Source organism: Nuphar pumila, chromosome 4 (assembly GCF_984573655.1).
Source record: "Nuphar pumila chromosome 4, dmNupPumi1.hap1.1, whole genome shotgun sequence".
Lineage (NCBI taxonomy): Eukaryota > Viridiplantae > Streptophyta > Magnoliopsida > Nymphaeales > Nymphaeaceae > Nuphar > Nuphar pumila.
The window spans coordinates 554,230-698,408 of NC_143252.1; the positions used below are offsets into that span (position 1 = coordinate 554,230).

General features: G+C 37.5%; 4 protein-coding genes across 4 annotated transcripts in view; 1 reads left to right on the forward strand and 3 right to left on the reverse strand.

Annotated features, from left to right (window-relative positions):
* Positions 1-12,935: 12,935 nt before the first annotated feature.
* LOC149838999 (cysteine synthase-like) lies at positions 12,936-64,524 on the reverse strand. The gene is made up of 10 exons (XM_090002196.1): positions 64,014-64,524; positions 63,200-63,309; positions 63,034-63,091; positions 62,066-62,329; positions 61,796-61,933; positions 16,390-16,441; positions 16,203-16,282; positions 14,618-14,677; positions 13,940-14,020; positions 12,936-13,221 (listed from the first exon to the last, which is right to left on the reverse strand). The coding sequence occupies exons 1-10, from the start codon at positions 64,230-64,232 to the stop codon at positions 13,129-13,131; spliced, it is 1,155 nt and encodes a 384-aa protein (XP_089858322.1). The 5' UTR covers positions 64,233-64,524; the 3' UTR covers positions 12,936-13,128.
* A 17,248-nt stretch (positions 64,525-81,772) lies between these two features.
* On the reverse strand, positions 81,773-82,348 carry LOC149839000 (uncharacterized). The gene has a single exon (XM_090003913.1). The coding sequence runs from the start codon at positions 82,346-82,348 to the stop codon at positions 81,773-81,775; it is 576 nt and encodes a 191-aa protein (XP_089860039.1).
* Positions 82,349-103,962: 21,614 nt separating this feature from the next.
* LOC149839001 (polygalacturonase-like) lies at positions 103,963-106,795 on the forward strand. The gene is made up of 4 exons (XM_090003914.1): positions 103,963-104,406; positions 104,630-104,919; positions 106,162-106,390; positions 106,577-106,795. Exons 1-4 carry the CDS (start codon positions 103,963-103,965, stop codon positions 106,793-106,795), a joined length of 1,182 nt encoding a protein of 393 aa, XP_089860040.1.
* Positions 106,796-130,501: 23,706 nt separating this feature from the next.
* LOC149839002 (endoglucanase 12-like) overlaps positions 130,502-144,179 on the reverse strand; it is a 23,321-nt gene continuing 9,643 nt past the window's right edge. Inside the window, exon 5 of the mRNA XM_090002197.1 lies at positions 130,502-131,053. Coding sequence (XP_089858323.1) covers positions 130,652-131,053 — 402 coding nt within the window. The 3' untranslated portion in view covers positions 130,502-130,651. The remainder of the gene's footprint in view (positions 131,054-144,179) is intronic.

A 144,179-nucleotide genomic window follows, 5' to 3' on the forward strand; every position in this document is an offset into this window, starting at 1 on the left:
CTTACAAGAATTTAATTTTGTTTTGAAACATAAAGCTAAAAAAGATAATGTTGTAGCTAATGCTTTAAGTAGGAAAAGTTCTTTACTTTTTACAATGAAAATGCTTGTTTGGGGATTTAAAAAGTTTGCATCTTTGTATATTAGTGATAGTTATTTTTTTTTTAAATGTTAGTGAAACAATTGAAGGAAAGCATGATGATTTTTCATTGGTAGATGAATTTTTGTTTAAGAAAAAATTATTTTGCATACCTGATTGTTCCCTTAGATATATGTTCATTTCATATTTGCATAATGAAGGTCATTTTGGTAGAGATAGAACTATGAAACTTGTATCTTAAATATATTTTTGGGTACACATGAGAAAAGATGTGACTAGATTTGTGAAAAAATGTCATAGCTAAGGTTAGTGTCACAAATGAATGATTATATTTACCCTTACTCATACCAGAAAAATCATGACAACATATAACTATGGATTTTGTTATAGGTCTACCCAAAACGTCACATGGGTTAGATCTTAATTTTGTTGTGGTTGATAGATAAAAAAAATGACTAGATTTATACCATGTAGGAAAATTGTAGATGTTTTACGTATAGTAGATTTATTTTTTAAAGAAGTCTATAAATTGCATAGTATTCCTAAAATCATAACATCATATAAGGATGTTAAATTTGTGGGTTATTTTTAGAAGCAATTGTGCAAGAAATTAGCTTCATCATTAGATTTTAGTAATGTTCATCATCCTTAAACTAAAGTTGTGAATAGGTCCTTAAGCAACCTATTAAGAGCTTTAGTAGGGGATGAACCTAAATCATGGCTACGTATACTTGTTCAGGTCGAATTTGCTTTTAATAAGTTTGTTAATAGATCCACTATTTGCTATCTTGTATGGATTTAATATGTATTCACCAGTGGATTTGGATCAAATTCCTGTTGTTGGTCCTATTTTGAATAATGTCTAGGATTGTGTTTCTATACTGCATGACATTCATGAACAAGTACATTATAAGTTGCAATAAAGCATAAGTACTAGACTAGTTATGATAAAAAGCGCCAAAATACAATCTTTAAACCTGGTGATCTTGTTTAGTTTACTTTGACTAAAGAAAGAATGCATAGTGATATGCGTAGTAAATTAGCAAATAGGCGTATTGGTCCTTGTGAAATTACTAATAACATCAATGGTAATGCTTACATGATAAAATTGCCAGATCATTTCAAAACTTCTCATGTCTTCAATGTCAAATTGTAAAACATGTAAATTTTTAAGAGAAAATAAATAAAGGAATTGCCTTATTTCGTGTTAAAAATGCATTTTTATCTTTATTGTAAATTTTATGTGTTTTATATGCCTAATTTTATCTTTCTAACAAAGAAGGGTAAAATGGTCATTTCAATCATTGCTGTAAATAAAATATTATTGAAATATTCAATTTAATTATTTTAATGAGTCATAAACCCATTTAGGCATTTTTTATGTGTTTCAAACTTAACGGGACATTTTAATGGTTCTTAGAATATTTTCGTAAAAAGGATATTTTATTCATAAAATTTGTTTCAGAAATATTGTAATTTAATAGAATATTAACCTTAAAATCAAAATTTTGTCTAAAATAGGATTATTAACCTTCAATTAAATTAAATCTATTATTGTCGTAATTAAACATGACCCATTTCATCATGAAAAGTCCTAGTTAAAATTTTTAATGGTTTTGTTTTTGCGTTTTCTATTTTTTTTTTTTTTGCCTTTTTCTCTCGTTCCTTGGGTTGGGCTCGAACCGGGTCTGAACTGGACCCGAACCGGGTTCGAACCAGACCCGATGACACCCCTGATAAAGCCCTAACGCAAAATCCCCTTTCCTGTTTCTGTTCACCATCTCCCTCTCATGCAACCCGATTTTCCCCTTCCCCATTCACAGACCCGTCGAAGCAGCGCTGTCGCCGACCCTCGCTGACTGACGCCCTCCTTCCTCCCTTCTTTCCCTTTCTCCCTTCCCTTCTCTTTTTCTCCTTCCCTCGTTCGGGTGCCGACCGGGAACACCACCATGTTTCATTACCATCGTCGGGACTCACTTCGTTTCCCAGTTCGGGCACTGACCGGAGGGCAGCCATTCCCTCCTCAGCCATTGTTGGAGATCTAGAGAAGTCGTCTTCTCCTGTTCGTCGGAGGTCAGACGCTGCTGCGATACCATCGGGAGCCCCAACCACCATCGACCATCCGCTTCTTCGCCACCCTCTGCACGATCCATCGACTCCAAAAAGGGTATTTCCTTTGTCCCCCTTTTCTTTCTCTCAGTTTGGTATGGTTTTCTTTCTCTTTTTCGTTTTCTTTTTCTTTTTTCCTGTCTGCATTTTTCATATGTGTATCAGTTGTTTGATGCACATACTTGGTTATTCATGTAATGCACATACTTAATTCCATGACATGCTTTCATTTATTGTGCATAAGTATGTTAATTGCAAGTTTTCATCGTATGCTTCCATTTGATTCACATTCATGTCAATTATATGACTTCATTCACTGCATTGATTCATGTCATTTACATACTTACATTGTCGATACATATTCATATCAACGCAAAATTTTCTTAAGTGAGCATACACTTGTGAATGAACTATTTCCTTTTTGAAATAAACATACACACCACAAGGCACATTGTTATAAAGTGATAAAAATTTATAACACATACACAGCATGTGATAAAAAGTTTGTAAAACAAGGATCCAACACCCAGGCATATATACACATTTGTTTTTGTTTTTGTTTTTTTTGAGGGTTACACCCAGCCGACCAAGCCAACTGGGGTTCCAACATGCCCAGCCTACCCTGGTCGGCTGGGTTTGTCTGGACTGAACCCACCCAAACAGGTTGAACTACTGTTGGTTGGGCCGGACAGCACATGCATAGGCCCAGTCAGGGCCTGTGTGTGTTGTCAGGGCTGAACATGCGCAACAAAGCTTATGACAAAAAAAAACTTTTTTTTTATTAAGGATGTGACCCAGTCGGCTGGGTCTGGCATACCACCAAACCCACCCAGCGGACCTAGTCGGCTGGGTCAGTCATGTTGTCCAACATGACTTAGCCGACCCTAGGTCGGCTGGGTCAGTCATGTTGTCCAACATGACTTAGCCGACCCTAGGTCGGCTGGAGCCCAACAACACTAAGCAGTTTTTTTTTGTTACCATGGCCTAGCCGACCCAGTCGGCTGGGTCTGGCCTGCAGCTAAACCACCCATCCAACCCAATCGGCTGGGTCTACCACTCAGCCCAACCGACCCAGTCAGCTGGGCTAACTGCTCCAGAGGCTCAGCCGACTACAGGTCGGCTGTCCCAGCAGTAACCCAAAACAACAACAACAACAACAACAACAACTACGCCTTCATCCCAAAACAATTGGGGTCAGCGATATGAACCAAAAAAGAAATTCACAAAAATACATTGTTTTTTTAAACTATATTAAGCATACCCATATGAATCAGAAATACTTACCAAGATTTTATTACATCTTCTCAAGCATGAAATCACAGATTTATACACAGTTATGCATGCTTACACCATGGATTTCACATGCTTTTTCATGCATTGAATGTATTAACATGTAAACACAAAAAACAACAATTCCTACCATGAAATAAATTCTGATTTAGTTCTAAAAATGACTATGCACATAAATACAGTTTCAAAAAGGTTTAAAGAATCAAAACGCATCCATGGAAGAGAGATATATGGATCCTCTTCTATGTATTTTTGAGGGATCACATGGACCTACGTTTTTACCATAGTTTTAGACCGTGGTTAGGCATGAGAATCGAATCGGTATTCAATTTCTCATTTAAATCACAAGAAGAAACCCGTACCTTTGATAGGAATAAAAAAATAGAGAAAAATCAATGGTGGAAAAGGTGGCTGGACCGTTGAAAAAGAAAGTAATCCCTTCTTCTTCTTCTTCTCCTTCCCTTTCTCTTTCTCTCTTTCTCCTTCTTTCTTCTCTCTCTCTCTCTCTAAATAAAGAGTGGGAGAGGGGGGTGATGCCCCCCCTTTTTCTCCAGCTCTTTCTCTAAGAGAGAGTTCCCAAAAAGTGAAACTCTCCCTCTCTTAGTTTCCTAAATTTTCAAAATACTACTAAATGTTGACTTTTCCATATTTCGTAGTTTTTGTAACTTTTTAAAGCTTTTAAAACTCTATTTAAGTAAGTATGAGGGCTCTCTCTTAAGGAGTCCCACTCATCCCTAAACCAAATTTCGGAATTAATATTAATTAATTAAAAATATCTAACAACTTTCAAAAATAACCAAATTAACCCTAAAGGCTTCTTAACTATATTAAACCCCAAATTAAGGCTTTAAATTGAATTTAAAGCTAGAAAAATGTTGGACTTGAATTTGGATCTGAATCTAGATCCAAGATCCAAACCCACACCCAAAACAAAAATTGGAGCAAGACCTGGATCAAATCCAAATTTTAAGCAGGACCAAAATAGAATCCAAACCCATAAAAATTTGGATCCTAAGCCTTGGATCTAATCTGATCCAACTCTGGATCCATTTCGATAAATTGCTAAATTTTCAAAAACACGCGATTTTTGGGCCAACTGTGACTCGAATTTAGGAAAGTAAAATATCATCGCGCTCAGAATTTTGAGACGCATCCAACAATATATTACACGAGTATCAAATTTTAAATTTTGCCTAAAAATAACCTAAATTTTGCTTGAATTTAAAGGTCGAAATTAAAACTCTTTCTCACGCTTCGTTTGGCTTGTCTTGACCTTGTCGATGAGATCTGGGTCAAGCCCAGACTCAAAGACTTTAGTCTAAAAATTGAGCCTCAAACGATTTTTCTTTCAGACTTAACCAAATTTTTGTCAAGATTATAAAATGACCAAGTACTAAAATACAAGATATTACAAAATCGATTCTTTGAGTATTGAGCTTCTGAAAACCCTTCAGAATAAATTAATCATAACTTTTAGCAGACAATGCCAAAATTTACAAATCTTAATTCATTGGAAAGACAATAGAATTTTGTTGAATTTGTTTGTTCTGAGCTTTTCCAAACTCAGTCGTCAAAGGGATCAAAAATCCTCTCGAAACAGTCAGACTAGTCACCTATCTGTACCGGGTGTCTTGTCCATCCATCCCATAGAACCTATCATAACTTTGCCTACACAGATCCAAATTCAGAGCTTTCAGATCTATTGGAAAGGTGTGCGCATTGCGCAACTTTCTTGTGTTGGCCTCCTCTCTCATAATAGAGTACTCAGGCTTCGAATCACATATTGTTTGAGTCCTATTTGGTCTCACCTGCTTAACTTAGCTTTCACACATGGAGATCCAATTGGATCTCTGATTGTGGATTGGCTCGTGTGCCGAGTCCGCCATCACATACTATGGCAGCCTGCTGGGGTTGACCCATACAACCCTATTGCACCTTAGCCTTCTTCACAGGCGGTGCCCTGCTCGTCTCGACTGCGGGTCTAGGGGCTTTGTTCATGTTGACCTTCGACCTGTCGAATCGCTTGGGTTGAGTCTTCCTAGAAGACTCTCAGTCGTCCTGTGACAAAAAAATCATTGTTACTATCTACTTGGGATTGTCTTTAGAAAATAAAAGAGTCAAGTTTTAATTTTTTTCACCTGAAGTACGGTAGCCATCTCGATGACCTGGTTGAGATTTTGAGGGTGACTGATAAGCACACAGGTCCTCAGTCTGTCTCGCAGCCTGTGAATATATTTCTTCGTCCGTGCCTCGTCAGTACTGTAGGTATGCAGGCAATACTTCTCCAGGTGCTGGAATCATGTGGTGTATTCTGCCACCTTCATGGAGCCTTGCTGGAGATCTAAGAACTCTTGCATCTTGCGATCTCGAGCGAATTGTGCGAAATAGGTATCCAAGAACACCTTTGAGAACTCCTCCCAAGGCAGTGCACGTCGCTCATTCGGTGTGTAGTGCACCTCCCGTGTAGTCTCCCACTAACTCTTGGCGTCACCTTGGTGACGGTAGGTGCCGAAAAAGACCCGCCTCTTAGCAAAAATTTGAGGATCTCAAAGATCTCACCAATAGCGCGGACCCACTCCTTTGTCGCATTTGGGTCCTCCTTCCCAGTGAAGGTTGGGGGCTCAGTTCCATGAAGCGTTTGTAGGACACTCCATGGGTCGTAGCAGCAAGCAATGCTACATTGCCATTCACCTTGTTATTAGCAAGGTTCTGGCAGGTGGTGTGATCGTTGTAAAAAAAAATCATTTTTCTTTTTGGAAAGAAAGAGAAAAACTCTCGCAAGGTCCACTTGACCTTTTGAAAAGGATTTTGAAAATTTACTTTTAAAAAAATGCAGGAAAATGGGGGAGACGGGGGTTCGCTTGTCAGTACGAGGGGTAATTGAACCAATGATCGAATTTATGCCTTTGCTTTCCCTAAATTTGCCTAAGAAATTATTCTAAGTCCTAAATGCACATTGAATCAGCCCTGTGCTATGAATTTGAACTTGAAAATATGTATGCTTTTGGAAATACTTCAGAAATTTGGATTTTCTAAGTGATTTTGAAATGGATTTGAAAATATCCTTTAAGAAATGACTTTGAAGTTTAGAAATCGATTTTGCATTGAGAAATTAGAATTTGAAATCAATTGGAATTGAAAACTTTGAGATTGAATTCAAAGTTGAGTTTTAAAATTAGAAATCTAAATTGATTTAAAATAGAAAATCGAAATTGGAGTTTGATTTCTAAACTGAGAATTGAATTCAGAAATCAAACTTGGAATTTTTGAAATTATATTTGGAATTTTAGGATTTTGAAGTTGAAAATCAGAATTGGGTTTGAAATTAAAATTGGACTTTGATTTGAAATTGAAGAATTTGAAATATGAATAAATGTAATTGAATTATAATTTAAACTAAAGAAATTGAAATTGAATTTGAATTTGAATTTGAATTTGAAATTGAAATTGAAATTTTGGAAATAAAATTAGAATTTAGAATTGGAAATTCAAAATTTGATTGGGAATTAAAATTGAGGATTGAAATGAAATTTGAAATTAAGAATTGCAATTTTGGAATGAAAATTTTGAAATTGAATTTGAAATTTGAAATTGAGAATGGATATTTGAAATAGGTTTTGACATTGGTATACCAATAACACTTAATAGTTAAAGCCCAACCACACCATTCTTGGGTCTCAATGGTAGAAAAGGTCCTCTACTACCATGACTGAGGACACGAGCTCTAATATTGTGATCTTAGGGAAAACCATACCACGTTGTCTCCCACGACAGCCATCCAAGGAGCAAAAATTAACACACTATTTGAGTATCTTTTATATTTTTAACTTTTATGCGTTTTCACATAAAATGGTTTTGGATCCACAAAATCCATATCTTGCATTCATGCCACATGAGCTCCATATCTAACTCAAACATATATATCATCTAATGCATCATCTGATTGGGCTCTCTTTTCTCAGACACAACAACATACCCATCATGTGCCAATATGTGCAAATATGTGTTATTCATCATATGCATCATGACAAAATTTAAACTTCGCATTAAATTTTTTTTTATAAAAGATTGCATAACCACCATGCTTCAATAGGCCCACATATTGTACATCAGTATGTCACAATTTCATTTGGTCCACCTCTTGAACCATCACATGTATTAAAACCAAAAACACTTCACTCACAAGACTGTTTAATGCAGAAGTTTACCTAACATTAGAAAATATGTCATGAATCATGCATAACGAATTAGTATTAGGATTTTAAATGAAGGCACTTACATATGTTAAACACATACCCTAAAAAACATAGACCTTAACTTATTACAGAACATTAAATAAAAATTTTGTAACACAAATTGTTTTCTGATCATAGAACAATCTTGTCCCATTCTGTCTCTCCAATTAAAAATCAATTATAAATCATCTAGGAAGAATTAGATGTTGGAGTTTTTACTGTGCGTGACTTGATATGTCAGATTCAATCCCACAAAAATTCAGAATTTAATTTTATTCTAACATAGAGCTAAAAATCCTAAAATACATATTGTTTCTGTTATTTCATAGAACGTGTCAGAAAAATATAGATTATAGACTGACTTTCATGAATTTTCTTTTTTAAACCGTGAGGAATTGACTTCTAAGATTTTAATCGTGTGTTCTTCTATATCTAGACTAACACACCTTAAATCTCAACCATAGATCCTGAATCGGAGATATGATTTTTTACAAAATATCCTGTTTCTACAAACTCACTGCCAGTATAGAATTTTTTGTGCCAACGTATAGAGGGCATATCTCCCAATCCACAACTTATTAAAGTCTGAGATTTAATCTAGGATTACTTTCATATGTATGTAATATCTTCACAAATTTTTAGGATTTACGAGTATATGGTTTGGGAAAACCAAATTATTTTTCTGACTACTAGGATCAAAATACACATAACAAAATATAACTTTTCAAGAATCAATCAAGAAAATTCAAGATTTCAAAAAGAACTTCAAGAAAACCATCCATCAAAAATACATCAGATCCATTTATACACATATTTAACATATTGTATAAGAAAAGTCTAATACATAATATGAATATAACACCCAAAATCAACCTTTTTCGAAAGAAAAACACATTTGCTTTATAATATGAATCAAAATTAACTTTCGTAAAAAGAATCTTGTCTTAAAAATTAATCTAACCTAGATTCTCTGTACACAATCCATAAAAACAAGGTTTAATGGTTGATTGGCCTATGTTAAACCCCATACATGCTGAAAAATATAAAAAACTTGTACCTTGATGCAGTTTTGTTCATAGGAAATTGTTTCTTAATGCAACGATGGTCGATCCTCCTTTTCTCTCTCTCTCCCCCCCCCCCTCGCTACAAAGATCAACCCCTCTTAAATAGATGAGGTTGGGGTTTTCTCTTCCTATTCCACCCCTAGGTGATGCCCTAGCTCCCCCCCCCCCCCCCCCTCTTAGAGTTTCCCAACAAATAAACTTCTTAAAAATTAAATCTCTAGTGTTTTTTTAGAAGTTCTAAGTAAAACAAACTCCTAATCTAGTTTTAACTTTTCACTAATTTTTTTTTTATAATTTGGACTCCTCAAGTGGTCTCATGCATGGATTATGGAACCTCTCCATTAGGTTCATGATCCAACCTAGGATTTAACGTATAATACTATTTTTTTTATTAAATGAATGATAATTAATTATAATGAGCCTACACCTACAAATTTTTTGAAATAAAAGCATTCACATAAAAATCTTATTGATTTTAGAAAAAATTCTCATTAATTAAAAATTTTGGGTTTTACAGAAAGAGAGAGAGAGGTCTTCCAGCAGAAAAATCAGTGGTGGCAGAGGCAGCAGGAAACTGTTCGGCGAGGCAATGGGGTGGCAGAGAGGCAGTGGTGGAGGTAGAGGAAGGAGCGGTGGAGGAATGGTGGGAGGGGAAAGAGGAAAGAAGGGAAAATCGGGTTTACACAGGAATTGTCTTCCTGATCTCCATATCATACAGTTCCTGTTGGTTCAAAATGGTTTACATATTTTAGTTTCTTAATATATATATATATATATATATATATGGGAATGAAAACCTTCCCAATGAATTTTTTTTGGTATTTTTTTTTCAAAATTCTTACCAGTCAGCATGATTGATTTAGTATAAATCAACACTTGGATCATGAATTTTGGATAGAAAAAATAGTATTTGGAGCCTCAAAAATTTATGAAAATTGTATGACGTTGATTTTAAAACTTATAAAAACTTATCTATGCATCGGAATCAAATGCTCCGAGAGCTGATTCATATAAAAATAAACATATAGATCACATCTGTACAGTCAGAATTTTGAAAAAAAATGCCAAAAATCCAATAAAATGTCCATTGGAGAGGTTTTCATTTCCACACACACATATATATATATATATATATAGAGAGAGAGAGAGAGAGAGAGATTGGTTCCTTCTACCATTCATAAAGTGTTGACAGTGCTGATATTCAATTTTTCATGTCACGTTTTGTAAATCTGACCCTACAGATGTGTGCAACACGATTGATTTGCTAGAAATCAGCTGTTCGATCGTGTGTTTTTGATGAAAAAATGTGATTTTAAGAACCATAAAGTTTATAAAAATTATGGGCCATTGGTTTTTTACGTCTTACATAAACCTACTTAACCAAAAATAATAATAATAATAATAATAATAATAATAATTTAAGATTGTCCATACCGTCTTACCCGGGTATGAAGAACCAATCGATCATTATATATATATATATATATATATATATATATATATATATATATATATATAGAGAGAGAGAGAGAGAGAGAGAGTAGGGTGATTTTCAGACATTTGTGCACCTGTTGATTGCGAGCGATCAGCGGTGCAAAAAAATTTGCACACAACACAGTTTTTAGCGCCATTCAAAACGGCCGCTAAAACAGTTTTTTCGAAAAAAATAGGACGTGTGAAGCACGTCTGCCTTTCATCTGACAAAAGGGGGTCTGATGATACGTCTAACATTGAATGAACAAAGTGTTTGACGTTATGTCAGAGTGTGCGCTGCTGATCGCACACTCAGTGGTGCGTGCTAGTCTTGAGTAAAATGGCCTTTAGCAGAGGTCAAAGGCTGTTTCTGCCCAAGGAATTAGCGGCGGAGAAGCACCGCCTCTAATTTTTTTTTCAACACATTGACGAACGAGCATCATTCGACCTTGTGGGTTTTCCTATATATATATATATATATATATATATATATATAGCTTGTGCTTTTTTTAAGAGAATCTCACCTTGCAAATATGATTTACATGGTCTATTAGATGAGAATTGACTTTTGAATCCCCAGAATCTAGTGTGCGTATAGTTTTTTTAGTGATTCAAAAATTAACGGCAAAAAATGCACCAAATATTCATGACTTAAAAAAGGGTACTTTCTTTGTTGAAACACGCGATCCAAGGTCAATCTCTAACAAACTGACTGCTAAACAAATCTGCAGGGTCATATTTATCCAAATTGACACTTTTCTGAAAGAACCTAAATAGTTTAGTGTTGAATTCATATTTATCTAATTTCATCTTATGGGGTCCAAACTATATTTTTTTCTAAACTTTACGTTCACATCTCAATCAAAACTAATGGGTTTTAAAGCTTTCTACATGTAAAACCTAGTTGATACTTGGAGTTTATTTGGATCCACAATTTCAAAACTTAAAAATCTAAATGTGGTGCAACAATCAGGATGTCTGTCTGTTTTTATCCATGGTTACAGAGAGAGAGAGAGAGAGAGAGAGACTATTTATTAGAAAGACTCTCTTCCATGAACAAAGGCCTTAACCGATAAAACCTGTTCCTCCTATTAAAATAATGAGAAATGCTATACAGACCGCTAAGGCCTCTGTATACCACTGACCATAGATCTCATCGCTCCATTTGGACGTCATATATTGGTGGAGCCTATTCCACCGGTGAACCAGTTTCTACTTCAAGAGGGAGAGGCGTGGGCCTGTTCTATCTCATTCAAGCCTTCCTTTTTACTTTAGGAAGGAAAATGAACCACAACTTACCCAAAATCTCTCTCTCTCTCTCCCTCTCGATGGTAAGTCATGAACGACTAGTTTTTGTTCATAAACTATTCTTTAGCAGACTCACCAGTCATGAAATAATTCAGAATCGTGGGCATGTAATGGCACTGGTAAATGGTGCCTTTTTGCTTTCTATTGGAACTACACTGAAAAAAAAAAGGTTGTAGCATGGGGACAAGGAGTTTTGGTTTTGGACTTCAGCGGATGAGCTGAAACCAATCAACATTCAGTAGAGATAGAGAGATACGTTAAAAATGCAAAAAGAAGAAGAAAAGGGAATGCTCTTAGTTTGAGAATGGAAAAAGAGTAATCTTTGGAGTTTTTTTTTTGAAAGGCAAGTTGGGGTTAAGGCAGACCCCCATCAGTTATTACTCAACGTACCACTGGGGTTTGAACCTGCAACGTCCCACCACAAGGAGACGTGCACTGACAGCTCCTACCAACCGTTGGTGTAATCTTTGGAGTTGGCATGCAGCGATTGGTTTTAGCAGAAACTGCAAGTCAGTGACCCTGTTTTCTGCAGGATTTTATGAATTAAAAAGGCTCCTGAACTAACAATCATCGTCTACCTCCACATACAAAGCTAAACAAATGAAAATCAGTGAACCTTATGTTGTGTGCTGTCAAGGTTTCTCAGTGTGCTGATTGTTCAAAGCTCTAGAGAGAGAGAGAGATTTTGGGTAAGTTGTTAAACAACTATCCATCTTCGTACTAAAGTTAAAAAGGAAGGCTTGAATGAGATAAAACAGGGGCCCACGCCTTTTCCTCTCGAAGTAGAAACTGGCTCACCAGTGGAATAGATTTGTGGAATATGGTCAGCGTTATACAGAACCCCCGGGGGTCTATAGCATTTCTCTAAAATAATCCACGGCACATGAGATTGTTGGTCAGCAAAAGGGAGACCCCCTTAGGCAGCAGGCGTACATTACTCTTGCCTCAAATGTCCATAGAGATAGTGGTGATAATTAATTAATTAATGCACGATGAAACCACCATACCATCTTAGATTCCGTTAGGCATAGTGACCTTGTTAATGTCTATGAGATCGTTGGAAGCTAAACAACTACGATGTATGTACATGAAAAATTGTCATGTACTCTAATAATGTTTCATCACTGCAGGCAGGACCTTTTTAACACTTTTGAGATCGAATCAATCATCCAACATAATGATTAAATTATTTTGAAGGCAAATACATATGGCACTAAAAGCTACATAAGTTTCACCGTTGAAAGTCACAGACCACAACCAGATACGCACTCACTAGTAATTATAATAATATCTTTTTTTTCATCGTGAACAAAAAAGACGTCTGTTGCCATAGGGTCATATGATCAGTCGTATAAGATGTAGTACAACGAAGAATACTTCACTTTATTTAAGCACATAAATAACACATTATTGTTCATAATAAAACCTGATCTATGAGAGAAAATGGCACTTAAAGTACTCAAGAACCCTACTGGTGTTTATTAAGAGACTTTATGAATCACAACTTTACCAAGAAAAAGAAAACAAAAAGAGCTTTCTTAGCCCTTTCCTATCAGAGCTGAGGTTGCATTTTCTCACATTCTTCTCTTATTGATTGGAAGAGGATGGAAGAAAGATATCTTTCACCGAAGCTTGGGAAGACAACCTGCAATGTTCCAAATCTAGATAAGTACAGGGGCTAGATTGGTTATGCTCTCTGAATAACATGATGAAGGAAGCGTAATCTTCAAATGACCTCTATACCTTTAATCATAAATAATAAATTAACGGAACTTTCCTTGCATTTAAAGCACCCCAAAAGTTTTATGTTGAAAAGCAAATAATTCATATGGTAACTAACATTAATTTTGTATCTCAAAACAACCAATTTAGCTTAACAATTATTAAAGCTGATTTTAGCTCAAACCTTTTAACTTATTCATATACTGATGACTTCATCACACACATCGAAACCCATCAACAAAATAAAAACCATGGCTTGCATTAACCTTTATAAAACTTGACAATAATGAAAGTTTGGAATGTCTGAAGGGTAGAAAATAACTATATTTGAACATCAAAAAAATTTGTATATGTCACGGGGATAGCATAGTAATTTCAAGTCCATACTCAACATTAACCCAAAATTGATCCAAGGTGGTAGGGAAAATGGGGGTATTTTCTTAAAGATGGCAAGGGTTTGGGGTCACTTGAAAAGTATGAAAATTATGGTAGTCATATTAATTTGGACAAAATTTTGGTGGGCCTGCATTTGAAAATTAGCCTAAAGGAAATAAAAGAACAATGGTAAGTCATCCAACAAGATGTACATTTTAGAAAAGGGGAAAGAACAGAAAGAGAACAATGCAATACATAAAGCATACCGCGATAAGCTTCCCAGCATTTTCCTGTCTTTTGGCTACCTTCATGGCAGCTGCAGCTGCTGCTCCAGAAGAAATCCCAACCTGGATTTTAAGTACTTGAATGTAAGTATGCCACTGTTTATCAAGTGCATAGCTCAACTGTGTATCCATAGTAATATATCAAGAAGAAAAAAGCAACTCAACATGCATAGATAGGTGCAGTACTATGCAAACTAGGGGCACTCATCAATAAAGACACATAACTTTATACATGTAGAAGTTTATATGCTTGTATATACATGTAGAAGTTTATATGCTTGTATATACATGTCTACATAAATTGTGATAGACAGACTGAGTTGAAGAACACATAGGGCACGTCTGCTTGGCCCTTTTCAAATTTTCCCATGAGAATCATTCCAACTCATGACTCCTCCAACTCCCACAATATGTGAGAGAATGAATCGTATTAATCCATTGTCTTACAGCCCCGCTTTCTCACAATTTTTTTTACATGAGAAAATGGGGTGTGTGAGAATCCTTTTTCTCACAAATGTGCGAGAATGATTCTCATAAGGGGCCAACCAAATATAACCATAATCATCATCATATATTTTCCCATCTACATTGGTTTAGGTGCACACACATGCAATAAAGATTTCTAAGCAAGCTTGAAATTTTTTAGAATTTTAGGTTTACCAACAAGCCTTCTTGAAGAGCCAGTTGCTTTGCAGTTTCAACAGCTTCATCACTAGAGATCTGCATGATAAATCATCATCAAGAGATAAATGAGAAAAAAGCAAATATGACAAAAAATAAGACCACTGAAATAAAAGTAGAACTTTCCTTGTGCATGTGCAGAAATAATTTACTGATGGTGGATGGCTCTTCCAGCATGCAATTATTATGAAAACACATGAAGTTCAACATTTAATAGCTAACTACTAGTAAAAAAACCCAGGTTTGGTATAAAACGCTAGCAACACAAAGTAACCTAACCATGGAAATGAACATGAAGTATTGCCAGATGAACTAAACAAGTGAACTTGCTTAGTGACGTACTAAGGATATTGAGAACATAGCCCATTTTGGCCCAAGCAACCACAAAGAATCAGCCTTAATACCAACTGCCAAAAACAGTGAGGTATGAAAAATATGAACTTAAAATTAAAAGAAAGTAATAGGTTCAATAATGCCAGTCGGACCTCAAGTTTGAATTGATTGGTGTTGACTGAGTGATTATAATAATCACTTTGTCGCAGGAGATTAAAACTATATATGCATATTCATAATTAAGATTGCATACTTATAGTAACAGTGCGATCTGGGTAGTGTTTTAAAAATCAAAGGCAAATGCTAAGGCAGATTCCAAATATATTCCTTGAGGTAGCACAGATGCAGAAGCCATGGAGAACAAAATAAAGGTTTACAGAATATACAAAATAAGGAGAATATTGTCCAAGGTATAAATTAACTTGCATAAAAGAAAAAGAGCACTAATCATTGGAAAGTGTTTAAGGTGTGTCCTGATCAGGTTTCACTCCCAAGATACTTACTGATTAACTTTTATCTTAAAATAAGGAAGACTGAATATCATTTACTAAAACCAGTAAATTGAGTTAAAATACTAATAGATTAAAACAAGGTTAAAAATCAAACTTATTAGAGCTTAAAAGAATTTGTAATAACAATATTGTCATGCACTACATAAAAAACAAATCATAGCAAAAGGCAACAGAGTGAATTATTAGGGTGGGAGTTATGTCCTTAATGTAAGCCTAATGTGGCACAAAAATCAATACAAGCACCAACTTTTAAATGGAAATAAAAAGACGAACTAGGAATTACAATGCTAAAAAATGATTCAAACACATAAAACCCAACAAAAAGAAGAAACTTTCTGAGAAAATTATTAGATAAATAAAGCAGCCAATGAACTAAGATACTTCAGAGTGACGCAAGGTTTATTTAGCAGAGGAAGTCATTAAGTGCAGAAACTGTTAGTAGCCTCCTAGCCCACTACTATGACTAGCAAGTTAGTTAATAAGGGGTGAGAAAAGCTTGAAATACACATCCTTCTTATGAATGATGTAGATCTTAAGCATAAATCTAAGAGCCATAAACCTGTTTTCATTATTCATATCTTCTTTTGATAGGCTCAGGATAGAGCTTCTTATCATGCAAACATGCACTATGACTCTTCCTTGCCAAGATGCTTTTATTAGAACCATGCATGGTTGCATCATGGTAAAAAACAGATTATTACAAAGATTCAGACTTGTACCTCTAAGACTTCATCAAGTATATCCAGGTCCAAGTTTTTAGGCACAAAACCTGCTCCTATGCCTTGAATCTTGTGTGGTCCTGCATGATAGAGAGAAAATCTTTTAAAGAAGCACTCTGCAGGGTAGCCTAATATATAAAAAGAAGCGTATGCAAATCAAGGTATGACCATGAAAGAATATTTTTACCTGGCTTTCCTCCTGACAGTATGTTGCTTTCCAAAGGCTCCACACCAATAACCTTACAAAAAAAGAAAGGAAAAGATGCTAGCCCACAAAGTAACAACGAACATAAACCAGCATAAAATGATGGATAAACATTCAAAGAGAGCAAAAGATCAAGATTGTGTCTTTTAACACTAACCATCGAAAAAAGAACAAAGATAACTAAGATTTTATATATGGCACAAAAATCATTTTGTCACACTAACCACCTGAAATACAGACAGTTGATTGAGGTTTCTTAACCACCATAAACAGCTTCTTTAATTACTTCCTATGATAAAAATTATTCTTCATTAGAATGTAAAAATTGAACCTTTTGCCCTCGCTACACAAAATAACAATATTGCCCAACACTTTTTTGCTTTTCCATCAATCCTCCATTAAAATATAACTTCCTCTTTATTGTCAAGAGGGGAGGAGTGCAAGAGGGGAGTGCTTAGTAAACTGAAGATAGAGAAGAAAAGGGAATATGATTCATGTTGTGGCTGAAGTGTCACTAATCTAATTGTTTAAATCAACTTTAGCAACATAGAATCAATTCAAGCAACCATGGAACAATCCCAAGGTACTGTTCGAATGACACCCAAAACCAGGTTGGGGGGCTGTTCTCCAACCCCTTCCTCCTCTTTTCTCTTAACGCACCCCCCACCCTTATTTGTCTGGCCATTTCCGGCCGGCCACTGGACAGAAACTGGTCAGAAACCAGATTTTTTTTTGAATTTTTTGCACTTTCATGGTTGGCCAAGCCATTTTCTGGGTGGCTGCACCAGCTGGAAAAATACCAAAAAAATCATATTTGTGAGCATTTTTTAAGTGGCTGGCCTGCTGACACCAACCGGGCCATTTCCTGGCCGGAAAATGGCCGACCAACTTTTTTTTTTCGGGATATGGCAGGCCATTTTCCGACAGGTGGCTGCCAGGAAAATGGCCGACCTTTTTTTTATTTAATTTTTCTTTTTTTTTTTAAGACCAAGTCATCCAAACACATGGTAACTCAAGTTTTTGGCAAACCAAGTTTCTCATAAACCTGGTTTTGCGCTATGTCATCCAAAGCAAGGCCCTAGTATATGCATACAAGTAGCATTAAGAAAATAGAGAAACATTATAACAAACCACAACATAAGGATTTTACATGGCTTACCCACAAAGGAGTTATGTAACAAACAGCCAGTAAGCAATAACTCATTTATCAATAAGACAACGAGTTTGTAGGATTAAGGAAGGATAAACAGCCTTACCTTTTCAATCCGATGAAAACACCAACTTTCACAACCAAGACCCCAACAATAAAAAAAGGCCACGGTCTACTTTCACCTCTTTATGTACCTCTCTCTAATGTTGATAAGGACATAATAAACCAAATACCCTTCATCATTAAGAAAAAAGAGCCATTAACCTCAAGGGACAAAAGATGGGTGATTTAATATAACCTAACCCAACAATCTCAACTTTGACAGAAAATCAACTACTTGTCATTATCAAACCATCAATTTTATCTTGCCTCGATACATGAAACCAAGCTCCACTCTAGCTTCCTCACCTCAACTACCGTGGTTAATACATCCGCTAAATTCTCTTTGATCTCAATCTTTAGTGTCTTCGCTTTGTTTCATCCACTATTTCACTATTGTTGTGAATCTCGTGATAGTGAACAGTGATATATTTTGTCTTCTTATGGTAAATAGGACTTTTAGCCAGACATATTGTACTCAGATTATCACAAAATAAACCCATGTTTTTAAAAAGTAAACTAATTTTACCCATTAAACCTTTAAGCTCAACCACTTCCTTGCTAGCTTCAATCAATGTCATGTACTCAACCTTCATAGTGGATAACACTACCGCCCTTTGAAGCTTCAATATTCAATGTATTTACATTCACATAACCATGCATTAAATTAAAACCTTTACTGTATGGGAGGGCACAATTAGTCATTCTTTGTAAATATCAAAGTACCCATTGGACCTCTAGTGACTTTTTCTAGGATTTGCTAATACAATAACAACAACATAGGCCAATCAAACTAGTTACTAAACTAGCACTTGAAACTTCATCCATTTCCCACGCTTTTTGTTCCAGTTCAAGACAATCCTTAAGAAACAAATTAAAGTGTCGATAGTGGTGTCTTAACCGTTTTTTCTTTGCTCATATGAGTCATATCGTACAATACACCCTCGATGAAAAATAAAGACTCTGAAACTCTTTTTTTTATTTTGAGTTTTAAAGATCCCTAAAGACATTTCCCTCACTTCTTTAGAAGCCATTAAAGAGGAACTCAGGCACCCTAGAAGGCTTGAAGGCGTTTTGGAGGTCGATTCTTTAAGGAAGAGAGGGTTTTTGCATTCTTCCCTAGTAAGAGCATTTTTCTACCCACAACTTCAACATTTTCTTGCTTGGCGTCTTCTCAATTGGACGTCCAGTTTGGAGCTGTTGTTGTTACCAACCTTGGTTGCTGAGTTGAGGTCCTCTTTGGCATGGTAATGAACTATCGTGGAGCTCAACTTGGTGGTGGAATCCGTCCCCATAGCCGGTGTGCTTGGTCGGTCATCAAGTGGATGTTTGGTGGCTTAGTTCTTTCGGTTTAAGCCATTTAACTTGTGTTTGTTTGTGAAACTTGTAATTGTGATTGTAATTGACGTGAAGTCTATCCTCACACCATGTATATAGTCCCGGACTGAGCCTAACCACTGGTCCTATGTGTTTTCCATTTTATTGCTTGAATTTTGCTTAAATTTTGTGCTTTATAGTCGGTTTTCCCCAAAATCCGACACAATTTTTTTTCGTGTCTTGCTCATTCGTAACTGAACCAAGCTCGGTCCTAGGCGTGTTCGGACTGGCATCACAACCCTATTGAAGTGCCCAAGCTTGTCGAACCTTCAATGATTGCTTGATTTTGAATTTCATGCTTGAATTTGACTATAATTGCCAATATATGCATGTTTATTGAATTATTGAACTAACAGAAGTTAGGATTGGAGGAAGGGCTATTCAAATTATAGAATTAACCATTAGAATTTTTTTTTCAGGTTGAAGTTTTAAACATTAAAGATAAAATTGGCATATAAAATTGTTAATTTTATTGTTATTCATTTTGCCCTAAATCGCATCCTACATGCATAAGTTCGTCCGATTTGCATTCGCACATTAGACCAGCCACTTAGGTTTGTCCCAAATCACTCATAAGCCTTGCTAAGTTGTGCATTTAGTGTCTTAGGGTGCGTATTTCCGTTGCATACTCATTTCCTGAGTTGGGTTTTTGTCCTTGGTTGTTTCATTCGTGAACTTTGTTCTAGCGGGCTAATATACGCTCGTGCATAGTTTGGTTTGGAGCATCACCATTGATAAGGCCTTGCATCATTTTTGGTATCAACCTAGGATAGGTGTACTACACCTTAGAGTGATCCTACCCGTAGTTGGTTATGGCTTGGAGACAGGGTGGTCGTGGTCAAGGTGATTATGTTAAGGCTAATGAAGCTAGGGACCGTAACCATGATGATAAGGATTTACGACGTCAGGTTGAGGACTTGACTCGTATGGTCCATGAATTGAACCAAGACAAGGAGTGTGCCCAAGAGTGAATTAGGCACTTAGAGTGTCAGGTGGAGCAAGGTAGTAGGATCCACTTCTGAGGATCGCATGAATCCCAAGATAATAGTCAGTTTGACTCCAACAATGAATATGACCCCCCCCCCCCCCCCGCCTACTCGAACCCATTCGAGTAGATCTTATGATACTTCTAGAAGAACCAATTGAGAAGTTGGGATTAAGTTTGAAATCCCTGAGTTTAATGGGTCTAGTACTCTCGACGAGTTCTTGGATTGGTTGGATGAAGTAAAAGACGTCTTAGAGTTCAAGGAGGTTCCCAATCATAAGAGGGTAGGTTTGGTTGCCCTTAGGCTTAAGGGTAGGGTTGCTGCATGGTGGAGGCAGCTTAGGCAAACCCGAGTCCATCGGGGTAGAGGCTCCCAGTCATGTGGGAGCATATAGAACAGAAGCTTAGAGTCCAGTTCCTTCCTCATAACTATCATAGGGAATTGTACTAGAGGTACCAAAACATTAAACAGGGAACAAAGTTTGTTGACCAATATACTGAGTTCCATGACCTAGTTGCTAGGAATGACATTAGGGAAAGCAAAGAACAATTAGTGTCACATTCTTGCATTAACCATGGGCAAGTAGCTTTTAACGAGGATTGATGTGAGAAAAATAGGGCCACTTGTTATGAATGTGGAAACCTCAAGCATCTACTATAATCACTGAAAGCTGGAGCAAGTTTTGTAAAAACATTAAGGTTAGTGAGTTTCTATAATCTATTGAAAAAAATAATCTTCACACCTAAATATTGCTTAACAAAAAAAACAGACTCACCATTGATGGTGATAAAATGGAACACAAGCTCATGTTGATTCTTACAACACTAAAATCTAAATCTTGATGGATAGGTGAGGAAATAAAAAAGAGGAAAATGGAGTGGGTGTGTGCACATGGGGAGCGTGTGATGTGAGATGTGAGTGAATGCTGAAGGGAAATGAAAGGAAACAATATGATGAATATAGGGATGTATTAGGCCAAAAGACAATTCCCTTTTGTAATGAAAACAAGAGAAATACAAAAAAGAGCCACCAAGGGCATACAATAGACAAAGAGTGCTCAAACACAAGTCCACAAAGAAAAAGAGAATTCCCTTTTGTAATGAAAATAAGAGAAATACAAAAAGAGCCACCAAGGGCATACAATAGACAAGAAGAGAGTGGTCAAACACAAGTCCACAAAAGGACAATACACAAGCCAAACAATGGAAAATACAAAAGATTACAATAGCCACTAATGGTCATACAAAAGAACACAAAACAATAAAAAAATATGATATTTATTATGAGAAAATGTTTAGAAAAACATTAAAGAAAATAGGGACAAGAGGTTCCTTTTTTTTAATTTCAAAAGGGGCCAAGGAAGCCCATATAGCTGTTGGGAGCTCCTGATGGCTATAAATATAGTCATTGGGATTCTCCCAACTCCTATAAGGGCTTTCACTAAAAAGCGCTCAATCCCATTTCAAATGCCATAAATAGGAAAAATAAAAAAGCAAATCTGCCCCTAATGGGCATACCTATTACATATTTACATAATTATAAAAATACCCCTAGAGGGTATTACCTATTACAAAGGGAAGAAAAACAATCAATACATTTTAACACTCCCCCTCAAACTTATGGTGTGATTACCGAAAGTTTGAAAATACAAAACAAAGGGAAGGATCCAAGTCTTCATTGATAATCTTCACCAAATGCCTTCATCGGCTATCTCCATCTTCATGATATGATGCATCAGAAACAGAATTTCTTTCTCAATCCATGCAGAGAGAGAACAAAACAGAGGTTCCAACTATATAAAGGAAGATATCCTAACTAAATAGATTTAAAAGAAAACATTTTAACACAATAGTTAAAAAATAGTTATAGGTTATATGTATATAGTTTCAAAACAAATATATTTTGAACAAGAGTATATATATATGGAGAGAGGATAATTAAGTTTCATAACAAACATAAAGGTACTATAAACTAAACAATTTTAAAAGAAGATATGCACCTTAATCAATAATTTAAAAAATTTAGAAATATTAGCAACAATTCAAGCAAGATACAATAGCCATTAAGATAGACACAAGGAATATACTTCAAAAAATTGTTAAGGATTTTTCATTTAGACAATCATAATCATAAAAACTGCATGTTTTCTTAAGGAAACGTAATTCTGAATATAGTAGAATTTTGATCACTAAAGTTCAAAAGACAAACACATATTAGACATAAAATATCAATAAGATATAAACAATTTTGCAATAATGTCCCAAAGGCTTAGTTAAACATTTCAATAAAGATACAACTCATTAATTATATTAAGCAAAACACGAAATTGGGTCTGCTTCAAGGTTTGCCACAAATACCGGGTAAGATTTGAAAGTACTAATATAAGAAACAAATTTACACAATGGATGTGAGATGCAAGCCCTTTTCCCCTATATCAAACATATAGTAGATCAATGTTTTGCTAGAGTGCGACTATGATTGTAATATTGTGTGTTTTTTCATGGTTTTTAAGGTCGAAACCTATGAAATTTTGAGTAAGTACTTTAACGAATATGATAAAAATCATGAAAAATAACCTTAAAAATAGGTTACGTCAACTGGGTTTGGGCGTGGCCCAGGGCCCATTGACAAGACCAAAATGAGACGAATAATATTTGTAAATTTTTTTGCTTTTAACCTTTAAAATCAAGCAAAAATCGAGCGAAATTCAAGAGAAATTCAGAGGCGAAAATCAAGTATATTGTTAGATGCGTCTTGTAATTCTAAGAACATTGGTGTTTCATTTTTCAAAAAATCGGGTTACGGTTGGCCCGAAAATCACGTTTTTCAAAAATAACATGGCTCTATTTTTACCTTTTCTGGATTGGATCGGACTCGATTTGATCTATTTGATCCAAGTTGATATGGATCTGAACCCAATCCAGGACCCATATTAACTAGGATCTGGTCCAGGTTGGATCCATATGGATTTTGGATATGGATTTAGATATTGGATCTAGATCTGAAATCCAAGTATAACCAATTTAAAAGTTTAAAATCAAATAAAAGGTTAAATTGAGTATAATCCTACTACGAGAGGACTTCCAAAGGGGGGCGACACTCTCTGGGATATTCTTAAAATAAATAATTTAATAATTAAATATTAAATAATTAATAAAATATAATAATTAAATAAATTTTGAATTTATTTATTAGATAAAGTGGAGTTCTACATGAAGTAGAACTCTAACCAAATGGGTTCTCTAGAGGGGGCATCACCCTCTAGATAAACCTTTAATTAAATAATATAAAAATAATAAAATATTAAGAGATAATGAAAGAGAAGGTTTAGAGAGGTGGGGTTCTACCTACCCTCAGTGATAGAGAGTCCTCTAGAAGGGACGTCACCCTCTAGAAGAGTCCTCTAGATAAGAGGATTAGTTAGATAAAAAAAATAAAAGATCTAGAAACAAAATAAAAGAGGGGCTGGATTCCCCCTCTATCTAGAATCGTTATTCTAGAGAGAGAGGGAGCCCAACTCATGGGAGAGAGAGAGAAAAAAAGGGAAGGAAAAAGGAAAGAGAGGAAGGAAGAAGAAGAAAGGAGGAAATCCACCTCACATGTCGAACATCCATCGTTTTTTTCAGTCTTTTTTCACTTCCAAACTAAGGTACGGGTTTCTCTCTAAGTTTTACGGGAAGAAATGGGCGTAAATCTGATTTGATGTATACATATTAGAGGAAAAAAGAAAAAACTGAAAATTTATAAAAAAATACATCTATATGTATATACAGTATCGATTATATACATATATATAGGTTTATTTCTTGTGACAATCGATTTCCATGTGTACAAATCTGGAAATACATGTAAACATATTTCCAGATTTGTCCATACTTATGACTTTATTTTCACATGAGAAAAAAAAAAGAAAGCATGTAGATAGATTTTCGATATTTTTGTTCATGCTCATGAGAATATGCATGTAAATCATGTAGTTGCCTAGTTATTCCCATGCATATGAATGCTAGCATTATCGAGTTAGTGTTTATGCATCAAAAGCAAACTTTGCAATTTTTTAGGCATATACATATTGTTGTCTTCATTGATAAAAAAAAGGTATTCAAATAGGTTTATGTTCTTAGCCTGTTTGTCCATGGGTTTAAATGTTCACACATGCAGCCGATAGGTAATTTTCTGTAGTTACCTGATCTGCTGCCTATATATATATATATATGGCCCAGATCTGCCAAGTTATCCAAGCACGCAGATCAGGTCTTGCCTGCCGATTTTATGACATCATGACTGTTTTGATACTGTCCTTCGGATTGGCATCAAAACAGTTTTTGGATGTCGCTATGTTGACTGCTGTAAATCTGGTTTTTTTTTAGAAGTTTCCAAACTGTTTACGGGCTGATATTGAACTCATTTATCTTTCATATCATAAAATGATAATCATACCTGTTATACTACCTATATCTGTGGACTGTGATTAAATTTCAAGATATATATATGCTGAAATCGTTGGCTATTGTAAAAAAAAATAATTGATTTCTGTTATGACGAATATCAGATTTAACTCCCTGCATTATTATGTTCTGACACCACTACTTGACTGTCATAAGTTTGAATTCACTTTATAAAATCCTGTTTTGACACCACTATGTGACTGTCATCAGTTTGAATTCACTTTATAAAATTCAGTTTTGACACTACTGTGTGACCATCATCAGTTTGAATTCACTTTATAAAATCTGTTTTGACACTACTATGTTGATTGTCATAAACTTTAATTTTATGTTGTTATGACGTTTGTCATCAAACTTGAGTATGTATCACTGTGTTGGTCGTTACCGGTGGGATGCATACATATGTTTGGTCAACTGTCAGCAAATCTGATATAGATGCGGCCTGTTATCGGCTGCATATGGGCTGGTTTGTGTGAGCTGTTATGGGATGCAGTGTTGCACCTTTGTGCAGCCATTATGCACTGTTCACAGCACATTGTTGTTGCTGCAGTGGAGACATCGGCGTTGATGCCGTTGACCCTGATTGGTGAAGGCACGCTTACAGCGAAGAGGAATCAGCTTTGACGCTGTGGACGTTGGCTAATGAAAGCACGACCCTCACGGTCGTGTGTTGGCAGAAATAAGAGAATGCCCAAAACGTGAAAGATGCATGACAGGAAGAGGATAAAAATAAAATAAAAGATGGCAACGTAAGGAAGGTAAAAAAAGCTGCTGCAGCAAAAGACTGACAGAACAATAAATAAAATGAAAAGTCTGACAGGGAAGTAATAAAAAAAAACAGAAAAGGAAGACAAAGGCTGCTGAAAAAAACAAAGATACAGTAAACCAACAAAAAGAAAAGAGCGGCTGCGTTAATTCCAATCTGTTCCTTTCACGAAACCCTAGGCAGGGTATTAATAGTGCCTGGCTGGATTTGGGTCTCGGGTCCAATCCTTGAACCCGATTCAAACACTGATTGCTACTGGATCTGAGGCATCCCGACTCGTGCCCTTCCTGCTCGCCTGGGGTAGGTACGAAAGGACATCTTCTCCGTGCCTCGATTCAGTGAACCGGATCGGATCCACCACTTGGATCCGATCATCGATTCCATTTGTGCAAATCCAGTCCACCGCCTGGGTCATTCTGTAGGGACCGGACTCTGTTATGCATTATTCTCCCCTGGTTGGGAAGAAGTCGGCTCTGACGACTTGCTGTCACCACGATATGCATATAAATCAGACACATTGACGATAAGCAACATGTATCAATATTCCTGGACGACTCCAAATCAAAGTCTGTAGATTTATTTTGAAATTGATCGTCTGTAGCATCTGCTATGGCACTCCCTGGAAGCATAAGCTGAAGTTTTGTCCCTCCAGCACGCGGTCTTAAGGGTTTGGCTAGAATCCCAACAATACAAGCATGCTTACCAAAAACTGGACCACCTACTGGAAACTTCACTATATCTACCCTGAATGCATAGTGGCTCTGCTCACCGTCGATAGAGAAATCCCCGCTCAAGATCTTGTTCCCAAAAGCAAACCCAAACGACTTCAAAAGATCAATTATTGCTGGAATGTTCAATGTTTCGTAAAGAGGCCCGTCATTCCCCATTGCCGAAACCATAATGATATTATTTGCAGTCAACTCCCAAACCGTTTCTACCAATGGAAGGTCTAAGTAATCAGGTTCACCAATACGCAAATTTAAGACGTCCATATTTGTTGCAATGGCATAATTGAATGCATCAAGAAACCATGATGGATATGACACCGTCTGTTGGATGGTCGCGCGACCGACATTCCTGCGCAAACCCGCCTCAATGTCATTCGGTTGCATATTGGGGCCCTGCAAGCCCAACCCACCTTGTGGTGCGAGCTCCCTAGCATGAGGCCACGAGCCCAGGCCTGGGACAGGACCCAGCGTAATGTTGTGGTTTTGTAGCTCGGGCCTAGCCTGCGATGCAATCGCAGGGACTCGCTGCCACTGCTGGGGTGCATTCACACCTTGATGATTCGGTTGGAGGGTAGCTGGACATAGGTGACCCAGGGTCGTTACTGATTCGAGATAGAGGGAGAGTACCAGATGGGGAGAACTGCCGCAACCTGCATCCCTGTGCAAGGTTTCCTCAATGCCTTCTCGTCGCGCCATGTGTTGGAGCGTCATCGAGGCTAGATCGACGACAATAGTATTAACAGGGTTAATCGCGCGTGCGCCTAACTGATTCAATTGCACTGCGTGCGCATCCACCTTGGATTCAAGCGCATCCATCCGTGCTTCAACCCCATCCATGCGCTTCAACAGACCGGCTACCTCCTTTTCTAGGCACAACATATCTTCCTGCATCTCCGTCAACTTGTTGAGCATCCGCTTCATGATCTCCTCCCGCGCCTTTCCACTCATAGGACCGTTCCTCGCTTCTTGCATCATGTTGTTGACGAAGGAGGAGGAGCTGAGCTCTGATACCATTTGATGCAGTGGAGACATCAGCGTTGATGTCGTTGACGTTGATTGGTGAAGGCACGCTTACAGCGAAGAGGAATCAACTTTGACGCTGTGGATGTTGGCTAATGAAAGCACGACCCTCACGGTTGTGCGTTGGCAGAAATGAGAGAATGCCTAAAACGTGAAAGATGCATGACAGGAAGAGGATAAAAAAAAAATAAAAGATGGCAACGTAAGGAAGGTAAAAAAAGTTGTTGCAGCAAAAGACTAACAGAACAATAAATAAAATGAAAAGTCTGACAGGGAAGTAATAAAAAAAAATGAAGACAAAGGCTGCTGAAAAAAACAAAGCTACAGTAAACCAACAAAAAGAAAAGAGCGGCTATATTAATTCCAATTTTTTCCTTTCACGAAACTCTAGGCAGGGTATTAATAGTGCCTGGCTGGATTTGGGTCTCGGGTCCAATCCTTGGACCCGATTCAAACGCTGATTGCTACTGGATCTAAGGCATCCCGAATCGTGCCCTTCCTGCTCGCCTGGGGTAGGTACGAAACGACATCTTCTCCGTGCCTCGGTTCAGTGAACCGGATCAGATCCACCACTTGGATCTGATCATAGATTCCATTTGTGCAAATCCAGTCCACCGCCTGGGTCATTCTGTAGGGACCGGACCCAAGTTTGTTCTGGATCAGTTGTGCACTGTTGGCGGCAAAAGCCGCCACTGCTTGCTTTAATGCAGATAGCATATCATGGTGCCAGATGATACAAATATATGTATATCAGTTTTTGGCCACTCTTTGCGGGTGTACAATCTGACAAGATTTGTGCACTGTTTGTGCATATGCAATCTGATCGAATTTGACACTGATCCACATGTGTATTCTGATCAGATTTGTCGAATGGTAAGTTTTGTGCAATTTGATCAGATTTTCATGGTTTGTGGCATATGGATTTTGATTATATTGACAATGTGTGGTATGTTATCTTTCATGGTTGTGTGATTGAATGTGTATTGTGGAAATGTTTTGAAACAAGTGTGTTGCATGTTCACTAAGATTTTGCAAAAAAATGCATAAATTGATTTGAAATGTTTTTGTGGTCAGATGTGAACCACTGCAAACCATGTGGGCTAGGAGCATGTATTGCTCCAATGTTGTTGATTTAAATTTATGCATTGCAAAATTTATTTACGGAATTATTGCCCTTTCAAAAATTAATTGCATTGTTATATAATGCGGGCCAAGGCCCAAAATGTGGTAATGAACCTGAATTTATTTAAAAAAGTAAAAGAGACCAAACAGTGTAATTAATTTCTTTTTTGATGTCCCTTCCACAGTATGGGAATCTTGGATGATGGTTTTGAGAAAACCGTGATGATATTAAAACTATATGTACGATTATGCCCATGAACTCGATACTGTGGTTCACCTCCCGACCACGGTTTTAGGGAGATTCAACCACTTTGCCTGGGAGTGGTGTTGACTTAGTTGTAGTTATTGGTATACCAAGAAAGTGACGTCAATGGTTGAGAATTATGTTTCGATGAAATGTGAAGATTCCTGATATCGGTCGAGGAACAAGTATGGAATCAAGTAATAAAATACAAATTGTGTGTTAAGCTACAACTAAGAACCTAATTTGGACTTCTAAAATGTTGTGCCCGTTTTGAGTATCTGCGGGTTTAAAGAAAAGTAAAAACTAAATTTGTGTGCATTTAATTAGGACATGCATATAAAAGCAACTCTGATAATAACTTAATAAGTTATTCATGCATGTGCATTGAATCATGCATCTTTACTATTCTGCATTATCTCATGCATTCATGTTTATTCTGTTTCGCATGATATTTGTTGTTGCATGATAATTGCTTAAATGCTTGAATGATAAGTTAATTATGGGTATTGTTGTTGTGATATTCTTCTAAAATTATGCATGAATTTGGTTTATGCTATTTCCTTTCTATTTGGATTTTTAGAGGAATTCGTAAAAAGAACTTTAGTTCTTATCTCGCCTTTCAAAATTGTTTTTTTTTTTCATGACCGGGTACATAGTGATGGGATGACTTGCTATATGAAGCCTGCGAGTTCTGCGTGACATATTTTGGGTCCTTGACAGAGTGGCTCCTTATGATAAACTATTTATTTATTTTAACTATATGACATTTATTTTATTGTTTAATAAAGTTGATAATTTCTTCATTGATTCAATGCACTATCTCTCATGGTTTGGTATATATATATTAAATCTATGAGACCCCGGATCCTTGGGTTCTGTTTCCGCAATTGTTTAAAAAAGAAAAATACTTTTTGCAAGGATAAGTTGGTGTTGTTACAATGATACTTTAGACCCTATTCAGATGGTGGTAGATCTAGGCCTCATTCTTGAACAGATTCCATGAGTGTGGCATTTGAGAGAACTGGGCATAACAACGTTTCTTTCTCCTCTCACATAGGTCTTCACTCTTCAATTATTTGGTCTCATTCATGTTCATATGTTTATTGGTATTCACAAACTAAAGAGCCAGGCGAGAAATAGGTTCTAGCTCCTCCTTAGACAACTTCACCTCACTCTAAAAGCAGGAGCATGACTTAAAGAATGTGATATCCATAGTCATGTACCTCCTTTTTGTTAAAACTGCTTGGGTTGGCAGTTCTATCATGAATACCGAGAAGGAGGAGTGGAGAAGAGAGGAGAGAGGAGAGAGGAGAGGGGATTTCCTTGGAATCGGCAGCCACTTCTTTTCTGTGTGCTGCACTAAACATCATTAGTATAAAATAGGTTTACAATAATATTTTACAATGGCAAGATTGCCCCTGGTTAGTAATGTATAATACATTATAATGTAGCAACCACGTGAACCTATTCTATATGGATATGGATCCAGTACTGGATCCATATCCGATCTATATTCTAATACCCTCCCTCAAGTTGTGCATGGGATTGAACCATGTGCAACTTGTTCTTCAGATACCAAAAGCGGTTACTTGTGAGACCTTTTGTGAACATATCGACAACTTGGTCTTCTGAAGGCACATAACATAGACCGGTTCAATCTCTTTGTCTGCTATCTTTTGTCTGATGAAATGTTGGTCAATCTCAATATGTTTAGTCCGACCGTGATGAACAGGATTAAAAGCAATTTGTACAACACTTCTATTATCACACATGAGGGTTGAACTTGAGATACTCTCTCCCATTTCTGTAAGGAGATGCCTAACCCAAGTTACTTCTGCTGTAGTAGCTGCCATAGATCTATATTCTGCCTCCGTGCTAGACCTTGCCACAGCTTTCTGTTTTCTGCTACTCCATGAGATAAGATTGCTTCCAATGAAAACACAGTATCCTGAAACCGACCTTCCTTCATCTGGGTCTCCTGCCCAGTCTGCATTTGTATAGGCCAATATGTCATGTTTCGGTGTTGCCCATGAAGATTGGGCATATTTGAATCCATCACCCACCGTGCCTTTTAGATATCGGAGAATACGCTTGACGGCATCCATATGACCAGTCTTTGGTTCATGCATAAACTGAGATACTTGATTTACAGAATATATAATATCTGGTCTAGTAAAAGTAAGATACTGTAACATGCCCACTAAACTGCGATACTTGGTTGCATCAGGATACAACTCGCCATCACAAATGCTGAGTTTTTGATTGACAACACTGGGTGTAGGCACAGGTTTGCAATCTGTCATTCCTGCTTTGGCCAAAAGATCAAGAGTGTATTTGTGTTGAGTTAATGACATTTCTCCATCCTGTCTGTCCACCTCTACACCAAGAAAATACCTTAGCTTTCCAAGATCTTTCATCTTAAATCGCATACTCAGCAAAACTTTAATTTGTTGAATACGCTCTGGAGCATTACCAGTGACCACTATATCATCAACATATATAAGTAAGAAAACTACAGTAGTTCTATCCCTGTATATGAATAAAGAATGGTCTAGTTGGGAACGAATAAAACCGTGGTTCTGAATCTCTGAGGAGAAGCTTTCAAACCATGACCGGGAGGCTTGCTTTAAACCATACAATGCTCTGGTTAATTTACATACATATGCTTTTGGGTCTCCCTCTGCATAACCTTGAGGTTGCTCCATATAGACCTCTTCTTTTAAGTCCCAATGAAGAAATGCATTTTTGACATCAAGCTGACTAAGGCTCCACCCATGCTCAATGGCCAGGCCGAGGATAATGTGAATGGTTCCCATTTTCACTACTGGACTGAAGGTCTCATCGTAATCTTCACCATATTCTTGGGTGAACCCTTTGACAACAAGACGTGCCTTGTATCGTTCAATGCTCACATCCGGTTTATATTTAATCTTATACACCCATTTTGAGCCAACAACATTTTTATCTGGGGGATGACCAACTATCTCCCATGTTCGACACTCATGAAGTGCCTCTATTTCCTCATTCATTGCCTCAATCCATTTGTCAGATTGAACAGCTTGACAAAATCCAAGTGGTTCTTCATGTTTTTCAACCTTGGATAGGAAAATCTGAAAATCCATAGAGAAGTTATCGTAACTTACCTATTTTTCAATTGGATGCCTTATCCTGCTTGATTTTCTTGGTGCCTCCACATTATTGGGGAATGTCATGTGTTCTCCAACAGGTGCATCCGTTTGCGCTCTGGGTCTTCTGGTGTAGACATTCCCTTTGTATCTCTGACATTCTGTTTCCGACACCTTATCTGAAACCGTCTCATCATGTATGTTTTCAGGAGCCAAAGTGGTACATTCAGCAACATGTGAGATAAGTTCAGCACTGAGCCATGGATTATACCAATTATCAGCCATATCACCAAGTTCACGATCATAGTTGGCTTTATTTTCTGGAAAGCTATTTTCATCAAAGACAACATTTCTGGAAATTCTGATCTTCTTATTGATAGGGTCATAACACCTGTACCCCTTGTGTTCATCTGCATAACCTACAAATTGGCATATAGAGGCTTTGTCCTGAAATTTGTTTCTCATGGATTTGTCAACATGTACATAACATGTGCATCCAAAAACTCGTAACTCATCATAATTAGGCTGTATACCAAAGAGAACATAATAGGGAGACTGATTTTCAAGGATAGGCATAGGAAGACGATTTATCACATGAGTGGCAGTATGAAAAGCTTTTGTCCAAAGGTTGATGGGCAAATTACAACCATGCATCATACTCATTGCACTCTCCACAATATGTCTGTGTTTACGTTCAGCAATTCCATTTTGTTGTGGAGTATACGGGCAAGAAACTCTACGATGTATCCCATTATCTTGGAGGAAGTCTAAAAACTCTTTGGAGGAATACTCACCACCTCCATCACATTGGAGAATTTGAATATTTTGGGAGAATTGATTTTTAACATAGGCATGAAAGTGACGAAAAATAAGAAAAACCTCTGATTTGTGTTTCATGAAGAATATCCAGGTAAAACGAGAGAAACTGTCAATAAAAGATACATAATATTTACTTCTAGAAGAAGAAGGATTGGGAGCTGGACCCCAAACATCAGAACATATTATCTCAAAAGGAATAGAAGATCTTTTATTTATTTGATGAAAAGGAAGTACATGACTCTTGCAAACTCGACAATTGGAACACATTTTATTCTTTAATGAAAATGAAACAGACTCTGAAAGAAAACCATTGGACACTAACTTTTCAATAAAGACTTAACTACAATGACCAAGACGAGAATGCCAGAGATCTGGCTTATTACATTTGGATAAACTTAGGACGTTTTCAGAGACATGATCAGACTTGGGCTTCAAGACACTGGAGGCTGGATCTTTATTGAAGACATACATGTTTCCACGTCGCTCTCCTTTAGCGAACATCTCCTTCGTTTGAAGATCCTTGACAAAGACAAAAGTAGGAGTAAATTCCACAGATGAATTGGTAGAGTTAACAAGTTTAGATACAGAGACAATGTTTTTCTTTATATTTGGTGCATGAACGACATCAGATAAAGAAATAGATGACTCAGACAAAGGAATAAGGACATTGCCTATGTTTGAAATAGGGTGGTGGGTCCCATCTCCAGTTACAATATTAGATTTTCCATAATAGGGAACCAAAGTAGAAAATTTACCTGCATTGCAGGTAACATGAGCTGCTGCCCCGGAGTCAACATACCATATTCCATCATCATTCTGTTTCAAGTTCAAGTTGGCCATCACAGATAAGAGAAGATCCTTAGCATCATCACTTACCCGAAAGGTACCTGCAATTCCTGGTGTAGCAATATTTCTATTATTTTGCGCTCTGTTTCGATTCTGCTGGTTGAACCAACAGTTGGCTTTGATGTGACCCCGTTTATTACACTGATAGCATGTGGGAACATTCCTTGAAAAACTGGCTGTGGAATTTGGTGTGGGTAGTAATCCGCGTCCACCCTGGATGGCAGTTCCCCTGCCTCTGCCACGTCCTCCTCGTGCTCGATCAACTATCATCCCTGTGGCAAGAACCTCATGTGTAGATGATTGTCCAGCTGAAGTATCAGACATGCTCTTCAGAGTCATTTCGTATTGAAGCAGTTTGGCGCGTAATTCCTCAAAACTGAGTAATGTAGGTAAGCACAATAAGGAGGTCACAAGGACATGATATTCTGATCCCAAGGCATTCAGTGTTTGTTGCACCTTTTCTTTATCTGATACTGGATATCCAACCATGGCTAACTGGTCCGTAATGCTTTTAACTTGATTTAAAAATTCAATAATGCTCATTGCCCCATTTCTTAACATCCGAAATCCGTGTTTGAGAAACAACACTTTAGCCTCTGATATCTGAGAATATGTCTGAGCTAAAACCTCCCACAAAACTTTGGATGTGCAATCATCAGGAATGGAAATCAATATCTCTTGAGATAATGTGGAAGTGATGTATACAACAAGAACCTGATCGCGCTTCATCCAAGAAACAAATGCAGGATTGCGAATAGTATTCGGCAATCCTCCATCTTCTTTGGTTTCGGTTATGATAAATTCTGGAGGTATAGGAGTAGATCCATCCAAGTGGCCTGAAAGGTCTTGACTACGAATAAAAGGAGCAATTTGCCTTTTCCAAGTCAGGTAGTTGTTGGTAGTCAATTTTTCTGAAACTAGCTGTCCAAGGAAGTTGGAAAAAAGACCTGAATTGCCTGAAGTATCCATTGGTAGCTGGTTGACAACGAGAAGATACGGCTTGCCTGAAGTATTAGTGACTGAAACTGAAACTGAAATGAAAACACTAGTGGCTGAAGCAACAAAACGACAGAGCAATTCAAGATAAAAGGTTAAGTAGAAGAGAATAAAGCAGTCGTGACAAAACAGTTTTTAGACCAGCAGTAACGTGATGTTCAGAATTGATGGAGAAGAAAAACAGAAAATAACGACAGCGTGGGAAAGAAATAGTTGGCGTGATATGGGAATGAAGCTGAAAGGAATCTCAACGAAGGAAAATAGAAGAAACAGTTGATAGAAAAGAAGTATTTCAGTAGTAGAGGGAAGAGAACAAAAGACTCGCTGAAAAGGGAGAAAGAAATGAATCAGGCGTGACCTGTTTCAAACTCGGCTGAAGGGGATGAAGAGCAGAAGACTCGGCTGAAGAGGTGGAACTCGGCTGTTCTGAAGAGGAGAAACTCGGCTGTTCTGAAGATGAGAAACTCAGCTGTTCTGAAGATGAGAAACTCGGTTAGGCACGGTAGGTCGTGAAGTAGGCCTTTTTACGATCGTTGATGAGGGAAAAGACTCGGCCGAAGGCTTGGCAGATCCTTTCACAATCCCTGACGAATGCACTTTTACGCCCAGATTAATCGTTGCTCTGATACCATGTTAAAACTGCTTGGGTTGGCAGTTCTATCGTGAATACCGAGAAGGAGTGGAGAAGAGAGGAGAGAGGAGAGGGGATTTCCTTGGAATCTGCAGCCACTTCTTTTCTGTGTGCTGCACTAAACATCATTAGTATAAAATAGGTTTACAATAATATTTTACAATGGCAAGATTACCCCTGGTTAGTAATGTATAATACATTATAACGTAGCAACCACGTGAACCTATTCTATATGGATATGGATCCAGTACTGGATCCATATCCGATCTATATTCTAATACTTTTACCTATAAGAACATCCCATTTATAACCTTTCTAAAATGTAGGGTACTCGAAAAAGATACATTTCATTGTTCTAGGATCAAGTATATCTTAGATTGAGAAAAGTCATGAATATAACATATAAATCTACATGCCCTTAGAGTTACATGGAAAAATTTTACTTTTGGATCCAAGACCTCCAGAGGTGCTTGGCCATTTAAAGCATTAATGGGCATCCTATTAATGAGGTAAGCTTCCATAAGAATGGCATCGCCGCAATAAACTTTTTGGAACATTATTTTCAAGTACCAAGGTTCAAGTAACCTCTAACAAATTTTAATTTTTTCTCCCAGCTACTGCATTTTGCTGAAGGATTAAAGGACAAGTTTTTTGTTGGTAAAAACAAAACATTTGCATCCAAAAACTTAATCTAGAATAATCTGGAGCTAAATTGACAAGTTTTTCTATTGGAGTAACATTCTTTAATGAGGAAGATGACATCCTATTGATGAGGTAGGTGGTAGTTAGGACCGCTTCAGCCCAAAAACTATTTTGAACCTGATTTGTAATTAGCAAGGTTCTAGTAGTTTCCATAATGTGCTGATGTTTACGTTCGGCTAGGCCATTCTGTTGTGGAGTGTGTGGACATGATCTTTGATATGTAATGCCATGTAAATTGAGAGTCTTTGAATTCTTTGGATATAAACTCTCCCTCTGAATCAGGGCGAAAAATGGAAATATCATTTTGAAACTTATTTTTAACCATTTTATAAATTATTTAAAAGTTGACAAAAACTTCATATTTTTGTTTAAGAAAATAAATCCAAGTATATCTAGAAAAATCATAAACAAAAATGACATAATATGCAAAACCACCTATGGAGATAACTGGTGCAGAGCCCCAAACATCTGAATGTATTAACTCAAGTGGTCGTGAAGAAACAAAAGTTCTACTAAGAAATGGTAATCTTTTCATTTTGCCAAGGATGCAGTCTTTACAAGAAAAACTTTTAGAATTATAAAATTTTCCCAAACCTTAAAAATATTGAATTTTAGACATGTGAGGATGGCCAAGTCTTTGTTGCCATAAATCCAATTCTAATTTCTGAACATTATAACAAAATGCATTTTTGGATAATTTCAAAAAGTCGATGTAATAGAGTCCTCCTTCTCTATGACCTTCTCCAATCAACTCCCCTAATTGGCAATCCTGTACCCAGCAACAATGAGAAGAGAATGTGATATTACATCCATAGTCAGATATTTGTGAAACAGATAAGAGATTCAAATTTAGTTTAGGGATATATCTAACTTCTAGAATAACAAATTTTTTGGATTTTTGAAAATTTTCAAAACATCCTACTCTATTTATTTCAAGAGATGTGCCATCGCCTGTAAAAACCTTTGACACAGTTGAGTTATTTTTAAGGCATTCAAATAGGCAATTGACATTCGGGGTCATGTGAAAAGAAGCATCAGAATCTAAAAGCCAAGGAAAGTTACCTGGACGGGAGAAAGATGCAACAACCGCTCCAATTAAGGCTTCATGTGAGGAAGATACCCCTTTGAGAAGAAGTTGAAGAATTTCCAACAATTGAGCCACAGATACAGGTGCATCTTGATCTTTTGACTTAGATTCAACAGATGCAACTCTTTTTTCTTCTCTTCTTTTTTTACTTTAGACATTGAGGCCTATAGTGCCCTGATTCATGACAATGATGACAAATGACTTTTTTTGTCAAAGTCACCATTTTGCCTTCCAAAATGAGGCAGCTTGTAAGTGCGAGTATGATTTTCCGATCTAGACACAACTAGAACTAAGTCATCGTCAACTTTTGGAGTATTTTTTCTATGCCTATTTTCCTCCATAGTGAGCTCTTCTATAGTATCAACAATAGAAAGAATTTTTTCACGATGTAAAAGAGCTGATTTGGTGGATTCAAACTCCAGCCTTAGACCATTCACAAATTGATAGAAATGTTCCATATCGAGTTGCTTTCGGCGAAGCTCGATATCTTCGGCACAATGCTATTTGGGCTCAAGAAGAGCCAACTCTTCCCAAAGTTCGAACAATTCATTGCAATATTCTCGAATAGTTTTGTCTTTTTGAGTCATTGTCCGAACCAATGTTATTAAAAGCGCGCCTCAAGGCGCAAAAAGCGCACCTCACCTTAAGGCGAGGGGCTTTGTGCCTTGAGGCGCAAAAGCCTTGAGGTGCATGCCTCATACGCCTTGAGGCGTACGCCTCAAGGCGAGGTGCGCCTCAAGGTGAGGCGTACGAGCCTCACTGCAAGCTGCATATTTTTTCACCAGTTCTTTATTACAACCAACAAAGGACATTTGTTGAACTTATGCAATGATATATTGTCATTCATCAGATGGACAATGTCGGCCTTATCATTTAAGTTTAAATGCATGAGCTCAAGAACTCTATTTGACAGTAGTTTCCTATATATATATATATATATATATATATATATATATATATATATATATATATATATATATATATATATATATATATATATATATATATATAAATGCACAATTATCTTATATTTTATAAAATGCTCTAGATATGAAGTTAGATTATCAATTACAAACTAAAATTCTGAAGCATGTCAAACGTATATAGTTAACTAACAAATATCAACAAGTATATAGTTACATTGCTATTGCCAAGCATAGACCATACAACGATCAGATCATAAGATGGATAAATTGGGTCGACCTACATAAAAAACCCGATTGATCCGTGTGAGGAGTACCACCTATTACTGGCATGGGTACATCATAGGTATGGGGCCTAGTAGAAGTGCCCATGATATAAAAAGCCTGAAAGTTCTAGCTGAAAATTAGGCATCTTGGGTTCAAATTCCCAAAAAGAGAAAACAAACTATGTCACAGGGATTCGGCCAGACAAGTGCCGCACCCGCATCGACGCGATGCAGGTGTGGGTGCGGCACCCAGTGCGGTCAACCCGACCCTGGGTGCGGTCAACACACCCAAGGTCATTTTGGTCCATTTTTGGATTTTTTTTTTTAAATTGCCCCTATGAAATGGGTTGCGGAATTTTAAAAAAAAATCTTAGGGGGGGATGCGGCCCCCCCTGGACCCCCGCCCGCTGACTGCACAGCAGGACCCGCGCCGGGTGGAACCCCCGGACCCCCCTTCTTTAAGGTTAAAAACTATGAATCAGGCTCCACAACTCATCAGTTTCTTAATATATTTTAACTTTTATTGGTTAATCTCATATATTTTCCAGTTATGTAATCAGTTTTTTAGTTACTTTTATATGCTAATCTCATATATTTTAACTTTTGTAGGTTAATCTCATATATTTTCCAGTTATTTTCACTTTATATATATATATATATATATATATATATATATATGTATATTTTGTAAGCCCTAGGGGCATTTCGGTCATTTCAGCATTCTCCCATTTTACGCATCTTCACAATTGTGAACATGCATGTAATTTTTCATTTTTTTATTTTTCATTTATTTTTTTATTATTACTTTGACTAAGTCAAAGTGGGAGGGGGTAGACGTTGGAACCCCCCCCCCCCCCCAACGGCTAGAATTCTAGCCGTTGGAGGGGCTCCAACATCGAGTAGGAGCCCCTCCCACTTGGTCTCCTTTTGTATTATAAATAAGGGACTCCCCCCCTTGAAGATGTATTCTTGTGAGAGCCTTTAGTGCTCATCCTCTCTTATTGGATTCAACTTATGCATTTGTGGGTGTCCTCTTTGTACCTTCTTGGTACTTTTGTTCAAGTGTTCTTGGTGTGTATTTGAACACATACGCTTTTACGGTGTTGGTGCTTATAGTGCACATCTTCGAAGGCATGTTTACATGGTATCAGAGCGAGGTTCAAAAGAAATGAAGATCGTGCACTTTTTCTCTTTGTTGGAGCACCTCGAAAAGTGTGTCATCAAGGTGTGGTGGTTGGAGTGAAGACTCGGTCCTTCATTCAATATTTTAGAAGCATCCTACATCAAGTAGGAATTCATTTCGTATTGTGGTACACATTTACCTCTCTTTTTATTCTCTCTAATGGGTGAAAAGGATTCGCACTTTTCCCTTGGCTTCAAATTAAATGGAGCAAATTATCAAGTTTGGGCCGGGAATATGGAGGCTCATATCAAAGGAAAAGGTCTTTGGGGATATGTTCAAGGAACTATCACCGAACCCAAACCTAAAGTTACTATTATTGAGGAAGGGGAGATTATGGTCCTTGAAGGTGAAGAAAGAGAGAGGGCTTTTGAAGAATATAATAAGAAGCATGAAGAATGGGAAATGAAAAACTACAAAATTCTTTCGTGGTTCTTTTCTTCCATTGAAACTAAAATCAATGCCAATATTTTGAAGTTTAAGAAGGCATATCAAGTATGAGAATATCTTGAACGGATGTATACATCAAGAGATTTATCCCATAAATATTATCTTCAAAAGAAGACTTTGACTCTCCAACAAGGAGAATTGACCGTAAGGGAATATTTTGCCGAGTTATCGGCTATATGGGATGAGCTTGCCCTCCTCGAACCAAAATGGAGTGGAGAGGCAATTGAGCTAAGGCAAAAACAACTTCAAGAGGATCATTTCTTTAATTTTTTAAATGGGCTTAGATCTGAGTTTGAGCAATCTAGATCCCCTCTTTTATCTTCCTTCTCTTCCCCTCCTTTGGAAGATGTTTTAACTAAATTGAGTGGAGAGGAAACTAGATTGGGAATGAATAGAACCAATCAAAATGTGTTGGTTGTACCTTCTAAGAATGAAGATGAAGGAGCTTATGTCGTGTCAAGACCGGGGAACAATGTAAAAACCTACAAACCTCCTCATTTCAAGAATCAATATCAAGGAGGAAATGAGCAATATGGTAAGAGAGACTATAACAAGCTTCACTGTCATTTTTGTAAAGAACCGGGGCATATAAAGCTTATTTGCCCCAAATGGAAAAAATTGCTTGCAATGGCTACCACCTCTCAACCGGAAGAACGACCATCCTCATCAAATTGATCTCTTTCTCTCCAACAAATTGTTGAAGCCCTTCAACCATTGATTAAAGGATCTATCTCCGGAGCCGCTATGTCCACTTCACCTCCAGGTAAAATTCTTTGGCTCTTAGATTCCGGAGCGTCCTTTCACATGACTCCGAATGCACTTGCTTTGTCCAATTATTCTAAAAATATTTTACCATCCTTTGTATCTACTGCGTATGGGGCTTCTCTTGAAATCAAAGGAACCAGTGATTTTGAAAGACAAGATTTTTCTATTCCTAAAATTAGATTTATCCCAAAATTGAACTTGAATTTACTTTCCGTCTCTCAACTTTCGGATTATGGGTGTGATATCAAATTCTCATCACATAAATGTTGGATACAGGATCACCAATCCGGGAAGTTGATTGGGGAAGACTCTAGAAAGGGTGATCTCTACTTTATGGAATTCCTTCAAATTCCGAAAACATCTTTTTGTAACATTGCCCAACATAAAGATATAAATGTTTGGCATAAACGTCTTGGGCATCCAAATATTGACAAACTTTCTCATATTCAGTTTACTAAAACTCTATGTAAGGATAACTTCAATTGTAATGATTGTATTTTGGGAAAAATGAGAAACTTACCTTTTGGATCAAGATCAACTTTTTCAACTAAGCCTTTTAAAATTGTGCATTCGGATGTATGGGGACCCGCACCCGTTGTCTCTAAGGGAGGCTTTTCGTATTATGTGATTTATGTTGATAATTATTCAAAGATATAGTTGGATATATTTTCTTCGACATAAACATGAAGTTTTCTCAACCTTTAAAAATGTTCATACTATGATTCAAACTCAATTCAATGGAAAATTGCAAGTCTTTAGAACTGATTCCAGAGGAGAATATCTCTCAAATGAGTTTATAAGATATATTGAGGAAAACAGGATTATACATCAAAGGTCTTGTCCCAAAACCCCTCAACAGAACGGTTTAGCCGAAATGAAACACAGGCATATCATTGAAACTACAAGAACCTTACTAATCTCTCAAAGAATTCCAAAAAGATTTTGGGCTGAAGCTGCTTTGGCCTCTGTCTATTTAATAAATCGTCTTCCATCCAAAAACTTAAGCCAAAAATCTCCTTTTGAAGTCTTATTCCAAAAAGAACCTGATTATAACAGATTATAAATTTTTGGTTGTAAATGTTTTGTTCTTACCGATAAAAATGACAAGTTATCCCCCAAAGCCATTCCCTGTGCTTTCCTTAGTTATTCAGAAACCCAAAAAGGATTTAGATGTTATAATTTTCAAAATGATAAACTTTATGTGTCAAGAAATGTAACCTTTTTGGAAAATGAAAGTGGTTTTGAGAAAGACAAAACTCCTTCTGATGATGCTGATTATTCATTTTTATTTGAATTGTTAGATAAAAACGATGATTTTAGTGACAATGAGACAAACTTTGAGAATGAAATGCTTGTCTGTTGAACAAACAAATGATACAATTCATGTGTTTGTTCAACCTATAGCAGAAATAGTAAGTGAACCAATTACTTATTCACACATGGATAGAGATTCCTTTAGAAGTGCCTTGGAAAGATATAGTGATCTTAGTGAGTCTACCCAATCTAGCAACTTACGAAGAACAGAGAGACCCAGAAGGAACCCATCTAGATTTATATCTTACGAATCTTTTTCTCCAAAAAATAGAGTTTGTCTTAGTGCCATACATTCATATATGAAGAACCTAGGAGCTTAGTGCACTTAACCGAGCCAAAACTTGGGAGTTTCAATGTCTTCCTGAGGGAAAGAAGGCAATTGGATGTAGATGGGTATTCAAAGTTAAAACCAAGAGCGATGGGAATCTTGAAAGATACAAAGCTAGACTTGTTGCAAAAGGGTACAACCAGGAGTATGGTATTGATTACGATGAAACATTCGCTCTTGTGGCTAGAATGGTCACTTTAAGATGTTTAATTACTATTGTATCTATTAAAAAATGAAACATATATCAAATGGATGTTAAAAATGAGTTTTTGAATGAAGACCTAAACGAAAAAGTCTACATGGAAGCTCCCCTTGGCATGAATGCTCCTAAGGGTAAAGTCCTTCGCCTTAGAAGCAAGCTCCAAAAGCTTGGTACGATCGATTCAACGAAATAATGATTGAAACAGGATTCATTTCTTGTTATACTGACAAACTCTTTTTATCAAAAGATCTGATGATGGAATTGTGATTTTGTTGTTATATGTTGATGACATGCTTATTACAGGTAGTGATGTTAAAGGCATCAGATATATCAAATCCACTCTAAAGGAAAAGTTTGAAATGTCAGATCTGGGATATTTGACATATTTTTTGGGTATTGAAGTTGCTTTTTCTCATAGAGGTTATTTTTTATCTCAATCTAAGTTGGCCTGTGAGATTCTTGACAGATCTGGCATTTCAGATGAAAAAATTTGCGAGACTCCTGAAGTTGTGGGTTTTAAAATGAAGATTGATGACGGGGATCCTCTGGATAACCCTACTCCTTATCGGCAACTTGTGGGGTCTCTTATGTACCTTAGTATTACAAGGCCCAACATATCTCACGCCGTTCATACAGTAAGTTAGTTCCAGCATGCCCCCTTGTCGGTTCATATGAGTATTGTCCATCGTATTATCAGATACATAAAAGGCACAATAAACAAGGGAGTATTTATTTCCTCGTCTTCTAATTTAGAATTGATTGCATATACTAATTCTGATTGGGGAGGTGACCCAAATAATCGTCACTCCACCACTGGGTTTTGTATCTTTTTAGGTGAATCTCTAATCTCATGGAGGTGCGAAAAACATCAGAAAGTGTCTCTTTCCTCTACAGAAACAGAATATCGGGTCATGGCTTCTACAACTATGGAGTGTTAGAAAATGACATATATATGTATATACTTGAATAAATATATATATACATACTTTTCGTAATACAAGAGTATGTATATGTATATATATATATATATGTATATAACTATATATTTAAAGTATATACTTATATTCTTGTAATACTTTTTTATTTATTTATTTTTGTAATTTTATTTCTTTCTTATTTTTTGTCTTTTTGTCAAACAGTCATAATTGACTAGAGCTGTTGGACTGTCAAAACAGCCAACAGCCTTTTTGTCAGGTTCTGTCAAAAAGTCAAAATGTTGACTGTTTGAATAGAGTTGTTGGGCTACTCCCAACGGCTCTAATTAGAGCTGTTGGGAGTAGCCCAACAGCTATCCCAATAGCTATTTTAATAGCTCCTCTCATGTAACCTCTCTATAAATAAGGGCATGCTGCCCATTGTAATTCATATACAAAGGTAGAGGGTTTTACCCATGGTTGCCAGTTGAGGAAGCGGGAGCGGGAAGCGATACGGGAAGCGAGGCACTTTCAAAATTTTAGGAAGCGGGAAAGCGTGGGACCACTTAGGAGCGATTCGGGAAGTGTCTCGGAAGCGACCTAGGAAGCGTCTCGGAAGCGAGGGGGAAGCGAAAAAAAGAAAAATAAAAAATAAAAAATACAAAAAAAAATTGAAAAAACAGGGGAAGCGAGGGGGAAGCGTGGGGGAAGCGAGGGGGAAGCGTGCTTCCCATTAAAGGGAAGCGTGTCCCCCATTAAAGGGAAACGCGTCCCCCATTAAAGGGAAGCGCGCTTCCCAAAAAAGGGGGACGCTTCCCCCCACGCTTCGGAAGCGCGACGTTTCTCGCTTCCGAAGCGCGCTTCCCCTTTTAGCTAGGCGCTTCCGGTAACCCTGGTTTTACCTCTTACATATTCAGATTCAAGTGCATTTATGCACTATTCTTAGGTTTGTGCTGTGGAGCATTTTGTATGCTATTTTGGTTTACCATATTGGGTGAATGTATGTTTTGTCAAGTTGTTTGTAGACTTGATTGTGTGAAAGACTCTTTACATGGTATCAGAGCTTGGTGTATGATCAACCGTGCATTGGTGAGTTGCCTCGTAAAGCGTGCCTTCTTTCTTTCGTGATTGGTGGTTCCTTTTTTTCTTTGGATTCATCATGGGTGATTTTTTTCCGCACAATAAAAGCAACTCCAACTTCATTCCGCCATTCAAACTTAAAGGAAGCAACTATAACATTTGGGTGGGACACTTGGAGACATTCATCAAGGGTCAAGGTTTGTGAGGATTTGTAAGAGGTACTATTCTTGAACCCACTCCCAAAATTACATTAGGTGAAAATGACGTTGAGACTAGTCTTGAAGAAAAAAACAAAGTCATAGAAGAATACTACAAAAAATTAGATGAATGGGAAATGAAAAATGCCAAAATTCTTTCATGGATGCTTAGTGGAGTTGAGACAAAAATTGCCTCAAACCTTTTGTGTTACAAAAAGGCAAATGAAGCATGGGAATATCTTAGAGGTATGTTTACCGAAAAAGATATGGCTCACAAGTATTATCTCCAAGAAAAAGTTAGAAACATTAAACAAGGAGATAAGAATATAAGAGATTATTTTATGGAGTTATCTTCCATTTGGACCCAACTTGCCCAATTTGAACCCAAATGGGAAGGAAAGTGTATAGAAATGCGGAGAGTTCAAGTTGAAGAAGAGAGACTTTTCACTTTTCTCTATGGTTTGAGACCCGAGTTTGAACAAACAAGGGCCTCCTTGCTATCATCTTCATCACCTCCTCCTATTCATGAGATTCTCACTAAACTTAGTGGAGAAGAGACTAGGCTAAACATGAGTAAAAATGTTAGTGTGCTTGCTACTTCTAGCAATGGTCAAGAAGAGTATTGCGCACTTGCCGCATCAAAACCAGGACACTATATCAAGCCATATAAACCTCCTCATTTTAATAAGAATCGAGGAGAATAAAAAATCATTTGCCATAATTGTAATGAGCCCGGTCATATTAGGCCTCAATGTCCTAGATACAAATATAGGCCTCAAGAAAAGCGTGTTGCGGCTGCACCATCAAAACAAGATGAAGATACTTTGAATCTCAAAGACCTCACCAAATCATTATCTCAACTAACGGAGGCATTACAACCACTGCTTAAAGGATCTACCTCAGGAGCGGCCATTGCAACCTCTTCTACTCCTGGTATGTGCTCTTGGCTTCTTGATTCAGAAGCTTCTTTTCATATGACCCCACATAGATCTATACTATCCGAATGTCAACATAATTCAAATGCATCATTTGTTTCCACTGCCGATGGTACTGCCTTGGAAATAGAGGGTGTTGGAATTTTTAAAAATGATTTGTCAAAACATAACAACTTTTATATTCCGAAAATAAGACTTATACCAAAACTTCATCTTAATCTACTTTCTGTTTCTCAAATCTCGGATCATGGATGTGATGTCATTTTCTCATCAAGTAAATGTTGGGTGCAAGATCGCCAGTCCGGGAAATTGATTGGGGAAGGTTCTAGGCAAGGAGATCTCTATTATATGGATTTCCTTTGTATTCCAAAGGAATCATTTTGCAACACTGCCCAAACAAAAGACATACGGACTTGGCATCATAGACTTGGGCATCCAAATATAAGAAAATTAAATTTTGTACCTATTACCAAGAATCTTTGTAAAGATAATTTTGAATGCAAAGAATGTTTACTTGGTAAAATGACAGTCTTGCCTTATGGTCAAAGAACTTTTTACTCCTCAATGCCTTTTGAATTAGTTCATTCGGATGTATGGGGTCCTGCTCCTGTAGCCTCTAAAGGCGGATTCTCCTACTATGTTGTGTTTATTGATGACTTCACTAGATATTGTTGGATTTACTTTCTTAAGTATAAATCAGATGTATTTGCAACCTTCAAAACATTCCATAACATGATTAAAAATCAATTTGAAAGTAAACTCAAAATTCTCAGAACTGACTCTGGATGAGAATACTTGTCAAATGAGTTTAAACAATTTTTAGAAAATGAATGAATTTTACATCAAAGATCATGTCCTAGAACCCCACAACAAAATGGAGTTTCAGAAAGGAAACACAGACATATTATGGAAACTACAAGAACTCTTCTTATTGCTAAAAATGTTCCAAAAAATCTTTGGGATGAAGCTGCATTAACCTCAGTATATCTTATAAATAGGATGTCTTCCAAAACTTTATCTAATGAAATTCCTTTTGAAAAATTATTCAAATATCAACCTGACTATCAAAGACTGAGAATCTTTGGTTGCAAATGTTATGTTTTGAATGATAAAAGAGATAAACTATCTTCTAAAGCTATTTCCTGTGCGTTCATTGGTTATTCAGAAACACAAAAAGGATTTAAATGTTATGATACCAAAAATGATAAACTTCTCATTTCAAGGAATGTTAATTTTGTTGAAAATGAAAGTGGATTTGAAGAAAACATGTCGGAAGACATAAACTCTGATTATTCTTTCTTGTTCAAACTATTGTCTAATGATGAAAATATTTATGTAGAACCTCTTATTGAAAATAGAACAATAGTTGAACCAATAGTATACACTAGAAGAAATCGAAATGCATTCAATGAAGGTGTAAATCAAAGTAATCATGAAGCATCAGAAATTCCTTCAGAACAAACCACTATTTGTAGATCAGAACGAACCTCAAGAATCCCAAATAAATTTGTGTCTTATGATTCATTCTCTCCTAAACATAGAGCATGTCTTATAGCTATCCACTCATATTTTGAACCCTCATGTTACAATGAAGCAAAAAATTTACCTGAATGGATAAAAGCTATGCACATAGAATTAGAAGCTCTTAAAGCTGCTAATACTTGGGAAATTCTGGATTTACCTATAGGAAAAAAGACAATAGGTTGTAGATGGGTTTTTAAAGTAAAAACCAAAAGTGATGGATCCTTGGAAAGGCATAAAGCCAGATTAGTTGCCAAAGGATATTCTCAAGAATACGGAGTAGATTACGAAGAAACTTTTGCTCCTGTTGCCAGGATGACCATTGTTCGAATGCTTGTAGCTATTTCAGCTATTAAAAATTGGAATATATTTCAAATGGATGTTAAAAATGCATTTTTAAATGAGAATCTTAATGAGGAAGTGTATATGGATATTCCACCTGGATTAATAATTCCTTCAGATAAAGTGCTTAAATTAAAAAAGGCATTATATGGCCTCAAACAAGCACCTAAAGCTTGGTTTGATACTTTTAACAATGTTATTACAAGGTATGGTTTTAAACCATGCTATACTGATACAGCTTTGTTTATCAAGAACTCTTCTGCTGGTATTATAATTTTACTTTTATATGTTGATGATATGTTAATTACAGGTAGTGACAAGGAGGGAATCAAGAAAGTAAAACAATTTTTGAAAAATTCTTTTGAAATGATAGATCTTGGGTTTCTAACATACTTTCTTGGTATAGAAGTTTCATACTCTAACCGAGGATACATATTGTCACAAACAAAGTTTGCTTCAGATATTATTGACAGGTCAGGACTTTCAGATGATAAAATTGTTGATACTCCAGAGATTGTTGGAATGAAAATGCGAGCCGATGATGGAGTTCCTTTGGACAATCCAACTCCCTTCAGACAGCTAGTGGGATCTCTTATGTATTTAAGTATTACAAGACCAGACATAGCCCATGTTGTACATATAGCCAGTCAATTTCAACATGCTCCAACATCAGCTCATATGAGTGCAGTCATGAGAATTATTAAATACATTAGAGGCACTATAAATAAGGGAGTCTTTCTGTCCTCTTCTTCTTCCTTAGATCTTATTGCATATTCTGATGCTGATTGGGGAGGAAATCCAAATAACAGGCGCTCAACAACTGGTTTTTGTATATTTCTAGGTGAATCTTTGATTTCATGGAGGTGCAAGAAACAACAAAAGGTGTCATTATCATCTACAGAAGTTGAATATAGAGCAATGGCAACTACTACTATGGAAGTCGTGTGGCTCAAACAACTGATTTCAGATATGGGGATTCACCTTCAGAATCCTACAAGATTGTGCTGTGACAATAAGAGTTCGATATACATTGCTCGAAATCATACATTTCATGAAAGAACTAAGCATATAGAGATGAATTGCTATTTTGTTCGTGAAGAATATTTGAAGAAGACTATTGATCTTCCCTATGTGACATCAGAATATCAACTTGCTGACTTCTTCACCAAGGCACTATGCTCACCAAGATTCAACTTTTTACTTGACAAACTTTCGGTGATTTCACCATAAGTTTGAGGGAGACTACCATAAGTTTGAGGGAGACTGTTAGAAAATGACATATATATGTATATACTTGAATATATATATATATACATGCTTTTCGTAATACAAGAGTATGTATATGTATATATATATATATATGTATATAACTATATATTTAAAGTATATACTTATATTTTTGTAATACTTTTTTATTTATTTATTTTTATAATTTTATTTCTTTCTTATTTTTTGTCTTTTTGTCAAACAGTCATAATTGACTAGAGCTGTTGGACTGTCAAAACAGCCAACAGCCTTTTTGTCAGGTTCTGTCAAACAGTCAAAATGTTGACTGTTTGAATAGAGTTGTTGGGCTACTCCCAACGGCTCTAATTAGAGTTGTTGGGAGTAGCCCAACAGTTATCCCAACAGCTATTTTAATAGCTCCTCTCATGTAACCTCTCTATAAATAAGGGCATGCTGCCCATTGTAATTCATATACAAAGGTAGAGGGTTTTACCTCTTACATATTCAGATTCAAGTGCATTTATGCATTATTCTTATGTTTGTGTTGTGGAGCATTTTGTATGCTATTTTGGTTTACCATATTGGGTGAATGTATGTTTTGTCAAGTTGTTTGTAGACTTGATTGTGTGAAAGACTCTTTACATGGAGATCGTGTGGATTCATCAACTATTAAAGGACATGGGTGTGCAAATTCAGGGACCTACAAGATTGTAACAATAAAAGTGTAATTTATATTGCTAAAAATCACACGTTTCATGAACGTACCAAGCATATTAAGATGGACTGTCATTATGTCAGAGAAGCCTACTTGCAAAAAGGCATAGAGATCCCTTACGTGACTTCAGAATACCAGTTGGCAGACTTCTTCACAAAGGCGTTATGTTCCCCCAGATTTCATTTTCTTCTTGGCAAACTTTCGGTCATCACGCCCTAAGTTTGAGGGGGGTGTTAAAATGTGTCACTTTATATATATATATATATATATATATATATATATATATATATATATATATATATATATATATATATATTGTAAGCCCTAGGGGCATTTCAGCATTCTCCCATTTTACGCATCTTCACAATTGTGAACATGCATGTAATTTTTCATTTGTTTTTTTATTATTACTTTGACTAAGTCAAAGTGGGAGGGGGTAGACGTTGGACACCCCCCCCCCCAACGGCTAGAATTCTAGCCGTTGGAGGGGCTCCAACATCTAGTAGGAGCCCCTCCCACTTGGTCTCCTTTTGTATTATAAATAGGGGGCTTCCCCCCTTGAAGATGTATTCTTGTGAGAGCCTTTAGTGCTCAGCCTCTCTTATTGGATTCAACTTATGCATTTGTGGGTGTCCTCTTTGTACCTTTTTGGTACTTTTGTTCAAGTGTTCTTGGTGTGTATTTGAACACATACTCTTTTACGGTGTTGGTGTTTATAGTGCACATCTTCGAAGGCATTTTTACATTTATTAGTATATTTTAACATTTTTTGGTTAATCTCATATATTTTCAAGTTATGTAATCAGTTTTTTAGTTACTTTTCTATTTTAATCTCATATTTTTTAGTACTTATTTGAGATTTTCTATTTTTTATTGATTGTTATTTAATCAATAAAGCATTTCTTTATTTATTTGTATTTTTAGATATTTTTTATAATATTTTTTAAGTTTTCAAAAAAAATTTGAGGCTTACGCTTTACGCCTTGCCTCGGTTTTTGGTGGAGCACCTCGCTACGCCTCAACGCTTTTCACAACACTGGTCTGAACTTTGTCTTGTAAATTGCACACATGTGCAATATCTTTAAAGGAATACATATTTTTAAGGTATTCACAAGCCTTATCGGCATGCTCAAACTTAGCAACGCTAGAACATTTTTTAATGTCTATGCTATTAATTAGCCATGACATAATTTTTGCATGCCCTATCCTCCACTCTTTCCATTTTATTTCATAAGTGGCTAACGTTTTACACTTCTCCTCTTCCGTTAGAGGAACCTCTTTATCACTCTCTTTCTTGGTAAGAGATAGTTTAGGTTCTGAATCAAAACCATCCACTATATCCCATAATCTTTTTTCCCAAATGTGGTGTTTCATAATCGAAGCCCACATTATATAATTAGTGTTAAAATGTATACTCAAGGATATTATTGTAAGTATAAATATATATACTTATATACATAGAGATATGTATACATATGTTATATGTATACGTATCTCTATATATAAGTATATATATTTATACATTTTTCTCCTTTTTTACCCGAAAAGGGTATTTTAGTCTTTTTACATTTTGCGCATATTCCATTTGGAATATGCTGTAATTTTTTCTTTAATTTTTAAATTTCTTTTATTTTTTATTTTTCCTTTTTGTTTTTTTCAAAAAGGTGCATTGGGGGTCTCCCCAATAGAGTCGTTGGGGAGCCCCCAACGGTCACAATTGTGACCGTTGGGAGCTCCCCAATGACTCCTTTGGGGAGCCCCCTTGCACCCCTCCTTTCTTGTATAAATAGGGGTGTTCCCCCTTGTTGTTACCTAAGCTTGAGAGTCTCAAGCATTTGCTTTTATATATTGAAGTACATGCATTATTGCATGTTTATTATTTATACGCTTTTTGCGTATTTTGTTCAAGTGTTGTGAGAGTGCTTTCGTGTACTTTTATAAAGTTTTTATGCTTGTTTATGTATTGTCTCTTCGTAGACAATTTCACATGGTATCAGAGCTCGGTTGGTGATTGAAGATCGTGGGATCCTCTTTTGTTCGAGTGCCTCGAAAACCGTGCCTTCAGATCTTTAGAGATTGAAGTGGTGGATCTTGCTTCTCAAATATTTTAGAAGGATCTTGTGCAAAGTAGAAGTTGAAACATTGTATTGGTACGTCTTTTTTCTCCTTCTCTTTACGCCTTAATGGGTGAGAAAGAGTCTCACTTTGCTCTTGGCTTCAAGTTGAATGGGTCCAACTATCATATTTGGGCTGGGAATATGGAGGCCCACATAAAAGGAAAAGGATTGTGGGGTTATGTGCAAGGAACGATTCCAGAACCGGAACCCAAGATAACCGTAATGGACGGAAGCGATATCAAGATTCTTGAGGGAGAGGAAAGAATCAAAGCTCTTGAGGAATACTCCAAGAAACACGACGAATGGGAAATGAAGTACTTCAAGATTCTTTCTTGGTTCTTCGCATCCGTTGAAACAAAGATTAATGCCAACATTATCAAATTCAAAAAAGCATCGGAAGCTTGGCATTATCTCGAGAAGATGTATACATCAAGAGATCTATCTCATAAGTATTACCTTCAAAAGAAGGCCCTCTCCCTTACTCAAGGTGAAATGTCTATTAGGGAATATTTTGCCGATCTTTCCTATATTTGGGATGAGCTCTCTATGCTTGAACCAAAATGGAGTGGAGAGGCAATTGAACTCCGCCACAAACAACTTGAAGAAGATCGTTTCTTCAATTTTTTGAATGGGTTGAGACCGGAATTTGAGCAAATAAGGTCATCTCTTCTATCCTCATTTACTCCTCCCTCTCTTGAAGATGTTCTCACCAAATTAAGTGGTGAGGAGACTCGTATGAATTTATGTAAACAAGGACCAAGTGTTCTTATGGTTCCTTGTAATCATGAAGAAAACAATGAGGTTAATGCCGTATCAAGACCCGAAAATAATGTAAAGACCTATCGTCCTCCTCATTTTAAATTCCAAAATCAAGGAGGAGATGGTGGGCAAAGAGGAAAGCGGGACTATAGCAAGACTATATGTCATTTTTGTAAAGAACCGGGGCATATCAAGCCCGTATGTCCCAAATGGAAGAAGCTTCTCGCTATGGCCACCACCGGCGCACCACAAAAGGAAGAGGCTTCATCAAGTGGGTCACTCTCGTTGAACCAAATAATGGAAGCCCTTCAACCTCTTCTCAAGGGAGCTACATCCGGTGCCGCCGTGTCTACTTCTTCCATTCCAGGTAAAGTCTCTTGGCTCTTGGACTCAGGTGCATCCTTTCATATGTCCCCAAACATGTTTTCACTTTCCGATTATTCAAAAAATGCTTCTCCATCCTTTGTTTCCACTGCGGATGGAACTTCTCTTGAAATCAAAGGAATAGGTAATTTTGAAACTCAAGATTTTTTTATTCCAAAAATTAGATTTATACCTAAACTTAACTTAAATCTTCTCTCTGTTTCTCAACTCTCGGATCATGGTTGTGATATTAAATTTTCATGTGATAAATGTTTAATACAGAATCGCCTGTCCGGGAAATTGATTGGGGAAGGCTTTAGAAAAGGTGATTTATACTACATGGAATCTCTTCAAGTCCCAAAATCTTTTTGTAATGTTGCCCGAAACAAAGATATAAACATGTGGCACAAAAGACTTGGTCATCCTAATATCACCAAGTTATCTTACTTACATTTTGCAAAGGACCTATGTAAAAGTTCTTTTTCTTGTAATGACTGTATTCTCGGAAAAATGCAAAGTTTACCTTTTGAGCAAAGAACTATGTTCTCATCAAAACCCTTTGAAATTGTTCATTCCGATGTTTGGGGACCGGCACCTATTATCTCAAAAGGAGACTTTTCTTATTATGTTATTTTTGTGGATGATTTCTCTAGATATTCATGGATCTTTTTTCTTAAATTCAAACATGAAGTTTTTTCATGCTTTAGAACCTTCCATTCAATGATCAAGAATCAATTTAATAGTAACATAAAGATTTTTAGAAGTGATTCTGGAGGAGAATATCTCTCCAACCAATTTAAAATATATCTTGAAGATCAAGGAATCATTCACCAAAGATCTTGTCCTAAAACCCCTCAACAGAATGGGTTGGCCGAAAGAAAACATAGACATATCATTGAGACCACTAGAACCCTTCTTATTTCCCAAAACATCCCAAAAAAATTTTGGGCTGAAGCAGCTCTTGCTTCTGTTTATCTGATAAATCGTTTGCCTTCTAGAATATTAGGAAAAATATCCCCTTTTGAGATTTTGTATAAACTCGAACCGGATTATAATAGGTTATGAGTCTTCGGGTGTAAGTGTTTCATACTTATGGATAAGAATGACAAACTCTCTCCCAAGGCTATCCCCTGCGCTTTTCTTGGATATTCCGAAACTCAAAAGGGATTTCGATGCTATGATCTTCGAGAAGATAAATTATATGTTTCTAGAAATGTAACTTTTTTGGAAAATGAAAGTGGATTTGAAAAAAATGTTTCTCAACAAGAAAATTTTGATTATTCCTTCCTCTTTGACTTATTGTCTAGTAATGATGATACATCTAGTGATGATGATATATCATCAAACCATGATGAGAACATTGAGAGTAATGTCGAAGAGCATAACCAACAAGAAGGCAGGATTTCAAGTGATCCTATAACATACTCTCGTAGAAACCAAGACACCTTTAGAAGTGCTATTGACCAATATAGTGAACTTGTTCCTGTTCTCGATCACCGAAGGTCTGAGAGGAATAGGAGACCTCCCACTCGTTTTGTCTCCTTTGATTCTTTTTCACCCCGATATAGGGCTTGTCTTAGTGCCATTCATTCTTATTTTGAACCAAGAAACTTTGAAGAAGCAAAGAAATGTATAGAATGGCAAGAAGCTATGCAAAATGAACTTAATGCTCTTAAAAGGGCTGAAACTTGGGATTTTCAAACTCTACCTGTAGGAAAGAAAACTATAGGTTGTCGATGGGTTTTTAAGGTTAAAACTAAGAGTGACGGATCCCTTGAAAGGTATAAGGCTCGCTTAGTTGCAAAAGGGTATGGGCAAGAGTATGGGATTGATTATGAAGAAACTTTTGCTCATGTAGCCCGAATGGTTACAGTTAGATGTCTTATCACTATTGCATCTATTAAAAATTGGAATATCTTTCAAATGGATGTAAAAAATGCCTTTTTAAATGGTGATCTTAATGAAGAAGTGTATATGGATGCTCCACCTGGCATGGAGATCCCTAAAGATAAAGTCTTTCGTCTTCGAAAGGCCCTTTATGGTTTGAAACAGGCCCCCAAAGCCTGGTATGACAGATTTACCAGTATAATGCTGGAAAATGGCTTTTCCTCATGTTATACTGACACTGTTTTATTTACTAGAAAATCTAAGGCAGGGATTATAATATTATTACTATATGTTGATGACATGTTAATTACAAGTGATGATGTTCAAGGAGTCAAGGGTATTAAGTCCGTCTTGACTTCAAAATTTGAGATGTCAGACTTGGGTTTTCTGACATATTTTCTTGGAATTGAGGTTGCCTATTCGCAACATGGTTATTTTTTATCTCAGTCTAAGCTTGCTTGTGAGATTATTGACAGATCAGGAATTTCTGATGACAAAGTATGTGAAACTCCTGAAGTTGTGGGAGCCAAAATGAAGATTGATGACGGTGTTCCTCTACTCTATCCTACTCCTTACAGACAGTTGGTAGGTTCTTTAATATATCTCAGCATTACTCGACCTGATTTGTCACATGTTATACACATCGCCAGCCAGTTTCAGCATGCTCCTACAACCGTTCATATGAGTGTTGTGCTTCACATCATCAGATATTTGAAGGGAACGGTGAATAAGGGAGTATTCTTATCCTCTTCTTCTGAATTAAAATTGCTTGCTTATACTGACTCAGATTGGGGAGGTGACTCTAGTAACCGTCACTCCACCACTGGTTTTTGTATTTTCTTAGGAGAATCTTTGATCTCGTGGCGATGTAAAAAGCAACAGAAGGTCTCCTTATCATCCACGGAAGCCGAATACAGAGCCATGGCATCTACCACCATGGAAATAGTATGGATTCGACGTCTTTTGGAAGATATGGGAGTAGTTGTCAAAGAACCAACAAAGCTTTGCTGTGACAATAAAAGTGCAATCTACATTGCCAAGAACCACACATTTCACGAGCGAACAAAGCATATAGAGATGGATTGCCATTATGTCAGGGAAGAATACTTGAAGAAGGTCATTGATCTACCATACGTGACGTCTGAGTATCAACTTGCAGACTTCTTCACAAAAGCTCTTTGTTCGCCTAGATTTCATTTCCTTCTTGACAAACTTGCGGTTATCACACCGTAAGTTTGAGGGGGGTGTTAAAATGTATACTCAAGGATATTATTGTAAGTATAAATATATATACTTATATACATAGAGATGCGTATACATATGTTATATGTATACGTATCTCTATATATAAGTATATATATTTATACATTTTTCTCCTTTTTTACCCAAAAAGGGTATTTTAGTCTTTTTACATTTTGCGCATATTCCATTTGGAATATGCTGTAATTTTTCCTTTAATTTTTAAATTTCTTTTATTTTTTATTTTTTTATTTTTTATTTTTTATTTTTCCTTTTTGTTTTTTTCAAAAAGGTGCATTGGGGGTCTCCCCAATAGAGTCGTTGGGGAGCCCCCAACGGTCACAATTGTGACCGTTGGGAGCTCCCCAATGACTCCTTTGGGGAGCCCCCTTGCACCCCTCCTTTCTTGTATAAATAGGGGTGTTCCCCCTTGTTGTAACCTAAGCTTGAGAGTCTCAAGCATTTGCTTTTATATAGTGAAGTACATGCATTATTGCATGTTTATTATTTATACGCTTTTTGCGTATTTTGTTCAAGTGTTGTGAGAGTGCTTTCGTGCACTTCTTTTATAAAGTTTTTATGCTTGTTTATGTATTGTCTCTTCGTAGACAATTTCACAATTAGTATCATTTAGCTTCATGGGTATGATGGTGATCTTATCATTGTCATCCATCTTTTACAAGAGTAAGAGAAAAATAGATAAGAGAAGAGAGAAAAAAAAAAGAGTAGACAAGAGAATAAGAGAGGGGATAGAGAAATAGAGAGAGGATACAAAACCATTTTTTTTAGCACAAGTGCTTCTTTCTTCAAACAAATCTTCTTGAGCCAAGAACAAGGTGATGAAACACCTTTTGCAAATGAGACACAGAAATTGAGGCAGAAGCACTTCAAGATCTAAGGTTTCCGTAGCTCTGATACCATGAAATGAAATTGTGGTCTTCCACAAATGCACAAACAAGTGTCTATTGGAGACACTATAAGCATGACCCTTGAAAGGGTATAAATGGAACACTTGAAAAATAAATAATATTTTATTCAAGCACAGAAATGCTTAAGAAGCATTTAATTACATTATTGAGGGAGAACACCTCTATTTATACAAAATGGAAGAAGAGGAGGAGAGCTCATTTTGAGCCTTCCTTAGAGTCGTTGGACCCTTGTCCAATGGCTCTAAATATAGCTGTTAGACAAGGGTCCAACGACTATATTGTAGTCAAGTTCCAACAAGGAACTTGACTAATCAATATATCTAGTTCAAATTGAACTAGATATTTAAGAAATAAAAAATAAAGGAAAAGAAAATTAATAAAGAGAAAAATATATATATAATAATAATAATATAATATTATTATTATATATATGTCACTTTATTTTTAACACACACTTCAAAAATGTCTGAATCGTAATTTTCCAGTTTTGGATTTTAAAGACCTCTTGAGGGTCGGCTTCCTCATTTGTGTAAAATTCATTATAGAGGTATCCACACACCCTAGGACTCGTGAAAGCGATTTGGGGGCCGATCTGTGCACAAGGGAGAGGGCTTTTGCGGTTTGTTCAAGTAAGAGTGCATTTCTACCAATTTTTTACTCAAGTGGGTTAAGGTAAAAAAAACTCTATTTTTTACTTCTTATTGAGCTTTTTTTAAGGAAGATAAATGATCAGTCATGACAATGGGGCACTCGAATAATGAGTGAAAACCGATTGAAAATCGAGTGCAACTATTATCATAATGTTTTTCATGTGGTATCTCTCTGCTGAAGCATCATTTAGCCGAAACACATCTAAATGTTGCGGCTTGCACATCAAAGAATGTGTCGGATGTCGTAAAATGGTAATACCAGCAATTACTTACTAGTTTGAGAGAAAAAAGACAAGAAAAAGAGACAAGGTTGAAATGGGCCATGCGCAGTCCTAAGAGGATAAAGATGAGTTCCCTACTTTTGATCCTACAGTCTCTAGCATAGCATCAGAAGTAAGAAGTTTTGCAGCGAAGGGAAAGGTGTGGTTGGTGCTAGTAGTAGTAGTGTTGTGGGCACAAAAAGAAAAGGAGAAAGAGGAGTATGAGGAGTTTTTCGAGAGGAGGCAAAGCTAGAGGCTCTATTAGGAGTTTTTCCCTTCCTAGGATTGCCCCTGGAGCGCAACCCAACGTTCATACTGCTATGACTCCTCGACATTTAGTTGAGCAGGCGAATGTCGCGGTTGAGAGATGGTTCCATGATGCCTGCATTCCTTTCAATGTGTCAAATTCTTTTCATTTTCAAGTCATGGCAGATGCCATAACCAGTATCAGGCCTGGATATAAATGTGGAAAGACACAGATGATGAAGAACCCACGTACATTAGAGTTGATGTGAATGTTGAAGGAGGAGAAAAAAAAGAAGATGATGATGATGATGATTGATGGTATATTTTTAAAAAACTTGGTTATTGTTTTATGTGTTATTTTTAAAAAAACTTGGTTATGATGTCTTATGCAACTCATAGATACATAAATGTTTCATATGTGATTTTATGGTTGTATTTTGTGAAATTCAACATTGTTTCATGTGTTTTGATTTTTTTATAATTTTTGCTAATTTTTCCTGATTTTTCATGATTTTTTGAAAATTTTTATTAAAAAATTATGATTTTTTACAATACGATACATATTTTATTTTGGACCCGAATGATACGGGTAACGATACGATACTTACAACCTTGGTTGATACACAATATCTACTACCATTCAAGGACAAAAGTGGAGGTAGGCCCCACACATCATAACATAAAAACTCAAAAGGCTTAGATCTTCTAGAATCACTACAAGGAAAAGACACCCCATGATGCTTGGCCATTTAGCACACCACTCTATGACACAAAATTGTCTTCAGGTAACACAACGTTAAGTTTAGACAATGACACGTCCTAGCCTATTGTACCACAACTGGATATCCTCCAAAGCAAGTACCAGGATCGGCTCCCTAACTAAGACCATTGCTTCAGGTTCCTCCAAAACTTACATCCCTTTTCTCTCTTTACTAAGCCCAAAGATCCTGACCATCTTCAGGTCCTATAAAGGACACACATTTGGAAAAAAAAAGTTGATGGAACAATACGAACTCTTGGTTAAGGCACTAACAGATAATAAATTTACAGAAAAGCTAGGAACATGAAGGCCAAAGGATAATGAAAATTGAGGTAGTTTTACATTCTCTTTTTGAAGCATTTAGGTAAATGATCCATCAGCAGTTTTGACAGGATTATTAGTACAAGAAGATACATAATCTGTGAAAATGTCCTTCCTTCCTACCATAGAGGCTCCCGAATCAATAGCCCAAGTCCTAGAATGGGAATGAAACAACACACAATTACCTGCTGTAGTGTGGGAGTGGTGAGTCATAGTAGGAAGAGAGGATGAACCCAACTTCTCTTCAACCTTTAACTCTTCACTCTTCTTCCTTAGACTATTGAAAGCTTTACTTTCTTTTTTCTCTTGTTGCTCTTCTAAACTAGAGGTATAACAAACCTTGTTCCTTGCAAATTATGTATCCCTACTATCTTAATACTGCTCCTTGGTATTTTGAGTTTTTTCACAATGCAACCACTTTAGTTTATGTTTTTCATCTCCTCCACCAAATCCTCAACTTGTCCACAAAAAAGAAATCTTCTCCCACAACCTCTATCAGCATATAACATGGGTGTATATGTTCCGCCTACCAAAGATCTCTATACACTTCACACCCATGTCCTAACATCCACCTGTTTTCCTCTCTAGCAAAAGAGTATAAATAGTCCCCAGAGATAGCAACTCCTCCTCATCAAGAATATTTACCTTCACAGCTTCATATTTAGGGGCTACTCCCCATAACAAGTCAAACACTTTTCTTCTCTCATTAGCTTCAGTCCACTTCTTCCCACATGTTGGACAATTAATTTTTTGTGAAATAGAACTCCCATAGCCTCCTTAATTCAGCTAATATTCGCTTATAGTTATGTTTCTTTGGTGACACATTAATTTTACCAAGAATATCATATTCTTCTTCTTCGATTATGCCTCCACAACAGCATCCCACACTTCTTTTGGTGTCTAAAAATAAATAAAGGTTCTAGAAATTGTAGAGAGCATAAATTAAAGCAACCACGACATGACCAATGCATTGTCTTTTATCCAACTGGGATGTTGGGGATCTTTCCCATCCGGCTTGACACTTGCTCGAGAGATATGTTCACATTTTCCTCTTGCCAAAACAACCAATTCAATCAACCTAGTCCACTCAATGTAATTTTGACCGTCAAACTTCACATTTGTCATCTGAAAACTTTTCATGCTTCCATAACTTGATGTATTTCCACCAATGTACCCTTCATTTTGTTCATTCGTACTTGCACCCAACTCTTTATTTGGGTCACCCGATATGCTCTATACTTATCTCCTCCACTTTATATTACTAAAACTTCTATCTTAGGCACCAAGATGCCCACTATAGCCAAAATAAACCCTTAACACTGAGTTTTTCAACTTCTGCCCTGCTGAGAATCACTCGAGCGATAGTGATTCACTCACACCTCTATTCTATGCCATGTTGGTTTTGTCAACAGCCATAAACAGCCCAAATGCTTTCGTTAATCCTTCCCTTTCTGAGAAACTGTGCCCCTCTCAACTTATCTACCACTTAGCAGATAAGCCAAATACAAATCAAGCCTTACATGGCTCTGGTAGGCCTCAGTCACGTTAAGAAACTCAAAGTTTCACAGATGGCTGGTGGTAAGGAAAAACATTTAAAAATTCATAGAGAAGTCAAATCTGGTCAAAATCACCTGGTTCTTTGGATGTAAATCCTCTAAATTAGTTTTCCAGTAGATGCATATAATGCTGGATTCAAAACTACTCTCTATCTCCTAGGCATCACGACCCTAGCTGACATCATCTTGCAGTTGCCCTTCTTCATATCCATCTTCCCAGACCCATGTCTAGCTCTTACAACATGTTACATCATTAAAATCTTATCTTGAAGGATTGGTTAAGAAACAACAAGAGAAAATTGGAGCGGGTGGGTGAAGATGGAGTGCACGCGATGTGAGTGGATGCAGAAGGGAAATGGAAAGAGACATTAGGATAAACATGGGATGTATTAGGGCAAAAGAGAATTCATTTTGTTTTGGGCTGGACACGACATTATAAGGAGTACAAAGTTCCACAACAAAAATGCCCCTAACAAGTAATCACTATTTACAGCCTTACAAAAAAAGGGTAAATGACAAAAATACCCATGCAAAATTTAAACAAAGTAAAAAGGCTTCCCTAACATATCCCTTCAACATTTATAACCATTTTGTGTTCTTAATGTATTTTCAATGGAGTACCACATGATCCCAGTTTTAACTAGGAGAATATATATTCTTAATGTATTTTCAATGGAGTACCACATGATCCCAGTTTTAACTAGGAGAATATATATTCACAACGATAAACAAATCATTCATCCAGAATGCTTATTTCCTTCAAAAGAGCTCAACAACATCCCTAACGCTTAAAATGGTTTTCTATAAAATATATATCCTTTTGTTTCCATTCTTTAAAGGTAGCCCAACATGGTTGGTCACAAGTGCATACTTTCTTTTTCGCTTCCATTCTTTAAAGGTAGTCCAACATGGCTGGCCACAAACAGTACCCAATATAAAAGATAGTGACATTACCCAACCAATTCATCAATTTGTCAAGTCACAAAAGATCATATCTAATAGGTGCTACTGTATGCTCAACATCCCCAGACAATTACGACAAATGAATTAGAAAATCAATTGCATATAAAGGCACTGAACTCAAGAAGAAATTATACAACAACAACTACGCCTTCATCCCAAAACATCAAGAAGAAATTATAGTGGCCAGAAAATTGTTACTTTGCACAACTATATAACATGCCTTTAGCCACATAGCACACAATAATGCTGAATCAGCGTAATAAATACTGGCATTTTTCTCAAAAGAATGTAGAAAAATTTGTGATATTTTATCCAGCCGATAAAATCATAAATGCAGAAATTATTTTTTCAGAATTTTTATTTTTTCCTTTGTAAAAATAATCTTTTTCTATTTTCCAATTAATTTTATTAGTGATATTTTTGCCCATAAAACCTAGGAAAAAAATCCAATCTCTCATGAGACAAGGGTTAGCAAGATTTTCCCGTTTTAAGCTTTTGTCACTATGCACTCAAGAACTTAGAAACAGATAGCAATAGTGACCTCAGTGTTTGCGATATGTGATGACTTCAGTACAACTACATATGGGGAGATCGCTAGGGAATTCCATATGATGTTGTTTCTTGAACTACACATGCAAATTAGAGGAAAATAAGCAATATCTCAGTAGTCTGACATAAGATTTATATACAATCTAACTGATAGCAACTCATACATAAGCAATAACCTAAATAATCTGGATTGAGAAAAGCTTGTACTCCCAAGGAATGTTGCAGCAAAAAAATATAAAGAAGGGGAAAAGGAAAACACATCCATAGGAAAAAAGAATACTCACCTTTATGCTAGGATTTTTGGTTTTCAGATAACGACCAACACCAGTAATAGTACCACCAGTCCCAATCCCAGCAACAAATATATCAACCCTGCCTCGTGTATCCACCCAGATTTCAGGACCAGTCGTCTCATAGTGAATCTGAATTATTGCATATAACTTGATATAAAGTTATCATTTAGATTTTTAAAAGGCAAGCCATCATTCATAGTTTTAAAAGGCCAGCAACAAAACTTTGTCAAGAAACAGAAAAACACTCAACTATAAATTCACCTTTGGGTTTGCAGGGTTATCAAACTGCTGAAGCATGTAAGCATTAGGAGTACTAGTCAAAATTTCTTCTGCTTTTTGAACTGCTCCCTTCATACCTTTAGCAGCATCAGTGAGAACCAGCTCTGCACCAAAAGCTTTCAAAAGCACCCGTCTTTCCAAACTCATTGATGATGGCATTGTTAAGATTAGTTTATATCCCTTTGCTGCAGCAATAAATGCAAGACCGATGCCTGTGTTTCCACTAGTTGGCTCCACTAAGATGCTCTGAAGAGAGGATTGAAGAAGACAGTGAACTGTCATTTCCAACACACAATATGGTGCTGTGAATCATACAACAATCAGTTTGATGGGAATCTTGAATAGGATTGATGTTCTTTGTTTTTTTGTTTGGCTTTTCAGGGTGAAGCAATGTTTAAAAAAAACAGAAAATGAAAGAAATCAGCTATAGAATAAGACAGTTAGGGCAGTGGCAAGAATTCCAAAAAAAAAATGTCAGCATGCTGTAAAAATGAATTTATTTTAAATACTTTAAAAAAAACAATCAGTAAAAAACAAAATAAGAAACCAATGAGCCAAAATGGATATATTTTCATAATAGAGTTTTTAGATCGCTACAGGAGAGTTTACAGACCCAAAAGCATGGCAGCCAAAAGACATAGGTTACCACAATTTATAAACGAAGAGAGATGTCATAGAATTGTTATGCCCTGGGCTTCCCTTGTGTGAGGATCTCCAGTGTATTGAAAAAGGTCAAAAAATGAGAACAAACAGATGTAGAATGTCATAGAAATATTATGTCCTGGGTATCCCCTACGTGAGGATCTCCAGTGCATTGAAAAAGGTGAAAAAATGAGAACAACCAGATGTAGGACCGTAGAAGCTAAGATCGCATCAGCTGCTACAGCTAACTTAAGAAGAAGCACAAGAAAAAAGGGAAAAAGTGCAGCTAAAATGGCAGTGAACATCACCATTCCCGGTGTTATCTCTCCCCTTCGTTCAGCATCAGCTATCATACTATAGCCTATCCTGAGAAGATAACAATGTTGGTTGATAGGAGAACGGGAAAAACAGACAATGTCATTCTGGAGTTGTCTGATATTCAAGAAAAGAACCAAGATAAATTAAACCTCTTACCTGTCCTTCACACTACAGCAAGGTTCCATGATTTCAAGCTTGGCAGCAATATTTGCAACAGATCCCTTGACAATGTTGTTCAAATATACCATTGGCGTCTTCCCTATTAACTGTTACACACATAGCATGTAATGAGAGATGAAACTTTTCCCACTTTCCCATTGCATGTTCACACACACACACATACATACACATGCTTACGCGGACATATTGAAGTCTTGCCTATTAGCTATTACAACAAACCGTATCAAGAGAGACACTAAACTTTTCCTTCTTTCCATTTGGTGAATGTGTTTATGTACAGCACGAATGCACAAAGGCAGATCCCCAACCTCATCTAAATTTTCAACATGGAACCATCTAAATTTCCAACATGGAAACATAATTTTTCTAAATTCTTATATCGAAATCGTTCTGTGACGTATCTAAACTGTCTACGACCGTGAGCCAAGGAAAAGGTATCAGAAAAGCTCCTTATTATTTCCAAGGAATCATTGATGATGATACTGCTAATCTCATCTCAACAGTAGCAACCATGTTAGTGTGAAGCAATAAGCAATTTCAAAGAAAGCAAAACATCGCTTAACACTGAGTTTGTTGTAGAACCAAAGCTTCTGAATTACTATTCCAACCAACCAACAAAAGCCGTTCTTGATACCCAAATCATAAAAACCAAAAATAACGATACACAATTGAAAATATCAAAAACTACCATAAGGAAATGAGAGAGAAAATATTAAGAGGTATCATGAAAGTATTCGTTTTCAATTAAAAAAGGAAAAGAAAAGGAGAAAAAATAAACTTTAGGAGACACCTGCGTGACATCTTCGGCGATATTGAGACCCTCTATTTCCGTCTGGTGTTGCTTCGTAGTAACAGCCTTGCACACCACGCCTGGCACCGCAACCATGCTCCTGCTCTTCGTCCCACTGGCTCTCCTCGAACCAATGGTTCCGCTGAAAACCAGATTCACTTGAGCACAGCTCCTTCTTAGGTTGGGATAAGACGTCAATGGAGTCGAAAGGGAAGCCATCTTCTGGAGCCACACGCCAGAGACACCACCGGCACAGAGAGAGACCTCTTTTTTAAGTCTTTGGAAAATGCGAGGACCTTTGTTATGTGACTAGTACCATAGACAATGGATTGGAAATGACCCTCCTGACCGAGTAACGGCGTTCTTGTGTTCACTATAAGGGAATTATGCAGGCGTTATTTTGGCACAATCTGAGTCGATGCGACCTACTTCGTGTGTGGTTATGATTAGATGGGTATTTATCCGAACATGTGATGAGGATGCTGAAGAACTAACGTGCCCATGCTTCCACAGAAGAGAGACGCAAAGCTAGGGTGGGTTGCCCCCCTAACGGAGAGGGTTGTGTATGTTCGCCCCCGATGATTCACTGAATCCCACGTCTGTGTTCGGGTACAAGCATATGGGGCTCGTATTCCCGTGTATGTTGACATAACTTTGCATCGGACTCTGGTGTTGTTGCAAAGACTTAAGTACCTTTTATTGCTATTCTTCTCATAAAATGATGGTTTGAGAAAATGACAAAAATGCTTTTCATTCAAAAAAGAAAAAACAAATAGTTCAAAAAAAGGACAAACATGTCCTCCATCCAGAAAGTCGAGGATGATGTTGACTCTTCAAAGTCTTCTTCTTTTTCTGTTCAAAAAAAGGACAAACATGTTTTCTTCTTCTTTCTCCGTAAAACACTGTAAAACCCTTTCTCTCTCTAGAGAAGAAATCAAGGGAAACAAAAAGTTCTTCCTGGAGAAGGCCATGAACATCAACCCTCTCACTCTCTCTCCCTTCTCTCTCTACTTCTGTGCACATCCAACAGACGATCCTACATTGCTGCATCGTCATCTTCTTCTTCTTCCTTCTTCGTAAAACACTGTAAAACCCTCTCTCTCTGTAGAGAGGTAAAGGGTTCCTCCTGGAGAAGGCCATGAACACCAACCCTCTCACTCTCTCTCCCTTCTCTCTCTACTTATGTGCCTGATTTAGAGTTTTTGCCCTTACAGGAGGGGGGTCCGGGGGCTCCCCCCTGGCGTGGATCCCGCTGCGCGGTCAGTGGGCGGGGGTCCAGGGGGAGCCGCCCCTGGCGGGGGGCTCGGGGGGCAGCGCCCTCCGGACCAAAATTTTTTTGGGCCTTCCAACAATGATTTGTAGTATTATCGGGCTTTCCTACAACAATTTGTAGCATTTGTAGTGTCTTCCGTAAATCGCGAAACGCTATAGCGATTTGTAGTGTCTTCCGCAAATCGCTATAGCGATTCGCAAATCGCTATAGCGATTTGTAGTGTCTTCCGCAAATCGCTATAGCGATTTGTAGTGTCTTCCACAAATCGCTATAGCGATTTGTAGTGTCTTCCGCAAATTAGGACCAACTTGTCAGAGTCATATCTCCCTAACCGGAGGTCATATTCCAAATCCGTAAAAAGTGGTGTCTTTGTTATTGAGTCTAGTTTATTTCTGTAAATTTTCAGCAATTTCTATTGTCATTTCATTCCCCATTTTAACTTCAACGATACATTACAACCACAATCATCAAAAGAAAGATTGCCCAAGCTAAGAGTCACCGTTCTCGCCCTCCTCCTCGACAGCAACCCAGTCGGTGCAGTTGCGTTGAGGATGGCCAGCAGAAGCTCCACCACGTCGTCTTCTTCTCCCTAGCGAGGAGGTCTCAGCGGAGCCGTCGTTCCGGTGACGGGTGTTCATCTCGTTCCGGTGACGGGTGTTCTACGAAATGTAAATCCCCCCTTCTGTAAGGGCAAAAGGCCATGAACACGCTGGGAGGAGCCCTCAGACCCCCCTTCTGTAAGGGTAAAAGCTCTGAATCAGACTCCATAACTCTTCAAGTTGAATGATGCTACCCACACTGGGAGGAGCTCTCAGACCCCCCTTTCTGTAAGGGTAAAAACTCTAAATCAGACTCCACAACTCTTCAAGTTGAATGATGCTACCCACGCTGGGAGGAGCCCCCAGACCCTCCTCCTGTAAGGGTAAAAACTTTGAATCAGGCTCCACAACAGTAAATGTGCAGGTCAGTCGGTGCTTGATGGAGCAATGTATGATCTTCTAATGGATGTGCACAGAAGCAGAAATAGAAGGGAAAGAGAGAGAGTGAGAGTTGAATGATGCTACCCACGCTGGGATGAGCCCCCAAACCCTCCTTCTGTAAGGGTAAAAACTTTGAATCAGGCTCCACAACAGTCAATGTGCAGGTCAGTCGGTGCTTGATGGAGAAATGTATGATCTTCTAATGGATGTGCACAGAAGCAGAAATAGAAGGGAGAGAGAGAGAGAGAGAGTAAGAGGGTTGATGTTCATGGCCTCCTCCAGGGAAGATTTCTTTCTCGGATAATCCTGCAGTGCAGAGACTGGGTCTTAAATAATCATCTTTGGGGCACTTAAGTCTTTACAACCACTCCTTTTCAAGAACCGTCATTTTTTTTTGCACCAATGGAGGAGAGGGTACTTAAGTCTTTGCAATCGCATCAAACTCCAACGCTAATTAATGCTGACAAACATGGGGATACGAGATGCACATGCTTACATACGTGGTGCTCTTTGGGACCCCCGTTCATGAGATGTAGCTAACTGCCCTGTTCGGGGGGGGAACATATAACCTGCTTTGCCCCTAACGCGAGTAGGAAATTAGGAATGCACACCTAACCCAGCCCGTTTGGCTCGGGCTAACCCGTTTTGTAAATGAGCCGAGCTTGAGCCATTGTCTGAAGCTCGGACGAGATAACGAGCTGAACTTGAACAACCTGTCGAGCTCGATAAGGCTAGACAGGCTCGATAAGGCTCAGCTCATTTGGTAACGGGTATTTCGGACCAGACCCGTCCTGTCCTGCTTTCACCCTTTTGAATGTTGAACTAGGGTTAGGCTTTTCTCTTCCCCCCCTTTCAGCACAATTGTTCTCTATCTTCCTCTCTCGCTCCCGGCTGACCTCCTCGCCTCTCTCCAATGGCCGATGCGATGAAGTGCAAGCTGCAGCTGCTCAAGCTGGAGCGGATCAAGGACTACCTCCTCATGGAGGAAAAGTTTGTCACCAGCCTGGAGCGCTTCAAGCCCCATGAGGGAAAGAACGAGGAGAACCGGTCAAAGGTCTATGACCTCCGCAGCAGTGGCGTAGCTAGGATTCATGTGAGGGGGAGGGGGGCAAACAGGGGTGTAGCAAAAAAAAAATTTTGTTTGATAGTCGGGGGTTCAGGGGCAGCGCCCCCTAAAAAATTTTTTTTGAGATAAAAAAAATGGCTCTAATTATTAATAAAAATCTATTTCAAAATTTTTTTTTGAGATAAAAAAATGGCTCTAATTATTAATAAAAACTATTTGCTGCAGTCAGGGCTGGGCTAGGACTGGGCTTTTAAAAAAAAAATTAACTGTTTCGAGAGGCAGGACTGGGCTACCCCCCCTAGCTACGCCTTTGCTCCGCAGCTCCCCCATGAGCATCAACAACCTAGAGGAGCTCATCTACTAGAACCACACTATCGTCTCTTCCTCCGTCAGCCCCGATTACTACATCGGCATCCTCTTCTTTGTCGACAAGGACCAGCTCGAGCTCGGCTGCGCCATCCTCATGAACAACAAGGTGATCAGATGTATCTCTTTCTTCCTTTCTTGTTGCTTCTTCTTCTTTGATATCTAAATTAGCCTCGTCTGAGCCTGAGCACCATTTTAGGTGGGCGAGCCAACTTGAACATCATGCGCATCCCTAAACGCAAGTAGGCAAATTACCTTAGAGAGCTAAGAAAATGATTTAAAGGGCATGTTTGATGTTGCCGACTGTTTTTTAACTATTTGTCTCGGTGAAAAAAGGGCAGGGAAAAATAGTCTCTGCTCTTTAAAGAACACACACAGCAGCGGAAATTAGTATTTGTAAGTTGGCGGGGCCCACACTATTTTGACTTGTTCAAGGTACAATTCTTTCATGTTTGTAAATTTGTAATGCCATGAGAAAATTGCCATCCAGAAAATCATTCTCAAAGATTTAAATGATACGAACAATTGTCCGCAGGTAACCAATGGAATGAAGGCCTATACGACAGTTGATTGATTCTTTGACTAACTAGTTCTTGGGTGAGGGCTAGCTGAGTCCATTTGCGCCAGCTAAAGATGGAATTTTCATGAACTTTTTTTAAGTCCAAAGAGTGGGCTGCCCGGTATCCTTCATTTCCAAGTAGTCAATAACCAGGCCCCTTTTTTTCCCTCAGGGACCCAATGTGTTTGTGAACGCAGCAGTCCCATAACTCCCACAGGGTGGTCAGTCCACGTGAGGCCTCACAAGATTGATTTTGCCAGGTAACCAGTCAAACACTTCATAGTCCCAAAGACAATCCCATTGAGCTCCATCTTGGAAAACTTGTTTATTAGAAAAATATTACACGTTTGTTGTCCTTTTTTTCCACAAATAAGTTGTTTTTTTTAGTTTCTTTTCTTTTTTTTCTACAAATAATCGATTGTTAAACCCCCGTCTTTAATTCACAAGATTTGCATGGGTTTCATATATGGATGTTGAAATTTGAATGCGATGTAATTGACCTTAGCCACGAAGGAAGCGTCTACATTCAACGAACCGAAAAAATAAGCAAAAAATCTTACTCTTTAAGTAGTTTCTGTTTTTGTCTTCTCAATCACAGTAGACTTTGCGTAGCTGGTCTCTCGTCTCAAAGAAAGACTCAAATCATGTCAATCGCAACAAAGATGACGAATTTCAGTTTTAGGGAGACTAGGACTTACAACGGAGAACTCAATATGCATCCTTGAAAACAATGCTATTTTTTCATGAAGGTTTCTTCTCTACTTTTTTAACAGAAATAAAAAAATGAGGAGCAAATGTTACTTGCGCAGGTTTTGCCTAGGCTCACCACTGAGGTGGTATCCCATGTGGCCAAGTTGAAGGCCCAGGTACAAATCCCTCTGCCACAGATATCTGGTAGGGGTCTGCCTAACCCCAGCTTGCCTATCAAAATAAAAAGGTTTTGGCTAGGCTCACATAGGGAGTGACAAGAGGTCTTTTTTTGATTGGCCACAGGGGTTAGGCAGACCCAACCGGAGAGCAGAATTCAATTACATTCCTTAAACCATTTTGGTGATTTATCTTGTTGGATCCTGGATTTGGATCTAGTGTGGCCATAGAGTCTCACACAGGAACCTCAAGAATCACAAGATGGTAGGCTCATGAAATGGGTTACTGGATTTTATGGGGGCACTATCACTAATTAGTGGTGAATTAAATTCAATCCTCAAAAATGCTTATAAATGAAGACCATGGCATGGCAGTTCACTAACGACAGAGCATCCTTTGTGCTCAATTAGAGGATTGTGGAGAGCTCCACTATTAGAGATGGGCTGGAATTGCTTAATGGATAGAGCATGTGTTTTTCATATCGATGGTGGTTTGAGTATTCTTTCTAGTACATGCCTCATTCGATATAGTGACTCAATCCACAGCAAATTTTTGAAACTACTAGGTTCCAACATTGGTATCAGAGCAAGGTTAGTTTTTGAATTGGCCCTTGGTGTGCACTTATTGGTACATGAATAGACCACTGTCGATATTGAAAAAAATAAAACACAGAAATTTTGCAAACAGAGGTACGCAATCAGCATCTTTGAGGCATATACCAAACAATTGGTGTGCAGCTTTGTTGCTGCACATCATGCTCCTTTCCTTCATTTTTTTTTGATAGTTGAGATACATCCACTAGTGTATAACTGTAAAGTCTGTGTTTTTTAGAGATATTTAAATAATAAAAAATAGATTTTTAATATTTAATTTAAGAAAAAATATAAATATTTAATATTTAATGTCAATGTGGAATTTGAATTGCATGTTAAATTAAATTACCATTTGGGTAGAGTTTGAACATTAGCTAAATTTAAAGTTACATTAGACTTGAATTTTACTTAAAATTTGAAGATAATTTAATTATTGGATTTGGGTTTTGGTAATTGAGTTCAGATATGTTCATGAGTTTATTTTGGTTTTTTAAATGAGTTTGGATCTAATTAGATTTGAAATTCAAAAGAGAAACCCATATGAGAAGTTAATATGGTACCTTGGATTTGGATTTCAATTTGAGTTAAATTGAAAATATAATTAATGTAAAGTAGGCTCATTGGGTGGGATGTCCCCACCCACTTCTCATACGAAACATCCACAAGTGTGGAAAGTAAGAAAAAAAAGGAAAGGTCACCTATATTTTTGGAAAATTTGATTAAAAAAAAGAAAATGTGGCCAGGGAGCTCTATGACAAATATCACGAGATTTATAAAAATCTTGCGATAATATCGTGAGAAATTGCCTGAAAGTTTAAAATGGCAATTTTTCACGAGTTTTTTAAACGGTGACAAACTGCGATATTTACATTTTTAGCATATATTTATTATGAAACCCCCTGAGTTTTTTATTTTTAAATGTGTTTTATATTATATTTTCTTATAAAAAATATGTTTATATATTTTTAAAATTTTCATTGTCTATATTTTGCCAAAAAAAACAAGATTTATGAAATGTTTCAAAATCTCCCAAGTTTTTTATTGCTGATATTTTTCCATTTTAAACTTTTGTCACTATGCCAGAGAGGTGGGATGTTCCCTACCCTGCCATATTTGAAATTTATTAAACATAAAATAGATAAAAAAATAAAACAAAAAATGGGGAAACAAAATAAAAGGAAGGTAAATACTTACCTTGGCTGAGAGAGGGCCTTGAGGGGTTATTTAAACCCCCTTATTCATGCCCCCACCATTTTTTTTGGGTTCTTTCTTTCTCTCTCTATAACATCCCAAAATTTTCAATTCGAAATAAGTGAAAAATTGTAACCATTTTTTTTTAAAATACAATCCAACTCGAATGAGAGGATCGATGCACAACGAAAATAGTTTTGATTTTTGAATTGGACAACCATGGGCGGGCTAGACTGGATCTAATTTCTATTCGGACTTGAATTTAGTTTCGTACACTAAAGATTCTATTGGGAATCCGACTCCATAGGAATTGAAATAAGAGCATTATCATACCAACTTAATTCATGATGTAACATTATCAACTGAATAAAACATATTCGTACATTTGAGTCCAAAAATTATCTCAGTCTAACAGAGATACAAAAAAACAAAAATAATATTTTAGGATCAACATAAGGATAGAAACATGGTCCATTGGCCTTGCCCCTACATCGCAACATCACATTGCAGATCATTCATCACTTATAATTCTCATAAAATGGGTCAGACTTATTAAAGTTGGTAAGTTTTTACCATTATCATTAAGATTGCACATGTTAGAATATTCATCACAAACATGATATCATAGTTTAGCAATTTAAGATATCATGATATAATTGAAGCATAATAAAAAGCCTCTCAGCGTTAAGGTAAATAGTAATCATGTATCTCATCATCATTGCAAATAACAAATATGTATCATTAGAGAATAAATAGAATTCACTATGTCAATGCATATATTGTTTTTCTTAATTAACATCCTCAGGTACTCAGGTATAATTCTCGTATCTGATGAGGTCACGTTGAATATTTATTATGCCATGTGAATCATTATTTCTGAAGTGCCTAATAGACCGGGTATCCAAAGCGGGTGACCCATAGTCGAGAGAATTCCTATAAATGCTAGACGTTCAGTAAGGATGCATCCATGACTAACTGTAGTAGTGGGGGTATATCACCTAGGATACTTGGATATCTTGGGCCTCCCTAACTGTGAGTGACTGGAGATCAAAATGGATACCATCACTCTCATAAACGTTCAATAAGATGTGTAGGTGGATCTATATGTACTGGTGTCACTCGAGGTTGTACCATCTACCCTTTCCAAGGTAGATCATCAGTGTAAATGAGTTACATGATTTTTTTTCTTGATTAAATGATTTATCATTTCAAGTACCTTGATCCATGAGGCAAATCTGGGCTCAATTGCACCAGTACCCTCTCAGGGCAACAATCATGTCATGATGTTGTTTTATATACTTAAACTCATTCTATGTTGATCTGGTGCCTTTAGCCCATATGAGTGCTTCGTCAAGGAAGGCAAGTATAACAAGTGAGGGTGTGAATGCATGCATTGATATATGAGGTATGACTCTTCCTAACACACCTCGTGGGTAATTATCAGACCCCAAGCTCATACATGAGCTATCAAATATATAACACGGCTCGCATGTATAACAAAATTAAATGCAATAACAGTAAAATCCACACAAGTGTCTCCAATGACACTGCGTAGGTTCCTTGAATCATACGCTCAACACAGACAATAATAGTATAAATATGTATCTCAATCATAGAACTTTATACATATCATGCATCATCTCATTGCATAATTAATTCATGCACCCATGACATACATATTCTCATTGCGTACTTAATTCATGAATGTATGTCATACATCATCTCATTGCATACTTAGTTCATACGTTTATGTCATGTATCATCTCATTGCATATTTAGTTCATGCATTTATGTCATACATCATCTTATTTCATACTTAGTTCGTGCATTTATGTCATACATCATCTCATTGCATACTTAGTTCATGCATTTATGTCATACATCATCTCATTGAAATTTTTATATTTCATGCTTCAGTTTTGATTTTTTTCAAAGTATTTTTGAGATAATATAAACCTTGTGAATTTATATAGTGTACCTTAATGTGTCTACATTAAGCACGACAAAAATCTAAATTTATTTTCATGTCTACAGATCAAGAAAAATCTCACACTGAAAATGGTCTTTGGTAAACAGACTTGGGTTGTTTTGCAAAAACTCAATTTCGGCCAGCACATATAGAAACTTTCCACACCAAAGTTGATTGGCAGTGAGCCTAATGGTTATGTTAACAACATCTAAGCATTTTAAGCATCATTTATGCACTGATTTACAAGGTTATGATTTTTATCGGGTCCCGGTTAGGACATATTACTAACAAGAATGAGATTACAATCAATTAGTTACCTACTACTAATATAATTGCAGATCCTTTAACTAAATGCATATCTGGAGAATTATTTTTAGAACATGTATTTTATGTGTTTAAGATATGTCTAATTGAGATATAAAGCTTGATGGGTAAATCTTGAATATAGAAAGAGAAAATACATCATTGCTAGATTGTTTGATGCAGGTGCAAGACCCTAATATTAGGTGAAAAATCACTACATGATTTGGCTCTCGTAGCCAAGTGGGAGATGTTGGTCTGAAATGATAACTAAGGTGGCCATGTCGCCTCATATTCATTGGGACTCTCTCCTTAATGCATGGACATATCCAAAACATTTCTTAAGAATTGTATTTCTAAAGCAATTTTGGAAATAAAATAGATTTTGTTTTTAAGTTACACGATACCCAAAATGTGTAGATTTAAGAGGCATTCAAGTCTGGGATAAAAGGATTACACCAAGGGAGGCTATAAGATCCTAGACATGTGCACAACAAATTCCTCTTGAAGCAAGCCATTTCCCACTCATCCCATAGTTCTTCTCTCTTATTTCTCTCTGTTTTTTCCTTCACTGCATATATCTACACAAGAATAGGTCTCTCACAAATATGGATGTCTTTTAGAACCTCAATTGTGGCTAGTCTATGAGCCACCACATTACAATACTTATCAATCATGTTGCACTTAAATTGTTTCTCCTTGAACTTGTTTTTACCCCACCCTATGAGAGAGAGAGAGTTTTGAGATAGAATCTTGCATCTTTCAAACATACAGACCACCTTTCACCAAACCACAGGCTAAGTCACAGAGATTTGGCAAACCAGGTGCCACACCCGCATCGACGCGATGTGACACAGGTGCGGCACCTGATGCAGTCAATCGAACCCTAGGTGCGAGCAACTAGACCCTGGGTGCGATCAACACACTTAGGGTCATTTCTATCTAATTTTTGGACCTAAAAAAAAATGTGCCCGATAAAATGAGTTGCGGAGAGGAGGATTAGAGATTTTTTTTGCCCTAATCATCCTGACCTCTCCTCCTGAAGTCGAAGCCACCGCCGACCTCTCCGTCGGACCCCATAGCTGACGATGACCTCTTCGTCGAACCTCTCCTCCTCAGATACTCTCTCTCACTCTCTTTGTCTCTCACTCTCAATCTCTTTGTCTCTCTCACTATCGCTCTCTCCATCTCTCACTTACTCTCACTCGCTCTCTCTATCTCTCCATCTCTCTTCTCCCTTTGTCTCTCGCTCCATCTCTATCTCTTCTCTCACTCTCAATCTCTCTGTCTCTCTCCGCCGACCTAAGTGGCAGCCAGCCTGGGGAGAAGGTGTTGACCCCTTCGTTTCATCTTGGGTCTCACTGTGGGGGCAAGGGGTAAGCCCGCAAAGTTTTAAGGACAACAACGGTAAGTACGACAGGCAAAGCCTGCACGACGAGGTCTCTGATCCTGAGAGTGATTTCTCCTTGTAAAAAAAAAAAAACTCAATGCAATTGAGACTCGTTCTCCCTGAGACTCAATGCAATAGTAGTGGTTTCTCCCTACTATTCTTAGCTAAAAAATGGTTGGTCTTTCTATGTATTTGAAACCTAGCCACTGAGACTCGTTCCAACTCAATGCAAGTGATCCACACGGCCTATGCTGACTCGACCAAAGTGATCCTTGGTTGAACTTGCCTATACCAGATTGGCCAAGCAGCAAAAGCTCACACAGATCTTGGAGACCTTGTTGCAACTCAAGATCAAACCAAGTCCAAGTCAATGGCCGATCAAGGATCATTTGTTTATGGGGCTATCCTCATTGAAATGCTGAAATAAGCAGCTTTGACCACTAAACCCCAACAAGTAAGAACTGGGAAATGAGATAAGCATCTCGTGGTTTGGCTCGTAAAGTGCTTGTTTGGAGTCTTAAATAGGCTCATCTAGCTAAACATAAATAACAAGTGTATGAGAAATGAGATGAGCATTAATGATTAATGTTATTGTTATATATTTTTCTCGTACCTTTCAGTATTTATTTATACATACTACTACTACAGAGTATAGACTATAGTTTTTAGAACTTATTGTATATGTTATTAACCTTGCACTCAATATGTGCAATATAGACTATTAATTTTAATTAGATCTCTTTAGAAACCCATTTAAACATAAAACTAAAGATACCTAATTTAATGCATGTTAAGTGAAAAAATATGTCTGCAGAGTGCAAACTCTACACTTATATATATCTTTTATAATCCCATGCTTAGGAGTGTTCACTTTGCATTAATGATTAATGTTATTGTTATATATTTTTCTCGCACCTTTCGTTATTTATTTATACGTGCTACTACTATATTTTTTAGAACTTATTGTATATGTTATTGACCTTGCACTCAATATTATAAATCTTGATTGTGTGCATAATTGATTTTAATATAATTTTTTTTATATTTTCAAGACAAAAATGATGGATAAAGGAAAATGACTTGCATCATCCTCATCCCCACATGTGAGTTCTGCTGATAGTTGTAGTGAGAGTGACGATATGAGAACACTATGGGTACATGTAGATAAACTTGCAAAACTGGAGGAAGAGGAGGTGGTGGAAACAAGAGATTTTGATGCAAGCTCTGTTAAAGAGATTTTGTTAGGTTTTACACAAGAGTTAAGACTCATTTGTTGAAGATACCAGAACATGACATTTCAGGATACACAAGAGTTGATGAGGCAATACGAAAACAATACAAGAAAATACAAGAAGAATATGAGAAGAGGAAGACAATGAGTGATTCTTGTGCAATTAGTGTGCATTTTTTAAGCCACCAAGAAGATGCTAAAAAAAAAGAAAAGTGGGTGTAGGAGGTAGAGGAAGAGGAATGATACAAGCATCATTCAATACATATGGAAGGGAGGAGATGGATAGAAATGTAGCAAGGTATTTTTATTCTAGTTCACTCTCACTTAATGCAGCTAGAAATTTTTATTGAAAGGATTTAGTTACTTTTTTGGCAAATTATAATTTGAGTGGCTATGTAGCTCTAAGCTAAAAAAAAAACTATGAACCACACTTCTTGCAAAAGAGAGGACAAATATTGAAAGATTGCTAGAGATTAAAAAATATTCATGGGAGTAAAATAGAATTTTCATTGTTTCTGATGGGTGGACAGATATTCAAAGGCGTCCACTAATCAATTTCATTGCTTCTTCACTTAGTGACCAAGTATTCTTGAAAGCAGTTGATGCATCTGAGAAATATAAAAATGTTGAGTATTTGAAGAGATTCTTTATAGAAGTAATAAAAAAAGTGGGTGATCAGAAAGTAGTACAAATCATCACAAACAACGCTTTAGTTTATAAAAATACAACATTGAGTTTGGAGAGTGAGTATCCTCATATTTTTTGGACTATCTGTGTAGCACACAGTTTGAATCTAACCCTCAATAGCATCTGCAACCCTAAAAAAGAAGAAAATTCACCAGCATATGCTTTGTGTTCATGGATTGAAGAATTTAAAAAAATGTTAAAGCATTAGGAATTTTGTTGTCAACCATCATCATGCTAATGCTATATTTAATAGGCATTCTGACATGAAATTATTAAAGGTCGCTGAAACACGTTTTGCGTTCATCATTATAATGGTGAAGAAGATTAAGGAAGTGAAGAATGCTTTGGTTAGCATGGTGATTGATGAGAATTTGATATTCTATCTTGCTGATGATAATGTCAAGGCTCAAGAAATTAAAAAATTTATTGTTGATGATGAGTTTTGGGGCAGAGTCGTATATTTCCTTCAATTTAAGCAACCTATTTGGGAAATGTTGAAAGAAGTTGATAAGCATGAGCCCATGCTTCACAAAGTTTATGAAATATGGGATAATATGATTGAAAAAATACAAGTTGTAGTTTTCAAGTATGGAGAATTTTTTTTGCATTTGATGATTCATAATTTTTTAACCATATTCATTCAGTTTTAGTCAGAAGATGAGATAAGAGAAACACACATTTGTATTGCATGACACATTCTCTTAATCCAAACTATTATGCAAAAAAGTGGCAGAAAGGTGGTATTGGTCATGTCCCTCCAAATTTAGACTGAGAGCTATCAAGGCATAGAAATATGTGTATGACAATACTTTATTCAGAATCACATATTTTAAATCAAGTCACATAAGAGTTTGAAAATTTTGCATCTTCAAAATTATATGAACATGTATTACTCGCGAGAGAGGAGGATAATATAGATCCTATTACATGGTGCATTTGGATTAGAAACACCTCTTCTCTAACGTTTTGCATTGAGATTGTTATCCTAGCTTGCTAGTTCATCCTGTTGTTAAAGAAATTGGAGCACATATTCTCAAATTTACAACATGAAGAGAAACAAACTCACCAACAAACATGTAGAGGATTTAGTAAATGTTCATTCAAATTTTCGACTAATTTTGTAAACCAATGTCAAATACATGTACTAATTTGCTCTCTTAGTTATTTGACTATTTCTTAGTTTTTTATTTAAATATACTTGTATTTAACATTTTCAAATAGGGTTTGTAATGCAAATATGGATCATCCAAATTTTAGAATGTAAACCCAGAAGAGTGTGACTTAGAGGGAGAGCATGATTTCAACATTACAAACATGGATTTATCTGAGCTCAGTCTTCTTATAATGTCTTTAATGATGAAGCAGAAAATTATTAGGATCTATTACCTCATCATCATATATGTTGTGTAGGATATACTTTTGGTATGTAATTATGCTTTTCTACTTTACTTATTTGATTGTTTTTATAATTGTGGTGTTGATTTTTATGATGTAGAATAGAATTGTAGATTGTTAATTTGATTTATTACACACATGATGAATTGATTTGATGATATTGTGATGATTTTTTTTATTTCTTTAGTGTTATTGTTGTTAATTGTTAAAACTTAAAAATTATATATATATATATATATATATATAATTTTTTATATTTTTGTTGCACCCCCGCACCCAAGTTTTATTAAAGTGCCTCACCTCCGCACCTGCACCCATGTGACATAGACCACAGGACATTTGATAAATGAATGGTACTCCCCTCTGCCTTAAGACCTAATGAACATAAACTTCCAAGGGATACACCTATCTTCTCGAGACTTAATTGAGTCCATAATTTGTCATCCACTGCAAACTTGAGTGGCCAAGCAAGAGTGAGGCAGGGCCCTGTCGCACTCAAAAATTTGGGACCATAAAACTATATCCATATAGTCAAGAATGCACTTACCTTTTATTTGCATTATACAAATTTGGTATAACAGAGTGGTTTCTATCTTATACATCAGAGGCTCAAAATCATTCCATGTCCGGTTGAATTTACAAGAGAAATGTTATGGCGATCCCAGACTACCAATGGCTTGGCGCCATTTGGAAGGTCTGTGAGTGTGTGTTCCTATGAAATGTGTTACTGGATTCATGCAACTGGGTCTAAAGTTGGACCCCTCTCGGTCTTGAATTAGTAGACTATTCAAACCCAACTATTCTGCAACTTTCATTGGATGATGTTTGGGCTCAAGATAGAACAAACTGAAAGTCTGTGTTGGTTAAAGATATGACAAAATCAGAAAGTGATACAATTATAGACTCAATGTAGACCATACTTGCATTTGATGTTAGGCCTAAGGCCAGCCCAAATTTGAGCTCATGTTCTACTTCTAAGTTTCTCTATTGGTGTAAAATAAAGAACCAAAAAGTAATACTTGGTTCATTTTTGGAGCAACTCAATTTTCACATTTCATGCAAGAGAGAGAGAGTTTTACAGGAAAACAAACCCCCCCAAATTTGAGCTCATGTTCTACTTCTCACTTTCTCCATTGGTGTAAAATAAAGAACCAAAAACAATACTTGTTCATTTTTGGAGCAACTCAATTTTCACATTTCATGCAAGAGAGAGAGAGAGTTACAAGAATGATCTGACCCCTCCCTCTCTTAGCGTTTCTAAACTAACATAGCCAAATACTTTTTTTCTGGTTGTCGAGATCTTGAAATTTACATAGCGTGCTGGTTCAAGGAAAAAGATCCAAAATGGTGTTTAATAATGCTGCTAATTGGACCAGGTGTGAGTGCCCAGTGTTTTAAATCAGACCCCTTGTATTAAGCAGATTGAAAACTTGGCCAAAAGGATTGGACTCTCTCTCTCTCTCTGAAGAGGAAATCTATTATGGCATGCATAATTCATCAGGTTGGAAAGCTCTGGGCTCTGATGGTTATCCTGTGAATTTCTTTCGCATTTTCTGGCCCTGTGTTAAGAGTGACATTCTTAGTGTCTTCGCTGAGTTCCATCGCAACTGTCATTTGTTGATTCACTATCACCTGACCATTGTTTCTTCTATTCCTAAGGAAGCATCTTCATCAGACATCTCGCGGTTATGCCCCATATCCGTTTTAGGGAGAATTTATCAAATTATCGCCAAGGTCATGGCGAATAAGATGTGTTTAATCGCTCCTCGGATTTTTTCGGTTACACAGTTTGCCTTCATCCCTCATAGACGGCTGCAACATTCATTCATTCTGGCCACAAAAGTGCTTCACTCTCTCAAGATCAGTGGGCAGCCTTTCTTCACTCTGAAGCTTGACTTCCACAAAGCCTACGACTCGATTCATTGGCCTTTCCTTTTTTACATGCTGACAATCTTTGGTTTTGGTCGGTGTTTATCTAGTTGGGTGCGTAAGATGGTTACAAATGCACAATCACAAATTCAGATCAACGAGGTCCGTGACTAGCAGTTCAAACTTGGTCACAGTCTTCGGCAATGATGTTCCATGTCTCTTTTGCTCTTTAACATCATTTTTGAAGGCCTTGTGGTTCTGTTTAAGAGGGTTATGGAGTGTGGTATAATTGGTTCTCTCAAAATCCAGGAGTTCCCTAGTCATATCCTTACTTATGCCGATGACATGATAATTTTTGGCAGTGCATCCATTCAACAAATGTTAAAAATCAAGTTTATCCTACTTTTTCTTTCTATCGATGTCAGGTTTATCTATGAACTATGATAACTGTTGTTTGCCCATGATAAATGCCCCTCCTTTTATGCTGGCTAGGTCAGCGGATTTTTGAATGCGCTATTTCAGAAAATTCTTTTTCCTACCTAGGTCTGCCGTTACAGATCTCACGTATCCCATCAGCAGCCTGGAATGCAACTCTTCAAAAAGTTCAGACTAAAATATCAACTTGGCAAGCATCCTACCTTTCCGTCGCTGGTAGACTTACTTTTATCAAACATGTTTTAAATGCTATGCTAGAATTCTTTATGTCTATGTTCTTGATTCCTATGGGGGTCAACAAAAAGCTCTCTTAGTTGTTGGTGAATTTCCTTTGGTCTGGGCGAATTATCAACAACAAGCGCCACCTGGTGGGTTGAGAATCTCTAATGCTTCCTCAGAATAGGGCGGGGTTGGAGATTCCGGATTTCAGGTTGAGAAGTATTGTTCTCGTCGTGAAGCAAAGCTGGCTTGCGCACCAACCGGGGTCTCTATGTGCAAGCTTTCTTCTTGCTGAATACAGATCGATTGAATCTTTGTTTGTTGACCACCGCGCGATTTGGTCAACCATTTCGCAGCTGCGTTGCTCGTGGATCCAAGCTTGGTCTGTCACCTTTTCTAATGAGGGCGACTATGTCTCTCAGGCCCATTTCTTTCACCGCACCCTTGCCCTTAACGGCTCTTTCCGCACAAGAGCTTGCTACCTTTCTCTCCTTCCTTCGGGGGTGGATTGGTTCCCTGTGCGCCTTATTTGGGGCAAGGGACCTACTCCTTGATTGCATTTCCTAGCATGACTAATCCTTCACGAACGGGTGCAGACAGACAACTTCTTCAAATCTATCAGTTTCTATCTTCTCAGTAAATGTGTTTTGTACGAGGCGGCCGAATAATCTGTGTTTTACCTTTTCTGGGAGTGCCCTATTTTTGAGAACCTCTTTAAGGTTACCTGGAATAAGCCTGTTGTTACCATGCACAAGGAGTCATTTGTTGTAGACCTTTTGTGGGGCCCTTAATCTGTTCGTAGTTGCAAGCACTGACGGATTATTTAGAAAACGTGGCTTCTCTAGTCGTGGTGGGCTGTGTGGATGATTCACAACAATGTCATTTTTTGGCAAGTTTCGACAGCTTTCAATAAATTAGTGAACTGTATTTTGCTGGATGTGTACGTCATTTTGCGCATTACCATCCCCGATCTTCAGCGCTTTCTGCCTGGACCCCCCCTTAACGAGACTGATCTAACCTGGTTTTTGTTTCTTTGCTCTCGGCCTGTCTGGGGCCTATTTTGCATTGCAGCTGGATTCAATGTTTGTTGACCTTTTTGATCTCTCTCTCTCTCTCTACACACACGTAAAACCTTCACGCTCCAACAGAGATCTTATCATAATCTTTCAATGTTTATCGAAAAACAATGAGATTTTATTGTACATTCAATGACAAATTGACAATATACATATACTCAAAATAAAGAAAAAATTAATGCCGCACTCCATGCCTCAACCACTCAATAATATGCCTCTTCCAAAATTCAACAGTTGAATGCGCATATCCACCCACACACATGAGAGAAAAGGGCAAATTCTCTCTCTAGATTCTAGACTTGGAAAGGCCAGGGCCAATCGGTGATGGAGTCGTGAACCTTGGCGCTCCTCCTCATGTCACTCTCCGAGGAGACGTTGTGTTTAACAACATAGGCGTTGTAGCGCATTATGAATGCCAAGCACAACACCACCCACTCCAAGCAAAATATGAGCACACAGAGACCCCCCGCGAGCTTGAGTATCGCCTCCCCATCGTCTTCCCTGACGTACGACTTGAGGGACTGCAGGAAGTCTCCCATCCGCGTGAAGATGAGCACCGACACCGACCCCTCGAATATGGCCGTCAGCACGGTTGACACCATGTGGGAGGTGTACCAGCGCGTGTGCGAGGCAGCGCTGGTGGACGACGCGCAACCAAATGTGGCGGCAACGATGGTGGTCACATGGAGGAAGATGAGGAAGAAGCCGTAGAGCGAAGGGAAGAGGCGGAGGGAGAGGGTGAGGAAGATGCAACTGGAGGCAGCCCCAAGCAGGATGTAGTTGGCCACTAGGAACAACTTGTGGACCCTGTGAGAGGATTGGGAATGGCTGCTACTGATGGGGGTGATTGCTACCGATGACAGACCCATCTTTCGCCCGATTCTTGTCGCTGTGAAATATACCGGTGGTGAGTAAGAAGGAAAAAAAGGTACACGCAAGGCAGAGTGCCCAGAATGAATGATCGGAGATGTGTTTTCTTTTTCCAAAGCAATGGGGAGGAATTTGCTTACAATTGTTAGGGGATGGAGGGTTGACAAGAATTTATGGATGGACGGGAGGAGTAACGGTCATAATATTTGAAAGTTCTCTGGGGGTGCAGAATATGACCGTTGTTGTAGGAACTAGGAATCTGACAATAGATTCTAACGGCTAGATTTTTCTTTAAGGCGTCAGGTTTTCCCCAAGTGGGTTGATAGAAAGGCACTCGCCCCTTAGTTGTGTGCCCTAATCTTCATGACAAAAATGAACCACCGTGACCATGTGACAGATAGCTGAATAAACACCACTGAGAGAGGGAAAGAGAGATTTGAGAAGAAAACAAGTACACACAGGAGTTCTGCCAAAGGCCTACGTCCATGGTCGGTGGAAGAGGAGATTTTCATTATATCAAAAAAAGGGATTGCAAAGGTAGATGACCGCTCTCTTCTCACAGAAAAACCCTAAAGCTGCACAGAAAGCTCAAACTCGCAAAAAAGGTTACATTAACAAGAAAAGTGTAAAAGAGTATTTACAGGAAACTGCTAGGGTCTGATAACGGCAAGATCGCTCCTCTACCACCAGAGATTTCCAAATTTTTTCTTCAATTGACATCTATTGAGGTTGTAACATAGAATTCAAGGCACATCTCAACATGAATCTCTTAAAATCTTTAGGCACCTTCTGAAGCGTTTTAACCTCCTCCTATGCTTCTCTGCTTTCCTTTTCTCCGATATTTGCGTTGACTTTAGCTTAAATCTTTGTCATTGTTTTGTATCTTAGTGGTTACCTTTATTCTTGGAAAGAGCACAATTAGTAGAAAGCACAGACTTTAGCCGTGAAAACAAGGGAAACAAGATTTTAGCTATTTTCCGACTACACTTTTGTCTTGACTACCAGTTATTTTCTTACAATTTGTAACGTTTGAGACATGGTTATATGAGCAACATAACAATGGACATCGGATTAAATACTATGCAAACACCTCCTCTCAGAGGACTTCAATTGTAAGTTTTTTTTTGAGAGAGAAAATTTTATTCAGAAAAGAAAGATGATAAGGTTACCCTTAATTGTAAGTTTTCAAGGGTGAGTTTGGAGGCATCATATTACAATGTGATGATTGTAACATTCGACACATTTTTCACATGTTTGGATACCCCAAAACTGTAGGTCATAATATTTCAGGAAAGAGCAGCTTTTGCAACAAAGAAATCCTAGATAAACTAAAAAATTTTAAATGTAAGATTATTATAGTGAACAAAAAAGCCTTAAAATAGGAAACTATGTTGGCATTTCTGTAAAACAAATACAGAAAGTGTACCTGTATTCACCATAGAGCGCGTGCAGGGTATTCGGCATTCTCCTCAACCGGTCGACGCTCACGATGAGCCCAAATCTTAGGTCGATGGTGAGCAGGACCCTAAACCCAATAAACTTGACGTGGGCTAGGCTAAGGATATGCAATGTCTCTCATCATACATTGCCCAACCACCACTTTATATAGCGGAGGTAAGAGAGGTGGTTCAGTGAATGTGGACACTCCACATTCACGTAACCATCTCCACTAACCATTAACCGTCCTCCATTATGCTGCAGCCCACTACTTCATAATGCTTTTAATGTCAAACCGGGTCACCCAATGGGTTGGACCCAATCTATATGTCCAACAAACTATCCATTCCTTTTTTTTTTCTTTAAATTCCTTGAATTCTGAAAGTAGTTGTTCCTTTTCCTAACCTCTTAATCATTTTGATTTTGTTGAATATGCTAAACATACAGATGCACGAAGTTATTTCACAGCAGATAATTGAAGACAGGCATGAAACGCCACAAGAGATAACAAAATGAATTTTTGTTGAAAAGGTTTGTCTAAGCATGAAAGAATGATATTACTATTAACGTGAATGTTGGACCCACACAACAAGATGGACGTGTGAATCTTATCCAGTCGTGATAAGAAATAAGAGTTTCAAGGAAATCAAGAGACGAACGAATCCAAATCAAAGCTGGTTACTGGAAGTCTCAAAATCAAGAAAGTTTCCCAAGAAGAGCTGGATTCGACTCTCATTATGATAAAGATAGATTAGGAGAGGAAGGTGTTTGTAATAAAAAATCTTGTAAAAATGAAACTCTTAGAGACCCACGAAAATAGCGTCGACTCCTCTCTTGTAGGTGAGCTTCTATTTAATTAAAGGAAACTCACTCTGTAGATGTTGAGATAGTGAGATGTTGGGCGAAACCCTGTAAAAACAATGAGATAGGGAGCGTACCTGGATTCACCATTCTCCGTGTAGGCAGTTTGGCGTTCTCCTCAGCCGGTCGACACCCTCAATAAGCCCAGGCCTAATGTCGACGGTGAGTAGGACCCGTTCCGCTGCGCCTGAATGCAGAACAATATTTTGGCAGGGAAATGTTACGAAATCTCATCATTTTCGTAACCCCAAACCTCTTTATATAATGGAGAATTGGGCAGTTACGTGAATGTGGTCTCTCCACATTCACGTAACTCCCACCCACTACCTCCATTATTCAGTCACTTACGTGACCCACTAACAGGGTGTCAAATCGGGTCAGACTGTGGGTTGGACCCGAAAACCCAAAATGTCCAACATTCTCCCACTTGACCCATTGACACCAAAAGTGTACTAAATCGAGGTGTATACCGTTATCTCGATTTAATTCTTCATGTGGGTTCACATGCCACCCTTTATCACAAGGATGAATCGTATGAGTCAAGGATATGAACACCCCTTTATGAAATGTCATATTTCCTTGTACTACACTACAATTCACCTTCAGTGCTTAGGCATGTAAAGAAATTACCTTTATTAATAGGTTGGTCTCTCACCTATTCTATTGGTCCTTTAATATTGTTACTCTGCTATTCTCTCTAACCCATATGAGAGATTCTTTATGCAAAATCAACAATAACTCAAAACCTTAGAGAATCAAAACATAAACACAAATGTGATTACATAATGTATTGTCATACATCAGAAGGAATAAAAAAGACCCATCCCCTTTACATGTTGGGAATACAATCCCGGTGCTAGCCCTTTAGTAAGGGGATCCGCAGTCATTTCCTTCGTCCCAATTGAATCAATACATACCAGATGATTCTCAGTCCTTTCTTTAACAACAAAATATTTTAACTTCATGTGTCGACACGATGTTGAGCTCTTGTTGTTATTTGAAAAGGACACGGCTGCTTCATTATCACAAAAGATCTTTAGTGGTCTCTCAATAAAGTCCATTATACCAAGACCCATAATGAAGTTTCTTATCCAAATGGCCTGTGACGAAGTCTCGTATAGAGCAATAAATTCTGCCTCCATGGTATGAGCAGCAGTGGTAGACTGTTTTCCGCTTCTCCATGAGACAACACCACCCGCTAGAAGGAAAATGTATCCAGTAGTGGATTTTCTACTGTCAATACATCCTCCTAAGTCCGCATCAGAGTATCCAACGACCTCTAGGTGGTCAGCTTTCCTGTAGGTCAACATATAGTCTTTCCTTCCTTGTAAATAGCGCATGACCTTCTTCGCTGCCTTCCAGTGCGCAATGCCTGGATTTGACTGATATCTACCAAGCATTCCCACAACAAATGCTATATCAGATAGAGTGCAGGTTTGCGCATACTGTAAACTGCCAACTGCTGAAGCATATGGGACAACATCCATCTGAGCCTTCGCAATATCATCCTGAGGACAGTCCTTCAATCTCAATTTATCCCCTTTCACTATAGGTGCCGAACTAGGAGAACAATTCTCCATTCCATATCTTTTAAGAACCTTAAGGATATAGGATTTCTGAGATCGGCCAAAGACACCCTTAGTTTTGTTACGATGGATCTCGATTCCAAGGACATAAGTGGCCTCACCCATGTCTTTCATATCGAAATGAGAGGAAAGAAAATCTTTTGTTTCATGTAAAAGACTCAAATCATCAGTTGCAAGAAGAATATCGTCAACATATAAAACCAAAATTATGAACTTACTCCCACTAGTCTTAATGTAAATACACTGATCAACAATGTTTTCAGTGAATCCAAAGTTCATTATTACCTGATTGAACTTCTTATACCACTGGCGGGAGGCCTGTTTAAGTCCAAAAATTGACTTATTCAATTTGCAAACTAAGTTATTTGAGTCATCTATACTGAAACTAGAAGGTTGTTGCATGTATACCTCCTCATCCAGATCCCCATTCAGGAAGGCGGTTTTCACATCCATCTGATGCAACTCTAAATCAAAATGAGCTACGAGGGCCATGATTATTCTTAATGATTCTTTAGTTGAGACAGGAGAAAAAGTCTCATTATAATCAATGCCTTCTATCTGTGTGAAACCTTTTGCAACAAGCCTAGCCTTGTACCTCTCCACATGACCTTTAGAGTCTGTTTTGGTTTTGTAAACCCATTTACAACCAACAGGTCTAACTCCATCAGGTCTAGGTACAAGATCCCACACTTGGTTCTTTGTCATAGAGTCAAGCTCTTCTTTCATGACATTGATCCAATGTGTTGATCTTTCACTTTCAATGGCTTCTGCAAATGTGAAGGGATCTTCATCAATGTCTATGAAATCATTTGACTCTTGTAAATACACCACATAGTCTGGATGGATAGCAGATTTCCTAATTCTGGTGGACCTCCATACAAGTGCTACAGGTGGTTCAAAATGAGTCTCTGTATCCTGTTGTTGTTATATATCCTCATCAACAACCAGATCTAGTTGGGATTGATGTTCATTGACTGGACTTTCTCTTACATTACTTGAAGAAACAATGATAGAGAAAATCGGGTCATTATCCTCAGCAGGTATAGAACCTGAATCCTGCATTTCCTCAAAATCAATATTTTGAGATGCATCTATTCCAACAGAACCATTTTCAAGAAATCTTGCTTTATCTGTTTTCACTATCTGTGGTGTATGAGATGGACAATAAAACCTAAAGCCTTTCGATCTTTCTGGATAACCAATGAAGAAACCACTAGTTGTCCTAGGATCAAAAGCTTTTATATGTGGGTTATACAATTTAGCTTCTGCTGGACATCCCCATATGTGCATATATGATAAAGAAGGTTTTCTACCTGTCCATAACTCGTAAGGAGTCTTTTGAACAACCTTCGTAGGAACCTTATTCGAAATATGCACTGCAGTCCTAAGAGCTTCACCCCACAAGGTTAAAGGAAGGTTTGAGTGATTCAACATCGCTCGAACCATTTCTTTAAGCGTACGGTTTTTCCTCTCAGCTACATCATTCTGATAAGCACTACCAGGCATGGTATACTGAGGTACAATGCCTTCCTCTTTTAGAAACCACGCTAATGGACCTTCCTTTTGTCCCATATCAGTGAAACGACCATAATATTCGCCACCTCTATCTGACCTGACAACCTTAATAACTTCACCGGTTTGTTTCTCTACTTCTTTCTTGAAGTCCTTAAAAACCTGAAAGACTTCAGATTTTTCAGATAATAAGTAGAGATACATATACCGTGAGTAATCGTCTATAAAGGTGACAAAATATTTTTCACCCGTATAACACGGTGAAAAAGGGCGGCAGACATCCGTATGCACTATTTCTAACTTTCCATTGCTGCGTTTGACATCTTTCTTATATGTGTTAGACTGCTTGGCCTTTATGCAGTCAACACATGGCTCTATATTCGTAAAATCAAGGGATCCAAGGATTCCCTCTTTTACGAGTCTTTGGACTCTCTCTTTCGAGATATGTCCTAATCTCTGATGCCAAAGCAAATAGGATTGATCATCCTTTAGACTACGTTTATTGTCAATCATTGTGTTCTCAACAAAGTGAGATTCCTGAATTTGGAGTTTGGTTCTTAATCGATACAAACCATCACACATATATGCAGAACCTATATTCATTGAATTTTTCATAATAATAAGTTCAGATTTTTCAAATTTAAACACAAAATCAAACTTATCAAGTTTTGAAATTGAAATTAGGCTCCGACTATAAGATGAAACATAAAATGTATCGACCAAATCCAACATGAATCCCGACTCCAACACAATTCTGCAGGTCCCAACGCTCTTGACATGTGAACGCATCTTATTTCCTAAGAAGATGCTCCTTTCATGCTCCGTTGGTTCCCTTTTGTTCAGAAATGCCTGCAAAGAGTTGACAATGTGCATCGTAGCACCAGAATCAATCCACCAACTATGCAATGGAACATGAATTAAATTGCACTCATGAGAAACGAATGACTTATTACCTTTAATTTCGAGCCATTTCTTGAACTTCAAACATTCCACCTTCTTATGCCCCTTCTTTTTGCAAAAGAAACACTTTATAGAAGGGCCACCTAACTGGGATTTGGCTTTCGCCTGAGAGTTTGACCTCTTCCCAGTGGCTCTCTTCTGATTCTTCTTTTTGAAGGAGTTTTTCTTTGACCTCGACCTCTGTTTATCCTTATGAGAGGCCATATGTGCACTTGGCACCCTCTCACCCTTCAATCTCTCATCTTCCTCAACACACTTACTCAAAAGGTCATTAAAAGACCACTCATCATTATGTGTGTTGTAGGAGATTTTAAAGGGTTCATACTCAGTAGGTAACGAGGTTAAGATCAGATGGACTAAAAACGAGTTAGAGATGGCGAACTTCATGTCATTCAGTTGAGTCACAATATTCCTCATTTCCAAAATGTGCTGTCAGATGTGACTGTCACCAGCATATTTCATAGGCACTAATTTGGACATGAAGGTACTGGCCCTTGCCTTATTAGAAGTGACGAATTGAGCCTCAATGGCTCCCAGAAATTCCTTCATAGTCCTACAATGAGGAATTGCGCCTCAAATGTTCTTAGCCACCCGAGATTGCAAAAGCAACAGGCTAAGTCTGTTCGAGCGCTCCCACTTCTCAGAGGTAGCCTTTTGATCGGCTGTGCTCTGCTCATTAAGAGCGGGAGGTTCGTCAATTCTAAGAGCCAGATCTAAATCCATATAGCCCAAAGTGAATAACACAATTTCTTTCCAATAAGAAAAATTCGATCCATCTAAGATAGGGATACTATTAGAACCGTCGATATGGAAGGAACTTGATAAATCAAAGGAACGAAAAACGGAAAGACATTACTATTATTGCTCAAACGAGACTCGTGTTGAAAAGGTAAAAGTGAGACCCTTTATTTTCACCTTTTCTGAGACAAGCATAGTTGAGCCATTATCGTTTCACTTTGGTGAAAACGATAATACTCATAATTGCTCCGTCTCTTCAATTCTCAAGGAATTGACTTCAGTTGGTGAAACTAGTAGATCATGAATCCATATGCAATTCAGCACTGTACCTTTGGGTACGAACATGCTTCATGGGCTGGAATACATATCTACTATCACACCTTGTGTAAATTTGGAACACAACGACCTACCTTTGGGTAGAATCGATGTTTCATAAATTCACACACAATCATAATTACGAATCTTAATACGGTCCAAAGAATCTTTAATTAACACGACTTAGATCACTTTGGTGATTACATGAATCAGTTAATCAAAATCTTTTACCGAAAAAACGTATTCGTATTATGGAGCACACCCATGCACACATTTTAATGCATGTATATTCATGACATAATATCAGTTCATACTACAACAAAAAATGCATAAACTAATTGTCATAAATTTAGTCATAACTCATGCTTAAAATCATAATGCATAACTTAACCAACGCTAAATACATGAATTAACATGCATAAGTCATGCATTATTCAAAATAAATACTTTATAAAGTATGAAAAATAACAAAAGCATGCTCATATGGGTAAAACCCAGGGTCCACATGTAGAAACCGGTCTAAAAACACTCTGAACCGGTCTGAAATCGCCCGAATCGGTCATCTAAGGGTCTGAACCGGTTCTGAACCTTATAAACCGATACTTAATATGAACAAAAGTTCATAAAACCCTATAACCGTATGCCAAAATCCATGTATTTCTTTATATTTATGAAAACAGGGTCTCAGCATCTCGGAACCGGTGAAAAACTGGAAAGAACCGGTCAAAAATGGCTTCGAACCAGTTCCGGAAGGCGTCAGATCAGGTTCCTGATCCGATTCAGTCTCAATAGTGTTTGGATCCTGTTTCTTATGGATCTAACCCAGTTTTAAATGGGATCCGGGTCTGACCCGACCCATGCTTAATACAGATCAGACCCGACCCGAATAGAACCCGGTCTTAAACAGGCCCGGGTCAGCCCCGGTCCAAAACGGATACCGGGTTCAACCCGGTCGAAAATGGATACCGGGTTCGACCCGATCCAAAATGGACCCGGGTATGACCCGGTCCTACATGGATCTGGGTATGACCTGGTCCTACATGGATCCGGGTATGACCCGGTCCTACATGGACCCGGGTATTACCCGGTCCAAACCGAATACCGGGTTAGACCCGGTCCAACATGGACCCAGGTATGACCCAGTCCAAAATGGGTCCGGATCAGACCCAAACCCGGTTCCCTTTATGGGTCCGGGTCAGATCCAAAAAAAATAGCAGGCCCGATCCATTTCGGGTTTGGATCGAAACTGATATCGGGTCTTCACACGGGACCCGATCCGGTCCCCAGATTGAAATTAAACAGAAACCCGATGGGTTTCTGTTTGAAATTTCATGGAAACCGAAAAAGGGTTTCCGCCCTTTTCGGTTCCACGGCGACCCATGTCGCCATAACGGCGACTGACGCTAGTTGCCGGCGACCTGCATCACCCCATGGTGACGCCGGTCCGGCGACAACCCCCTTCTGTCAAACGACGTCGCCCCACGACGACGATGGTGGTTGCCATTTCCGGATGCCCTAGAATCCGCCGGCGACATCCCAGCGGCTTCAGCAAGGCCATCGGCGACTGACGGCGCCCTACGGCGACGTCCTATTGCTGGCACCAGCTGGAATCTCTGGCAGACGCCCCGGCGACGGCAATCCCAAGCAGTGAAAAAGAAGGTTTTGAACCCTCAGATGCCGGCCATCCGACGTTCAACCCCGGCAACATCTCCTGCATAAGCCGACCACCCTGCAACCCGATGGTGCAGGGGATTTCTGGTGACGGCTCCGGCGATACTCCCGGCGATGGCAAAACCGGCCACAGGTATAAAAACTTACATTTTTTATGAGTTTTGCCTGAAACCGTGAAAACGGGAAAGTTATGTTGCCCTTTACGGTGACAATTTGCCGGTGAAGACTGTCGCCCCATGGCGACAGTCTGCTGCTAATCGGTGGTTATCGCCCCACGGCGACTCCACCGATGCCAAATCGCCGAAATTGCCTACACGGCCACGCGCAGCTGAAATGCGTAGCTGTGGGCCCATAACCCATTGTGGGCGAAACCCTGTAAAAACAATGAGACAGGGAGCGTACCTGGATTCGCCATTGTCCGTGTAGGCAGTTTGGCGTTCTCCTCAGTCGGTCAACGCCCTCAATGATCCCAGGCCTAATGTCGACGGTGAGCAGGACCCGTTCCGCTGCGCCTGAATGCAAAACAATATTTTGGCAGGGAAATGTTACGAAATCTCATCATTTTCGTAACCCCAAACCTCTTTATATAATGGAGAATTGGGCAGTTACGTGAATGTGGTCTCTCCACATTCACGTAACTCCCACCATTATTCAGTCACTTACGTGACCCACTAACAAGGTGTCAAACCGGGTCAGACTGTGGGTTGGACCCGAAAACCCAAAATGTCCAACATGAGAGAGATCTGGACGTTGGCTTATTCTGCCCAACCACCTTAAAAGTTTTGTGTTCCTGTGTGATTTAATTCTTTTATGGTATCAGAGTCAAGCTGCATGGCTTCATCCTCATCAATGAAGTCTTCATCAATGTCAGTTATATCATCAGCTCCATCGACCACCTTCAATATTTGCAGTCTGGTTTCGGTTAAGCTTGTTCAAACCAATTACTTATTGTGAAAAAGTCGATTTTTGCCAATCTTATACGCCCATGATTTCATGGGGTATGTGGATGGTTCATTGCCACGACCAAATCGCCTTGTGACAGGTGCCGACGGAAAGGAATATGTGAATCCAGATTATGTCTCGTGGCTTCGATCTGATCAACTCATCTTGAGTTGGTTGAATGCCACATTGTTCGAGCCAATGCTTGAGCTCGTTGTTGAGCTCAGAAGTTCTAAAGAAGTCTGGTGTGTTCTTGAAAATGACTTCACCAGCAAGTCCTATTCAAGATATACGCAGTTGAAGGAGGAGCTCTCAAGCCTCAAAAGAGGTAACATGAAAATTACTGATTATTTGTAGAAAATAAAATCAATAGTTGATGCTTTGGCCATCATTAAAAAACCAATCAGTGACGCGGATTTGGGTTTTCATGTCCTACGTAGACTTGGAAGTGAGTATGAAGCCTTTGTTACTGCTATGTATACCTGTTCTGTTCCTCCACTGTTTGATGAGCTACGAGTTTCGCTTCTTAGTCATGAACAGAGACTTGAGACTCTATGGAGAAGTCAACTCCAACGCTACCAATGCATCTGCCCTCTTTTCTGCTCGTGGAAGTGGACAGTCAATTTATCGGGGGGCGATCAAACAGATTTGGAGGACGGCCTAGGGGCCGTGGCTCACATTCTCCAAATCCAGGTCACGAAAATAATGCTGGTCAGCAAAATTTTCAACAGGGTCAAAAATTTCAGAATAACAATCAGAATTGCGAGCAGGTTATTTGTCAAGCGTGTGATCAACGAAGTCACAATGTTAAATACTGCCCTAAAATTTGGATTGTTCAAAATGATGCTTTGCCTCAACCATTTGCAGTGTTTTTCGTAGATTCCAAAGATGATGAAGATTGGTATGAAGATACTGGGGCTATGACCCGCAATGCCAAAAACCTTCAAGGTGCCTCCTCGTATCAAGATACGAAATTTATTATTGTTGGTGATGGTAAGATTTTTGGTTTCTAGACCAGGTGATGCTCTTCTAAGTCTTAACAACCTGAAATTCAAATTGCAAGATGTCCTGTTGGTTCCTGAGATCAAAAGAAATCTTTTATCAGTAGCAAAATTTACAATTGATAACAATTGTTCTTTTGAATTCTTTCCATGGGGATATCAAATCAAGGATCTGAGAACGAGGAGAATTTTGCACAAAGGAAAGATTAGCGGACACTTATATCCACTTTTTGGCCAGGCTGATTCGGAGGCTGCTGCGTTGATTTCAATAAAGGCATCATCTTCTCTCTGGCATGATTGGTTGGGTCATCCAGGCACCTTGTTTTAGATAAATTTTTACGTTATTATAATTCTCTTGTTTTGAACAAGAACATTGATGAAATGTATTCTAGCTATCAGTTTGGAAAAAGCAAACATTTGCCTTTTGATAAATTAAACAAGATTGTTGATATTCCATTTATGGTAATTCATTAAGATATTAGGGGCCTTCCCTGTTATTTCGGATGATGGTCATGGCTATTATATAATTTTTGTTGATGTGTGCACTCACTGTACTTGTTTTTTTTTTTTTTTTTGAAAGCTAAATCTGATGCATATGCTGGCTTTAAAAGATTTGTAGCCAGGGTAAAGAATGTGTTTGATGTAAATATTAAATATTTTCAGTGTGTTCAAGGTGGTGAATTTACAAGTTATTTTTTTATGTGGTTTTTGGATGAAAACGATATTCAGCCTCGGTTTTCGTGCCTCAAGACTTCGAGAAATTGTTTGGCTAAGGGGAACCATGGTTATATTGTTGAAACTGGCCTGACACTTCTTTCTCATGAAACTGGCCTGACACTTAGTAGCAAAGAGGGGCATTTGTAAACACCCCAAATTTTTCTCATTCATTCTCAGACACCCCCTTTTCAGTAGATGCCAATCTTCTTAAGAGTCTAGCCCTAGGTCGATCCCATTTTAGGTGTCATTTCGCTGTTTTTGTTAGTAAAAATCCCATTTTACCCCTAGGATACCTTAGATCTCAATTAGTCAGAGTCAACCAAGCTCATTTTAAGCTCAAAACAGTTAGAATGTCTGTTATTTTTAGCTTCCTTGAGCTCATGATGAGTGAATCCTGTTCATTTTTTACCATTTCGACTAAAATTAGTCTATTTCTTGATAAATAAGCACATTTCTAGCTCGAATCCAAGTCAATTGTTTTCAAGTCAGTTAATTTCAGTTGACCCTATGTCCCTGAGTCTAACTTGAGGTCACGAGGAGTTCAAGTGACTCAATTCCAGTTCAAATCCACTTTCCATAGTCTTAAAGTTCATTTTAGCCTATTTCAGCTCACTTCGGCTGAAATTGAGCTAAGTCCAGTCAACCCAACTAGTGTTTGAGCTCTAGATTTAGTTTATCTCAGTATAACTGACCTTTATTCCAGCTCAAACACAGTGCAGTCTCGTTACTCACTTCACTCCAGTGTTTATTTCTCACAATTTTTTTAAGAATGATGTCATTTCTCGATCATCCAGCCTAGAAGTTTAGTCGAGTCAGTGTCTTTTTAGTTCATCTGAGTTTAGAAACTCTAGAAACCAGTTGAATTTAGTTCAAACCAGTTGAAACCTCATTTTTCAGTGTTACGCTTTGCCCTGCAGGGGCAAAATTATTTCTCAGATCATTTTGTCTGAAACATCATTTTATCATTTTCCAAGCCAATACAAGTATCAATCTGGGCTCAGATCAATACCTTTATGAAATTCTAGCTATATCCAAGACCCAATTAATATTTGAATCAGATTCAATATCAGATCTGATATCCAATCACCAATTCTCATCCTTGGATGGGAATTTTCAATTCTTTGTCTCTGCCAGGAGTCTGGGACTTTAAATCCCTCATATAGGGTTTGCATTTCGCATATCATTCCATGTTATTTCATATCATTTTATGTCATTTTATTACAATGCATGTCATTTTCGAGATCCAGCACTCTCATTTTAAAAATCTCAAATTGAGACTCGATTTTAAAACCTCTCTTTTGAAATCAATTTAAAAAACTTGGGTTTTAAATCAACATTTTCTATTTGGCCAACCTCCAAGGCTTTACATTTCTTATTTCAAAAATATTTTCCTTAGAAAAATGATCTAGATTCGTTTTAAACCTGATTTTCAATTCAATTTCTAATTTTTACAACTTTCTTCAAGTGGGGCCCACCCTGCAGGGAGCACCAAACCCTAATTTTCCCATCTTTATTCAATTTTGTTTTATTTCATGTTTTGCTTATTTCAAAAAAAAAAAATCATAAGTGTAGGTGTCTTTTTAAAGATTTTAGAAAATATTGTTTTTAACCTCTTTATTTTCAGCCTTTTTAAAATCATTTTTTAAGAAAATCAAATGGGGCCCACATTAGGTGGTGCCACATTTGAAGGTGTTTAGGTTAGTTTAGGTTTAGTTAGTGTTTTACTTAAGTTATAAGTTTAAAAAGTCAAAGTTTAATCAATTTTAAAACTCCACCTTTATTTTAGTATTTTAACCTTATTTTAAACCTTTAATTAGGGTTTTAAAAAAACCAAATGTGGGCCCACATTAGGTGGTGCCACATTTGAGAATTTTCAAAGTTAATTAGAAGTCAATTAGGTTTAATTAATTAGAGTTTTAATAGGTTGGAACTCTCCAAGGACTCCAACAAGATGCTCCTGATTATGAACAATACCTAACAATTACAGAGAAATAGGTTCTGATTTTTGGGTTAAAATCAAATAGTAAACCACCTTAAAAAATCATCAAATTTAACCAGAATAAACTAGACATGTAGACAAAAAAGTCACTTTTTACGGATCTGAAAAATGATCTTCGGTTAGGGAGATAGAACTTCGGCAAGTTGACCCAGGTTCTCCACAACATTTTTACGGTGCAGAAAATAGGTTTTGGTTCTTGATTTAAAAAATGGATCAAAAAATTCTCAAAAATCATGAAAATTTGCCAGATTCACATAAACATATGAATATATCTCTCATAAAAAACTCTGCTTAAAACGATGAAAATAAACACATAAAATAATGATGCTAATGCGATGCCAGAATCAAGATTTAAGCATGGTTGTTAAACAAGATTTAAACCTAATTTAAACATGCATAAAAAAAGAAAAAAAAATATTCTTTATTCTATATGGATGAAAACATCAATGCAAACCTAAATCTATGATGCTTATGAATAAACTAAAAATAAAAAAATAAGAGCTACATGGGATTCATTTGCTGTAGCCATTTTGAGATAGATTCGACCTATGAGAGGTTGAATCTCTTTTTCATGGTGGTTGTTGAAAGGAAAAATGTAGCAAGTAATATTGAAAATAAAAGAAAGAAAATATAAAGAGAGGTAGTGATGCAATGGTACGATGTAGACTTGATACACACCGATCTATGATCCAAACGCGCGCGGAAGCTTAAACAATAGAGAATCTGGACAGAACTCTGAGAAATGGGTTTTTGGGACCTGAGCACTAGATTTCGATAGAAATGATACAAATAAAAGTTGTGAGTGACTCACACAACTTTTCGACGAATTTAAAAACACCAGATTTGGAGCAGGAATGTCCGTTTCACAGACACAGAACTGGGACTGCTAAACAAGTCCAAAATAGACTATCGGATTCTAGGTATAAACTGTTTGAAGGGATTTTCAACCCCTCAAACATTAGAGTTTGTGAAAACTCATAACGAATGAAACTAATTTCAGATCTAGACCTTTTCATAACACTAAAGATCGTAATTTTCTGAAATTCCTACAACCCACTATAAATTTTTGAAGTTATAAAATGGTAATATTTAACGAGTATGAAACAAAAAACTCTAAGCAAAATAATAGCAGCAAAAATCAATATTTTCAGAGTACAAAGACAATGATTCAACGAAATCTTTAAACATAAAAGATGTAGATTTAGATATTAGTTTTTCACAGAATCAAAAAAATCTAAATTTCATTCAGGGAATCTTTCAATAATGAAAAAATACCGAACACAACTATGACAGTTCTGTAGCAGAAATGTAACAGTGGACTTCCGTCAGTCCGACACCTTGACATCAAATTTAAGGAGCTCACATGAATGAATCTTGAAAAATGTTTAACTACGAAGTTATAGGAAATTGTCTTAGCTTTCCAAGAAGCTAAGGAATGCGAAAATCCGTTTAGTATTGAGTCTGACACAGATGTTTTATCAGAGATGCCTTTGTTATCTCGTAACATCGTTTTGGTCTTTTGTCAGGATCTGAGTTTCATTCACACATATCAATATTCCAAGAAAACTCAAGATCAAAATAAACAATTCATAACATAAAAACACTTCTAACATGCATTCACAACTCTCTAATGATCCAATACAACTTAACAACGATAAATCAAGAATAATCGTAAAACAAATGCAAATAAGAGTAACAAACGACTAAAACGAAGAACCAATGGTGATATCCGGTTTGAAGAGGATAATGGTCGTCGTTGGAAAGCAACTGGCACCACGCGTTAATCACGAACAGTAGGAATGGATTCCATCAACCATGAACAAGCTGTCACAACCACCAAGAGAATGACTTCTCAAAAGCTCACTCTCCACACTCACAAAGGGACACACGGTTTCACCTTTTACACAAAGGAGTCTTCCTTCAAGCAACCACACTCAAAATTTCAGCAAGGAGCAGCCACCATAGACCACGAATTTTCAAAATGAAGAAGAAGCCCCCCAACCCCTTGGTTGACCTCCCCTAATTAATGGGTTGGAGCTTGAGAAAATAGCCACAATAAAGAGGCAATGGGGCTTCCCAAGCCTTGCGCCAAAAACGAGTTTGAATAGGCTATAATTAACTAATGGATATTAAATGGTCCAACAATCATATCTTGACTGAGGTCCAAGATGGACCACACCCATGTGGCGCCAACTAGGACCCCTCATTGAGAGCGGATCTCCATCTAGATCCGGATCGAGCAGTGAAATGGATCTTATACCAAAATACATTAGAGAAGCGAATTTACGAAAAATAAAAAACTACCCTTGGACCCCATACACTCTCTAGTACCACAAAAAAGATCCTACAGGATACCAGAACTATCCAGATCCATAGAATCCAACTCCTAAAAAAAAATATGTTTAATGTGATTCCTCACATGCCAAAATGAAATTGAAATAATAAAAATACAATCTCTGAGAAAGATGCAAAATATCTCAAAAATTGAAACATGATAATCAAAATAGGCCTGGGTTGGCAGAGATCCAATTGGACCCTGATAGTCCTACACGAATGGATCTGCCTCGGATTGCATTCTGGAGTGGATCTTAGGAATTAGATTTGGATCCAATTCATCTTCAAAGCTCGGGTCTTTAGGATGCTCTGCATTAGATAGTGGAGTTACCAAGCTCTGATTCATCCTCCTTTTACTACAACTAAAAACAAAAAGAAAAAGAAGAAAAGAAGGAGAAGGGCGACACTTAGGGAAGAAGAAGGAGAGGAAGAAGAAGGGAAATCAAGAAGAGGGAAAAAGAAAAAGCATGGCCTGGACATCCCCCCCTTGGGTCTTTTTATAATAAAACTTTGGACGAAGATAGGGATTCCAAGGGGTTCTAGATTTCCTAACTAATTAGCAATTAATTAGGAATATTAGAGGGGTCGATTTTTATATTTGAATAATCTTTTCTTTGACTTTTCCTTTTTCACTCTAATTAAAACTCTAAAAAAAAAGAATTCAAATATGGCGTCACCTAAGTGGGGTCTACATTTGATTTTAAAGCAATTAAAATAAAGGTTTAAAAAGGTTAAAAATAAAAGAATAAAACTAAAAGATAGAAAGCAAAAAGCAAAGTCCTAAATCAACTAGATTTCTGAAATAACAAAACTAGAAAACCCAAATGAAAAGAATGATCAAGAAGTTGATGACACCTAGGTGGGTCCCATCTAATGTGAATTGGATTAGATCTAAGATCCATTTTAAAATTCGAGCATTATAAAAATCCAAATCAAAATCCAATCCGGATCCAAATCTGACACACATTATTTTTCTGAAAAAGATATTTCAAAATATCAAATATAAAACACTGGGTTTAGATTAAAATGTAAAGATCAATTTTGAACCCAAGTTTGAAATTGGGAGAAAGTTTTGAATTCAGATATGGATTCGAAGTTTCAAATGACAAATGGATCTGGATCTCAAATAATGAGTCATGATCCATACTTGAAATGGTGGGCGGATCCTAGATCAAAGATACGATATTTAAAATGGATCCTAGATATCAAAGAGGATAAGCGGGATCCTGGATCAAAGATAAAATTAGAAAGTGGATCCTGGATCAGAAATAAAGTAGAAATGGATCCTGGATATTAAATGAGAATTGAAGAATGGATCATGAATAATAAATTATTGGACCCTGGATATCTGATGGGATAATCTGGGTTCAGAAAACAAATTAAACTCTGGATATAGATAACAAAGCGAATTGGATAACAAATCCAGGTCCAGGAAAAGGATAATGGATATCAGATCCAACACTACATCAGATCAAAGGCCCAAATTGAAATATGAGTTGGATCTCGAATATAGATAGAGTATCAGATAAAACAATTGATCTGAGTCCAGACTGAAATCATTCTGGCTTAGAAATGGATTAAACTACCCCTCTGAATATAAATGAGCAGAATTATAAATGATTTTGATCTGTAGGGCGAAGAGTGCCACTTGAAAGGTAATGTTTGAACTAGTTTGACTACGGTTGAACTAGGTTCTAAGGTTTCTGAACTCAGATGAACTAAAAAGACACTAGCTCAACTAGGTTTCTAGACCAAATGATTGAAAATAAACACAATTCTACATGAAATGATGAGGAATTCACTATAGAGTGAAGTGAACAATGAGAGTGTACTGGGTTTGAGCTAAAATGACAATCAACTGAACTAAGATGAACTAAATCTAGAGCTAAGTTCTAGCTAGGTTGACTAGGGTTAGCTCAATTCTAGCTGAATTGAGCTAAAAATGAATTCCAAGAATGTGAGAAACAAGTTTGAACTAAAATTGGACTACTTGAACTCCTTATGAGCTCAAGTTAGACATAGGAGAATAGGATCTACTGGAATTGACTGACTCTGAGATAATTGGCTTGAATTCGAGCTAGAAATGAGCTCATTTCATGTGAAATGAACCAAATTTAGCTAAAACGAACATGGTCTACTCATCGTAAGCTCGGGAGAGCTAAAAATGTCTGACATTCTAGTTCTTTTGAGCTTAAAATAAGCTTGGCTGGGTCTAACTGACAAGGGCCTAAGGTGACCTAGGGGTAAAATGATAATTTTGACACCTAAACTGGAATAGACCTAGGGTTAGACTCCTACACTGTACTACAAGGGTTGGCATCTGTGAGAGGGGGTGTCCGGAAGTGAACCTGAAAAATTTAGGGTGTTTACACATGGAATTAAGAATCCATGATCGGACAAGTTGGTCACTAGAAATCCAATCTTTATAATCATAATCAGTGGATGCAGGACATGTTTTTGTTTCATAAATAAAACCCAATTTTTTCTTACCGTCAAGAGATAATGTCATTGCTCTTGACCAAGGAACATAAATAATACCATTCAAGAGAACAAAGGAAAGCTTCCATCCAGGGTTACCATCTGATTCACCCATTGAGAAAGAAAACAAACACAAAAAACTGATATGTGTTCTTTGAAAAGCAAATTTTTGCAGAGCCTTGCAGAAAAAATGACAACACCTTGCCTTCTTTATCAAATATAAATTTTTTTGTCGTTCTTCAAGAAGTACTTGAGACAAATGAGGTAGATAACTTATGTAGGGAGATTAGACTTATCTTTGAAGAAGTCAACACTTCAATAAAAAATCTGCAAATCGAAGAGACCATCGTCCAATAACAAATTCAGCAGTCTGCTGGTGAATGCCAAAAGAACTGAGCAATAGAGTTATACAACAACTCTGATAATGATGATCCGACAGATAATAAGAACAATCAATTCATCACAAGTTCAAGCAGCAGTAGCCGCAAAGGAAGCCAACAACGTCTGAGAGTCTGAGTTATGAAGAAGTGATGACAGAAAACTGCAACTCTACTCGAGTATGAAATCAAAGATTTCATCGTGCTACAAGATTCAGTCGGTAGGATGACAGCCTTCCTTTTCCTCCAAGATCCGAGGATGAGCCTCTGTCACAAGAATGCAGCAAAAAATGATCACGGAGAAACAGGAACCCAATCTTGTGTCACTCAGCACCACAAGATCAAGGAAACAGGAAACACATGCTCATTCGACGATCAAGACGCAAGGATTAGTAACCTTGCTCTGATACCATGAAGAAACAAAAAGAATGCATAACACATATTTAAGTGGTTCGACTTAGCCTACTCCATGGGAGAAGAGGGAGAGATTGATATTAGTTTACAATAGAGATCAAGTACATATAGATACAAAGAAGATCTTTTAGTAACTACTATTTTCTAATTGCTTTAAGTAGCAATTATTAAAAATTCATCAAATCACCCACAAACATCAACAAATTTCCAAAATCTCTCTTCTCCACTAACATATATATATATATATATATATATATATATATATATATATGTGTGTGTGTGTGTATGTGTGTGTGTGTGTGTGTGCACACGTGAGCATCATGATTTCATGATAATTTGTCTTAGTAAGTTGCTTGGGCAGCTTTTGAGAGAAGAGGAGCTTGCCTCACTCTAATATTAACGCCCAAGGGGATTGTTGCCACTGCCATGGCACCCATTAATAGTTCGTGGTGGCCTACCTTTTCCAAGATACAAGCCATATTGGCCTCCTTTGCAACCATGCCCTTTTCCATGTACTGCATCAGTTTTCATTGCACATGAATGTAATCCTTTTACATACACTTTTTTTCCTGTACATTTTCTTTTACGCTGAACTTACACAAAAGATAATGTTTATGACACGTAGTAGTGAAAAGGGAGTTCTTGGCGTACCCGCTGGATGCGCATGTAATAGTGCACATGACAACTAGTGAGAGGAGTGATGAGCTAACCAACAGCAAGAGGAGTAAAGTGTAGCATAGCAGTCACATGCTCATGTGGTTTTACACTAATTTTTAACTTCTAAGCAATGGACTCTAAAGGATGAAAATATCAAAGTCGAAAAAATCTGAAATTGTTAAATTTGATGCTCATGTGGTTTTACAGTAATTTTTAACTTCTAAGCAATGGACTCTAAAGGATGAAAATATCAAAGTCAAAAAGTTCTCAAATTGTTAATTTTGAAGCACCAAAAAAGACATCAGAAGTTATTAGACGTGTAGGGACCACAGATATTTACATGAATCTTGTTGAGAGGATAAACGCCTCCATGATGAGGAGGATATGGTAAATATCAGCTTTTGACATTTTTGTGCCTCTAGATACGCCAGCTTGCTGACACAAGAGTAACAAAGGTTTGGTATTTTGTCGTTACTATGCACTGGGGCATCACCTTTATTCTCTCTTTCTCTGAAAGGTCAACGTGGACCTAGTTTTTTGAGACTCATGCACGACCTACAATTTGAGTGTCCTTCCACGGCAGGAATTTGACCCGTTAACATCTCTCTACCCAATTAAACTAATTATGTTGAAAATGGTTCCAATTTGGTCAAATTCCAATGAATCCCCACTGAGTTGACTCGACATTGTCAATTAATCTAGTAGAAATGCACTTTCACCAATACCAGCTCTTTATCAGTCACATGCTGGACATGGATCTCGGTTCAAAACCTACCCATACCAGCTCTCGAACGATCCTGATCCCAACACGATCAAGATGGACCAAATTAATAAGGAACCCGGAAGGCACCATGCACATCCTAATCTGGCACTTGGTGTCCTAGTAGAGATATCTCTGTATGATCTCCTTTGTCAAAGTAGAATCAAGCTGGGACATGCAACCACAAATTAGGCCTCTATATAAAAAGGCATCTTGCAACCAACAGTAACTGTACATAGCGATCAAAGTTAACTGATTAATCTCCAAAAAACAAGCCAAATTAAGTTTGGGCGTTTAGCCAAGCCACCATCCTTCCTACCTCCAATAAAATATAATTGGGCAAAACTTGATTCTTTAGTTAAAAGGCAACCGCCGGCCCCCCTTCCTTTCTCTTCTAAGTAAACGGCCATCATACACCGCAACCAAGATGGAAAAAGAAAAGAAAAAAACTGATATCTTGAACCAATCACCATGCACGTTTTGTCATTCATTTTGGGCCCCACTATAACTCCCCCCAAACCCAAACTCTATATAAGTCCCCACCACCACAACCGTTTCCACCACCACCACCTCCCAAATCCACCTCTCATCTCGATCTGATCAAGAGAGGGGACATTAGTTTACCCCACTCCCCTGTTTTTTGTGACTCTTGGGTCTGGCCTGAATCGAGCCCACCTCGCGCCAACAACAGTTGCATGTCCTGTTGAAGAAGCGTTGGACACATCAGACATTTACCTTGTGTCTTGAATCTTGGCCTGGCCTGCCCCAAGATACCAAATTGCTGATAGTTGCGTACGTACTTAATTGGCCAAGCATTGGACTTGGGTAGACACAGTTTCCTTTTCTGTGTCTTTGCCATGGCTAATAACTCTGTTATCTCCCTGGCCATGATCCTTTTCTTATTTGCTCTGCTCTTTCTCCGGCCAGCAAATGCTGACTACGTCGTCACTAGCTATGGTGCCAAGCCTGATGGCGTGACTGATAGCAGCCAGGCTTTCCGAAAGGCCTGGACTGCAGCGTGCTCCTCGACTGGGCCTGCATCATCAGTCCACGTCCCTTCTGGGAAGTTCCTCGTGCTGCCCATCACCTTCGCCGGCCCCTGTAAAAGCCGTAAGATCACCGTAAGGATCGACGGCACCATCGTAGCATCGGCAAATTACCGACCATACAGCGCTGCCGGATACTGGTTGAAATTTGACGGGGTGCAGGGTGTCAGCATTCAGGGAGGGAATTTGGATGGCATGGGATCCGCTTTGTGGGCGTGCAAGGCTGCCTCTGGAAACTGTCCTGACGGAGCGCCGGTAACTCTCTCTCTCTCTCTCTCTCTCTCTCTCTCTCTCTCTCTCTCTCTCTCTCACACACACACACACACACACACACACACAAATTTTCAAAGATCTTGATTGACGGTACCAAAAAAGTCACAGATCAAATTGTTTTTGCTTTTTGCAAACGACTTCTGAATTGATTGTTTTACGCTTAGCACGTGAGCTCACGTGTGTGTGCTTCTTCTCTTGCATGCAGTCTCTTCTCTTCAATAATGCAAAGGACATTACAGTGAATGGGCTCACCTCCATCAACAGTGAGCTCTACCACATTGTGTTCAATGGCTGCATGAATGTCAAGGTGCAGGGAGTGACCATTGTGGCCTCCGGCAACAGCCCGAACACGGACGGTATACACGTGCAACGATCATCCGATGTTACTATCACAGGCACGGGCATACAGACTGGGGACGATTGCATCTCGATTGGGCCTGGGACACAGAACCTATGGATCCAACAAGTTTCATGCGGCCCAGGACATGGCATAAGGTAATTGCTTCGTTTTGGTTGTCTGTCATGCATGCATACACCCTCTCCTTGAATACATTCTTTCTAATAAGGTCCTCGTACAAGACATGGCTGTACTCCCCCTGCTTCTTTCTTATGTGTGTTTCCCTTCGAGAATAGAGCCACTATACTTGAAAGAAAATATATTCTTTATTGGGTATATAAGATGGGTGTAGGCCAGACTTCTAAGCCAGAAAACATTAGTTAAAAAAAAGAGGTTTTGATAAAGATAAGCAGTCACTCTAGCAGGTTTATATTCAGGATAGCATGTCTTATCATGTGGTTTGTCTTTAGATATTCAATAAAGCTTAAACTAAGATTTCGTTGAAGTTATTCTAAAATTAGGGAATGATGGGTTTCATCGAGATCTAAGCCATCCATTTTGAAAATTGATGAAAAACCATTTTATAACGAGTCTATTTCAAGAAATATTGCGTCGATGTGGTCCTGGCAAAGCGGATTTAAGGGGTTGACCATGATAGATATCCCATAGGATGGGCTTTAGGTTTCCAGTCCGAATTAGGGATGACAGTGGACCGGGGGAAAGCGGGCCCCGCCCCGCCTCACCCCGTTTGGACCGGGGATGAAGGGTATGAAATGGGGATGAAGGTTAAAATCCATCCCCGTCCGGGGGTGGAGGCAGGGATGGACGTGCACTTTTCCCCGCCCACCCCATCCCCGCCACGATCCCCGCTTCATCCCCGCCCCGACCACTTTTCCCCGCAATATCCCTGCCCCGCCTCATCCCCGTTTGAACCGGGGATGGAGGACATGAAACGGGGATGAAGGCGGGGGTGGAGGATAAAATCCATCCCTGCCGGGGAGCTGGGGCGGGGGTGGAGGATAAAATCTTGAGGCGGGGCGGGGGTGGAGACCTTGTCCCCCGCCCCGCCCCACTGCCATCCCTAGTCCGAATCGGGTGCAACATGATTGCACAAATATTTGTGCATCAAGCACCTGATTGCCCTCCATCAGGCCTTGGACCCCACAAATGACAGGCCCTGTCCCCAAGATGAAGAGTGATCAGGTGCTTTGCACCTTTCACTCCAGTTTCCTTTGGCTTACACCATACGGTCTAAGATTTCTCTTTCCTTTATTGCTGTTATCGTATGAATATATACCTTTTCTAATCACGCTAAACAGTGAGACTGTTTGGTGGTGGTGGTGTGTATGTGTGTGAGTGATTGCTAAATTATGGTCTGAAATTGTGCGTCGACATTGCAGCATTGGAAGTCTGGGCAAGGATGCTACAGAAGCAGGGGTTCAAAATGTCACAGTGAAAGACACAGTATTCACAGGAACACAGAATGGTCTGAGGATCAAAACATGGGCAAGGATGAGCACGGGGTTCGTCCGCGGGGTTGTCTTTCAGAAGGCCACCATGCAGAATGTCAATAATCCGATCATAATCGATCAAAACTACTGCCCCGGCAACAAAAATTGCCCAAATCAGGTACTAATTCATCTCAATGAATTCTAACTTGAGCTCACAATCTGCATTATGCCTAACGTTATCGAGCTCATGAACTGCATTATTTTTTTACTAAGCATACTCGGCAGTCCAAATATCATTGGAAATGATTACTAGCGATGCTTATTTTAATCTTATGTGGACATCCCGTTTTTTTTTGTACTGCAGAACTCTGGGGTAAGGATATCACAGGTGACATATGACAACATCAAGGGTAGCTCAGCAACACCAGTTGCCGTGAAATTTGCGTGCAGTCCAGTTGCACACTGCCAAGGGATCGGCATGGCGGATGTGGAGTTAACATACAAGAAACAGCCAGCTAAATCGTCTTGCCAGAACGTTGCAGGGACTGCTAGTGGCTTGATGGTGCCACCGAGTTGCTTTTGAACACATTATTTAGCGGGCTGGCCTAACTGACGAGTTCTGTTTGACATGCTCTCTCTCTCTCTCTCTCTCTCTCTATATATATATATATATATATATATATATATATATATATATATATATATATATATATATATATATATATATATATAATGTTAGCAGCCACTGGCACCAGTAAATTAGGTCTCCCCATGTTAAACTTTACCCGAACATATACATGTATACACAAATGTTAGTAGCCAATAAAAGAAAAAAAAATAAATTGATTACATTTTATTCGTGTTTCATGATTGAAGGGGAGCACGAGAGAGAGAGAGAGAGAGAGAGAGAGAGAGAGAGAGAGAGAGATGCACGCAAAGGCAGATCAAAATGTCATTGTCATTCTTGGTCAAAATCTTACTAAAGGCAGGCTGATTACCTCACTCTCGGTCCAAGAGGGAAAGGGAACCCTGAATTTTGGTTGACGGCCATGAAATTGTTATTTTTGTTAGAAAGCTATCATTAGCTAATCGCTCTTGCTATTAGAGAAACTACCATGAAATAATGGGCTAAGATCCAACTCTATAAGAAGGCAGGGCTCTGAATTTTGTCATCAAGGGCCGGACACATCATCACTAAGGATGGAACGCAATTGCCTTTTTGGCCATAGATATATTACACAGCCAATTAATTGCACAGAGTAGCTAGGCTGCTTTGATGCTTTTACCCCCAAAAAAAAAACACAATGGCATTTTTTTTTAAGAATAAGATAAATTTATTGAGCGACAACATAGGCATGATACTTTAAAAGCAAACAAAGCATAATATGGTGATCATGGATGATCATCACTCTCAAGAGCATAAAAATGGCATGCCATATTCGACTGAAAAAATAGCTCATAATTAATCAATCACTACATTTTTTCGTGGTTCATAATACTCATTATGGACATCATTGGAAGCTTGTAATGACCCGAACCGGGACCTTTCGAGTACGAGATTGTGGGCATCACTTTTCATAGGGAAATTACCAAAATGACTTCAAAATAAAGCCAAAATATTTTTTTATTATACATGTCATAACACGGTCTAAATATCCAACCGGTCCATCTATAAAAGAATACCAAATCATTCATGTTCATTAACTGAAAGGTCCAAATACATGTTCATAATAGAAAATGCATAAATAAAATGAAGTACTCCAGAGCACTTTAGGTCACTAGCAGTCAAGTCTGAGTCCACAAGTCAAGTCCTCCTCACCGCAGCGCTTCTTGATCGTACAGTTATAACCAAGTGGGGTGAGTCTAAAACTTAGTAAGGTTCCATTTACAAATATAAGACACGACCATTACAACAATAGTGAATTCTAAGCTTCTAGTATGAGTTTAGTTCTCTAACTAGCACATATGTTGTTTACACATTTTAACCTCCTTTTACTTTTTTGTTACTTTTCTTGAAACCATTCCTTATTTCTAGAGTAGAATTTTTCAATGTCATCTTCTAAGCTAATCGACTATTCTGAAAATAGCCTCTTGGAGCATAGCAACCCATGTAGACAACTCCAGAGTGTAGGGTGTTGGTCAGACATCTGAACCACTCCACAAACAATATAGTCCAAACTGGTCTTAACTATAGACTTCCAATCACTATAGTTTTGCCCATCAATTGCAAGTCGTAGACCCCAAAATGTTCATCAGTAGTTAGTTGAAGAGCCCAGAGGGCTATACCGGTCCTAAGGTATCCGATGAGATATATATTCTCAAGGTTTGTGGTTCATGCTACTTTCTACATGTCTCTAAATAGGCTATGTTTTTGCCCACAAGGATGACCTATGGATTCCTCAAGATCTTAGGCACGAGCGAGGTACATACACCTCTAACAAAGCCCTAGAATATGTCCTCCTTAGTAGAGTTTTTTTATCTTTCTCTGTGTTGTTACCCTAGGTATATTATTTTTTTCCTTTCATTTTCTTTCCCAGTGTTTGTGTATTATACAATTTTAAATGTATGTTCACTAACCAGTGTTCAACATGTAATCACATGGGCATGCTACAATTCTAGGAATAACAATCCATCATCGAGGTATATTATCAATTAATCATGCTATGATACTTACAATACCCCTACCCAGGTATAAGCTTGACATTCCCAAAATAAATAATATTTTCAAAAACCTTAAAACTCAACCTCTTTTTTTCAAAGCCTAACATTTCTTTCCATTTTTTGCAACATATTATATGTATCTAACCACTATCATCATTTTCACAACAAGCACATTCGTCATGCAAGTCATATCATCTGCTAAAATTATGACACGATCAAGTATTCAAATCAACATATAATATGTACCACAATCTACATGCATCTTATTGAAAGTATCAGAAATATAGATTACTATGCATGTAATTATCTAGGGAGTTATTAGCAAATGTTCCCTTACCTCGAATGCAAGAATCACTACCTTACTCTGCAGTCGAATCTCTCGTAGTTGTTGGATTTATTCGTAACATAAAGACTCATTGAATTTACCAAATTGACATTTTTGTTATTTATAAAATTACCAAACTACCCTGCCAAAGATGGTCTATCAGACCTCATTTTTCATGTTACGTGTTTGAACATAAAAGTAAGACAAGCATATCCCTCTCTATGTCCCAGTTCTAATACACTAAACCTCACTTGATTCTGAGTTCTGAGTGAAGAGTTATGCATGTTTTATCGAAGTAGGTAGAACAAGGGCAACATGGTCATGTTATCTCTCAAGTGGGTCGGGATCCGGATAACAGGATTCGTGAGGGATCTAGCTGACCCTCTTGATCTGATTCTCAATTCTAAATCAAGTCTAACCTAGATCCGTATCTTACAGGACAAACCCAAAATAGGTATATGTACAACGTGCTTGCCATTCTTGACCAACTAAACCATGTTGGTCTAATAGTTGAGGGTAGTTCCCTGTGAGTGAGAGGTTGAGAGTTCAAACCCTAATCTCATTCTCTCATACTTTTTTTCTTCTTTTTGATAACTTGGATTCAGTGAACCTAACCAAGACTCATGTAACACCCCAAAATCCTAAACTTGTAATCTTTTAGGAAAAATTTGAATCTTTGCAATCCTTTTTCAGAGTTTAAAATAGCAGTTCAACAGAAAAATAGTGTTTGAAATAACAAGTCAACAGACCTTGGGAGCATTACAGGTGAACCTTCATCTACACAATAGATTTGTATCTCCATTTAAGCATTGGAACCACATAGATTCAAAATGAGGTTTTTTTGATAATTAAAGTTAATACAAAAGAGGAATTTCCAAAGAAACCCTTATGCAAAATTATAAAATGTGCTTAAGAGCGAAACAACAAGGAAAGAGTGGGATCTTTATATCATCACATCATCGCGCCATCGCCTGCCGCACCGACTTAATCATCACTTGTACCCCATAAAATGGGTCAGATTTATAAAAATCTCATAGGTGCATACATATCAAAATTCAGAACAAGACTAACATGTGTTGTTTTTTTCATGATGAGGAGTTCAGAATAAGTAAAATGAGCATGATAATCTTGTTTTAATATTAACTGTCCTGAAGGTATGCACAAAAGAAACATAAAAATAACTAAGACTGCCAGAGGGTTTGTTATTCTATGTATTTTGATACCTCGGACAACTAGCTGAGTCTTCTTCTAAGGGGACGACCTGTGACTGAGAGAGAATTTCTCAAAGACATACATGGCAAGGGTTGCATCCGAACTTTTACAGAAGCTCATAGGATCTACTACCTAGGATAATTTTTGGTAGCCCAGTACCCTAACTCAGATGACTAGGGACACTGAATCATTGCTACTCCAGAAACGTAGGTGTTAACAACTTATCTATCAAAGTTTTTATACCATCGCATCCTCTTTCTTGACGAAACCAAAGAGACGAATGAGTATGTTAGGTTCTATTTTAACTGACGACCCATTCTACATGCTTCAATCCAAATCGAGCATCTTACCTGTGAAGGCGATCATCACCATTTATGTGATTTTCTTTTAATCATCGTGCATTTTCATGCTACGAGGTTATCATAAACCTTCCATTCAATCATTGTTGTACTAACAAGTCATGCATGTCTGATAGTACCACTATGATGAGAGAGATATCAGTTTCTCAAAAAGAAACTCCAATATTATTTAGAAATTTTAATGTTCCATGCTTTAGACCGGAGAATATCCGAGTCATTTTGGATACCAAAGAGAAGGATCAGATGTACGTACCACCTAGGGCTACATAGTCGAAGCCTTTCCATTACACAGGTTTGAAGAAAAAACTCGATTGCAAAAATGCAAACGCCAAATACTTGTTTTGCTTTTTGAGACAATGAATAATACAAGCTTGAAATCTTGCATGTGAAAACTTTTAAAAAATAAAGACTTGGCGAGGATGCGCAAATCTTTGTCTTTAAATGCACATGTAATCTAAAGTAGGCAGAAGTACGCATACCTCATAAAGTTATATATGTATATAGAATACATATATAGTAAAGCATAAGCTTGTGCACAATGCAACGTGACGACAAAGTAAATGACATAAAGAAAGGCATAATATGCGAAACCACACATCGAGCTAAATAAATTGTGTAAGCGATGCACAATGTACACGATGTACAAAACCATACATAAGCTAAATAAATTGCGTAAGTAATGCATAATGTACAAAACCGTACATTGACTAAATAAATTGTGCAAGGAGGAACCTGTGCATATTACAATGTAGCGACAAAGTAACTGACATAATTTAAATAGACAAGAATACACAAAACTGCATCCTTAAGTTAAAAGCATATATATATAGGATTAATTACCTTTTATTAGAATGATGCATGTGTCATTCGTGTTTCACCATTATGGAATTTTTAAAATAAAGAAAAAATAATATGAAACAGGTAATTCTATGAAAATGCATGCTCATACATTCTATTCTAATACTGAAAGTAAAGATTCTCATTATCCTCTAGCTATTATAAGTATTAAATTGAAATTGAAGTGATAAAGTCCTAGTCTAAGAGAAGGAATTAACATTTTTTATATATTTCTGCAAAACAAGGTTAGCATACAACAAAATGCCAAATATGAGAGCAAATGGAAAATATATGAGCCTACCCATATTAATAAAGAGATGCCCATGGATTAGCCTAAGTGAGATGCAAGTGTTTGACAAAGAGATGCATGCATTCTTAGGAAGATACAATGTATATGCCTAAAGGGCCATGCTTAGGCCTAATGTAAAATACACATAAACTAACATGATACAACGGGAGATGTCCATAGGATGTAGATGTTGTAGATATACTGGAGGATAGTACAATAAAGATGAAGTATGAAGATGTTATGGTAGTGGAATGTAGGAAATGTGGGATATAGAGGTGCGTCATTTGGTATATAGGGGACATCAAGTAGGCTACAACAGTGGGTAGCACTGTTGTAGGTACTGTGGAGAAATGCAGCGAGAATGCTGCTGTGTGGTGGAAAATGGATAGGGTATGGTGGGAACTAGGTGAAAAAGGAGCTGTGGATGTTGCTGAGGGCATTGAGTATGTTGTAAGTGCTAAGCACAGATGCGGTAGGGTGTTTGTGATAAATAGTGCAGCAAGTATGTGGAAGGTAGTGGATATGAGTGTAAGTATTGAAAATGAATCCCCAAATGGGCTAATGGGTAATGCTATAACAGGGGATTGATGTGTGGTATAATGCAGCAGGTGAGGTAATTAACTGGAGTTGTAGCAATGCCCTGCATTACTGTAAGGGCTTGAAGAAGGGACCACAACAATATAGCAGGGTGTGCTACAACAAGTGCTATGTGGTGTGAAAGTATAAAGTGTTGTGTATTGAGTGGAGGTTACAGAGATGTAGTGTAACACCCCAATTTTTATAACCCGAAATTGGTGGAATTTTTTTTTTTTTTTGAAATACATTTAAATCTTTTAGCAGTTAACAGCGGAAAAACACATTGGGCATAAAACTTGGCGTGCTACTTCAGATGAATGCTTGCAAACATATACTTATGGAATTTAAACTTTAACAACTAATTAACTATGCATGAAATAAAATTCAAGTTTCACAATATCCAAAATTAATCACATTTGTCCTTGAATTGAATTAAATTAAAATCAGAGTTCAGAGTTCAGAATTCATGAAGCAGAGGAAAGGTAGGCTCAGTCCCCGTCGCAACCTTCCGCCTTCGCACGTAAGTACCTACTCATTACCTGAAAATTTTTAAACCATATAGGGTGAGACAACATGTCTAAGTAGAGTAATTATGCTAAACTTGTAAGACAGAATAACAAGACAATGATTTCAATAAAAATTTCATGGTTTAACATTTAATTTAACTTAAACAATCATACAACAAATCATGCATGTTTAGAATTTTCATATTTAACAGAAAGACATAAATTCATACATTCAAGATACAAAATGCATGAACCATTAAAATGCATGACTTACCATATGCAGAAGCTCTTTCAATGCATGCATATTTTCTTATCTTTAGTTATATTTTCTTAATTAGATGATGCATGTGATGCCAAATTAATGCACACACCATTTAAGTTATCACTTCTTAGCCCTGCTGATACGACACAGGCAGACATTCTCAGATCAAGACCATGACACAGGACATATTTTACATACAGAGGTGGCTTTAGCCTGGCCAGGTCCATTCACTAAGACGGGGTGAGGGACGTTAATACGAAAGAGATTCCCAGCACCTTTCAACCCGATGCATCAATTTTTCCTCATGAGTACAATAACCTCTACGCTGCAGTCTAATGCAGAGGTTTTTCCCCTAAAATCGTGGGAGGGGAGGAGCAACCTTCCGTGCCCGTAACAGAACTTGTCCCACGAAGTTTTGTATCACCTGCTACTCTCCAAGCAAGTATCTTGAGTTTAATGTCACATGATTACTTGATTTCAGTCATACTTTTGATGCAACATCAAACTTAAACCACTTTATGGTCATGAATGCATTCTTATAAAGCATTGGACAAGGAGATATAATTAAACTTATAACAGACATTTGAGCACATGCGTAGCATAAACATCTTATTCATTTTCACACATCATAATGCATATGCATGTACATGGCCAATGCAACAAGGAGAATATATATGAACATCCATATCAATGAAACAATTATATCATCACGATATCATGGACATACATGTAGTCAACACATTTTTAGAATTTAAAACATAAACTTGTATTCATTGGACCTTTTGATCCTAAATCTTTCATGTGTAACCTTCCATTTATAATTCATGCCATAATCATATAAGATTGCATAAAATCAGACTTGCATAATCATTCACATAATGCATACTAATTCTATAAAGAAATTAAATAAAAACATATATACTATGCACCCTTTGAGCCTTGATTTATGAATTTGCCCTAATTTTTCCAATTTCATAACTCTGTCCGACTGATATAGAGCTCACAGAAAATTTTTGGCTCCATGAACAGAGCTGAAATTTTTACAGTATATAGGAATTGTTGTCAGCTATCCGTAGCCGCAAACCGTTTGTAAAAACTCTTATGTATGAGGGAGTTATGCATGTTTTACTACAGACCTATTAGTTTTTGTTTCGACTGTCACAGAGACGTGCTCGGTCCATGAACAAAGCCCAAATTTCTACAGTAGATGCACAATGGAGTTAGCTTTCCAACGCATCAATCCGTTCATCAAAACTTCTCCAGACGAGAGAGAAACGACCATTTTACTGAACGGAGGTCAAGTAAAAAACCTGGAAATTCCGAGATTTGCATTTGGGTGAATCAAACCGAGTCACCCGAATCCCAAGAAAAATTAAAAGAAATAGGGAATACGCATGAAATAAAATTCCAAAAATTCTAAAATATTCACAGTAGATGAAACACTTCATAATCTATCAATCCAAACTAATATTTGCATAAAAATCATGGAATAAATCAAATACAAATATATTTTACGAATCTATTTCTAAGAAACCGATTTTTATAATAAACCCGATTTCAAAAATGGTTTTCTTTAGGGGAAAATGTGTTTTTACCATGGATCATTAGATCTGAGTCAAACCCATGGTTAGGAGGGTTTGATTATGATCTAAACTCATGAAAAAGCATCAAAATCCATGCCAAGAACTCCGTTCTTGCAAGAAAAGCATAGAAACCCTACCTTTTGTTGAAAAAATGTATTTCTTGATGGAGGAACAGCCCTTTTTGATCGATCCACCAATCAGCCCTTTCTTCCAGAAAGATGAGGACCTTAGATCTCCTCACCACACCCCTTGAGGTCTGGATCTTGCACTCAAGAACCAAAAGAAACCCTAAAAGAAGAGAATACGGAAGGGAAAGAGAGGAGAGAGAGAAGAGGGTTTTGGGGGGAGAGAGAAGCTCTCCTTTTTTTTTCCAGCACAAATGAGGAGGGCAAGGGCTATGGGAGGGTTTTATAACCCTTCTTAAATTAGGTTATGTGCTGGAATTAATTTCAGCCCTTGATCTCATTAATGAAATTCATTTGGAGCCCTTGATCTCCACTTTGACTTTTCAAACTTTAAATAACCTTGAAAATCACTATACCTTTATTTTCAATTTGAATTTGAAGTAAGATGCCACATAGGATGGGATGACCCACCTATGGGCTCCTACTAAACTAATAAAAAATGGATTTTAATGTATACAAAAGAAAACTATTATATTAAACTATTATTGATAAATCATAAAATTCCAATTAAAAACCATTTTTGTTTTATATAACCACAACTCATGTGAAAATGTAAAGGAATTGAATATAAGTTAATTCCATCTTATTAAGCATATTAATATGTATATTTTTAAAATCTACTTTTGTTAATTTACTTTATTTAAATAATTTTACTTAAAAGAAAAATCAACATTTTCTTTTTAAGTAAGACGTTTTCAATTAGACATCACTTAGAATTTTCTCAGATATCCAAACCATGTAGGGTTTATATTTACTACAATTCAATATAATTAAACCCCTTAATCCTTACGAATATACTCAAACATTAATTTTTTTAAAGAAATTAGGGTTTTATATTGGCACGAAATTCAAGACATTTCACAATGCTATAGAAAAGAACTTAGAAATTTTCAGATATTACATGTAGTGGGTGTTGTGAGAAGTGCGACAAGTTGGGGTAAGTGTTAGCTTGCACACAGGTGCAGGAGGTACTGTGCATTGCCAGGTTGGATAGGGCAAACATAGGTGGTTGTGAGGGTGATATTGCTATAGGAGTTTGTGGGGTGCTGCGAGTTCAGCAGTGTGTGATAAGGTTGTGTTGGGCGATTGGTATGAGAGGGTGTTGTAAGTGAGTGCTACAGGTATGGGGATGATGCTGAATGGAGTGTGTAAGGTATTGGGTAACATCTTGTTGCTGGGAATGAGCATATAGGTGAGGAAAACTAATGGAGAGGTATGACATGGTGAATGATGCAGAAAATATATACAATAGATGGGTAGCAGGCGATGGAGATGGTGGAATGCAAGTTAAGCTACAGTGGGCAAACACATGTAGATAGATGCAGGGAATGGGTACAGTAATGGAGAGGTGATACTACAAGTGTTGTTGTGCAGTGATGGTGTATGCCTTGGATGACGGATAATGCCTAATACTGGTCTGAATTTAGCAACCAAAGCTCATATGTACATGGATCCCATGTAAAGAATCGATGCACCCCACATCCATATTTTAAGTAAGACTAACTAAAAGCTTGGCAAATCAAAGAAAATATATAACGAGCAAATATTTCATTCCCTATCCAAGTCAGAAATCCTAATCAAAATCATAGGAATGTCTGGGACACAACCCCTGCTGGTTTAGCTTAGAATATGAACATCTTGCTGAAATGCATAAAAAAATGGAATTACAAACTCAATCAATGATTGTTCCCTATGTGCAGAGTAATCCAAGGCATGACTGAGTTACAGAAGAAACCAAATCAGGTGGCCAAAAACTTAGAACAAATGGGGGGTCAGAATCTCAAACCTGGATTTATATGGTGCACACAGAGCATAAATTTGTAGTAAACATTGCCAATGCCCAAATATGACTATGAGCATGTATTCCTCCCCAAACACATGCACACACATTCTTGTAAAAAGAAAAGTTCAACAGCTTCTAAATCCGTTGAACTAAATCCCACAAGTAATATGGATTGACACAATCCACCCAGGCCAAATTGTCAAACTGAGTTTCCTTCTCTTTAGCTATTGAAAATGATAGGCAAGCAACGTACACAATCTCCAAAACAGAAGGAATGCATTTTACAGTTACATCTCATGATATTAACAAAGACAAACATGTGATATATCCGATATGATCTTCAGTAGCTTTAGTAGACCATTGATCATGTGTTGGTGCTGAATAAAAGTTTGAATGAGAAACCAAAAGGACGTTACTATTTAAACAAAAGCATAGGTGCCTTATGAAATATGATCCCCAGCCATGGTTCTATTGGTCTTTGGCAACACAGAGATCACGATCAAAGTGGGGGGGGGGGTATATTTATTCTATGCAGAGCATAAACACATGCCTATGACGAAGCTGCAGGGATATCACCCCAGGAGACCCAGGTCGTCTAGATGAGTGATGCACTTAGATCATTACTTATAGCAGAACAATCCCAAAAGTAGAAATCACAAAAAGAAAAATGCATAACATCTCCAAATCACCCATTACGAAAGTATAATCTCAGAAAGAAAATCGCCGGGATGCATGCCATCTTCAGATCACCCATTGCAATCATAATTTCAGGAAAGACAAAATGCTAAAACAGACTAGTAACTTCAGATTGCAGTTTATAGGAAGATAATCTCAGGAAGCACAGATCGATAGAATGAATTAAATCCCAAATTGCAGAGATGTAAAGAGCATAACAGAGAGCGGTGGTTGGAATGTGAAATATACAAATAGGAAATAACAGACAAAAACTTATATAAGGAACTCTAAAAGGAATATTGAACTTGAAACAGCGTAAACAAACATCTACCCTTACACAAACTGAGGAAATTCAACAAACTAAATCATGAAGTAGAAAAATAAATGTTGGAATTAGAAAATTCCGTTTGATGTTGCACAAGGGAGGGATTGATGTTGCTATAGGCAACCCAACACACTCGTTAGTGCACTGATGGGGCGAATGAACAAGAAAAAATAAAAAAATAAAAAATAAACAAGAAATGAAACCATCAAAATACGATGAATAGGATGCATGAGATCAAACATAAACGAGAAATGCAATGAGATGAAAAGATGAAAAACAACAATGCGAGGGATCAAAGAATGCCAAAACACTGTGCTATCAAAGGAAAATACAGATGCATAGGAAATGACATAAATGAAGGGCTATTGCAACAGAGTGCTGAGCATAGCATGAACGTAAATAAACTGAAGAAATTCAGAAAGGAATTACAAAGAGGAGAAGATGTTGAAATATGAAATTTCATTGTTGTAGCAGCAGGTGGATCAATCCTTCTATATGCAGGTCAATCTCACCTTCGGTTCCTCTTGATGAAACGAAAATGAGAAAATCAGAATTAAAGTGATAAGATAAATCTTCTACAAAAAATCAAAATAAAAAAGGAAAAAGTAAAATAAATGCAGATATAAATTGAAATTAAAAACCCAGATGAATCAGCTATGTCATTGCGAGGCATCGTCGATTATTGGTATGTAAGGAAAGGTATTAAACGAAACCAAAAATCCACTGTGAATTTGAAACAAAAATAAACACGAGAAATTAAAATGCAGATGAAGAGTTATACGTAAACAGACAATGAAGGCGAAAATAGAAAAAATCAAACTATAAACATGCATTAAAACTCTATGAAAATCAAAAGAAACTCAGAGATAAATGATGAAAGGGAGGAGTTCTTGACTTACTTGCAGGGATTTTGAAGGAGGGAGGAGAACTTTCTTCAGTAGCTCAAAGGGGAAGAGATCAGAGGGAGATGTGTGAGGAGAGGAATCGCGATGGAGGGGTGAAGAAGCGATGATCTTCGAGACTCCCCTGCGGTCTCTTTTATAACGAGAGACCGTTGGAGATGTTTTAAAGGAGGTCCCTCCTTTTCTTGAGCATTTTAAAAAAGGTGGCTCCCTATGTTTTTGAAATTTTCAAAAGGGGACTCCTTTACAAGTTCTTTTCAAAAAGGGGGCATAAATCTATTTTTTTCGAATTTTCTTTTTTTTTTCTATTTTTTGTTCTTTTCTTTGTATTTTATATATTTTTTTATGTTTTTAAAATAAAAACTCTAAAACTATGGAAAAAATAAGGGATTTTAAACTATTTTTGTAAAATTGGAAACTATTTATAAAACATGTTTTGGGGTTTGCATGTGCATATAGTTTAATTTTTTAATAAATGTTAATGTGTGATGGATGATGATTCATGCATATTTTAATTCCACTATGGTCTACACGAATAGCATGTGCACTATCTTCTAAGGAGTTAATAAACTTGATTGAGTTCATATTTATGGCTATAGTCAGAATACAAACAAAATCCAGATTTATCATCTTCTTTTAAGCCACAATCAGCCTACACTCTTAGGCTATTTTAAAAAATCAATGCATATTTCAATCTTTTCTAAATATTTTCTCCTTTTAGAATCAAATGAAATATATTTAATCCATATTTGTGGCCATAGTCAGGGATATGAGGCGAATTTACTTCATCAAAATTCTATAAGGCACATAAATTCCTTTTTCAAATAATTTTCTCAAAAGTTCTTCAGAAAACATTTTCTCAAAATATCATTCATACATCATTTAGGGTTAGATTGCATCATGAAAGTATTTCACAAAGCCACACGCCCTTTCTTTTGATTTATTTCTCAACTTCATCTCGGAAAAGTTGATTTTCCTTAAATTTGCTCTGATTTTCCTCAAAACTGATTCTCTAAAAAATCCTTGGTTTTTCAAAGGATTTTCAAATGCTTTTCAAAGCTCAAAAATTGATTTTCCAAGTTATATTCTCAATTTCAAAATCCAAATTCAGAAAAATCAACTTTCTCTAAGTCATTTTGAGTTTTCTCAGAAATCGATTTCCTCAAAACTTTAAGATTTCTTTAGAAATCAATTTTCCTTTTCTTTATAAATGTTCTCTCAACATGGTTCACGATTTCCATGTGGACTATTTTCCAAGAATTTTCAAATCTTTAAGGCAAACATCATGTTTTCAAATTTGCATTTTTCATAATTTTATAGCATATGCCTGATTCTTTGTGCATTTAGGAATAAAACATCAATTTAGATGGTTGAGAAAAGCAAAGCACATGGTTGATCCTTGGTTTAATTACCCCTGGTTATGGTACCAGGAACGGTTGAACCTCGTACCGATAGGCGAGTCATATTCTTCGGAATTATCTTGCATTTTAAAACGGAGGCAAGTTATTTTTAAAATCTTTTTCAAAGGTCAGTTTGACTTGCAAAAGTAAAAATTTGCAATGATAACACTTAGGCATAAATAACACGATAACTTTATTCAAGTGTCATTGGTTTGATCCCACAACAACAAGAGTCAACAAAGCCTCAAGCATTGTGGAGATGAATCATAAATCAATGTTTGGAACATATGAACCATTCATATTAACCTCGCAAGCTCAACAAGTTTACTATACTTCATATCCGAATACAAGGAAGTCATATAGAAATGAATGGTGGGTGGTTTGCAAGGTGAAGTCTAAACTATACCTTGAGTATGATCAGTTACAGGAAGACAAGATTGCTGAAGAGGGTGATTACTATCAATCAGATGATATGTATGATTTCTCTTATGGTAATGATGTCATATATGGTTTGCATGTCACATCTCTATTGTTCGATGACACACATATGAAAAAATGTGATCCAAATGATATACCGAGTGGATGGGCGTCCAATAAAGACGACGACAAAGAGGACAAAGAGGAGGAGGAGGAAGAAGAAGAATATGAAAGTCAAACAAGTGATGAGGAAACATACTCAAGCTAGTGAAATACATCTTATAATACATACCATATCAATTTCATGTATGCTCTTATTTTTGTAGTTTGGAGTCCATGCTAGTCATGGTTGTAGTTATCGGGATATTAGAGTATGTTTACTGCAGGTACATGTTTGACGTGACTGTATTCATGCTTGCATGAAGTTATTTTCAATTTGATTATGTATTTATGTTCATAAAATTGCATATCATGTTATATTACATGCATACTTAGCATGCACATGCATAGTTATAAAACTGATTCATGTAGGACCTTTAAATCTTTACATCTCATGTATATGTCATGTCCATGCTAAGATCAAAAGTTATGTAACTGATCCAAATTACATTTTTATTTATTAGAATATGGTTCGTGGAGGTCACAGTGGTCAAGCACTCAGTGGTCGAGGATCAAGTGGAGGTCGTGGGACATCATTAGGTAGATGTCTTTGTGTTATATTTAAATATAAGAATTCATTATATTTTTTCTTATATATTGTTATAAAAATTGTTACTTGTTAATTATATTTATAGGATCCCAACACAGTGACCGCCAGTATCAGCCTTCGTCTTTACGTAATCCTTCAATAAGTATATCATTTAAATAAATGTACAGTTGATTAGTTTATATGTGCATTGTGTGAATTTCTAACTCATTGTTTTGTAGATGATGTTTCACCTGCACATGACCCACCTACAAGTAAACACCCCAAATTTTTATCATCCATTCTCATATACACCCCCTTATGCAGATGCCAACCCTGGTAGGTCAATGTGGGAGTCAAACTCCGAGTCTGTCCCAGAAAATTACCATTTTACCCACTTTCATTAGGAAAATTACCATTTTACTCCTAGTTCATCCTAGATCCCTGTCAATCAAAGTCAATCGAGCTCGTTTGTAAGCTCAGAATAGTTAGAATGTCAGTTATTTCTAAATCACTTGAGCTCACAGTGAGTAGGTCATGTTTATTTCTGATCATTCCTGCCAAAATGAGATCATTTCTTCAGAAATGAGCTCATTTCTAACTCAAATCCAAGACAATTGTTTCTGAGTAAGTCATTCTCTATCAGTCATATTCCTCTGAGTCTAGCTTGAGCTCACCAGGAGTTCAAGTGCTCCAATTTCAATTCAAATCCAGTTCACACAGTCTACGAGCCCATTTTAGCCCATTTCAGCTCATTTTAGCTGAAACTGAGCTGAGTCCAGTCAGTTGAGCTAGTGTTTGAGTTTTATTTTTAGTCCATCTCAGTATTACTGGTCTTTGTTCTATCTCAAACCCAACTCTGATCTGTAATTCACTTCTCTCTAGTGACCATTTCTCGTCATTTCTCTAAAAATGACAGTTTTTCTTGACAATTTAGTCTAGGAGTTTAGTTGAGTCAATGTCTTGTTTGTCCAGTTGAGTTCTGAAACCTTAGGATCCAGCCCAATCCAGTTCATTTCAGCTCAAACCTCAATTTTCAGTGTCACTTTGGCCCGGTAGAGACCAAAAAACCATTTCTTGAACCATTTTGCCCATTTTTAGCAATTTTGCTACTTTTTGAACTGGTACAAGTGTCAATTAGAGTCTAATATCCAAAATTCTTCATCTAAGGTTAACATTTCGCATGGAATTTCATGTCATTTTTCATTATTTTCCATTATTTCATAACATTTCATTTCATTTTCAAGATCCAGAACTCCAGTTTTGAAAACTTCAATCCAAATTTGAGTTTAAAGTCTTCAAAAATCAATTTCAAACCCTGGGTTTCCAAAATTGACATTTTTACCCCTAGGATTCTAAATTTAAAAATATTTTCTTGAAAAAACAATCTGGATTCTTTTCAAACTTGGTTTTTCAAATTCTAAACTAGATTTGCTCTACAACGGGGTATAAAACTTCAAATTCTAAGTTTATTTCAAAAACTGCCAAAAATAGCCAAAAGTTTTTCTGAGGAATTTTATAAAGTCATTTTACTCTTTTCGCTTTTGTCACAAGTGGGACCCACTCTAAGTGGTGTCGCACTGAAGCTTTTGATTTTTATTTCAACATTTCCTTTTTTAGAAATTATGTGGGCCCACTCCAATGTGGCACCCACTTTGAGAACCCTTTTTTGGAAAAATCGTGTGGGCCCCACTCTAATGGTGGCGCCACATGTAAAAATAAAATAAAATAAAATAAAATAAAATAAAATGGAAAATAATAATAAAAAATTCAAAATTTTCTTTCATTTCTTCCCTTTCTGTCTCCTCTCCTTTCTTTCCCTACTTTTCCATTTTTCTTTATTTTCTCTTCTTTTCCCTTCTCTTTTACCTTTCCTTTCTCCTTTTTTTCTTCTTTCTTTTCTTCTCTCTCTTCTTTCTTTCCATTCTCCTTCTCAGCACAACTGGTTTAAAGGCACCGAGGCGTATGAATGGTCGACTAGTTTAAAGGCACCAGAGCATACTGAATGGGTTATCAACATGAATGAGATAATGAAACTGTGTAACTATCATGAATGAGTAGGATGCTCATGTCATGAAAGGAAATGTGGAGAGCTACCCTAGAGGGGTACTTGGGCTATTTAGCTATGGTGGTGTGCTGAATAAAAAAATGCACATATGCCAAAATGCATTGAATTATTACCTGTAATAAAGAGGACCCAATAACCCTTGGAAAGGGTAGGTGGTACAAAACTTTGTTGGACCGTTATATGTTCATTTGTGAGAGTAAGACATCTTACTTGGTCCTCAGTTCTCAGAATTTCTCTTCCAGCCATAAACTGCCTCAGTAGAGTCAATTCAGTAAGTCACTTAGAGAATTAAAATACATAGCATAATAAATACATGGGTGGTCTTCTCTGATTCGATGACTTAATCTGTGCGTTGTGAATATATGCTTAAATAATGATTCAAATACTTAATTATTTATATATGCATGTTTTGGTAATATGTTGCATGAATTTGCTATAATTGTCTAGCTGAATGCATTTGATATGATGTTGCATTGCACATGTTCTACATAATGTATGTTTTATGTATGCTTGGTTTTGTATACATATGCATTGTTATCGTGTTCTTATTGAAACTTAAAGAATCTGACCCTTATATTACAAATATTCAGGTAATGAGTAGGAAGCTGGAGCGATGGTCGGATGCTAAGGGTGTTGCCAAGAAGCAAATGCTTAGATTCGAGATTAGTCTTGAATAGAGAGACTTGTTAAATTGTTTTGATAATTGTTTACAACCAATTCACTAAATTGATAAATGATTAATTTAGTTCATAAATTGCCTTGTATCGTTTATATTTTAGATTCAAATTCTTAAGTTTTGAATCGATTTACGATTTGGATGTAGACCCAAGACTAATATAGAAATTGGATCCAGTCCCATGCTGAGTTATCATATTTATGACTTGCTTAAAATTCTAACCATAACCAAAATGAATGTTTTTGTTGTATTTCTTTGATAAAGGGTTCTTGTCATTGGTTGTCTCTTTCTCAAACTTAGTTCTAGTGAGTTAATATACCACTAGTGCTTACACACAAGTGAACTCCCTAGTGCTTAGTCTGGTTAGAGCATTGTCATCGATAAGGCCTTGCATAAAAAAATGACAATATTTTTGGGTTAAAAACTTGGGGCATTAGAGAATGATGTGAGAAAGGGAGGGCTATAACAAGAAAAACACATGCAGTCACAAGTGTCTCCCTAAAAAGAGAAATTAGGCCATGTGGCGGCCCCATATGTCACCTCATTGAAAAATCCCAAACTTGCCCCCTCTTACAAACCTCTATTCTTAAAAACCCAAAATTTTCTACTTAAAATAACCTCACCTCATAATAAAGTATCAACCATACCCTCTACCTAGAATATCCTATGCAAAATGCCATAATTATAAAGATGTCCCATGGGTTGAATGGACTCAGATTTTTTATCCAAATTCAATTTCCCTATGGATCACCCCATACAATGCCAATCCCCAAAAAGATAATTGAAAATAAATACAGAAATCGATACATACAATTAGAAAATAGAGAATGTTGCATCATACCACCCTAAAAAAAAATTATTTGCAAAATTAGTTATAGAAATATACCGAAGAGGTGAGGATATCACTTCTGCATGTCGACTTCTGACTTCAAGTGCATTTCTCAATTCCATGATGTTGCATCTGACTTTTACCAACAGAATAAGAAAATTTCTCAACACCTTCTTGCGACGATCTACAATCTTCACCTGTCACTCTTCTACAGTCCAATCATTGTGCATTTCCATATCCTCGTGTTGGATAACGTGCACAGGATCTTTCATGTACATCCTCAATATCGACACATGAAATACGTTATGCACCTCTGCATACTATGGATAGGCTGCTGCTTTGACTTTCTCAAGCACCTGAAAAGGACCAATGTATCTAGAGCTAAGCTTGACCTTCCTTTCAAACTGGAACACACTTCGAGTCAGTGTAAATTACTTCACAAATATATGGTCTCCCACTTGGAACTCAAGTTCGTGATGCCTCTGATCAACGTAACTCTTCTGCCTGCTCTAAGCCTCTAAGAGTCGTTGTCAAATTATCTGCACTTGATCCAAATAATATTGAATACTAACTAGCAATTCTAGCACTCCATCTCTGACATTAGTCCAACATGTAGGTGATCGATAAGGTCTAACATACAACACTTCATAAGGTGCCATCCCAATGCCATCATAGTAATTGTTATTATAAGTAAATAGTGTCAACTTCACATGTTGATCCCATTCATCGAACCACTCTAAAACATATGCTCTTAGCATATCCTCCAAGGTTTTAATGGTCCTCTACGACTCTCCATTTGTCTGTGGGTGAAAAGATGTGCTAAAACACAACTTTATCCCCAAGACCTTTTGCAATTGTTTCCAAAACTGAGACGTGAATCATAGGTCGTGATCGGATACGATGGACTGTGGTACTCCATGGAGTCAAACTATCTCATCGACATACAAATATGCCAAATTCTCTATAATCTTGTCCCTCCTGACTGACAAAAAATATGCAAACTTGGTGAAGTAGTCTATAATCAACCAGATAGAATCATGACGCTTGCAGGTTCAAGTGAACCTGATAATGAAATCCAAGGTGATATTGTTCCACTTTCACTCTAGAATCTCCAAAGGCTGCAACAAACCATCGAATCTCTGGTGTTTTACCTTCACTTTCTGACTGAGACACCTTGACATGAACTTGATGATATCACACTTCATCTCGTTTCACCAAAAAGTTTATTGAAGATCCTTAAACATCTTTATACTCCCTGAATGTATAGAATACTTACATCTATGCACATCTATAAGAAGGTCTTCTCGCAAGGCTTGATTGCTCGGAATCCACCATCTTCCCATAAATTTAATGATCACGTCTCATCACAAACGAATTGGGAATCAGGCTTATGTGCAATGACCAAAACTTCTTGAGTTTTAAACTTAATTTATGTGACTTGGTGATTCTGTCAAAAATTTTGAGTCGTGCAACCAAGTTCCAACATTGAATTCACCCTTATTCTTCTACAAATGGTTGCTAGCTTTAAGATTTTCCAATAACTCCCAAGTTTGTCCAATCAAACACAAGGCTGAAGCCTTTCTGTTGAGGGCATCTACAACAACATTTGCTTTTTCATGGTGATATGTGATAGAAAAATCATAATCCTTCAAGAATTCCAACCATCTTTATTGCCTTAAATTCAACTCCTTTTGAAAAAATATGTACTTTGAGACTCTTATGATCCAAAAATACTTTGAACTTCACACCATATAGGTAGTGGCGGCAAAGCTTCAGAGAGAAAACAACTGTCGCTAACTCCAACTCATGGGTAGGAAAGTTTCACGCATGAACTCTTAATTGTCTTGAGGCATACACAATCACCTTGTAATGTTGCATCAATATGCATCCAAGCCCAATGCCTGAGGCATCACTATAAATGGTGAAACCTCCTGATTCATTAGGTAACGCTCATTCTAGAGTTGTGGTCAGCTTCTTCTTCAGCTCCATAAAGCTCTTCTCGCACTGAGGCATCCATACGAACTTGGCTTTCTTCCCCAGCAACTTGGTCGGCTGAGCCTCTATCCTCGCAAAAATTTGGATAAACTGACAATAATATCTGATTAAACCCAAAAAACTATGAATCTCTGAAACATTCTTTGGTTGCTCTCACGATAACATTGCCTAAACCTTGTCTAGATCAACTTCTACACCATGCCAGAGATGACATGCCCCAAGAATATGGTGTGATCCCACCAGAACTCGTACTTCAAGAACTTGGCATATGACTAATGTTCTCTTAATATCTCTAATATAATCCAAAGATGAATCCAATGCAGCTCCTTTCTCTCTGAATATACCAGTATGTTGTTGATAAAGACTATAACAAACTAGTCCAAGAAACTCCTAAAGATACAATTTATTAGATCCATGAAAGTTGTTGGGGCATTAGTGAATCCAAATGATATCACCAAGAACTCATGATGACCATATCTAGTTTTGACGATTGTCTTCTCAACATCATCAGTCTTAATACACAACTGATGGTAGCCTACCTTCAAGTCAATCTTTGAAAATACCTTGGTTGACCTCAGTTGATCCTTTCTAAAAAATACTCATTCTAGAGATAAGAAAGCCATCAGAAGACTAGCCTAGAGATTTTATCTCCTCGGTAGTGTCTTGTACAAGAAGGGTTACATTAGTGAACTCCTTAGGTGCTTGGATGAAGATAAGGCCCAAAAAGTCCTAAAAGAATTCCATAGTGGTTTTTATGGAGGGCATATTGGTGTTCAAATGATAGTTAAAAAGATCCTCAGGGCAGAATACTATTGGTCGACCATTGACCATGATTGTTAATCTCATATCAGAAAATGCATAAAATGTCAAGAGCATGGTAATGTCATTCATGAAATCTCATCTGCATTGCATTTTGTTGCATTTCCATGGTCATTCTCCATGTGGGTGTTCAATGTCATAGTTATCATCCATATGCATGCATCCAACAATCATCACAATATCCTAGCCACCACTGAGTACTTCAACAAGTGGGTCAAAAGTGTGTCTTTGTCTTGAGTATAAGGTCAACATATAGCATCATTTATCTACAAGAACATTGTGTGTCATTTTGGCGTACCCAAAGATCTGATGAGTGACAATGATTCTCATTTCAATAATGAAAAAGTGAGAAAGATATGTGAAAATTTTGGCATTTCCTAGTATTTTTCGACCCTCTATTACTCCTAGGATAATGGTTAGGTCGAAGCCACCAAGAAAGCCATTATCTGCATAATTGATAGAACTATAGAAATGAGTCGAGATTGGCATGAAAAATTGCATGATGCATTGCTTGCATATCACACCACCACATGTACTCTCACTAATGCCACTCCTTTTGAGATGGTATATGAAAGCCAACCCATATTGCCTCTACAAGTGCAGTTATCCTCACTTAGGATAGCTGCTACTCTAGAAATGCCTTTGGAAGCTCAACAAAAGCTTAGACTGGTATAACTAGATCTCTTAGATGAGAAGAGACTCCTAATCATTGAGGATAATGAGGAATATAAGAGAAAGATCAAGTGATACTATGCTAAGCATGTGATTGAGAGGTCTGTCCAAGTCAACGAGATAATCTTGAAATTCATTCACTATGTGGGACTCACACCCATTGGTGAAGTGATGCCCAAATTGGGAAGAACCCTACATTGTCAAGCAAGTATTACTTGAAAACTCATACCGATTAATCAACTTTGATGGAGTTGTATTTAAAAAAAAATTACTATTAGGTTGGATTTGAATTTAAAAAAAATGCTCAAAGAAATAAAAAAGAATGATCTTGCTTTAGAATTAACTTATTATCATTCAAAAGATCCAAGGATCTTCAATGAGATTACAATATCTCTTCTTCGTACTGCACATCCACGTAAGTTTCAATTTTGATTTGCATTTTGTAAATTTTTTGATTTTAAAATATATTATCACTTTTTTATTACTTGATTTTATTTTTATTATAGATATGGTGAGAAATGAGTGGAGCAAATGTCCACATCTTGCAAAATTTAGCACCTAAATACTTAGTCAACCATGCAGTGCATCTGCATGTGAAAGAATTTTGAGCGCATTTGAAGAGGCACATACCAAACAAAGAAATTGTCTTGAGCCAACAACTCTTACTGACTTAGTGTATGTGCGTATAAACATGTACATGCAACAAACTTCAGTTGAAAAAAAAAATAAAAGATTCTCGCCCTATTATATATGAAGACATTGAGGCATTTGCATATGGCTCAATTAAAGAAAAAAATGAAGAAGAGGAAATAGAAGATGAGGAGGAGGATGAAAACATTGAAAGCCAAGGAAGTGATGAAAACACTTTTGATTCCACCTTTGATTTTTTAGCCAATAGCAAGTAAATGTTTTCTTTTATAATTTTGAATCTTTTTGTTTTCTTATGAAGTTGTGATCATTTACTTTTTGTTTTGATACTTGAATATTGATAATTAATTTTTCATGATTTAGTTGATTCTTCTTACATATTTGGAGCACATTTGAAAGTTGGAAAGATGTGGGAAAAGTGATACAAAGTAAAAAAAATGGTATGGTTTTTTCAACCGATCCAAACAAGAGAAAAAAAATTGAGTCTTTCCTAAAAGGTACACTTTTTGATGGGAAACATTCCTCCAAAAAGTGGAAGAATGTTTTCAGAAAAATTTTGTGAGCCCTCTCCCCATCTCACCACCGTCACCATCCATCTTGACCACCACCACCCACTATCACCCACCTCCTGAAAAACCGCCCTCTCTATGATTTTTCACCATCCATCTCATCACCATCACCCACATCCTAGAAAATTGTATTGGAGAAGCTACACCACCCACCACCCTATGATGATTTTTCACCACTATCCATCTCACCAATACTACCACCCACCATCACTCACCTCCCACAAAACTACCCTCCCCACCATCCATCACCCACCTCACAAAAAACAGTGCCGAAGAAACTCACCCATCTCTTGAAAAACCCTATCGGAGAAGCTCCACAGCTACCACCCCCTCCTCTTATCTTCCATTTTTTTAAGATTTTGCATTTTATTTTTCTCATGCTACCCAAACACATGAAATTTTTTTATTCTAGAAAATATATCATATCAAAAGTACTTCTCATAGGCAAAATTTTCTTTTCCTGTGAGAGTTTTTCTTACTTTCAAAGATGCCTTTGATGGTTTAGTTGATACTTATTACACATTTCATGTTTGTTGGTTTATTTGATATATATATATATATATATATATATATATATATATATATATATATATATATATATATATATATATATATATGTTTGTTGGTTTAGTTGATAGTTGATACTTGTTAGTTACATATTTGATGTTTGATAGTTTAGTTGATACTTTTTACATATTTATTGTACGATGCTTCTTGGATATGGTTAGTAGGATTGAAAATAAATTTTATAATTTTTTGCATGTAAAATTAATTATGTAATTAGTTTATTTTTGTTTAGAATTTTTATTTTTTTATCTTTTTAAGAATTTATTTGATTTTTTAATAATTTTTTGAGATTTTGCCAAAAAACTTGAAAACCTCCCGAGAAATTCACAATAGAGAAATTGCGGTTTTAAACTTTTGTCACTATGATCATAATATACTCACGCGTGTACAAACGTTTTTCTATTTAAAGTGACAAAAACTACAAAAAATTAAATACTGTGGTTGGTGGGTCCACCCCTAGGATGTACCAGGTAAAATTTATTATTACACCAACCAATGACAAAAGTATTGGGAAGGTTCCACTCGGCATAAACCAGCAAGCTCGGTTAGTGAGTGGATAGAGTTGGTCCCAGCTGAAGTCTGGGCAAGTTTTTGCATGGCTTGGCGGTGCTCCTCTATGGCTTCCATGGTGGAGGGGGAGGCGCGGTGGTTGGGTAGAGCGGCTTCACTGCTGAGAAGATGTTGTTGTGGTCGATGCCTCCACCAGCACTGCCTGAAAGAGCAGCGAGTGCAGCGACAAGGCCAGCATTGCCGGCAAGAGTGGGCTCAGTGTAATTGTAGTTGCTGCGGACGTCGTGGAAGTCATCTAGGCGGTCGGGGCCTCCGACCATGGCACCCGTAATGAGGTTGGGGTTGGGATTGGGAGAGTCACGCCACTTCCACCCACCGGTACATGTGTACTTAGTGTTGTCCCAAGGGATGGAGGCTGCACGATGGTGGACGTGCTTTGGGTAGTTGGACCCCCATCCCACTATGTAGCTCATCTTCTTTGGGTTCGAACCCATGATGTAGTCGATCTGCAACATCATCGTAGTCAGTGCTTGCGTGAGAGAGAGAATGGCATGAAAGAACTAACACCAGCGCTGCACCAAAAAGCTGTCGGTAATTAAGACTCAATTATTTTGGATTGGTTTCTCCTCACAGAGACTGGATCAGTTGCAATAACATTGCACGTTTCTGATGTGCCGCTGCACCTGGGCACCCTCCATCTTTTCTGTACAGCTTTGTCAGCTGTGGGACCCAACAGCAGATGGTGGGTGCTCTGGGGCAGCGCACATTTGAAATGTGCAATATGATCTTTTCCCCCCTCTCAACGCCCCTATCAGCTCTAAAAGATGGACGTGCGTATCAGGTCAGAGCAACATCTGATGGGTTATAGTTAGATGTCACCATTGTTGGATCAGTGTTTTCAGACGTTCATTTTGGAAGTCACAGATGCCCTGCATCTAAGGCATCATCGGCTCTGAAAAATAAAACATGGGACCCATCTACATGTTGTCTTGCCGAGTCCAACAATGGTGTTTTGGATGCAGTTCATCGCATGGATGGAAGGCATCCTGGTGACATCTGACGGTAACCCATCAGATGTCGCTCTGACCTGATAACGCACTCAAAATATGCCCCAAGTACAGCACTTTTCACTCGTAAAATTACTTGGGCCTAGGCTTGGTCTCATGATCCAGTACACACAAGAGCTGACTGTATGTAGCACACCTTTCGCCGGGCAACAGAACCAGTAGGATTGGGCCAACCAACTTTGGGCTGCCTTCAGCTTGGCTAAGCTCAAACCACGCTTTATGTGGAAAAATAAATTCAACGCATGATTGAAAATATGGTAACTATCAAACAAAGCGCTCTATTTGTGTCATATATCCAATCTGAAAAAAAAAAAGTCAGTTTGTTGACATTTTTCAAATTTCCTTTTTTAAATCTGACCTTACCAATATGATTACATGGTTTATTTCATGGAGAATAGGTTGATCATTTCTTTGAACTCGTAAATATGTTTTTGAGAGGCTTTAAAAACCAACAAGGTGCAATACATAGAAATTTCATGACAAAAATCTTATTTTTATGTCGAAGAAGTATGATCCAAGGTGTGACCCCTATACATAGTTTGAAATCATAATGGCAAGCATTGTTGTCTAGTGAACCTGACCCTGCAGATGCATTCAGCATAGCTTATTTTCTAGGGATTGGATCTTGGTTTGTGTCATTTTGGCATAAAAGGTAGGATTTTAAGTCATTTAATTCTTGAAAACATGTGTCCATGGAATACTCACATGATCTAAAACTTAATTTCCACTCCACAAACTACGTACATCAGACCGCAGCATCAGATTTATAAAAAGTCAAAAAATATGAAAACTATAGTGGTTTTTTAATAGATTGTACATACTGTTGATAGTAACAAATGTCTGTTGAGACTATATATATATATATATATATATATATATATATATATATAGAGAGAGAGAGAGAGAGAGAGAGAGAGAGAGAGTACGTGCTTGTGATACATGTTTGATGGTTTTATGGGTTTTTTTGTTTTATTTTTAAATTCTAACCATACAAATGTGATCTATGTACTTGATTTTATAGGGATCAGCTCTTGAAGTGTTTGATTCCGACACATTGGTGGGTTTTTATAAGGTTCGAAAAATCAATGGTCCAAAATCTTTGTAAAATTTTTAGGCTCCAAATATAAATTTTTTTATAAAAAACATATGATCCAGGTGTGGATTCCTCGTAAATCAATCATGCCTAACACATTTATGGGGTCAGAAATGCAAAAAAAATAAATACCAAAAGAGCAAAAAAAACCCATCAAGCATGTATGGCAAGCACCTACTCTCTATCTATCTATATATATATATATATATGTGTGTGTGTGTGTTTCAATAGAATATGAGAACTAGAAATATGGCTATTTTCAACACTTTTTTTGTAAATTCAATCATGTTGATGTGCTTGGCATGGTGAATTTGCTAGGAGTCAACCATTGGATCGTATATTTTTTATGAAAAAATATGATTTTCAATGCTTGAATATTTATGAAGATTATGAGCTATTGATTTTAAAGCCTTAAAAAAATCTCGCCTATGCATCAAAATAGAATGATTCAAGAGCAATTTCTTATAAAACCAAGCATGTAGCTCACATCCTAATAGTTAGATTCAAAAGAAAAGAACAAAAAATTCATGAAAATCACAATTCACACATTAGTTCTTATATTTTTAGTGAATATATATATATATATATATATATATATATATATATATATATATATATAGAGAGAGAGAGAGAGAGAGAGAGAGGCCATGCTAAATGAGTATTTCAGTTTTTTCATTTTATTTTTAAATTTTGACCGTACATATGTGACATATGTACTTGATTTTATAGGGATCATCTCTCGACTCTGACACATGGGTGGGTTTTTATAATATTCAAAAAATCAACGGTCCAAAATCTTTGTGCATTTTTTAGACTCCAAATATCATTTTTTTCATCGAAAACACATGATCCAAGTGTGGATTTCTCGTAAATTGACCATGCTCAACACATTTATGGGGTTGAAACTATGAAAAAAATATTGAAAGATCAGAAAAATCCATTTAACATGTTTGATTTAGCACTAACCCATTTCTCTCACTCTCTCTCTCTCTCTTTATATATATATATATATAGTTATTTTCATTTGAATCTAACCCCATGCTTTGTTTTATAAGAACCCTCTCTTGAATCATCCCATTTTGATGCATAAATGAGATTTTTTTAAGCCTTCAAAATCAATGACTCATAATCTTCATAAATATTCAAGCATTCAAAAATCACATTTTGTTATGGAAAATACATGATACAATGATTGATTCCTAGCAAATTGACCATGCCTGGCACATCCACATGGTTGGATTTGAAAAAAAAATGTGTTTGAAAATTCTCATATTTGTAGTTCTCATATATATATATATATATATATATATATATATATATATATATATATATATATATATATATATATATATAAGAAAAGTGGTAGTAGACTTCTAATTTTTTGGCCAAGCATTTTAGGGTTGTTTTTTACAAATCTTAACGTCAAAATTTATTTGGCATGGTCGATTTGTTGGGAAACATTAGCAAGATCATGTTTTTTATAAAACATGTGATTTTTTAAGCCTTAAATATTTATAAAAACCTTACTCTGTTGATCTTTTGTAACATTATAAAAACCCATCTGCGTCTGGCATGTAAAACACATGAAAAAACCTTGGAAAGCCGCTGGCAGTAGGCTAAAAAAAATGGTTGGCAGCTACCACCTACTCTCTCTCTTCAATGGTTTGGGGTTTATTTCAGTTCAATGGGGATCATTTCTTTGCACGCTCAATTACAGTTCAATGTGGTCCATTGAATCTGCTTGAATTTTTATGTTAGCTGGCGGAAGATATAGCTTTCTGTGTTTTAATCAAAACTGCAACTGGCAATACTTTAATCAAGGCTCTATGGTTTATTAAATCCAGATCAAAAGATGAAAAAGCCTACACAAGGTCAAATGAGGTTTCAATACTGGTTGTAACTTGACCAAGTTCAGGAACTAGATCTGCTTTCAATTAAATAAGTTGGGAGTTCATGGAACTAAAAATATGCTACTATGATCCAAAAATGGAGCCTGAGGGTATCTCTACCATGTATGTTTGCTGATTTTATAACTTATTAAGATACCAAAAACCTGACGCATGAAAAAAGAAAATTACAAATGATATTCTGCTACAAAATCACCTTTAGAAAGAAAAAAAAAAGAGAACCAGTGAGGTGAGCACGAGTTAAGAATAAAGGCAATGGGAAAAACATAATCATTACTCAGGGGGCCATGCAGCAAAAGGATGCCATAGGTGGTAGGAAGACGGGTGGGGATCAGAAGGTCACATCACGTCAGGCACGTACAGAGGCCCAGGTAGGCTCGGTAATGATGGCAGGCTCATCTAGTCCAAGGAACGAGACGAGGAAGGCAGTGTTTCAGGATAAGGGAATGGTTGGTCCCACAGATCCAGTTCAACCTCGATGAGCGGTTCCCTGCTCAGTCTCGTACCCAGGCAGGAGGAGTATTCTGGAATCCCCCTAGGGTTCTCCTTTAAAGCAAGTTGTATACCTCGGATAGTTCAGGATGGAGTTTCAAACCTAGGTGTATCCCATCGCACCCTGCCAATTCGATATAAAAAAAAAAGGAAAACGAAGGGTCTAGAAGTAAACCTCGCAAACAACAACCAGGCCAATGCAACCAAGCTGAGCGAGCAGATATCCTCAGAGACCTAAGCAACCTGGCGGGGCAATGGTGCAAGAACCCTCATGCAGGGAAGAAAAGGAAATTAGAAGGCATGATAGACCCCTCCCTTTTCTTGGAGGGAGAGACAGACGGAGGATATAATGAAGGGAGGCTCTGATGGCTCTTCAGAGAACAACACACTTCCCCAAACGCCCATCCATGAGAGTGCAGTTGTGGAATATTAGAGGCCATGGCAAAAGCTGAGACAGACGACAGATAGTGGAGACTCTTCAGGAGGAGTAAAGTGGATTTGGTTTCCTTTCTGGAAACCCAAATCACAGTCGATGTGTTGCCGAAAATTCAAAACGAATTTTCCAACTTTTGTATTGCAGGGAACTTTGAAGTATCTTCCAACAATCGTATTTATTGTCTTTGGAGGCCAGAGGTGGTCAAGGTGGAGCTGACCTTCGTCACGGATTAATTGGTGACGGTAATGATGAAGGAAAGGAGAAGTTGATACTCGTATCAGGAGTTTATGCCCATAATGACCCCAATCTAAGGAATAGTTTATGGGATTTGCTATCCACATGGCATTCCATGGATTATAACTGGAGATTGGAACACTATGAGATCCCCTCTGGAGAGAAGAGATGCCCTGATTCCCCATCCTGACACTCTGACAGTGATGAATTTAATTAATTCCACAATTGAAGCGTGTGGCCTTATGGACCTGGATGCAAGAGAAGGCATTCTGCAAAACAATCAGGTCAGAGCGGGCTTCAGAGTGAGCAGACTTAACTGGGGCTTTATCAACTCTGATTGGATGGTAGCCTTTCCCAATTTGGCAGCAAGCCTAATCCCCCGAATAGTCTTGGATCACAATGGGGTCTTGATCAACAACCAACCTGGTAAGCATTTTAAATCGTCCTTCAAATTTTTTAAATTTTTGGTCATTGCATGGGGAGTGCGGAGCGGAGCCATAGTCCAAGTGACATTTAATGGGTGCACATGTTTAAGCTCCTGTTTTGCCTGGATGAATTGAAAAGAAGATTGGTGGAATGGTCCAGGAAAGTTTTCGGGGATATTCCTAAGTACGTCAAGGAGATTTCTACCGAGTTGGAGGCCTGTCAGAAGGCAGCATAATCAGGGAGAACCCGAGGACCTGTACAAAGAAATCGACCTTAGGGAGGAGCTTCAATCCCTTCTGATAATGGAGGAAATGATGTGTAAGCAAAAAGCGAGTTAAATGATTAACTGAAGAGGATCGGAACACTTCTTCCATTCTCAAGTCAAACGGAACATGTTGAAGAAGCAGATTCTCATGATATGCAGGGAGGATGGATCAGTACTTGAGACACGAGGAAATATTGGCAAAAGCAGTGAAGTTTTTTTAAGGTATTTTTCAGAGCTTAGGGGACGGATCATAGGATAAAGGTTGGGTGGATGAAATGGAAAAGTGCTACTGGAGTGCTGTGCGATCGCAGAATGCCATTGCGGTTGAAGGGAAAGTTTTATAGGACGACTATTAGACCCGCTTTACTATATGGTACGGAATGTTGGGCTGCCAAGAGACATCATATTCAAAAAATGAGTGTAGCTGAGATGCGGATGCTTAGATGGATGTGTGGAAATACAATAAAAGATAAGATTCGGAACGAAGAGATACGTAAGAAGGTAGGTGTTGCACCCATTGAAAATAAGATGCGAGAGAATCGTTTACGGTGGTTTGGACATATTCGGCGAAGGCCTAATGATGCTCCAGTTAGAAGGTTGGAGAAATGGGAAAATATATTAGTTAAAAGAGGTCGGGGTAGGCCTAGGAAGACTTGGATGGAGATGATAGGAAAGGATATGAATGCTTTGAACCTCACCGAGGACATGGCGTTGGATAGAAATGATTGGAGGAAAAGGATTCATGTGGAAGACCCAAAATGAATTTCTTTTTTGGTTCATATCGCTGACCCCAATTGTTTTGGGATGAAGGCGTAGTTGTTGTTGTTGTTGTTGTTGTTGTTGTTGTTGTAGGGGACCGATCAAACAATTTCAACCGCCATTCATCTTTGGGATCGACAACGGAGGAGAATCAGAGCCTTCTAGCAAAAGTCCAGGACGCAAAATTAAGTCAAAGGGGCGATTTTTTTTTATCTAGAAGCAGACAACGTCCAAGGCCTAGATGGATTCCCCACGACCTTTTTTTTTTTGCATGTACTGAGAGATTGTGGGTTCCGATTTGTGTAGAGCAGCCAGGAATTTCTTCTCTACTGGAAAATTGTTGAAGAGAGTGAATTGCACTAACATCATTTTGGTCTAATTTTGGTCGGTTTAGACCGATTAGTCTCTGAAATTTTGTGTACAAAGTCATCACTAAGATTATTGTTACCAGAATAAGCGGGATCCTAGAGCGTATTATTATCAGCCACAACCAACGGGCATTTTTTATAAGCTGGGGAATCCAGAATAGCATCTTCCTATTGCACGAGTTGGTGGACTCAATGACAACACAAAAAAAAGATCATCATCATCTTCAAGACAGATTTGATTCAGGCTTACGATAGGGTTGAGTGGTGTTTCTTACGGCGCACCCTCCTCCTGTTTGGTTTTGCCGAAGAATGGGTGAACAAGATTATGATGCGTCTACATACCTCATCCTTTGTTGTCATCGTAAACGGGGATCCTAGTAAGCAGTTCTTGAGTAGCAGAGTGCTGAGATAGAGAGACCCAATGTCCTTGTTGTTGGTGCCTGCGCAAAAAGAGTGACAAAAAATACCTGAAGGGGTCATGTTCGATAATGGCCGATTAACCAACCCAATGTGTATTATCTATGAGACACTCAACTCCATTGCTACCCTCATTGAGTGCAGGCCCTTCAGCGATGGTGAGTAGGATTCAATCACAGAGCAATCAACTACTATGTTGATTGTTTTGCTGTTTTCTGCAGAGTATGGGTCTCTTATCAATACCCTTTTTATAACTTTAATTAGGGAACAGTTTTCCTCTAAATGGTAGGGCTTATTGGATAGGGACACCTTTAGAGGTGTCCTTGTACATGGTTGACTCCAACATTTTCTCACTTGTCTCAGCGATAAACTCTTAATCAAAAACTTTATGAGAATGACTTAATGAATAAATTGGCCTTTATAAATCTATTCTATATATCCTTAGTTTTGTATCTCTAATCTTTATGAGATTAACAAAACAACCATAATGAAAATCAAAACTGTATATGATCACTTTATTCAATGCATATGTCAAAAAGAGTTTAACAAACTCATCACCAATACATGTTCGGAATACAATCCTAGTGTTATTTAGTAAGAGGATCAACAATCATCTTTTTGGTACCAATATTAACAATATGCACTAGATGATTCTATATTTTTTCTTTAACAACAAAATACTTTAATTTCATATGCTTACATGATGTAGTACTTTTATTGTTATTCGAAAAAGATACCACAACTTCATTATCACAGTATATCTTCAGTGGTTTCTCGATGGAATCAACTACCTTTAACTGTTATATGAAGTTCTTCAACCATATGGCCTGCGAAGTAGTCTCGTATAATGCTATAAACTCTGCTTCTATGGTGTGAATAACAGTAGTCGTCTGCTTCCCACTCTTTCAAGAGATCGTGCCCCTAGCAAGTAAGAAGATGTACCCAGTAGTAGACTTTCTACTATCAAAGCATCTTCCTAAATCCGTATTTGAGTAGCCAATGACCTCAAGGTGGTCAACCTTATGATACGTCAACATATAATCTTTTGTCCCTTGTAAATACCGTATGACTTTTTTAGCAGCCTTTCAATGGGATATGCCTAGGTTAGATTGAAATCTACCAAGCATATCTACTGTAAAGGAAATATCTGAATGTGAACAAGTCTGCGCGTATTATAAGCTGCCAACAACTGATGTATATAGATAAACACTCATTTGTGCTTTGTCAATATCGTTCTGTGGATAATCCTTTAGGGTCAATTTATCACCTTTTGATATGGGTGATATACCAGGAGAATAATTTTCCATCCCATATTGCTTTAATATTTTATTTATGTAGGTTCTTTGGGAGAAACCTAAAAAACCTTTTGCTCTGTCTCGACTAATCTCTATGCCAAGTATATAAGCAACCTCACCCATATCTTTCATGTCAAAATATGATGTAAGAAATTGTTTTGTCTATACAAGTAACTTTATATCATTGGTTGCAAGTAATATATCATTTACATACAATATCAATATGATGAACTTACTCCTACTTTCCTTAAGGTATATACATCGATCAATGATGTTTTCTATAAACCCGAAAGTCACGATGACATGTAATAATTTAATATACCACTTTCGGGAGGCCTGTTTAAGTTCATATATTGATTTGTTAAACTTTCAAATCAAACGATCATCTTCAAAAAAACCAAGAGGTTGTTCCATGTATACCTCTTCATTCAGATCCTCGTTGAGGAATGTTGTTTTCACATCTATTTGATATAGCTCTAAGTCATAATGAGGCACGAGGGCCAAAATTATCCTCCTTGACTCATTAGTTGAGACATGAGAAAATGTCTCATTATAGTCAATGCCCTCCATCTAGGTGAATCCTTTAGCAATCAATCTTGCCTTATGTCTCTCTATGTCATCTTTGGAGTTTTTTTTTGTCTTAAAGACCCATTTACACTCTATGGGTTTTACTCCTATAGGCAACTCGACAAGATCCCACACTTGATTCTTAGCCATAGAGTCAAACTCTTCTTTCATGGATTTTATTCAGTGCGAAGATTATTTGCTTTCAACTGTTTCCATAAAAGTCAACGGGTCATTATCTATATCTATGAAATCATCAGGCTCTTGAAGGTACACCACATAAGCAAGATGTATGACAAATTTTCTACAGGTTCAGATTGAACATGTTCATCCTATTTGTGTTCTTTTGCATTATCCATAATAGGTTCATTTTGGATTTGTGCATCAACAACCGGGAGATCAACCGCATCATTATTAGGAATAACAATATGGTAATACTCGGTGTTCTCCTCAACAGGTAATGAAACTGAATCTTGTATTTTCTCAAAATCAAGATTTTAAAGTGCACTTAATCTGACTGAACCATCTTCAAAGAATTTTACCTTATCTATTTTAACAATATATCGTGAATGAGATAGGCAATAAAACATGTATCCTTTTTATCTTTCTAGATAATCAATGAAATATCCACTGGTTATTCTTGAATCAAAGGCTTTAATGTGGGGGTTATACAACTTAGTCTCTACAGAACATCCCCATATGTACATATAAGACATTGATGGTTTTCTACCTGTCCACAACTCATAGGAAGTTTTAGGTACAGATTTCGTAGAAACCTTATTCAAAATATACACAGCAGTCCTTAAGGCTTCACTCTACAACTTGATGGAAAGTGTTGAATAATTCAACATGTCTCTGACTATTTCTTTAAACGTATAATTTCTTCTCTCAGCTACACCATTTTGGTAGGCACTACCAGGTATGGTATACTGAGACACAATGCCTTCATCTTTGAGAAATCGCGCTAATGGTCCTTTCCTTTGTCTTATCTCAGTAAACCTACCATAATATTCACCACATTTACCAGACCTGACTATCTTAATAACTTTATCGGTTTGTTTCTCTACTTCTTTCTTAAATTCTTTAAAAATTTGAAAAACATCAATTTTTTCATAAATCAAGTAGATATACATATACCTAGAATAATCATCAATAAATGTGACAAAATATCTTTCGCCTATGTAACAAGGGGTAAATGGTCCACATACATCTGTATGGACTATTTCCAATATCTCACTACTATGTTTGACACCCTCTTTACATGTGTTTGTTTGCTTAGCCTTTATGCAATCAACACACGGGTCATTGTTAGTAAAATCTAGGGATTTCAAGATCCCTTCCTTCATGAGTCTCTTTATTCTCTTTTCAGAGATATGACCCAACCTTCGATGCCAAAGCATGTAGGACTTATCATCAATCATGCTACGTTTATTCTCAACCAACACGTATTCAGAAGTCAAAGACTCTTGAGTTTGGATCTTCACGTTTAATTTATATAAACCATCATAAACAAAAGCAGAACTAATTTCAATTGAATTTATGTATATGAATAACTTTGAGTTTTCAAATTTAAAACAATATCCAAATTTATCTAACCTTGAAATTGAAATTAAATTTCTATTATATGATAAAACATAAAAAATATCATGAAGATTCAAATCTACGCTGGTATCTAAAGTGATCATGCAGGTCTCAATACCCTTCACATGTGAACACATCTTGTTTTCTGAACAGATGCTCTTCTCATGCATTGTTGATTCCCTTCTGTTCAGGAACGACTGCAAACAATTGACAATATGAACAGTAGCACCAGAATCAATCCACCAGCTATTTTTAGGAATATGTAATAAATTATATTCATGAGAAAAAAATGACAAATTACCTTTCTTTTCTAACCATTTCTTGTACTTTATGCAATTCGTCTTCCTGTGTCCCTTCTTCTTGCAAAATAAGCACTTTATGGGAGCATAATCTAGTTGCTTGCTCTGAGATAACTTTTCTCCTTTTTTCTTTTTCCTAGCATTTTTCTTAAATGCATTTTTCTTTGATCCTACTTTGGATCTATGAGAAGTCATATGTACACTTTGCGCCTTCTCTTCTTTCAATCTCTCTTCTTCCCCAACACACTTGGACATAAGTTCATTAAACGTATATTCATCATTATGTGTGTTGTAAGAGATCTTAAAATGACCATATTCCATAGGTGGGGATGCCAAAATTAAATGCACTAGGAATGAGTCAGAAATGGTCAGCTTCATGTCACTCAGCTGGGACGCTATGTTCCTCATTTCCAAAATGTGCTGACGAATATTACTCCCTCCAGAATACTTCATATATATGAGTTTTGACATTAGGGTACTCGCCCTAGCCTTATTCGAACTGACAAATTGTGCTTCAATGGCACTCAGGAATTCCTTCACTATACTGCATGATGGGATAGCACTGTGAATATTCTTAACCACCTTAGATTGTAAAAGCAACACACTAAGTCTATTTGAGCGCTCCCACTTCTCAAAAGCACTCTTTTGTTCAGCAGTGCTTTGATCTGTCAGGGCAGCAGGCTCGTCCTTTATTAAAGCCAATTCCAAATCCATATACCCTAATGTGAAAAGGGCAGTTTCTTTCCAATCACTAAAATTAGATCCATCAAGAAAAAGAATAGTATTCGAGTCATCTAAAATCACAGAACCAGAAACTGCATAGCAAAAGATATGTATAAAATAGAAGCATATACGAGATAAACCTAATAGAAAAAACAATAAATAAAAGGTCTTTCACTACAAGAAAAATGCTAATTAGTGACGATAATTTGCGACCAATTTTTTTCGTCGCAAATTTGTGATGAATTAGCGAGAGAAAACTATTTGTCGCTAACATTCAAAATATTTACAAAATTAGCGACATAAATATCTTCGTCGCTAATTAGCGATGGATTAGCGACAATATTTTTTGTCACCAAAACACTACAAAAAAATGCTAATTAGCGACGAAATTAGCAAGGGATTTTTTTTGTCGCTAATCAATCGCTAATTAACGATGGATTAGCGACGAAAAAATTCCCTCGGTAATTCTACCGCTAATTTCCAATTTAAACTGTCCCACCTGAGGCTGGAAAATTTCCCTCCCCTCGTTCGAAATTTTCCCTCCCTCTATTTTTTCCTCCCCCCGTTTGATTTAAACTGTCCCCACCTGAGGCACTTTTTAGGATGCCAGAAGCTCCGCCCTTCCTCTGCCAATGCGCAACAGACTCTCGCACCACGGAGGGCAGTTGGAAGAGGGCGTTGAGCCGGCTGAACCACGACGTGGGCAGGAGTAGGGTGGGTTGCTACTTCAAGCTTGAGGAGCGCAGGTCCAGCTTCACCACCGAGATCAGGGCAAGGACGACGACGTTCCTCACCATGGCCTACATCCTCGCCGTTAATGCCAACATCCTTACCGACTCCGGTGGGCTCTGCTCTGTCTCAGATTGCATGCCGCTCTGCAGCGATCCCTTTGTCCCCGTCTCCTCTTGCTCGGGCACCAACGACACCTCCATCCTCCATCCCCGTCTCCTCCTGTTGTGGGCCTCCGCGCGAGGCTTGCGAAGCTCGTCCTCAGGCCCGTTTGCGTCTCCTCCTCTGCAAAGATCGTCCTCTTCTGGCGTGACAATGGCGTCGGCCCCCAGAGATCAATTCCCATCCACGTCTGTCGTGACTGGATCGCTGTGGAAGAGCATCCCGACGCTGGAACGTGCTGGTTCTGTGCAAAAAAAAAATGCTCCTTGCCGGAGAACGCATCGGCAGAGAGCAATTTTTTTTTTTTTTTAAAAAAAAATTTAACGACGGATTAGCGACGGATATTATCTATTGCTAATTTAAAATAGCGAAGGACTCACGATGGATCATGTCCGTCGCTAATTCGTCATAAATTAGCGACGAAAATAGCGGCGGATAAGTTTTGGCACTACTTAGCGTCGAAAAATTCGTGATGAAAGTTATCCATCGCTAAACTATTTAACGACAAATTAGCATTGGATTAGCGACGGATTTTGGTCGTCGCTAATCCACAGGTTTCTTGTAGTGTTTAATATGCTTATTTTCGGGCGAGTGTAGAGGGTCATCAAAGTCCTGCTTTGGTAAGAGTTTTGACACACGTAATCCCTACGCCTACCGACCATAGCTGGTATAATTAAAGCTCATGTGAAGCTAGACCATCAACACATGTCACCTTTGATGCACATACGCAATACATCCCAACACACTTGCTTTATTTTACCTTACTTAAATTTCAAATACGATGAAATCTTCTTTGGGTCACTTCATCATTTCAT

Excerpts from the sequence above, each read along its gene's own strand:
- LOC149838999 (XM_090002196.1), bottom strand. The coding sequence starts at position 64,232 with ATGGCTTCCCTTTCGACTCCATTGACGTCTTATCCCAACCTAAGAAGG. Across the intron at positions 61,934-62,065 it reads ATAACCCTGCAAACCCAAAG|ATTCACTATGAGACGACTGG; the intron begins GTGAATTTATAG and ends GCAATAATTCAG. Across the intron at positions 14,021-14,617 it reads CTCTTCAAGAAGGCTTGTTG|GTTGGGATTTCTTCTGGAGC; the intron begins GTAAACCTAAAA and ends CTTAAAATCCAG.
- LOC149839000 (XM_090003913.1), bottom strand. The coding sequence starts at position 82,348 with ATGGGTCTGTCATCGGTAGCAATCACCCCCATCAGTAGCAGCCATTCC.
- LOC149839001 (XM_090003914.1), top strand. The coding sequence starts at position 103,963 with ATGGCTAATAACTCTGTTATCTCCCTGGCCATGATCCTTTTCTTATTT. Across the intron at positions 104,407-104,629 it reads ACTGTCCTGACGGAGCGCCG|TCTCTTCTCTTCAATAATGC; the intron begins GTAACTCTCTCT and ends TCTTGCATGCAG. Across the intron at positions 104,920-106,161 it reads GGCCCAGGACATGGCATAAG|CATTGGAAGTCTGGGCAAGG; the intron begins GTAATTGCTTCG and ends TCGACATTGCAG.